General features: G+C 44.4%; 2 protein-coding genes and 1 long non-coding RNA gene across 3 annotated transcripts; 2 read left to right on the forward strand and 1 right to left on the reverse strand.

Annotated features, from left to right (window-relative positions):
• The first annotated feature begins 22,391 nt into the window (after positions 1 to 22,391).
• MRPL19 (mitochondrial ribosomal protein L19) lies at positions 22,392 to 53,091 on the forward strand. The gene is made up of 6 exons (XM_082251957.1): positions 22,392 to 22,507; positions 29,369 to 29,477; positions 44,125 to 44,243; positions 47,376 to 47,510; positions 50,294 to 50,472; positions 52,735 to 53,091. The coding sequence occupies exons 1-6, from the start codon at positions 22,429 to 22,431 to the stop codon at positions 52,981 to 52,983; spliced, it is 870 nt and encodes a 289-aa protein (XP_082108083.1). The 5' UTR covers positions 22,392 to 22,428; the 3' UTR covers positions 52,984 to 53,091.
• A 386-nt stretch (positions 53,092 to 53,477) lies between these two features.
• On the reverse strand, positions 53,478 to 57,013 carry LOC309551769. The gene is made up of 3 exons (XR_014225108.1): positions 56,902 to 57,013; positions 55,919 to 55,987; positions 53,478 to 53,637 (listed from the first exon to the last, which is right to left on the reverse strand). It is a non-coding gene; the product is annotated as an uncharacterized lncRNA (long non-coding RNA).
• Positions 57,014 to 69,195: 12,182 nt separating this feature from the next.
• Positions 69,196 to 118,174, forward strand: GCFC2 (GC-rich sequence DNA-binding factor 2). Its single transcript, XM_082251376.1, has 18 exons — positions 69,196 to 69,491; positions 70,699 to 70,815; positions 76,683 to 76,817; positions 77,388 to 77,606; positions 80,388 to 80,485; positions 83,318 to 83,430; positions 84,233 to 84,416; positions 91,165 to 91,288; positions 91,382 to 91,457; positions 91,541 to 91,653; positions 94,169 to 94,368; positions 98,664 to 98,814; positions 100,616 to 100,722; positions 105,632 to 105,708; positions 107,895 to 107,961; positions 112,279 to 112,425; positions 113,742 to 113,866; positions 118,060 to 118,174. The coding sequence occupies exons 1-18, from the start codon at positions 69,239 to 69,241 to the stop codon at positions 118,157 to 118,159; spliced, it is 2,406 nt and encodes an 801-aa protein (XP_082107502.1). The 5' UTR covers positions 69,196 to 69,238; the 3' UTR covers positions 118,160 to 118,174.
• Positions 118,175 to 144,179: the final 26,005 nt, after the last annotated feature.

Consider the following 144,179-nt stretch of genomic DNA (forward strand, 5'->3'; position numbering starts at 1 on the left):
TTTCCTCTGCCTGTACCCATCCAGTGTTTTTTTTATGCTTCAATAAAATTGATTGAACTGATTTTCTGTGTGGGTATGCAGCCTATCCAAATTTCTTCCTATACATTGTGACTGCAGCAGTGGCAGGGCGTGTACCCCTTCTCATGGAGTCTATACTTGGATCACAGCCTTTGTAGACTGACCTGTGAGCAGCGGAACTTCACCTCAAGAATTAATTTCTGCTAAAGGAGGGCAATACCAGTTTGTGATGCCAAGCACACACTTACTTTTTCCCCGGTACACCATAAAATTCAGGGCTGGCCCAAGACATTGTGCTGCCTGGGTCCAAGAATGAAATGCTGCCCCCCCCCCCCCCCAAAAAAATAATAATAATCACGCCCAACGAAAGTCCCTCACATCCATTATTTTATATAAATATTATCTTTAGAAAATATTATGTATACTGTTATCTTATTCCATAACTCACCACCGGACTGGTCCACCAACCACCCGCTGTCTGTCCTCAGTCCTCCTGTCACTTCTATGTCTGCCACAGCCCTAGAAGATCCAGCCGGCCCTGCGTGAGATGGAGTGCGCTGATGTCTGACGTCATTGCACACACCACGATTACGTGAGGGACGTTCCCTGGAGGAGACACTCTGCATCCACATACTCATCAGTTTGCACTACGGGCGGCAGTATGAGATGAGGAAATGCCTCCTGTAACGCGCCCCGCAAACTGATGGCACATAAAATCGCTGTAAAAAAAATCTTGGGAGTCAATTTGCTGCCCCTCTCCAAGTCCTGCCTGGGTCCAATGGACCCAGTGGGACCCATGGTAGGAACGGCCCTAATTCAATCTATTGATATTTCTGATAAAAAAATTGAGAAAAGCTCATTTATTTTCTTCTACTATATCACCTTTATCTGTAGGCACTATGCATGTTAGCTGATCAGCTTCCATCTTCAGCTTGTTCAATTAGGCTTTAACAATAAAACTTGGAAGCTGATTGGTTTCTATGCAGAGCTTTACAAGATTTTGCACTCTTCAGTTTTAGTACATCAACCCCATTGTGAATAAAGATCTTATGATTGCCTGTAACTTATGAGTAAATAGCTCTACCAAAAACAGTCCCTACTAAAAAAAAAATCCCCCAAAAAAATCTGAAAAAAGAAGAGGGAGGGGAAAACCCCTAAAACTACCTTGACTCCAAAATAATAGTAATGAACGCAATATATAGAGTTTCAGGGGTCCCATAGAAAAAAAAAAAAACAAAAAAAACAACACAAAAACAAAAATCTTATGGGAAAAAAACCCAAAAGCAGTATATGTACAAAAATATCTATATTTATATGATTTTACCTTTTTCACATAATTGTTATCCACTGTATTTTGCCAACTTTTATTTATAGCCTCCTTAGATTTATGTCAGTATGTTTAGTAAAAGTTGCAAGCAGGATAGGTATGTGATGAAAACTGAAGAATTAAAGGACATCAGCGCCATCTGCTGGAGAAGGACAGACTGCAAACATGGCAATGGAATGTCAAAAATGACAACTTTATGTCACTTTTAGCAACAGATTTCTTTTGGAGTTGAGTTTCACTCAAGTTCATTCAATTTAAAGGATAAGTTCACTTTTTAAAAAGAAAAATAATAATAAATGCACATTTTTTTGCAGGTAAAACAATGTGCATTTATTAGCTTTTTTGTTTTGGCCTACAAAACATTGCACCAGCAATCAGTAGATCACTGGTGTCATGCAAGTCTCCTGTCAGCAGAACTGTCAGTGACACAGTGTACCTGTATGCCCGTACATCCAGTACTGGCAAGCAGACACAGTGACAAGAAGAATCAATGAACTACAAGCTGACATCCGAAAAAGCACGTCTGTACTTTTTGTTCAAAAAATGTGAAATAATCAGCGCAAACCACAATAATCAAGGTAAGTGAAGTAAATAAATTAACTAAGTAAAAAAAATGAATAAGTAAATACAAGGCCGCAAGCAATCAGTGTTAACCCAAACCACCAGTGAATACAAATAAATCAATATTGCTGCGCCAAGTGACTAAATTCAATAAAAGTAAATCAATAAAATAATATGAGTCATATACATCAATGAAGAATGTGTATAAACATAAATCACCATATGCAAATATAATAAAGTGATCCAATAAAAATAACAAAGTGCAAATGCAACAAGAAAGTGCGAATGCAAAAATGTCCAAAAAGTGCTATTATTTATTTCAGGTTCTTATATAGCACAGTCAATTTTACGCAGCGCTTTACATATACATTGCACATTCACATCAGTCCATGCCCTCAAGGAGCTTACAATCTAAGGTCCCTAACTCACATACATACATACATACATACATAGTAGGGCCAATTTTATACAGGATCCAATTAACCTACCAGCATGTCTTTGGAGTATGGAAGGAAACCGGAGTACCCGGAGGAAACCCACCCAGGCACAGGGAGAACATGCAAACTCCAGGCAGGTAGTGTCGTGATCAAAAAGAAAGTCTCAAACTCAATCCTAATCAGAGGGAGAGTTATTAGAATATCTCCATCCGTGATCCAGTGTAATAAAAGTGCAATCGTGCTTCAAACACTTCAACCAAGTGCTCACAGTGATTGGTGTTAGATTGGCAGCTCACCTCAGGGTTAGACTCAAAAGAGTCATGCAAGCATTGGGATAATTAAATGGACAGCCTGTTCCTTCCACTCCACACCTTCCACCTCTCCTTCGCCGGTGATCAGAGTGCGATGATACTCAGCATCAAAAGAAAAAGGAAGAAGGATCTCGTGCTCTCAGTATGAATATTTTTTTAAAAAGTCAAAAGGAAACGCACTTACATTTGCCGACACATCAGACAGTGCGGGTTGCAAATAGCTGATGGTATCTGCGAGACAGAACCTCCATGGGTCTGACATTCAACGAGTAGGCTCCTCCCCCGTAACAGGGAGGTTCTGCCTCGCAGATACTATCAGCTGCTTGCAACCCGCAATGTCTGATGTGCTGGCAAATGTAAGTGCGTTTCCATTTTGAAAATTTCAATACATATAGTTTCAAATACTTACTGTAATTTTCCTTTCCTGATGGACTCCATGGCAGCATACGTATGGCCTAACCCCGCCTCCACTCCTCCCCTATAGGACCCCACTCCCATAAATCTTTGCTCTGAGCCAGAGGCCGTGTTCCGTAACTAGGCTACTCATGACTCTGGGAGGGAGCTCCTGTTGCCATGGAGTCTATCAGGAAAGGAAAATTACGGTGTCACGCCGAGCGCTCCGGGTCCTGCAGCGTCCCCGGAGCACTCGAGGCGAGCTGCAGGTAGCGGCGCTCCGGTCACCTTCCCCGACCGTGAGCACCGCTCCCCCGCATCTTCCTTACTGTCTTCCCGCGCGGCGGGACGTTCCTGTCCGCGCCGCACACTCACCTCCCGCTCGGCCCTCGCTCTGTCTTCCTCCCGGCGCGCGCGGTCCCGCTCCCTAGGGCGCGCGCGCGCCGGTGCTCTGAAATTTAAAGGGCCAGTGCACCACTAATTGGTGCCTGGCCCAATCAGTCAAAACATATAAAAACCCACTTCCCCTTCCTGTCCTTGCCGGATCGTGTTGCCTTTTGTGCCTTGAGAAAGCTTTTGGTGTATCTTTCCCTGCCTGTGTATCTGACCTTCTGCTTTTGCCCCTGACTACGAATCTTGCCGCCTGCCTTGACCTTTTGCTCCATCTGACCTTGCCTTTGCCTTGTCCTTCTGTACCGCGCCTGAATCAGCTGTCTTTGAGGTTGAGCCGTTACCGGAGGATACGACCTGGTTGCTACCGCTGCAGCAAGTCCATCCCGCCTTGCGGCGGGCTCTGGTGAAAACCGGTAGTAACTTAGAACCGGTCCCCTGGTACGGTCCACGCCAATCCCTCACTGACACAGAGGATCCACCTCCAGTGCAGTCACCTGCCGCTAGTCCGGACCCTGACAGTAGATCCGGCCATGGATCCCGCTGATGTGCCCCTGCCTACTCTCGCTGACATCTCTACCGTGGTTGCCCAGCAGTCCCAGCAGATTGCTCAGCAAGGTCAACAGTTGGCACAATTGACCGCCATGCTGCAACAGCTTCTTCCCGCACGGCAGCAGCCGCCTGCTTCTGCTTCTGCTTCCGCTCCACCTCCGCAGCCGGTGGCCGCCACCTCCGCTAGAATCCGTTTGTCTCTCCCGGACAAGTTTGATGGGGATTCTAAGATGTGCCGGGGTTTCTTGTTCCAATGTTCCCTGCACCTGGAGATGTTGGCCGACCAGTTTCCTACGGAACGATCTAAGGTGGCCTTCATGGTCAGCTTATTGTCTGGGAAGGCCTTAGCCTGGGCCACGCCACTCTGGGACTGCAACGATCCTGCCACTGCCTCCGTCCAGTCTTTCGTCTCTGAAGTCTGCAGTGTCTTCGAGGAACCTGCCCGTGCCTCGTCAGCAGAAACGGCCTTGCTAAACCTCGTCCAAGGAGACGCTACAGTAGGCGAATATGCTATACAATTTCGCACACTGGCCTCCGAACTGACTTGGAACAACGACGCCCTCTGCGCAACTTTTAAAAAAGGTTTATCAAGCCATATCAAGGATTCTCTGGCCGCACGAGAGATACCTGACTCCCTGACGGAACTCATCCAGTTGGCTACTCGCATAGATATGCGTTTCATTGAAAGACGTCAGGAACTTCGCCAAGAAAAGAATCTGGTTCGCAACAGGTGATTTCCACGCCTGGCACCTCTCTTCCAGCAACCTTTGCAGCCGGTTACTGTGCCTTCCACCGAGGAGGCCATGCAAGTGGATCGGGCTCGCCTGACCCAGCAAGAAAGGTCTCGCCGGAGGAACGAGAATTTATGTTTATACTGTGCGAGTTCCGAACACTTCTTAAAGGACTGTCCAGTTCGTCCACAGCGTCAGGGAAACGCTCGCACCTAGTGACTGTAGGAGAGGCGTCGCTGGGTGTAAAGTCTTCCTCTCCACGCTTGATTGTTCCGGTACAGATTTCTTCTGCCGCTAAAGTCTCCTTCCCTGCAGAGGCTTTCTTGGACTCTGGTTCTGCAGGAAACTTCATTAAAGCCTCCTTCATCAACCGGTTTAACATTCCTGTGATCCGTCTCGTCAAGCCCTTCTTCATTACTACAGTTAACGGAGAGAATCTGAACTGTACCGTGCGTTACCGCACAGAACCGGTGCTCATGACCATAGGAGTCCTCCATCAAGAGACCATCGAATTTTTTGTTCTACCGAATTGCACTTCTGACGTCCTTCTTGGCCTTCCCTGGCTCCAGCGCCACTCTCCTACCCTCGACTGGACCTCTGGGGACATTAAATCATGGGGGTCTACCTGCCACACTCATTGCCTCAAATCGGTACCTACTAGACAAGTCTACATCTCCTCACCATTGCTCGGTCTTCCTAAGGCTTATCAGGACTTTACTGACGTTTTCTGCAAGAAACAGGCGGAGGTCTTACCACCACATAGACCCTATGACTGTCCCATCGATTTGCTTCCCGGTACCACACCACCTCGTGGCAGGATTTACCCTCTCTCCATTCCTGAAACCAAGGCCATGTCGGAGTACGTTCAGGAGAATCTCAAGAAAGGTTTCAACAGGAAATCTTCTTCTCCTGCCGGAGCAGGATTTTTCTTTGTTGCCAAAAAGGATGGCTCACTACGCCCATGTATTGACTACCGCGGTCTTAACAAAATCACGGTAAAGAATCGCTACCCTTTGCCTCTCATCTCGGAGCTCTTTGACAGTCTGCGCGGAGCAAAGGTCTTCACTAAGCTTGACCTCAGGGGCGCTTATAATCTCATCAGAATCCGTGATGGTGATGAGTGGAAAACCGCTTTAAATACCAGAGATGGCCACTTTGAGTATCTCGTCATGCCTTTTGGCTTGTGCAACGCTCCTGCAGTCTTTCAAGACTTTGTCAACGAGATCTTCCGGGACATGTTGTATACCTGTGTAGTGGTCTATCTTGACGACATTCTAATCTTCTCCTCCACCCTGGAAGAACACCACGTTCGTCAAGTGCTCCAGCGCCTTCGTGCCAACCATCTTTACGCCAAAATGGAAAAATGTCTTTTTGAACGCAGCTGTCTTCCATTTCTGGGATACCTAGTTTCTGGACAAGGTATTCAAATGGACCCCGACAAACTCTCTGCAGTTTTGGATTGGCCACGCCCCTCAGGACTTCGCTATATTCAGCGCTTCCTTGGATTCGCCAACTATTACCGCCAGTTTGTTCCCCACTTCTCCACTATCGTGGCGCCTATTGTGGCACTAACCAAGAAAGAAGCGAATCTGAAATCCTGGCCTCCCCAAGCTGAAGAAGCCTTTACTCGCCTTAAAGCCGCCTTCGCCTCCGCTCCAGTCTTGAATAGGCCCGATCCTCTGAAACCTTTCTTCCTGGAGGTGGATGCCTCCTCTGTTGGAGCCGGAGCGGTTCTTCTTCAAAAGTCTGCTAAAGGAAAAAATGTCACCTGCAGCTTCTTCTCAAAAACTTTTTCTCCTCCTGAAAAGAATTATGCCATCGGAGATCGTGAACTACTAGCCATTAAGTTGGCACTAGAAGAATGGAGACATCTTCTGGAAGGATCCCCTCATCCGATCACTATCTACACTGACCACAAAAATCTCTCGTACCTTCAGTCTGCCCAGCGCCTTAATCCGCGCCAGGCCAGGTGGTCTTTGTTCTTTGCCCGATTCACTTTCCAAATACATTTTCGTCCTGCTGATAAGAACATTAGGGCGGATGCCCTATCACGCTCCACCGATGCCTCTGAAGACGAAACCGTTCCTCAACACATCATTCCTCCTGAGTGTCTGATTTCAACTGCCCCTGCTTCGCTGGTATCAGTCCCTCCAGGGAAAGCATTTGTTCCTCCACGTCTTCGCCTACGGACTCTCAAATGGGGTCACTCCTCTCACCTGGCGGGTCACGCTGGAATTAAAAAAACAACTCAGCTAATTGCCAGACACTATTGGTGGCCCTCCTTTGAGAAAGACGTAACGGAGTTCGTTCAGGCCTGCACTGTCTGCGCACGTGATAAAACTCCCCGCCAGAAGCCTGCAGGTCTTCTCCTCCCTCTGCCAGTTCCTGAACAGCCTTGGTCCCACATAGCAATGGACTTCGTCACGGATCTTCCTGTATCCCATGGCAACACAGTCATATGGGTGGTGGTTGACAGGTTTTCAAAAATGGCACATTTTGTCCTGCTTCCTGGTCTCCCTTCTGCGCCACAGCTGGCGAAGCAATTCTTTTTGCACATTTTTCGTCTCCATGGTCTCCCAACACATATCGTCTCCGATAGAGGCGTTCAGTTTATCTCAAAGTTTTGGAGAGCTCTCTGCACCCAATTAAAGATCAAATTGAACTTTTCTTCTGCCTACCACCCTCAGTCCAATGGACAAGTGGGGAGGGTTAACCAGATCCTTGGTGACTATCTGCGACATTTCGTCTCCTCCCGTCAGGATGATTGGGTCGACCTGTTGCCCTGGGCCGAATTTTCTTACAACTTTAGAGACTCTGAGTCATCCACCAAATCTCCATTTTTTGTGGTGTACGGCCGTCACCCGCTGCCCCCCCTCCCCATTCCCACTTCTTCTGGAGTTCCTGCCGTTGATGACTTGACCCTGGACTTCTCCTCCATCTGGAAAGAAACTCAAAAGTCGCTCACCCTGGCCTCTTCTCACATGAAGAGACATGCAGATAGGAAAAGAAGAATTCCTCCTGTCTTTGCCCCTGGGGACAGAGTGTGGCTCTCTGCCAAATACATCCGGTTTCGGGTCCCCAGCTACAAACTGGGTCCGCGTTATCTCGGGCCTTTTAAAATCAAAAGCCAGATTAATGCTGTCTCTTACAAACTCCATCTTCCTCCCTCTCTCCGTATTCCTAACTCCTTTCATGTATCCCTTCTCAAACCCCTCATTCTCAACCGGTTTTCCCCCAAGGTCACCATTCCTGCTCCTGTTTCTGGGTCCTTTGACGTATTCTCAGTGAAAGAGATCCTCGCCTCCAAAGTCGTCAGAGGTAAAAAAAAATTTCTTGTTGACTGGGAGAATTGTGGTCCTCATGGGAGCCTGAGTCCAATATCCTCGATAAAGAGCTCATCCACAGATTCCTGGGTTCCAAAAAGAGGGGGAGACCAAAGGGGGGGGGGTACTGTCACGCCGAGCGCTCCGGGTCCTGCAGCGTCCCGGAGCACTCGAGGCGTGCTGCGGGTAGTGGCGCTCCGGTCACCTTCCCCGACCGTGAGCACCGCTCCCCGACATCTTCCTTACTGTCTTCCCGCGCGGCGCTATGTTCCCGTCCGCGCCGCACACTCACCTCCCGCTCGGCCCTCGCTCTGTCTTCCTCCCGGCGCGCGCGGTCCCGCTCCCTAGGGCGCGCGCGCGCCGGTGCTCTGAAATTTAAAGGGCCAGTGCACCACTAATTGGTGCCTGGCCCAATCAGTCAAAACATATAAAAACCCACTTCCCCTTCCTGTCCTTGCCGGATCTTGTTGCCTTTTGTGCCTTGAGAAAGCTTTTGGTGTATCTTTCCCTGCCTGTGTATCTGACCTTCTGCTGTTGCCCCTGACTACGAATCTTGCCGCCTGCCTTGACCTTTTGCTCCGTCTGACCTTGCCTTTGCCTTGTCCTTCTGTACCGCGCCTGAATCAGCTGTCTTTGAGGTTGAGCCGTTACCGGAGGATACGACCTGGTTGCTACAGCCGCAGCAAGTCCATCCCGCCTTGCGGCGGGCTCTGGTGAAAACCGGTAGTAACTTAGAACCGGTCCCCTGATACGATCCACGCCAATCCCTCACTGACACAGAGGATCCACCTCCAGTGCAGTCACCTGCCGCTAGTCCGGACCCTGACATACAGTAAGTGTTTGATAAGAAATTTTCAGTTTTCCTAACAGACTCTATGGCAGCATACGTATGGGAAAAAAACTAGCCATAAACACCCAGGTGGGCAATTGCAGAACAAAAAAAAAGGGTTTAATTGACACTGTCAACCGACAGGATTTGTAAACCAAAAATTAATAGAAGATAAAGAGGCCGGCTCTACACAATAATGAGCCATAAATGTATTGATCGGGCACCACAAGGTCGCCCTACCAATTACATTGGGAACCGCATGCTGCAAAGCCATCCAGAATTTGGACACAATTCTGGTCGAGTGAGTGGTCACCATCCATAAGGATCCAAGCCCTCGGCTCTGTGAGCCTGTCGGAAGGCGCAGAAAATCCATGCCACAATCGTCCTAAATTAGGCATGTTTCCTTTTGTCCTTTCTGGCAAAAAGAGCAAACAGGCGTTCTAAAGCCTGAAGGAAGTTTGTAGATATAACTTTACAATATCTGAGAGATTCCTAGAACCAAAGGAAGGCACTGCTGAGAGTCTTAACTCAGGATTCCCTGTTTACTAGACATGAGCTTTACCCAACTAAACCACAGCGCAACCTCTCCCACGACGCAAGTTAGTACTCCAAAGGTTGGCAGAACAATTTCTTGGTTCCCATGAAAGACTGATGTATCCTTGGGAATTGAGTCACGCATAGGTAAAAGCACCACTCGAACTGGAAAAACGTTAAGAAAAGTTTTCCATGAACAGTGAATCAATCTGAGGTTTTTTTATGCTGACATGATAGCCAGGAGAAAGGCAAACATTACAAAGAGGAGACAGCCCTAGACAGCCCTAGAACACTCTGCTCGAATTCCCGAGAGGGAGTTGAGAACAAGATGGAGATTCCATTTGGAAAAACATCCGCTTACTCTAAGGTTTGAACCTAGGTGCTCCCTTGAAAAATTGTTGGACAGAAAAATATGCCTAGACCTGGAAACACCTGTGAAGGTCGATAAAGCTGACACTTGTACTCTGAAGGAGCTGATCAATAGAGCAAGATCTAAATATTTAGAACTTTCAGATCAATATATGATCTGTCAGCAGCAGACATGTATTGCACAGACTTTGACCAGATTCTCCTGTAAACTTTGGGTTCACTCTCCTAGCATTCAAGAGAGAGAGAGAGAGATGACTCTGACTCTGGTGGAGCAGCTGAGGACCTCCAATCTCAAGAACCACACCGTCAGACGTAAATGTGCTGGACATGGATGTAGAAATGCACCCAGTGACAGAAGGTCTGGCCTGATGAGAAGGGGCACTGGGTTCCGGTAGCCGAACAGTGCTAGCAAGGGGAACCATGGCCTATCTGGCCAATAAGGCATCACAGGCATCACTGCCACTACTTCCACAACTTCTGTTCAGGGTTTTCATAATAACTTGAGGATGACCAGGACTTGAAGAAACGCACAGGACCCTCTTAATTTCCAATGACTTGTCAGGCCATCTGCGCCTGAAAAACTTCCACATGTAGAGATCATTCCTTGTTGTCCAACTGGACTTTGGAAAGATGTCTGTTAGAGTATTCTGGACTCTGGGGAAATAAGCCTCTAAGATGTAGGCTTGATACTCCTAAGCCCAAGACATAATTTGCTCCACTTCCTGTAATAGAGAACAGGCTGTGAGTTCCCCCTTGTCTTTTAACGTAGGAGACCACCATAGTGTTGGCTAGCCTAAGAGCACTGATGCTCCCTTCGTTATATGGTGAAAGGCCTGTAGGGTGCAGAAGGCTGCCCGTAGTTTCAGAATGTTCGACCTAATCTTGTAAAATTGACAGTCCTGCCTGCCTTGAGCTATCCCCGACAGGCAGCAAGCCCCCCATCCCATATTGGTGGTATCGGACGTGATTGTGAACCAGGAAATGGGGCAATGGAATGGCAAATAAATCAGTTCTCCATAGCAGCCACCAGGGGACTCTCTCTCATGACTGAGGTTATGTAGATGACCTGCTTCCTGGCTCCTACTGCTGGAGAAACACCTGCCGGAAGGGCAGCGTTCTCCGGAGCGTCCACTCGACCATCAGATCCGTAGAAACTGAAAGGCGCACAGGTGGGAAGAAGACAGGGCCAGGAGTATTCTGTTCCAGAACATCTGGATTCAGAGATAAAGCAATGGTCCTCCTAATTACAGTGCTTTGCGAAAGTATTTGGCCCCCTTGAACTTTTCGACCTTTTGCCACATTTCAGGCTTCAAACATAAAGATATAAAACTGTAATTTTTTGTGAAGAATCAACAACAAGTGGGACACAATCATGAAGTGGAACAAAATTTATAGGATGAAAAAAGGGGGGGGAAATCATTGATACAACTAGTTTGTTCAATGAAAGGAAGTATATAGCGGACTTTATAGGCACATGTCAAGCAGGCAAATTTCATTTGTTTTAAAAACATATATTTTATTGAACATATATTAAAATAATAGTCCAAATGAAAAAGGACAGAACATGACATACATAGTTTGGATATGTTAAAAATTCACATTTTCTATGAATCAAATTTGGGTATACATATATTCTCGTAGTTACATATGGTAGATAGTATGATACTAGTCTGAAGAGGTCGACGCGTTTCGCCTTAGCTTCTTCTGGACCTCAGACGTATATGTGTTTTCTTTTAGTGAAGACAAAAACACGTAATTAGTCCAAGATGTACATATATGATCTCTTAACACAGTATTTCTTTAAGCGTTAAATGCTATAAAAACACACCTCTCAAAAATGCAGAAAATTGTGCAATCCGTGGCCGTCAACACCCCATATAGAAAAAAGAGTGGGGGGAGATGGAATCGTTCCCCCTATATATGTAAAACAGAAGGGAAATTGTAATCCCCAAAAAATAAAATATACATATCAGTTTTCTTTATATATTAGGCAATATTGCATCATAATTAACTAGATTCCCAAGAAACAAAGTTTGGCAGGGACAAAGAGTGGCGGTATGGCGGCTGGTGTCAGCAGATAATATCTAATCAAGAGGGATACATATATATGTTATATACACACATAGATATCTCTTTATACCTCGGCTTATTGTAGAGGTCAAATTTTCTTATTAGCCTTTAAATTGAGGTAATTCATTTACCTTCTATGTTTGTGTGGTTTGATTATTCATCATGGAGCCTGGTCCCCTTGTAGTAGAAGAAAATATCCCTTATATATTTAAATGGAAGTACAGTATTCCACTAGATTCTCCTGGTATGAGCTACAAATGTGACCAAATAATAATAGATTATGATTAGAAAAACTACTTAATGCCTCTGTCTCTCTTGGTAAATATATATTTTACTCACATGTTGTAGTATATCTGTATAGAAGGCTCTGGCCCCACTGGTTTACCCCAATGTGCACCGATGGTCACCCTCAGCCCGCAGGGATGGAGTGGAGAAAGATATCTCATCCAGAGGAGAAATACTAGAAGAGTTGCAGAGAAGATATATCTAATACCAGCATAAAGTTGTGTATAAATTAGGGATCCTTATCTTCATTAAACTTACTGCGCCGTATGTCCTCGCCAACATGCTCATTGTCCTGCCATACTCAATGTGTTTGTGTGTGTACTATATATCTACCAATCATCAGGGCGTGATTTAGCTCAGGTGTTTGTTTGTTGGTTACCGCGCACCCGGAAGTGCGTCATTTCCCGCCTTCCCCTCTTACCTCCGGTGCCTCGGAAGTACATCATCTGTTTACATCCGGCCGTGGTGTCCAATGGAACGCACATGTGCCGGAAAAGAGCAAAGGAGACCGGCGGAAGTGACGTTGCTCACCAGCAACCACAAAGGGGTGGGTCATTGCCGCCCTGTCACTATCCGCAAAGGAGTCCTTTTTAGCTTCTTATTGAGTTATTATACTGCTTCCACTATAGCACATTTTCTGCAAAGAAGAGAGGGAGTTTCTGCATTTCACCAATCACATTATATAACATTGAACATTTATGCATTTATCCCACAAAAATACATTATAGCTTTTATCCTGCTATGACATTTATAGTATTGGATTCAACATTATTTCATACCATACAAAGAATATATATATCTCTTTTATATTACATTTCCATAAATTCCTAAGTTTTATGGGTGTATTTAGGCATATATTCAGGACTCTTTGGGAAAAAGAGGGACAATGGTAAGGTTACAAGAAAGAAGGAAAAATCTACGAGGGAGAAGGAAGAGGGAGCAAACGGGAATTAATCCTCATATGGGCTGTTACATCCTTTCCCCTATTTGACAAGGATCTCATAGGGATTGGGATCTATTATTTCAGACATCTCATTAGTTTTTATGGCTATTCTTCTTGTGTATGGGTATATACGTCTGCAACTAATATGTATGTGGTTAATTTGAGGAGAGAGTTATCTAGCAATCGGAGACGGGTATTCATATTCCTCTTTGCTTTTTTGTTGTTTTTTATTATTTTTTAGTTTCTTACTTTTAGAGGAAAGGTTTGAAGCTAAGTGCCTCATTTAGGCCTGGATTTGTAGTAGCCTTAAGCATATAAATCCAGCGTGCTTCACGCTGTAATATGATTTTATCAAATTCTCCCCCTCTCGGGTTTTCCAATATGCGCTCCAAGGCAGCAAATTTGACTACTTTGGTGTTATTTTTGTGGTATACACCTAGGTGTCTTCCAATTGGCGTAGATAACAGGTTATTTTTCCCATATCCTATATGGTCCTTGATACGGCGCCAAAAATTTAGTTTTGTCTTTCCTATGTAGTATGCACCACAGTCGCAAAACATGATATACACTATGCCTATTGTTTGGCAATCCACATAGTGTTTAATTGAATGGAGTTGCCCATTAGGTAAGTAAAACGATTGGTTTTCGTAAATCCATTCACAGAATTTGCAACTTCCACAGCGCCATGTACCTGCTATGTCTTTATTTGATTTTTCTCTTGTGTCATCAAAATGGCTTCTAATAACTGTGTCCCTGATTGACTTTGCCTTTTTGAAAGTTATTTCTGGATAGTCTTTCAGGTATTTTGATAGAATATTATAATTTTTGAGCAGGTACCAATGTTGCTGTAGGATGTTGCGAATTTAGTGATGTTGGCGGTGGTAGGGGGTAAAATACATAAACGTGATGCGCTAGAAGTGCACTCAATAATACTGTAGTGATGATATAAATAAAGAGTCCATATAAATAGTCCACTGTGATCGTGTTCAACTTCAACAGATGGTGCATAAGTGATCAAATCAACAATTCCAATCTTGTGGGAAACATACACCCATAGTGAAATCCCTCCACCAGACAGATTGGCCTCTCACCTCAGTAGGGACCCAAACGGGCCAGCATACACCTATATGAGGGTATAAGACTCCTAGGGTTGACTCTCCAGCTGCTCACCTCCGGAGGTCCCGGGACATGTAGTAAAATAATAATAAAGGCAGATCTAATGCTCTCAGTATATACACTGTGGTAGGCTTTATTAAGAAAAATTAGGCAACTCACATGTTCATGGCACTCAGCCGTGCCTGCTAGTAAAGCGAAAGCGTTATCCACTGGGAGAGAGAATCTGCGTCGGCCACGCAAGCTCCGCCCACCCTATACGCGTTACGTCAGAGCGTAGGGCTCCGTTGACTTCCTCGGTAGGGTTGAATATTATAATTTTTGAGCAGGTACCAATGTTGCTGTAGGATGTTGCGAATTTAGTGATGTTGGCGGTGGTAGGGGGTAATAATGCGTACACTTTCCTCTTGATTTTTTTCTTTTTTGTGAAAAAGAGTTTCCTCTCTTGTTTTTTGATAGGCCCTGTTGTATGCTTTACACAGAATTGTTGTTGTGTATCCCCTGGCCCGCAGTCTAACCCGAAGTTTGTTAGCTTCTAGGCGAAATTGCTCATCATTAGAGCATATCCGTCTAAGTCGCAGATACTGCGAATATGGTATACTCTGTACCAATGGTTTTGGGTGGAAACTTCGTGCGTGCAGCACGGTATTTCCCGCTGTGGGCTTACGATAAAGAGTTGTCTCTACTTTTCCTGTTTCTGTGATGGAATTTATTGGATATTTCAAACTTTTTTAACAAATAAAAAACTGAAAAATTGGGCGTGCAAAATTATTCAGCCCCCTTAAGTTAATAATATGTAGCACCACCTTTTGCTGCGATTACAGCTGTATGTCGCTTGGGGTATGTCTCTATCAGTGAACATCGAGAGACTGAAATTTTTGCCCATTCCTCCTTGCAAAACAGCTCGAGCTCAGTGAGGTTGGATGGAGAGCGTTTGTGAACAGCAGTTTTCAGTTCTTTCCACAGATTCTCAATTGGATTCAGGTCTGGACTTTGACTTGACCATTCTAACACCTGGATATGTTTATTTGTGAACCATTCCATTGTAGATTTTGCTTTATGTTTTGGATCATTGTCTTGTTGGAAGACAAATCTCCGTCCCAGTCTCAGGTCTTTTGCAAACTCCATCAGGTTTTCTTCCAGAATGGTCCTGTATTTGGCTCCATCCATCTTCCCATCAATTTTAACCATCTTCCCTGTCCCTGCTGAAGAAAAGCAGGCCCAAACCATGATGCTGCCACCACCATGTTTGACAGTGGGGATGGTGTGTTCAGGGTGATGAGCTGTGTTGCTTTTACGCCAAACATAACGTTTTGCATTGTTGCCAAAAAGTTCGATTTTGGTTTCATCTGACCAGAGCACCTTCTTCCACATGTTTGGTGTGTCTCCCAGGTGGCTTGTGGCAAACTTTAAACGACACTTTTTATGGATATCTTTAAGAAATGGCCTTCTTCTTGCCACTCTTCCATAAAGGCCAGATTTGTGCAGTATACGACTGATTGTTGTCCTATGGACAGAGTCTCCTACCTCAGCTGTAGATCTCTGCAGTTCATCCAGAGTGATCATGGGCCTCTTGGCTGCATCTCTGATCAGTCTTCTCCTTGTATGAGCTGAAAGTTTAGAGGGACGGCCAGGTCTTTGCAGATTTGCAGTGGTCTGATACTCCTTCCATTTCAATATTATCACTTGCACAGTGCTCCTTGGGATGTTTAAAGCTTGGGAAATCTTTTTGTATCCAAATCCGGCTTTAAACTTCTCCACAACAGTATCTCGGACCTGCCTGGTGTGTTCCTTGTTCTTCATGATGCTCTCTGCGCTTTAAACTGACCTCTGAGACTATCACAGTGCAGGTGCAATTATACGGAGACTTGATTACACACAGGTAGATTCTATTTATCATTATTAGACATTTAGGTCAACATTGGATCATTCAGAGATCCTCACTGAACTTCTGAAGAGAGTTTGCTGCACTGAAAGTAAAGGGGCTGAATAATTTTGCACGCCCAATTTTTCAGTTTTTTATTTGTTAACAAAGTTTGAAATATCCAATTAATTTCGTTCCACTTCATGATTGTGTCCCACTTGTTGTTTATTCTTTACAAAAAATTACAGTTTTATATCTTTATGTTTGAGGCCTGAAATGTGGCAAAAGGTCGCAAAGTTCAAGGGGGCCGAATACTTTCACAAGGCACTGTATATGGAACTGAGCCCCGAGGCACACAAGAGACAGAGTGGGCTCCAGGTATCTCTTTTCCAGAATCAGTCACCAGCCGAATTCTGAGGAGCAGCTGCCCTCTGTCTTGGGACAGTAGGAGAAGAATATCCAAGTAACTATGCAGGCATATGCTCTTTGCTTTGATAAAGACCTTAACAAACAATAAGATCCTTAAAACACACAGGGTGATATTGAAAGCCCGAATGGTAGACCAGGTAACTGGAGATGGTCTTGACCTACGGTGAACCCGAAGGAACTTGCGGAAGTCTTCAACAATGGGCACATGAAAGTAAGCATCTTTAGATCTATTGGAAATGAACCAGTCACCTGGCTGGACTCCCTATGACCCAAGGACAATGTTTCCATCTTGAACTTCTCCTTTTGATTAAAATTAGTTTAGGTGCGCAAGGTCTAAAATCGGCCTCCGCAAGCCGCTCCTCTTCATGACCATAAAGAGAGGCAAGTACATGCCCTCGCATTCTGGGACTGGCACAGCAGCACTTTGGGACACCAGTGACTTTACGTAATACAAGAGTGTATGCTTCATTTTACCTCAGAGTGAGGAAAAATCTGTGGAAACGAATCCGAGATGAGGAGGACTTCTGATGGACCATGCGTGTCCTGAAAAGGCCACTTTGACGTTTCAATAGTCTGAGGCTCAAATTCAGTAGCTTCTTGGATACCCGAGGTCAAGCTTTTAGCATACTTCTGAGGAGATGCCTGGCCTCTTCACCAGCTCTTCCTAAAATCCAGACCTGGTCTGTAAAAAAAAAAAAAAGTGTGACCCTCGCACGCTCTGATCTTTGTCCTCTAGACTGTCATCTTCCGGCCTAGCAGGAACCAGTCATGAGGCAAGACCCAACTTGCCAACTGTGGCCTGGGTTACATTGCTGACCAGCTTGTCAAAAGATGAAGCTCCCTCAAAGGGATCTTACACTACGCCTGTTAGAGGCTGGATCAGCAAGCCCAGGCCCCAGCCATAGCACTCACTTTGCTGTAACTGACGGTAGAAAAACCCACGCCACTATGTGGATGATGTTAATTGGAGCCTCACCATGGAAACCGACACCAGCTCCGGCTCCTAAACTACTGAGTTTCTGAAAATGCTCTTGAATACTGCATCTGCATTCTCCTTCCATGTTGCCATCACTTTAAACATGGCCACAAGAGCCCAGGCTGACTTTCAGGCCATTTACTGCATCTTCCAAGGAAGAGCGACATGCCTGCTTGTCTCATTTAAAGCCTCAACAACTAGAGAGGTAGCCTTTAGCTGCTTCACATCCTTATATCTGAATGGATAGAGCTTGGCCATCTTGCTCAGAAGGGAGGTATATCTCGCGACCTTGCTCCACTCATCTAAAATTATGTCCCTTATTTCCATTAGGAATGGGAAATTAGAACGCTCTCTCTAGAGCTGCTTAAATAACTTCTTCTTGCTTTGCAGGAGACTACAGGTTCTTACTCATGTAAATGCCCCTTTCATTGTCTTGACCAAGAGCATCACAAAGGCAAAGGGATGTATCTCGCTCTGCCTCATTTTCTGAGGTCTTCATAGATGGATGGCTTGGTTAGGACAGTTCCAGTTCTTCCTGGCCACCCCTAGTGGGAGAACACACCAGAACAGCTGTTGGACTTTGCGTGTGACTTGTACCCCACTCTTTAAGGGTTTTCTGCACTACATGCCTCATCAGGGATAACATTTGCTGGAAATCACCATCCCCTTTTCCAACCGCCTGGGCTTATCATGGCTCAAACAGAGACTTACCCTCTGGGACATAAGTCCTGCATCCCCAGCAGGCTTCTTCCTTGAAGCGGCTGACATGGTGGTGGATGTGGTGCCTAAAGGAGAATTGAGAGCTTCTGCTATTAAAGCCGGACCTTTGCGGTGACCAATGATGACTAAAGCTGGAAGAAGAATGTTGATGTAGTGACCTAATGAGGTCTTTATCATCTTGTGCAGTGTATTCTCAATCTGACCTAGAAGGACTTAAAAACCTAAAAAGAAAACAAAATAGGGTAGGAAGGAAAGGGTTAAAAACCTAAAAGGAGTGCCCAGGCAAGTGAAGAAAGCAAAGGGTTAAACAAACCCTCTCATCCCTGCTACACAAGAGCTGGCCATTCTTTATTCATGGGTGTGTTCTTAGGCAAAATTGTGAGTGAGCCAACTCCCTTGGCTGAGAAGCAACCCCACACATGAATGGTTTCAGTATGCTTTACTGTTGGCATGACGCACGACTGATGGTAGCACTCCCCTTTTCAAGGGGCAAGGTTTTTAAACCGGATGCCCGAAACAATCGGAAAGGGGGTTCATCAGAGAAAATGACTTTACCCTAGTCCTCAGCAGTCCAATCCCTGTTCCTTATGCAGTCTGTTGGTCACCTGATCCTGCAGCTGAATCAACTGTAGGAGACAGTGCTTGCGCTTGTTGGACTTTTTTTGGGCGCTGTGAAGCCACGACAATTGAACCTTTCTCCTTGAAGTTCTTGATGATCCGATGAATGGTTGATTTAGGTGCAATCTTAGTAGCAGCAATATCCTTGCCTATGAATTCCTTTGTGTGCAAAGCAATGATTGGAGGTCAGAATGAGGAAGAATATCCCATCATTGGAGGTCAGGGGGAGGAAGAATATCCCATCATTGGAGGTCAGAGGCAGGAAGAATATCCCATCATTGGAGGTCAGTGGGAGGAAGAATATCTCATAATTGGAGGTCAGTGGGAGGAAGAATATCTCATCATTGGAGGTCAGAGGGAGGAAGAATATCCCTTCATTGGAGGTCAGAAGGACCAAAAATATCCCATCATTGGAGGTCAATGGGAGGAAGAATATCCCATCCTTGGAGGTCAGTGGGAGGAAGAATATCCCATCATGGAGGCCAGTGGGAGAAAGGATATCCCATCATTGGAGGCCAGTGGGAGGAAGAATATCCCATCATTGGAGGCCAGTGGTAGGAAAAATATCCCATCATTGGAGGCCAATGGGAGGAAGAATATCCCATCATTGGAGGCCAGTGGGAGGAAGAATATCCCATCATTGGAGGCCAGTGGGATGAAGGATATCCGATCATTGGAAGTCAGTGGGAGGATGAATATCCCATTATTGAAGGCCAGTGGGAGGAAGAATGTCCCATCATTGGAGGTCAGTGGGAGGAAGAATATCCCATCATTGGAGGTCAGTGGGAGGAAGAATATCCCATCATTGGAGGTCAGTGGGAGGCAGAATATCCCATCATTGGAGGTCAATGGGAGAATGAATATCCAATCATTGGAGGCCAGTGGGAGGAAGAATATCCCATCATTGAAGGCCAGTGGGAGAAAGAATATCCCATCATTGGATGCCAGTGGGAGAAAGGATATCCCATCATTGGAGGCCAGTGGGAGGAAGAATATCCCATCATTGAAGGCCAGTGGTAGAAAGAATATCCCATCATTGGAGGCCAGTGTTAGGAAGAATATCCCATCATTGGATGCCAGTGGGAGAAAGGATATCCCATCATTGGAGGCCAGTGGGAGGAAGAATATCCCATCATTGGAGGTCAGAAGGAGGGAGAATATCCCATCATTGGAGGCCAGTGGGAGGAAGAATATCCCATCATTGGAGGCCAGTGGGAGAAAGGATATCCCATCATTGGAGGCCAGTGGGAGGAAGAATATCCCATCATTGGAGGCCAGTGGGAGGAAGAATATCCCATCATTGGAGGCCAGTGGGAGAAAGGATATCCCATCATTGGAGGCCAGTGGGAGGAAGAATATCCCATCATTGGAGGCCAGTGTGAGGAAGAATGTCCCATCATTGCAGGTCAGTAGGAGGAAGAATATCCCATCATTGCAGGTCAGTAGGAGGAAGAATATCCCATCATTGCAGGTCAGTGGGAGGAAGAATATCCCATCATTGGAGGTCAGTGGGATGAAGAATATCCCATCATTGGAGGTCAGTGGGAGGAAGAATATCCCATCATTGGAGGTCAGTGGGAGGAAGACTATCCCATCATTGGAGGTCAGTGGGATGAAGAATATCCCATCATTGGAGGTCAGTAGGAGGAAGAATATCCCATCATTGCAGGTCAGTAGGAGGAAGAATATCCCATCATTGCAGGTCAGTGTGAGGAAGAATATTCCATCATTGCAGGTCAGTGGGAGGAAGAATATCCCATCATTGCAGGTCAGTGGGAGGAAGACTATCCCATCATTGGAGGTCAGTGGGATGAAGAATATCCCATCATTGGAGGTCAGTAGGAGGAAGAATATCCCATCATTGCAGGTCAGTGGGAGGAAGAATATCCCATCATTGGAGGTCAGTGGGAGGAAGAATATCCCATCATTGCAGGTCAGTAGGAGGAAGAATATCCCATCATTGGAGGTCAGTGGGAGGAAGAATATCCCATCATTGGAGGTCAGTGGGAGGAAGACTATCCCATCATTGGAGGTCAGTGGGAGGAAGAATATCTCATCATTGGAGGTCAGTGGGATGAAGAATATCCCATCATTGGAGGTCAGTAGGAGGAAGAATATCCCATCATTGCAGGTCAGTAGGAGGAAGAATATCCCATCATTGGAGGTCAGTGGGATGAAGAATATCCCATCATTGGAGGACAGTAGGAGGAAGAATATCCCATCATTGCAGGTCAGTAGGAGGAAGAATATCCCATCATTGGAGGTCAGTGGGATGAAGAATATCCCATCATTGAAGGTCAGTAGGAGGAAGAATATCCCATCATTGCAGGTCAGTAGGAGGAAGAATATCCCATCATTGGATCCAGTGGGAGGAAGAATATCCCATCATTGCAGGTCAGTGGGAGGAAGAATATCCCATCATTGGAGGTCAGTGGGAGGAAGAATATCCCATCATTGGAGGCCAGTGGGATGAAGAATATCCCATCATTGCAGGTCAGTAGGAGGAAGAATATCCCATCATTGGAGGTCAGTGGGAGGAAGAATATCCCATCATTGGAGGTCAGTGGGAGGAAGACTATCCCATCATTGGAGGTCAGTGGGAGGAAGAATATCTCATCATTGGAGGTCAGTGGGATGAAGAATATCCCATCATTGGAGGTCAGTAGGAGGAAGAATATCCCATCATTGCAGGTCAGTAGGAGGAAGAATATCCCATCATTGGAGGTCAGTGGGATGAAGAATATCCCATCATTGGAGGACAGTAGGAGGAAGAATATCCCATCATTGCAGGTCAGTAGGAGGAAGAATATCCCATCATTGGAGGTCAGTGGGATGAAGAATATCCCATCATTGAAGGTCAGTAGGAGGAAGAATATCCCATCATTGCAGGTCAGTAGGAGGAAGAATATCCCATCATTGGATCCAGTGGGAGGAAGAATATCCCATCATTGCAGGTCAGTGGGAGGAAGAATATCCCATCATTGGAGGTCAGTGGGAGGAAGAATATCCCATCATTGGAGGCCAGTGGGATGAAGAATATCCCATCATTGCAGGTCAGTAGGAGGAAGAATATCCCATCATTGGATCCAGTGGCAGGAAGGATTGCCCCTCAAGCAGGCAGTAGGACGTAAAAACACCTGATATCAGTGGTAGGAAGAATACCTGGTCACCAATGGTCAGCATTACAAATCCAGGACCTCCTAGGTCCTTGCCCCAGGTATAGATATCTCAGGCAGGCAGCATGCCAAGGAAGCATGGTAACAGTAAGCTCTTGTCTCACATGTGGACATCTGTACCCTGCAGCTGGTGAAGGGGCATGTATTAATCCTAGGAGGGTCATCCAACCCCCAGGACATTTATGGGGACACACATAAGACCAGTCATGACTGGTTTCTTGTAAACAAAGCAATTATACTAGGACATGTGGTACTACAAAGAGCAACCTTCCCCACCCCCAGCACAGTTCAGTGCTATGTAGTGGGTCCAGCAGTGGCAGCACACACACACTGCAGTCACCTCCTCCGCACACAGGACACACAACACAGCCAGTGCACTGTGCAGGGGAAGCGATTCGCTTTTCAGGCTGATTTGGCCAGAGCGGCGCCCCGTAGGCAGAGCGGAGCCTCGTACTGCGCATGTCCGCTGTCACTTCTGCCTATGGGACAAGCATGGCGGCTTGCAGGAGGTCAGTGCTGCTGGCCCGGTACCGGACAGGTGAGTGCACAGAGGTCACCAGGGGATATACTGCAATGTACAGAGAGGGTGGCAGCAGCATGGACTCCTTCTATGAGAAGGTCACTGCATGTCATTGGATGTAGGATCCCCATGCAGCAGAACACACAGTCTAAGAACATCTAACCCACACAGAAAGGGATCACTAGTCTCATACATGTGGAGGAAAAGCCTGTAAGAAGCAGCCAATCAGAAGAGAACCAGGAGCTACATCTCAGAATAGAACACCATCTGAAGAGATCATTTGTATCATAGGGGTATAGTCCTAGAAACAGGGGAATGACAGTGCCGCTTCCCTGAACTTCCAGTCTTCACAGGAAAGTGTGGTCAGTGCAGTCTCTAGTCAGTCTGTTAGCTTGGAGAATACCGGGGTAAAAAGAGGGGAGAACAGGGCAGTTCATTGCCGTTCTAGGGCTGTGTGTTTCTATTGATGCACACAGTGTAGGGGGACACAACTCTAGTCGCTGTATACAACATTGGCTCCATAGGACCCTGAAAACTAGAGGTGCGCCAAATGGAAAATTTGGTGCCGAAAATGACCGTTTGTAACTAAATATACAGTGGATATAAAAAAAGACGTTAAAAAAAAATATATATATTAAAAAAAGACACGTTAAAATGTCCGGTTTCTGTGATGTAAAAAAAATGAGACAAAGATAAATCATTTCAAAACTTTTTCCACCTTTAATGTGACCTATAAACTGTACAACTCAGCTGAACAACAAACTGAAATCTTTTAGGTGGAGGAAAGTAAAAATAAAAAACAAATATGGTTGCATAAGTGTGCACACCCTTAAACTAATACTTTGTTGAAGCACCTTTTGATTTTATTACAGCACTTTCTCAGTCTTTTTGGGTATGAGTCTATCAGCATGGCACATCATGACTTGGCAATATTTGCCCACTCTTCTTTGTAAAAACACTCCAAATCTGTCAGATTGTGAGGGTGTCTCCTGTGCACAGCTCTCTTCAGATCACCCCACAGATTTTCAATAGGATTCAGGTCTGGGCTCTGGATGGGCCATTCCAAAACTTCTGGTGAAGCCATTCCTTTGTTGATTTGGATGTATGCTTTGGGTCGTTGTCATACTGAAAGATGAAGTTTCTCTTCATGTTCAGCTTTCTAGCAGAAGCCTGAAGGTTTTGTGCCAATATTGACTGGTATTTAGAACTGTTCATAATTCCCTCTACCTTGACTGAGGCCCCTGTTCCAGCTGAAGAAAAACAGCACCAAAGCATGATGCTGCCACCACCATGCTTCACTGTGAGTATGGTGTTTTGGGGTTGTGCATTGTTCTTTTTGTGCCAAACAAATCTTTTGGAATTACGGCCAAAAAGTTCAACCTTGGTTTCATCAGACCATAACACAATTTCTCACATGCTTTTGGGAGACGTAAAAAAAGGCTTCCATCTTCCCACTCTACCCCACAGCCCAGATATATGAAGAATACAGGAGATTGTTGTCACATCTACCACACAGGTAGTACTAGACAGATATTCCTGCTAGGGATGCACCGAAATGAAAATTTTGGTCCAAAACCGAAAATGCAGGATGCCATTGGCCGAAAACCGAAAATGACTTTTTCCCTCCAAATAATTTTAAAATAGATAGAACAGGAGCATACGCCAAAAACAGGCAGCGATGTACACCTGTCGCTGCCATCCTGTCACAGTATATGTACTGTGATGGGTTGGCAAGAGGTTAATTTAATTACCAATGGTATTAGTATTTTACAGCATGAGGGGGTTAATGTATTGTCACTGCTGGTCACTCATCTATTAGTGACCGACCAGTGGCAGTTAATTAACCCCTTTGTGCTGCATTAGTGCAACCAGTATCAGTGTTAATTAACACTGGTTGCACTAATGCAGCACAAAGGGGTTCATTAACCGCTTGCCGACCGCCGCACGACTATATACTGCGGCGGTCAGCCCCTCACAGGCAGAGTGACGTATCGGTACGTCACTAGCCTGGGAGGGTCTGGGGAGCGAGCGCGCGCCGCCCCCCCCCCCCGCGCGTGTGACCGGCGGACCCGATGTCCGCCGGCCACTCTGCGATCGGCAGGGGGGAGGGAGAAAGTCAGGCAGCTTGTGTAAACAAGCCACCTGTCATTCTCCTCGGTGTAAAGACACTGATCACACGGATCTACTGTGTAGATCCGTTGATCAGTGTCCTTACAGCTCAAGTCACAGCCAATCACAGTTAGAATCACGCCCCTAGGGACACACACAGTCCCTCCCTCCCAAATAAAGTTAACCCCTTCACTACCAGTGTATTTTTACAGTAACAGTGCATATTTATAGCACTGATTACTGTAGAAATGTCACTGGTAATCCCAAAAGTGTCAAAAATGTCAGTCAAGGGTCCGATCTGTCTGCCCCAATGTCGCAGTCCCGCAAAAAAATCGCAGATCGCCACCATTATGCGTTAAAAAAAAAAACAACAAAAATGACAAAAATCTTTCCCTTTGTTAGTAAACGCGATAACTTTTGCGCAAACCAATCAAAATACGCTTTTTGCGATTTTTTTTTTTTTTTTTTTTTTTTTTTTTTTTTTTTTTTTTTTTACCAAACATATGTAGCATAAAACAAATTGGCCGAAAATGTTAAAAAATTTTGATTTTTACATTTTTTGGGGGGGGGGGGGGGGAATTTCATATAAAAAAATGTGAAAAATATTGTTATTTTTGCAAAATTGACGCTCTTTTTTTGTTTATAGCGCATGATCGAAAAATCGCACAGGTGATCAAATACCACCAAAAGAAAGCTCTGTTTGTGGGGAAAAAAGGACGCCAAATTAGTTTAGGTACAGCGGCGCACGACCGCGCAATTGTCAGTTAAAGTCACGCAGTGCCGAATCGCAAAATACCCCCTGGTCGTTTAGCAGCCAAATCCTCCGGGGCTTAAGTGGTTAACTGCCACTGGTCGGTCACTAATGCAGCAGTGACAATACATTAACCCCCTCATGCTGCATAATTAATACAAATACCAATGGTAAGCTGCCTCAGCTATCACCCCTCCTCCCCCCTGCCTCAGCGTCCCCCTCCTACTCACTCAGCTCCTCCGGTGTCCATTATTCAAAAGCCCCGCCTCTGGCCGGCCTCCCGGTGATGCCACTACTACTACGATCTGTACATGAATGAAGTGACACACCGGGCGAGCGGCCGCTAATAGCTGTCACTATGTGAGCCTTAACTTCTCTTCAATACCCTGACACTCCGGGCGGGAGGGCGGGGTGAGCGGCCGCTAATAGATAGAACTATGAGATCCTTCCCTGTCAGCGGGGCTGTGTGTGAAATTCTGTGAATGAGAACTGACCTGACACCGGGCGGGGGGGGGGGCGGGGGGAGCGGCCGCTAATAGCTGTAACTATGTGAGCCTTTCACTTACATGTCAGGCATGTATCTCCGCTGACAGGGAAGTGAAAGGCTCACATAGTTATTAGCGGCCGCTCCCCCCGCCCCCCCCCCCCCGCCCGGTGTCAGGTCAGTTCTCATTCACAGAATTTCACACACAGCCCCGCTGAGCTGACAGGGAAGGATCACATAGTTATATCTATTAGCGGCCGCTCGCCCCACCCTCCCGCCTGGTATGTCCCTTCATTAATGCACAGATCGTAGTAGTAGGGACGTCATTGAGAGGCGGGCGGCCGGCCAGAGGCGGGACTTTTAAAACCTGTCCTGCGCTGCGCCCTCCTCCTTCCTCACGGCGGCCATATTAATTTCGGCACTGTTAACCCATTATCGGCCGAAATGAGATAGGCTCATTTTCGGCCGATAATTTCGGTGGCCGTAATTTCAGTGCATCCTTAATTCCTGCAGCTCCTTTAATGTTGCTGAAGGCCTCTTGGAAGCCTCCCTGACCAGTTTTCTTCTTGTCTTTTCATCAATTTCGGGGTGACGTCCAGTTCTTGGTAAAGTCACTGTTGTGCCATATTTTCTCCACTTGATGATGACTGTCTTCACTGTGTTCCATGGTATATCTAATGCCTTGGAAATTCTCCTGACTGATACCTTTTACCAATGAGATCCCTCTGATGCTTTGGAAGCTCTCTGCAGGCCATGGCTTTTGCTGTACGATGTGACTAAGAAAATGTCAGGAAAGACCTACTAGAACAGCTGAGCTTTATTTGGGGTTAATCAGAGGAACTTTAATTGATGGGAGGTGTGTACTGACTCCTATTTAACACGATTGCTTAATTCTGAACACAGCTACATCCCCAGTTATAAGAGGGTGTGCACACTTATGCAACCGCATTATTTTATTTTTTCTCTCCTTCCAACCCCTTAAAAGATATAGGGTCCTTTCACACGACCGCTCCGTGTGTCCGCAAATCATCCCATCCGTTTGCGGATGATTTGCGGACATAATGTAAGTGAATGGCATTGCGGATGTCGGCGGAATACCATCCGCTGACACCCGATTTTCCTCCTTTCAGTTCTGTTCCGTTTTTTCGAATGGAACAGAACCCTATTTTTTCATCCGTGTAAAAAACGGAAAGGAAGGAAAATCGGATGTCAGCGGTGTCATCCGCTGACATCCGCAATGCCATATACTTACATTATGTCCGCATATCATCCGCAAATGGATGGGATGATATGCGGGCACACGGAGCGGATGAAACAAATGTCATCCGCTCCGTGAAAAAAAAAAAAAAAAAGTCCCGCAGCGGACTAAAGCAGCGGAGCGGCCGTGTGAAAGGACCCATAAGGTTTGTTTTTCAATTGAGTTGTACAGTTTATAGGTCACATTAAAGCCCCTTTAACACATACGGTCCGTTCAGTTCATCAGTTCAGTCACGTCAAAATGTATCAGTTTTCCGTCAGTTTTCCGTCAGTTTTCCATCCGTTTTTCGTCCGATCCGTTTTTTGGACGGATGAAAAATAGGGCATTCATACGTTTAAAAAAACAGACATTGACAGAAGCGGATGAAAACGGATGTTAACTGATGATCATCCGTTGTCATCCGTTTTTATATAGAGATGCATTGATGTCCGTTTTTCATCCGTCAACGGGCCTAAAGGTGGAAAAAGTTCTGAAATTATTTATCTTTAGCTAATTTTTTGTTAAATCACAGAAACCTTACCTTTTAACAGGGGTGTGTAGACTTTTTATATCCATTGTATAGATTTTTATATATAATGGTAATAATATTCAACTTAATATCGTAAATTTAAATGAATTTGGATTTATTGCCGGCCATTATTGGCACTTTTAGCACAAGAAAAGTTCAAGAAAAATGTATCTCTTTAAATCCTATGTTTGTCTGTAGACTGTTCTTTCTGTTGTGGTGGTAAAAGCCCTGCTTGATGCATTTTTTGGCCAGTTAAAAAAAACGCGCCTCCCCGTTTAAATGCATTGAAATCGCAGCAAGAACACATCAATAACGCACCCTTGTTACATTTGTGATGTGGTTTTTGAATCACATGACCTATGAAATCCTAAGCACAGTAAAATGGAAGCAAAATGCGTGCTCTGTGAAACTATTCGCACCTTTTTTCTCTTATCTGCAAAATTCCCATAACACCATTTTCGCCCAGATATGTTTCGGTCGACGAAATTTCAGTGCATCTTTACTGAAAACAATTGTTTTTTGTGAAGCTCGCCCCGACTCCACAGTCAAAAGCGATATAGCTGGTGAGTGTGGCTTCACCTTTTGCGACCCCCTGTTCTCTAAGGCTCCATTCACACCTAAGCGATCTGAATCAATTCCAAATCGCGGGATGCTTTTGCAATGCTATTACTACTTAATGGCACCCCAATCACATGGCGATTTTACTGTGATTGTCGTGATGCTAGACGCTCAAAAAGTTGCAGGAGCCTCTTTTGAGCGACAGTGTCGCATGTTGCGATTTACAGCATAATTTATCGCACTAAAATCGTGCCAGGATTGGGGTGCCATTAAGAAGTAATGGCATCGCTCAATTGTCCCACGATTTGGAATCGCGGGCAGAATCACACTGGTTCCGGACGCAATTCAGATCACTCAGGTGTGAATGGAGGCTTAATGCCCCGTACACATGTGCAGATTATCTGAAGACTTTTGTCTGCAGACTTACCAAAATTATATAATATGAGGTCAAACCTAAACACTTTCAATTTATATGCAATCCGGCAGGCCCTTGCACTACATAGAAAAGGTAAATCTGAAGACAAAAGTCTTCAGATAATCTGCACGTGTGTACGGGGCATAAGGCAAGCAGCACTTTAGCAGTTGCGTGGGGGGGGGGGGGGGGGGGCATTAAATCATATCGGCACCCACAGCACATTTTCGCACACAACAAAGCACATGGAGCCGCAGCACAATACGACTTGGTGCGGCAAAATTTCAAAAGGGTGGTCGGAGACTTCATTCCTGCATTTCTCATGCCCATTGGAATGAATGCGCTTATACATATCTAAATAGAGCCTTGGATTTAATACCCAGTTCCCCCCCTTCTCTCTCTCTCTGATGCATCTGCTATAGAGCAGCCCATTGCCAGGAACACACGTTTCCCACTCGCAGATACGTGAACCTACCATTACAGCTGTGGGGTAAACAATGAAGTGACATCACTGGCAGGGCAGGCTAGAGTTTTATGTTGAAAATTCAGTTCATTCCTATGAGATGATTGCATAACCCAATACTTCTCATAATGACTGAAAGACCTGTATGAAATGCAGGCTATCACAAATTGAGGGGTCTGATTGGCTAAGATGATCAGAAGTATAAAACCCAACTCTGGTAATCAAAATAATTGCTCCCCACCCATTGGGTCGCTTTTTTCTGATAAATACATTTATGTTTTTTTTTTTTTTTTTAATATTCCAAAATTTGCAATTTGTTAATTTCTCCTCCCCTAGGATTCCTGATGCCGGCCAGGTTCCTTTCTGATGGTGAGCCTACCAAGTTCCAGCCGCCCGTCAAGCCAGTGTTTGTAGATAAGGAAGTGCCGCTGGAGTCTCAGAGAAGGTATTGCCAATTTTTCGTTGTTGAATTTCAGGGTGTGAATATTTAATACATATTGTGCATTGGTCCAACCTGAATCAATGTTATGCCCCATACACACGTGCAGATTATCTGCAGACTTTTGTCTTCAGACTTACCAAAACCATATAATATGAGGTCAAACCTAAACACTTTCAATTTGTATGCAATCCGGCAGGCCCTTGCACTACATAGAAAAGGTAAGTCTGCAGACAAAAGTCTGCAGATAATCTGCACGTGTGTATGGGGCATTACTCTCTATATACCATACTATGCCAATGCCCCTGGAAGCTACAAATCACCAAAGTAGATACCGCTAATCCATTGATCACCACTTGCTTCCCACGCGGAGCAGCTTCCCTGCTGCATTGTGAACACTGGAGGCTGACCACTTGACACGGGCACCATTCAGAGAATTCTGTTTAAACCTGGTCAACTCCCAACACCACAAATGGGAGAGGGCAAGGAAGGGCTAAGCCCACTCAAAGGATTTCTGCATACTGCTCTGCTTGTTAGCGCTTTTGTTCAACCACGCGAATGAAGGCACTTATATGTGGTGAGTAACCATCCGATGGGAGTGGGGAGTGAAGATACACAGCGGTGGTGGATATTTGTGGTGATATATGGTGTCATCATTCACTGGACTCACTAATACCTACACTTATTTTTATCAGACTCACACATTTTTTGATTCTTCATTATATCACGAGGATAATAGTCACTGGACGCTCCGTACCTTTATCTCACGTATAGGATTACCTTTCATCATTTATCACCAATTTTGTTATTGTATTTGCGCTGCTTGTGTTGCACATACTTATGTGTATTTTCACTTTATTAACATTTTTATTTTATTTAAGTAGCGGCATCTATTGTGTTATTCAAGTTTTAGCATGAGAGATTTGCACTATCTTTACCATTCAGAGAATGTTTCGCATTTTCTCTACTTGGACAAGGTAGAGAGTGTGATGTCCCCACCCTACCTCTCCACCTTATCCAATCAGAGAACGCTTTGCATTATTTCAGGAGATGCAAATTCTCTCGATGGCTCCCATGCAGAGTAGCCAACCTTTTGTGTTCTGAATGCAGTAGAGTGTTCAAAGAGAAAGTTTGACCGCACTCAGGAGTAGATAAACTGGAAGTGTTTTATTCCTATAAACTTCAATACATAGGTGATGCACCTATGTATTCAAGTTTATGGGAATAAAACACTTCCAGTTAATCTACTCCTGAGTGCGGTCAAACTTTCTCTTTGAACACTTGACGATTGGATGGCGGATCCGACCGACACCGGAGCGGCTTTTTTCTGTTGCTACTATTCTGAATGCAGTAGGCCAGCCACTCAGTCCTATTATTTTGCACAGGTGATTTGATGAGTTTTGCTGCCTTGGTAATTATCACAGCCCTTTCATCTGAGGGAAATCCTGAAAACATGACCTGTTGTGGGTACTGGAGTTGAGAAACATTGACTTATACAATAGATATATTAGGTACACATGATTTCTTGGTACCCTTTTTATATGACATTTTTTCATTAAGGTATTACCTTTCTTGCATCAACTCCTGATGACGTGGACAGGGATTAACGAAACGTGTAGAGTCATGGGATGTCAAGAAGATTTGTTTGCTACAATTTGTGTAATCATGTATCTCTAATTATGTATATAATTACCAGGATCCAATATTTTATATTGCTATCATGTGTATTTCTTGTGTATCAGATCATTTTAATGTGTCTGTATTGTATTTGGAAAATTTTCATCATGTACTTTCAGGACTAAAGAGGTTGTAAACCCATGACGGTTTTTTTTTTTTTTTTTTCTGTAACCTGAAAGAGAAACACATAATGAGCTAGTATGCATCGCATACTAGCTCATTATGAAATACTTACCTAAGAACGAGCCCCCGCCGTGCCGCTCACTCACCTGTATGACGGGCGACATGTCCAGTCGCCCGTCTTCCGGGATCGCGGCATCCGGCCATCTGATTGGCCGGAGACGTCACTCCCGCGCACGCTTGCGGGAGCCGACGGTCACGGCACGGGGCTCTGAAGAAATGGCACCAGCGGCCGTTCCTTCAGGGCGCATGTGCCAGTGACGTCACTGGCTGCATGTAAGGTAAATATTTCCTAAACGGTACATGTTTAGTAGATATTTACACTACCTATAGGTAACCCTTATCATAGGCTTGCCTATAGGTAAAAGTGTCAGAGGAGGGTTTACTTCCTCTTAAGGAATGTCCAATTCCAATTATTTTTAATAAATTTAAAATCATGTGTACCTAATATATCTATTGTATGTGATTTGCCTCACTCAAAGTCCCATGACCAATGTATTCTTTTCTTGAATGTAACAGTATAAAATATTAATACTTGGGATTCCAAAATATTGTCAGTGTTTGTGCTGTTTTTTGGTAAATTTATATGTACCAGTCAGCGGTTGTTATGTAGTTGTTAATATTTACTGGGAAATATATGTATAGATATATTTAGATATATTCAATAGTCCTGTGCGAAAAAGCTCAACTAGTCATGGACCATAAAGACGTGTGGACAAAAATGCTTTTGGCTTTTCTGTATATTGGTTACAAAATGGTCCATATAGTTGGAGACCCTGTCCTCCGATCGTTTATTTCAATATTAATCTTTCTATAAGATTGTATGTGCTTGTATTTTATGCATATTATTTACCCGTAGAAGGATCCTTTCTTTACATTCAGAAGCCCTGAGACTTCTGCTGGGTGTCACCATCTAGGACTCGGAGCTGACGTTCTGTTGTCACTCTCTAATACCCCCCCTTTGCTTCTCTCCTAGCAGGGACATAAAGGGTTATGTAGGGTGGTGGGAGCAGGGCCAGCACGAAATGTACAATACCAGCAAAAAAAGATGGAGGGGGCTGTGCTAGGGAATTGACACTTCCTGACAAAGTCAGGTTTTCCAGCAAGTTCGAAGGCACACGTTGCAAGTAAATTAAAAAAAAGTTTATGAAAAGAAAAAGCGCTGTAATTAAGCATTTTAACCCCTTCACGCTGACACTTCTATGCGGTCTCACTGAACTGGGCTATTTGCCATGGGGCTGCATATATGTGTGTATCTGTCTTTGTGCTGAGAATGCCCCACGCAGTGCGCTCCCAGCACAGACACAGGGGTCCCACGGGAGCCACAGGTCCCCTACTTACCATTAGGAGCCGGATCTCCTAATTCTGGGTCATCTGATTGTTGTGATAGCCTCTGATTGACTACCACAATGATCAGTCACTGTGAAGCCCGCCCCTTTGTTTCTCTCTCTATAAATGGAGAGGAAAGATACATTGTATTTTTCTCTCTCCTTGCAGAGAAAAAAAAAGTGTGTAAAAAAAAAAAAAAAAAAAAAATCATATTAAAAAATAAAGAAAACCTACCCAGATTAAGGTTTGATCTAGGTCAGTGCCAGGGTTAGTGTTTGGGTCAAGAAAGGGGCAATATTTTGGGCAGAATTTTTTTTTTTTTTTTTTTTTTATTAGTGTCAGTGTGTTTTTATGTAGTACAAAAAAAAAAAAGCAAAATGCGCACTATTGTTTCTGGGCTGTACTACAGGCACAACTAACATACACATATGTGGTATCACTGAGATCATCAAGAGCAGTAGACTTATTTTTAGGTTGTTCTTTGGTGCTAGGTTATGGTATTAACAAGAAATATACAGCTAAATTTAACCACTTAAGCCCCAGAAGATTTTACCCCCCTTCCTGACCAGGCCCTATTTTGCGATTCGGCACTGCGTGACTTTAACGGACAATTGCGCGGTCGTGCGTACCTAAACAAATTTGACGTCCTTTTTCCCACAAACAGAGCTTTCTTTTGGTGGTATTTGATCACCTGTGCAATTTTTTTTTTTTTGATCGTGCGCTATAAACAAAAAAAGAGCGACATTTTTGCAAAAATAACAATATTTTTCACATTTTTTTTTTATATGAAATTCACCCCCCCCCCCCCCAAAAAAAAATGTAAAAATCAAAATTTCTCTTACGTCCTCCGACAGTCGCCGCCCCTTCATATTCATCACCAATGGGTTATGTCCTCTTATCCGTAGGAGTAGCTAGGCAATAGAATATGTTAGTACAAAGACTTTTAACATATCCCACCCCCAGGGGGTGGTCCCCTCAGTACATAACCCTCCACTTCCTGTAACCAAACCAGTTTCATTTGTCTAGCTGTCAGGAGTAGCTGGAAGTTTCTGTGCTGGGACACCTTGTCTCAGCTCTCTTTCCTTTCTTTGGATTTTATTTGAGTTTTTTTCTCTCTCTTTCTTGTTAGCTGTTATTTTACCAGCGTTAGTTAGTTCTTCGGAAGAAGAGGATCATGCGGGCTGCGTCTCGGGCTGACCCCCCTGGTCGCAGGTTGTGGGTCAGTGGTTTCTCAGCCCGCCATCGAGCGTTCAGTCAGGTATCGCTCCTGAGTTTTCTGAACGACCCATCCCTGTGTCGTGCAGGGATGTCAGGTGAGGTGGCTACCTCACCGGACGCTGTGCGGTTTCTCAACCCACCTTCTGATGCGTCCTAGATGCGACTCTCCCTGCCTCATGTTCAGCGGTTTGTTCGCCTGTGCGGGTTCCCCACGCCATGTAAGAGGTAAGTGTATGTATGTGGGGACCTGTCTGTCTGGGGGGGTGTCAGTCTGGGACTGTGTTACCTTACCCTGTGTTCACAATGTTACTGTCTCCCTATCCCTCGTATTGCATGCTGTGGGCTGCAGGAGGGGGGGTTGTGCTGCACTCTGTGTCAGTTTGTATGTGAACGGCTGTGTGCTGTGGGGCTTGAGTTTCTCATGCTTGGGCACATTACAGCGCCGCTGCGGCGGTTTAACATGTTTCCTTTTGCTGGGCAATTGGTACGTTTTTTTTTTTTTTACTTCACCCTCATGGGGTGTGGGAGCGGCGGTTTCGGCGCCAAACGGCGCCATTTTGGCTGCGATCGCTCCGGCCGCATGTTTTACATGCATGGCGGCCATTTTCTTGTAGCCTCCATAGGCTTTAATAGAGCGCCCTGTATACCAGCACTTCCTTTCCTTCAGAAGCACCGCAGGCAGCAGCAGCGATCTCCAGGTTCATTTCCCTCTATTCCCTGTATCCTGCCTTGGTTCATTGTCCCTGTGGGGGTCCCTTGTGTGGGGTGTTTTGTGTGAAGTGGGCTACGATCGCAGCGCTCTCTTAAAGGGGCGGTCACCCATTTATTTTTCTGCTACAGGGGCATGGATTCTCAGGAAAACAAATTTCCTACAGCCTTAGTGGGGAGCCAGGGGTCTGCACTCTCCCCCCCCCCCCCCCACGGGGGATTTGGCTGCGATTGTGGCTAGCCTTGCGACTCAGGTGCAAATGCTGGTGGCTGCTCAATCCACAAAAAGGCACAGGGTTTCAATTTCCTCTGATTCAGAGGGTGATGGTGCTGGGGCTGCTGTGGCTGGGGTCTCCTTATCGGGGTCCCGTTCCTCCCTGGACCTTATCGGGTCAGAAATGGAGGCTGGGGTGGAGGGGGTTGATAATTCTCCCCCTGGCTCGTCTGAAGAGCTTGCACTCATGGATGAATTGGTTGCTTCTATCAAGCAAACACTGCGGTTAGAGGAGGAATCATGTCCTCCAGCTGCCTTGGCGGCTTATGGAACGCAGAAAAGGCGCAAAGCGTCGCAGGTGTACCCCTGCACTGATGATTTCCAAAACGCTGTGAAAGAACAGTGGCGTAATATACGCAAGCCATTTGCTGTACCTAGTAGGTTTAAGCTACGCTATCCCTTTACGCCTGCCACTGATGAGCGCTGGTGTATTCCACCGCCGGTGGATCATGCGATAGCGGTTTTGAACAAATCCACTGCGATTCCGGCTGAAGACACCCCGGTGTTCCGGGATGCCACGGACAAGAGGATGGAATCTCTTGCCCGTCACACCTATTCTATTATGGGTTCTATGTTAAAAGCCTTATTTGCTTCTCTTATGGCGGCCCAGGCGGTCGCGAGCTGGACGCAGGTGCTTAGGCGGGTCCTGGTGGCTGATTCTGCCCCCCAGGCGACTTTGGATATGGTGGATCAAATCCACCAGGGTGTCATGTACTTGTGTGATGCGGACCTGGATATGGTTCCGTTGGCTGCACGTGTACACAGTGTGGCGGTGTTAAATCGCCGCCTGGTTTGGTTGAAGTGTTGGTCTGTGGATCAATCTTCCCGTAAGACTTTGGCCAATCTGCCTTATGATGGTTCTCGCCTTTTTGGCGAATCCTTAGATGCACTAATTAAGGGAGTCACGGGTGGTAAGAGGCGCACGCTCTTGCCTCAATCCCACAAGCCCAAGGCGGCTCCCGGTAAGAAGCATGCTTCCTTTCGACCCCATCAGGGGTCCTTTCGTGCCTTTCGGTCACACTATAGGGGCAAGCCGTCAAAGGGTCAAGGCTCCCACAAGAAGCCGTGGGCAGGTAAGCAAAAGTCCGGCCAATCCGGTTCTGCGGCCCACAACAGTGCGGCCTGAAGGGGCGCCCTCCCCGAGTCTGGGGTGGGGGGACGCTTGCTCGGTTTCTCTCAGCCATGGCTGTCCCGGGTTCGGGACAGGTGGGTTCAGGAAATCGTTCGATCTGGCTACAAGATCGAGTTTCTCTCTCGGCCGAAGAGCAGATTTTTTCCCTCAAATCTTCTGTTATCCCCGGAGCGTTTGCGGGACCTGCGCCTAGCGGTGCAGGACCTGAAGGCTCAGGGTGTGGTGGTCCCAGTGCCTCATCGGGACAGATTTCGGGGGTTCTATTCCAATCTGTTCACCGTGCCCAGAAAAGAGGGCAAGGTACGTCCGATTCTGGACTTGAAGGCGCTGAACCGCTTTGTGCGGGTGTGCAAGTTCCGCATGGAATCCCTGCGGTCGGTGGTGGCTGCCCTGGTTCCGGGGGAATTCATGGCTTCCATCGACTTGAAGGATGCGTATCTTCACATCCCCATTTTCGAGGGTCACCAGAGGTACCTTCGATTCGCCATAGCGGAGGATCATTACCAATTTGTGGCTTTGCCTTTCGGTCTCGCCTCGGCTCCGAGTTCCGTGTTCCGTGTTCACCAAAGTGCTGGCACCGGTTCTGGCCTTGTTGAGAGCCCTGGGCATATTGGTCCTGGGATATCTGGACGATATTCTGGTTCGGTCTGCGACCAACCAAGGTCTGGTGAAGGATCTGTCCGTCACGTTGCAGACTCTGCAAGAGTTTGGTTGGACGATCAATTTCCCAAAATCAACATTGTGCCCGTCGGTCCGCCTACCATAGCTGGGAATGATTCTGGACTCTGTCCAGGCGAAGGTCTTCCTACCGGACGACAAACTCAGGACTCTTCAGGAGGGAGTCAGGTCCCTCAGGGACAATCGGTTCTCGTCCATTCGGACGTGCATGCGGTGTCTGGGATTGATGGTCTCGGCTTTCGAGGCGATTCCCTTCGCCCAGTTTCACACTCGGGGTCTCCAAGCGGAGATATTGTCCAAGTGGGACGGGCGACCGCACTCTCTGGATCTTCAGATATCCTTGAGTTCTCAGACCAGAAGGGATCTTCTGTGGTGGCTTCGGTCCCCCTCAGTGTCAGGGGGCAAGTCTTTTCGTCCCTTTTCATGGACGTGATCACCACGGACGCCTGCCTGTCGGGCTGGGGTGGTGTTCTGGGCGTTCTGTCCGCCCAGGGTGTTTGGTCGACGGAGGAATCTTCCCTTCCGATCAACATTCTGGAACTGCGAGCGAAACTCCTCTGTCTTCGCCGTTGGACGGACAGTCTTCACGGCTGTCCGGTCAGGGTGCAGACGGACAATGCCACGGCGGTGGCTTACATCAATCACCAAGGGGGCACCAGGAGTGCCCAGGCGGCTCGAGAAGTGACCGCGATTCTGTCTTGGGCCGAGACGCATGTCCCGGCAATATCAGCAGTTCACATTCCGGGGGTGGAGAATTGGCAGGCGGATTATCTGAGCCGCCAGACCCTGGACCAAGGGGAATGGTCCCTTCACCCGGATGTCTTCCAGATGTTGTGCGCGAAGTGGGGTCTCCCGGAGGAAGACCTGTTCGCGTCTCGTCTGAACAACAAAGTTCCACGGTTCGTGGCAAGGACGCGCGATCCTCGGGCAGACGCGCCGGACGCGTTGGTTGCCCCGTGGCATCAGTACCGACTGATGTATGCGTTTCCACCGCTTCAATTGCTGTCCAGGTTCCTTCGCAGGTTGCACTCGGAACCAACTGCGGTGATTCTTGTGGCACCGGACTGGCCTCGCCGGTCCTGGTACGCAGACCTCGTAAATCTGGCAATCGACGTCCCGTGGCGTCTGCCTCTTCGAGGAGATCTTCTGTCGCAAGGACCGATCTTCCATCCTGCTTTACAGTCGCTGGCTTTGACGGCCTGGCTGTTGAAACCGAGGTCCTGAAGAACAGGGGTCTTTCCCCTGAGGTCATTCACACCTTGTTCAATGCGAGGAAGTCTTCCTCGGGGAAGGTTTACTACCGTACTTGGAAGGCGTATTTTGCCTGGTGCGAATCCGGGGGTTTCTCTCCTACCACTTATTCAGTGTCTAGGGTGTTGTCCTTCCTTCAGACGGGTGTTGAACAGCGTTTGGCGCTGGCTACGATCAAGGGTCAGGTGTCCGCCTTGGCCGTTCTGTTTCAACGTCCTGTGGCATCTAACGCTTTGGTTAGCACTTTTGTGCAGGGGGTACGTCATCTGATCCCCCCTAGGAGGGACCCTCTACCCCCTTGGGACTTGAATCTAGTCCTGTCTGTATTGCAGCGTGCTCCTTTTGAAAGGATCAGGGAGATCTCGCTGTCTTTGTTATCCAGGAAGGTCGCCTTTTTGGTGGCTATCACCTCGGCTCGTCGAGTGTCGGAGCTGGCAGCCTTGTCCTGCAAGTCTCCGTATCTGGTTGTGCATTTGGACAAGGTGGTCTTGCGACCTAACCCTTCTTTTCTTCCAAAAAGGGTTTCGGACTTTCATCTCAATGAGGACATTGTCCTACCTTCGCTCTGCGCGAAGCCTAAGCATCCAACGGAGGTGCTGCTTCACTCCTTGGATGTTGTCCGGGCGATTAGAGTCTACTTGAAATCGACTGAGTCTTTTCGCAAGTCGGATGCCTTGTTTGTTCTTCCGGAAGGTCCTCGGAAGGGCATGGCGGCGTCGGCTTCTACCATCGCCAAATGGATCAGACAGACCATTGAACAGGCCTATGCTTTGAAGGGGAAAGTTCCCCCTGTACCTGTGAAGGCGCACTCTACCAGATCTCTGAGTACGTCTTGGGCCTGTCGTCATGGGGCCTCTGTGGCCCAGGTGTGTAAGGCGGCGACTTGGTCGACCGTCCACACTTTCACAAAATTCTACAGAGTAGGTGTTCAGGCATCGGCTGATGCTTCCTTTGGCCGCAAGGTTCTTAGTGCGGCAGTTCCCTAGAGCCCTTGTTACGGGTTCTTTGACTGTTTGGGACATTTGTTTTTTCCCTGGGTTTTCTTGCTCCTGTTGAGCGAGTGTTTTGTTCTTATGCCCAACTGGTTTCCTTCCTTTGGTAAGGTTCCTTTCTCTGATGGGGAGACGGCGTTGCCTTGGGCGCGGCTGCGTTCTTCCCACCCCTCATGTTTACACTGCTTTGGGACATCCCATTGGTGATGAATATGAAGGGGCGGCGACTGTCGGAGGACGTAAGAGAAAACGGAATTTTTGTAAAATCTTACCTGTAAAATTCCTTTCTCTGAGTCCTCCGACAGTCGCCGCCCCCGCCCCTCTTTTGGGGTTTTTCATGTACTCTCTACTGCTATTTCACTGAAACTGGTTTGGTTACAGGAAGTGGAGGGTTATGTACTGAGGGGACCACCCCCTGGGGGTGGGATATGTTAAAAGTCTTTGTACTAACATATTCTATTGCCTAGCTACTCCTACGGATAAGAGGACATAACCCATTGGTGATGAATATGAAGGGGCGGCGACTGCCGGAGGACTCAGAGAAAGGAATTTTACAGGTAAGATTTTACAAAAATTCAGTTTTTTTAACATTTTTGGCCAATTTGTTTTCTGCTACATATGTTTGGTAAAAAAAAATCACAATAAGCGTATTTTGATTGGTTTGCGCAAAAGTTATTGCATTTACCAGGGAAAGATTTTTGTTGTTGTTTTTTTTTTTTTTTTTAACGAGTAATGGCGGCGATCTGCATTGGAGAAGGAGGGGTTTAGTGTGTCCCTAGGGGCGTGCTTCTAACTGTAAAGGGGTGTGGCTAGTGGTGTAACTACAGAGATATACGATCCTGCATAGCAGGACCGTATGTTCTCTGCACTTACACAAGGGAGAATGACAGGCGGCTTTGTTTACATTAGCCGCCTGCCTTTCTCCCTCTGTAACGGACGATCGCGAGTGACCGGCGGACATCAGGTCCCCGGAGCGTTTGCGGGACCTGCGCCTAGCGGTGCAGGACCTGAAGGCTCAGGGTGTGGTGGTCCCGGTGCCTCATCGGGACAGATTTCGGGGGTTCTATTCCAATCTGTTCACCGTGCCCAGAAAAGAGGGCAAGGTACGTCCGATTCTGGACTTGAAGGCGCTGAACCGCTTTGTGCGGGTGCGCAAGTTCCGCATGGAATCCCTGCGGTCGGTGGTGGCTGCCCTGGTTCCGGGGGAATTCATGGCTTCCATCGACTTGAAGGATGCGTATCTTCACATCCCCATTTTCGAGGGTCACCAGAGGTACCTTCGATTCGCCATAGCGGAGGATCATTACCAATTTGTGGCTTTGCCTTTCGGTCTCGCCTCGGCTCCGAGTTCCGTGTTCCGTGTTCACCAAAGTGCTGGCACCGGTTCTGGCCTTGTTGAGAGCCCTGGGCATATCGGTCCTGGGATATCTGGACGATATTCTGGTTCGGTCTGCCACCAACCAAGGTCTGGTGAAGGATCTGTCCGTCACGTTGCAGACTCTGCAAGAGTTTGGTTGGACGATCAATTTCCCAAAATCAACATTGTGCCCGTCGGTCCGCCTACCATAGCTGGGAATGATTCTGGACTCTGTCCAGGCGAAGGTCTTCCTACCGGACGACAAACTCAGGACTCTTCAGGAGGGAGTCAGGTCCCTCAGGGACAATCGGTTCTCGTCCATTCGGACGTGCATGCGGTGTCTGGGATTGATGGTCTCGGCTTTCGAGGCGATTCCCTTCGCCCAGTTTCACACTCGGGGTCTCCAAGCGGAGATATTGTCCAAGTGGGACGGGCGACCGCACTCTCTGGATCTTCAGATATCCTTGAGTTCTCAGACCAGAAGGGATCTTCTGTGGTGGCTTCGGTCCCCCTCAGTGTCAGGGGGCAAGTCTTTTCGTCCCTTTTCATGGACGGTGATCACCACGGACGCCTGCCTGTCGGGCTGGGGTGGTGTTCTGGGCGTTCTGTCCGCCCAGGGTGTTTGGTCGACGGAGGAATCTTCCCTTCCGATCAACATTCTGGAACTGCGAGCGATACTCCTCTGTCTTCGCCGTTGGATGGACAGTCTTCACGGCTGTCCGGTCAGGGTGCAGACGGACAATGCCACGGCGGTGGCTTACATCAATCACCAAGGGGGCACCAGGAGTGCCCAGGCGGCTCGAGAAGTGACCGCGATTCTGTCTTGGGCCGAGACGCATGTCCCGGCAATATCAGCAGTTCACATTCCGGGGGTGGAGAATTGGCAGGTGGATTATCTGAGCCCCCAGACCCTGGACCAGGGGGAATGGTCCCTTCACCCGGATGTCTTCCAGATGTTGTGCGCGAAGTGGGGTCTCCCGGAGGAAGACCTGTTCGCGTCTCGTCTGAACAACAAAGTTCCACGGTTCGTGGCAAGGACGCGCGATCCTCGGGCAGACGCGTCGGACGCGTTGGTTGCCCCGTGGCATCAGTACCGACTGATGTATGCGTTTCCACCGCTTCAATTGCTGTCCAGGTTCCTTCGCAGGTTGCACTCGGAACCAACTGCGGTGATTCTTGTGGCACCGGACTGGCCTCGCCGGTCCTGGTACGCAGACCTCGTAAATCTGGCAATCGACGTCCCGTGGCGTCTGCCTCTTCGAGGAGATCTTCTGTCGCAAGGACCGATCTTCCATCCTGCTTTACAGTCGCTGGCTTTGACGGCCTGGCTGTTGAAACCGAGGTCCTGAAGAACAGGGGTCTTTCCCCTGAGGTCATTCACACCTTGTTCAATGCGAGGAAGTCTTCCTCGGGGAAGGTTTACTACCGTACTTGGAAGGCGTATTTTGCCTGGTGCGAATCCGGGGGTTTCTCTCCTACCACTTATTCAGTGTCTAGGGTGTTGTCCTTCCTTCAGACGGGTGTTGAACAGCGTTTGGCGCTGGCTACGATCAAGGGTCAGGTGTCCGCCTCGGCCGTTCTGTTTCAACGTCCTGTGGCATCTAACGCTTTGGTTAGCACTTTTGTGCAGGGGGTACGTCATCTGATCCCCCCTAGGAGGGACCCTCTACCCCCTTGGGACTTGAATCTAGTCCTGTCTGTATTGCAGCGTGCTCCTTTTGAAAGGATCAGGGAGATCTCGCTGTCTTTGTTATCCAGGAAGGTCGCCTTTTTGGTGGCTATCACCTCGGCTCGTCGAGTGTCGGAGCTGGCAGCCTTGTCCTGCAAGTCTCCGTATCTGGTTGTGCATTTGGACAAGGTGGTCTTGCGACCTAACCCTTCTTTTCTTCCAAAAAGGGTTTCGGACTTTCATCTCAATGAGGACATTGTCCTACCTTCGCTCTGCGCGAAGCCTAAGCATCCAACGGAGGTGCTGCTTCACTCCTTGGATGTTGTCCGGGCGATTAGAGTCTACTTGAAATCGACTGAGTCTTTTCGCAAGTCGGATGCCTTGTTTGTTCTTCCGGGAAGGTCCTCGGAAGGGCATGGCGGCGTCGGCTTCTACCATCGCCAAATGGATCAGACAGACCATTGAACAGGCCTATGCTTTGAAGGGGAAAGTTCCCCCTGTACCTGTGAAGGCGCACTCTACCAGATCTCTGAGTACGTCTTGGGCCTGTCGTCATGGGGCCTCTGTGGCCCAGGTGTGTAAGGCGGCGACTTGGTCGACCGTCCACACTTTCACAAAATTCTACAGAGTAGGTGTTCAGGCATCGGCTGATGCTTCCTTTGGCCGCAAGGTTCTTAGTGCGGCAGTTCCCTAGAGCCCTTGTTACGGGTTCTTTGACTGTTTGGGACATTTGTTTTTTCCCTGGGTTTTCTTGCTCCTGTTGAGCGAGTGTTTTGTTCTTATGCCCAACTGGTTTCCTTCCTTTGGTAAGGTTCCTTTCTCTGATGGGGAGACGGCGTTGCCTTGGGCGCGGCTGCGTTCTTCCCACCCCTCATGTTTACACTGCTTTGGGACATCCCATTGGTGATGAATATGAAGGGGCGGCGACTGTCGGAGGACGTAAGAGAAAACGGAATTTTTGTAAAATCTTACCTGTAAAATTCCTTTCTCTGAGTCCTCCGACAGTCGCCGCCCCCGCCCCTCTTTTGGGGTTTTTCATGTACTCTCTACTGCTATTTCACTGAAACTGGTTTGGTTACAGGAAGTGGAGGGTTATGTACTGAGGGGACCACCCCCTGGGGGTGGGATATGTTAAAAGTCTTTGTACTAACATATTCTATTGCCTAGCTACTCCTACGGATAAGAGGACATAACCCATTGGTGATGAATATGAAGGGGCGGCGACTGTCGGAGGACTCAGAGAAAGGAATTTTACAGGTAAGATTTTACAAAAATTCAGTTTTTTTAACATTTTTGGCCAATTTGTTTTCTGCTACATATGTTTGGTAAAAAAAAATCACAATAAGCGTATTTTGATTGGTTTGCGCAAAAGTTATTGCATTTACTAGGGAAAGATTTTTGTTGTTGTTTTTTTTTTTTTTTTTTTAACGAGTAATGGCGGCGATCTGCATTGGAGAAGGAGGGGTTTAGTGTGTCCCTAGGGGCGTGCTTCTAACTGTAAAGGGGTGTGGCTAGTGGTGTAACTACAGAGATATACGATCCTGCATAGCAGGACCGTATGTTCTCTGCACTTACACAAGGGAGAATGACAGGCGGCTTTGTTTACATTAGCCGCCTGCCTTTCTCCCTCTGTAACGGACGATCGCGAGTGACCGGCGGACATCGGGTCCACCGGGCACACGCGCGGGGGTGTCCGTGAACAAGCGGGGACGGGATCGCGCCTCCGGCGGGGCGCGCTCGCCCGCCCCCTATTGGCTCGCAGGCGAGTGACGTACCCATACGTCACTTTGCCTGCACGGGGCTGACCGCCGCAGTATATGTACTTGCAGCGGTCGGCAAGCGGTTTAAAAAAAAAAAAAAACACTTTTTTCTTTTTTTCACACTAATATGGGCCAGTTTTCCCTTGATAATAAAGCAAAAATTAGGAGATGCCCATTACCATTGGATGAAAGCCCAGTTTGTCCTTAAAAAAAAAACAGGTATAATCCACCTGGATGCAGTAGTTGTGGTGATATGTACGGTTTTACTAACACGTTGCAAAGTTGTGCTTAGGCGTTAGGATTTGTTTTACCCTTAAGGTGTGAATGGGTTAAATAGTTTGTTTTTCTGTGCTTTTACCTGCAATTTTGTTAATTATTGACAAGTCCCTTTCCTGATAAAATCATTTTATTATTATGTTTTAATGCAGGTTCCTGAGCCCAGAATTTATACCCCGCCGATGCAGGAAAGATCCACTTTATTTTCAGATTGAAAGGGATGACATGATTGAAAGGCGAAGAACGTTCAACATTCCAGAATTCTACGTAGGTGCGAGAACTGTTCCATCCTTATAACCCCATGTTAGTTGAAATGAAAAGGGCAGAAAAGTTAAAGCAGACCTTTAACCACTTCAATACCGGGCACTTTTCCCCCTTCCCGCCCAGGCCAATTTATAGCTTTTGCATTTTTGAATGACAATTGCGCGGTCATGCAACACTGTACCTAAACCAAATTTATGTCATTTTTCCCCACAAATAGAGCTTTCTTTTGGTGGTATTTGATCACCGCAAGGTTTTTTCTTTTTTTGCTAAACAAATAAAAAAAGACCGAAAAGTTTGGGGAAAAAAAAAAAGTTTTTGTTTATGTTATAACATATTGTAAATTAGATAATTATTTTCCTGCACTGATGAGGCCGCACTGACAGGCACTGATAGGGTGGCACTTATATGCAGCACTGATGGGCACTGATAGGTGGCACTGATGGGAAATAATGGGCACTGGTGGGCGGCACTGATAGATGGCAATGATGGGCACTGGTGGGCAGCACTGATGAGGAGGGCACTGGCGGGCTCCCTGAGCCCTGATTGCCATCCCTGTTCATGGGGTCATGGGTGGGCATCCCTGGTGGTTCTAGTGGCACCCCCCAAGGGTCTGCACTGGTAATCGGTGCTCTAATTACCAGTGCAGACCCCCCCCCCCCGTCAGGAAAGCCGCAGATCGGCTCTCCTCTACTCGTGCCTGTTAGGCAGGAACTGAGGAAAGCCGATCAATGGCACTTCCTATTTACTATGTGACCAGCTGTGATTGGACACAGCTGGTCACATGGTAAAGAACCTACGTCAGTAGGCTCTTTACCAAGATCGGAGTTGCGGTGTGTCCGAGTGGCACACCGCAGCACCGATCGCCGCCAGGGGGCGCGCAGAGCGCATTATCCTACCGCCGTCATATGTCGTCTGGTCAGGATATTGTAACCACCTTCCTGCCGTCATTTGCCTATAGGGCAGGCGGGAAGTGGTTAAGGAGATTCTGTCACTTTAAGAATGCTGATTTCTTCCAGCAGGTATGCAGCAGTAGCTAGTACCCCCTGCTATGCCTGATTGGGCCTGTCGCTAGAACAGGCTAATGGCCAATAAGAATGTGTGTGGGGAGGCAGGGGTGATGGTGACTAAAACTTTGCACAATCAGCAAGTACTAAAACCTGCTGCAGGTATTTGCAGTCACCTCTTGGAAATCTTTACTTCATTATTTTCAGCAATCTTAGTGATGAAGTCTCTTTAAAGGATAAGTACACCTGTATCATGGGTGTAATTTGTTACTGATGCAGCAACCCTCCATCCCTCATTGTGATAGTGCTCAGGGGATCTTCTCCCTGCACCTGCTGTCCCAATTATTAAAAACCTGCGGCCAAGCGGGGCTTCACCCACCTGGCCGCATCATTCATTCACAGATTTCTGTGAATGGGAAACTACAACTACCATCAGCGATTGTGGCTGTCTGGTTGTAGTTCATCTTGTAGTTTTCAATGAACTACCAGGGCTCTGATGAGCGCTCTAGGTAGATTGTTGATCGTTCCTGGCGTTCAGCAACTGCCTGTCCGTAAGAGGTACAGGCAGACAGCTACACTGACAGTCTGCAGGAGCCTTGCATTGCGCCCATGATCTGCTGATGATGGGTGCAATGTTTTACAGGCTCCTAATACAAAAAATAATACTAATAAATGTAGATTTTTTTACAGGCAAAAAGACGTACATTACATTTTTTATTTTTGTTTAAGAAAGGTAAACTTATGCTAACTTTGAAAGTTTGCATAAATATTGTCCTGCAATATTCATACAGAAACAGTAATTGCTATTTAAAGCTGTACTTGTTATCAATAAAAAGCTGTCATTGAGCTCCGGTCAAATTACTTTTCCAGCTAATGTCATCAGTCTGCTGCAGGCAAGAAGACATATTTTCTCAGTCTCCTCTCTCCCAGTGATCAGACTATAACAGTATAACTTTGTAACAAGGGAAGGTGAGATGCTGCAGCAGGGGCTGATCTGTGTCAGATATTAGTAAATGCAGGAAACTATTGCACAGGCACCAGAATTACATGTGTTATCATTGAGTAAGCATCCTAGTCTAGGCGCTGTCCCTGGGTTATACCCCAAAGAAAGAGGTTGCAATTCTTTTTGAGAGGAAGCAAAAGTCATTGTCAGGGGAAGTACTGACAATATCATTTGTTCTTTAACCCTTTTGCTGTGCCAACACAACTATTACATTGGTAGCAGTGATGGCATATACAGAAACTCCTGGCCCCTATAACATCTGGGGTTTTTTTGACACTTTTACACCTAGCTTTCAAATAGAATTGATAAAGCTGCCCAAACACTTCTAAACACTAGTTTTACTGGCACATGCAATTTTGAGACTTACGATATTTAGCATCTGTTTACTTGACAAAACCGCTTCTTTTTTATATTACCAAAAAATGGGTATTATTTTGTGTTTATGAGCACATAAATTCATGAGTGCATTTTATTTTTACTGAAAATAGAGACTTGATCGCAGTTAATAGTATTGCAATTATTGTGTAACTTAAAAAATTGCAACTGCTGCCTTTTTTTTCTACAGTGCCTCTGGTTTAGGAAAAGATATAATGTTTTGGGGATTTAGGTGATCTTTGGGCCTAAAATTAGCATTTTAACGTATGCAGAAAAAAAGGTTCTGGCTGTGAAAGGGTTATGTTAAGCTCACAGGAAGTGACAAGGACACTGCATTGCTGCCAGGATCAACATGTATATTCTGTACTTGCTGAAAATGTTTGTCTCTACCCCCCCCCAGAAAAATAAAACGAATGTAGCCACCACATCTAAGGACTATTAAGCTGTAATATAAAATGTTTGCTCTTGGGTTTGGATATAGTTTAATTTAATCAATAAATAATAAAAGACATATATATGGAGTAACAGTATGTACAGATTTCTCCAGTTGTCCTGACATATAGAAATCATCTGTTTCAGAAGCCATTGCTCAGATAGTGTGTGGAAGAAAAAACCATTGGAAGGTTATTAATAGCGAAGAAGAAAGAATGAAGAATACAGAATATCATATATATAATAGAGAAGGAGTCTGGGACATTAGAGTAGATGATTTGAGATGTTCAGTGTATTAATGATCTATATATTTGGTGTCTTCCAGGAAGCATACTTGCTGTGACCATGTCTGATCCCCATGCAGGGGGAAAACTTCACAGATTTGTTGGGATTTGTATCCTGAGATCAGGAAAAGGACTCGGTGCCACCTTTGTTCTCCGAAATGTTATTGAGGGACAAGGTAAAGGACAATGAAACTTGGTGTAGCTGCTTGTGCATTTCATACCTTGAGTGGAACTCCAGCCAAAACATTTTCTTTTTACTAAGGAGGAAATTTCCTCTTACTTTCTGTCGCTGTGACTACACAACTTGAAGAAAATCTCCCCATTGCGGAACCACAGACAGCAATACAATCTTCAGATTTGAATGTTTCCCAGTCTGTCTGGCAAGAGTTTTACTTTAACTAGCGTTCCCAGTTCAAATATTTCTTTGTTGTGGCGTACTCCCTGTTTTCTGTTTAGAGGCACTGACACCTCGCCCATGTATGGTGACAGAGTCTCAGGAAGACCCCTTTATAATCACCTTACCTGCACTTCCTTGCAGCTCCTTTGCTTCTCCTTAACCGTTGAGGATACCCCGCACTTCTGGGTATAGGGTAACACGTGACCTTTTCCCTGTGACAGCGTCAAAGCTTTGCAGCAATCACTAGCCGAGAGTACTGTCACATGACTGGGCGTGACACATCACGGCTCCCCAAGGTCACTGACAAACTCGGCACTGGCTAAAGGGGCATAGTGACACCATATTTAATTGCCCATACAAAATAAACGGGTTTATTTACTAAAATTGGAGGGTGCAAAATCCGGAGCAGCTCTGCATAGAAACCAATCAGCTTCCAGGATTTTCAAGCTTAATTGAACAAGCTGAAGTTAGAAGCTGATTGACTACCATGCACAACTGCGCCAGATTTTGCGCACTCCAGTTTTAGCAAACCAACCCCACAGTTGTTAAAATGTCTGTCTTTATCCTTCGCATGTCCTTCTTTGTTTGGGACAGGCACAGACGCAATATGGCTACCAGTGACTGCCCTGGGTATTTGAGAGCACCAAGAAGGCTGCCACCGCTAACCATTCTTTCTGAAAATGTTAAGTTCCTGGCTGTCTCATTGGCTCTCTAGTGGTAACTTTGATTTTCTGACCTGAAACAATTATACAAATGAGGGCGTCTGACTTTACCGATTGGCCTCCAGTTAAGTGGCTTAGAAGATTAGTGTCAGCATAAGAGCTAGGCAATTAGTATTTTTCGATTATGGCAAGTTATTGTCAGCCCTAGTATTTCTTTCATCACAGATTTACTTTAAAGCAGATCTTCACCGCATTTGAGCACCACAATCCAAAAACACAATTTCATTCATTTTTCATATTCAAAGCAAAATCCCCCATCCATCCATCCATGTCTCCATGCTTTATTTTGTTGAGAAACTGCTTTGAAAAGCAACCCCCTAGCATTTCTGGCTATGGTCATCTTGAGAAGGGGAAGAGGATTCGTGTAGCATTTACTTCCTGGAATCAATCTGCCCTTAGCTCAGGCATGCATGCCGAAGGGTGTGCTTAGCTGAGAAAACCCCTCCTGAAGACTCCTGGGATGTATGACATCAGTTGCCTAGGATGAAACCAGGAAGTAACGGAAGAAATGAGAAAAAAAAGTTAAAAACAAGTAAATTTGATTTAAATTTGTATCTATTTACTAATGCTAGCAGCATAAGGACACCCTGGGTTCAGACATTTTCAGTGATAATCAAACATTTAGACACACATAGTTTAAGTGGAAAAAGTTGAGTTGTGTTTGCTGAAAGGTTATAAGCATTAATTCCCAGTGGTATAAACTTAACACCTGAGGAAGTTTAAAAAATAATCAATGTTGATTGGGGGAGAGCGAGGTTTCATATTAAAGCAGGGAAAGGACACCCAACAACTCATTTTGGCTGCCTGGTTTAGATTGGTTTTCTTTTCTTTTTTTATTTAACTTCTTTTAAATCGTTTTAGTATTGATTTTAACAATAATATAAAAGCATCTCCACATGTCGCGAAATAATATAACATGGACAGTGTGTAAGCGAGTCATACATCAGGATATGCAAAAACTGAGTATTATACGGGTCAAACTGTCATGCTCGGATTGTGGGAAAATAGACCTAAAACTTACACATATGAATTATCATTCAGTTAGGCATGATCAATAGAATATTTAAGTAACATTTGCTGGTTGTATTGATTCGTTTTTGGTATTATTTGCCCTCTTGGCTTCGGAAAATGAAGCAGAATGTTTGATTATATCTGAGTTCTAAACATGCCAAACATCATAACCTAGAGACTTCATATTAGTTTGTTGTATTTATTATTTATACATTTATGGGCGTCCTTATTCCTTTGACACTTTCCTTTCTGTATGACACTCTTCTATGCATTTCAGTAGTGAGTTCATATCATTTGTACTTTCTTCTTTGTAAAGGCCACACTAATGTTTACATTCACAGCCATTGCCTATGAGAGCAGATAAGGACATTTGCTGTTACGTGGCCAGATATAGTGTGTGATAATTGGTCTGTATATGGAACATAAAAAGATTACATAGAAAGATTAACATCTGCAAAACCATTGATGGGGTGAGATTAGTTTTTGATCTGCTCTTCTATTTGGCTTTCCAGAGAAGTCACTGTGGGAGAGATTTACTAAAATTGGTGCACTCTAAATTTGTTGCAGCTGTGAAAGGTAACCAATCAGCTTCTAACCTCAGCTTGTTCAATCCTACCCTTGGCAATAAAACCTGGAAGCTGATTGGTTTCTATGCAAAAGGGAGCCTGATTTTGCACACTCCATCATTTGTAAATCCGTTCTGTGACTGTGATGAGCAGGTGAAGTTTGTCCCTTAGGGCAGGTGAGTTTTGTGACATACAAGGCGGTTTGTGTTACAGTGATAGAGGATTGCTCATGATGTTCTTGGGATTGTCTTCCTGTTCTCTAGGTGTTGAGATGAGATATGACCTGTACAGTCCTCGAATGCATGAAATCCAAGTCCTTAAACTAGAGAAGAGACTGGACAGCAACCTGATGTATCTGCGTGATGCACTCCCTGAATACAGCACATTTGATGTCAACATGAAGCCAGTCTTATTACTGGACCCTGAAGTTCCTGTCAACCCAGTGAGTAGGAAGTTGTATGTAAATTGTAGTGCCGAAAAAAAAAAAAAATGTCTGCTACACATGGGCCAAGTCTTTTTTAAAGGCTTAAGCCTGGTACACACTTAGTTTTTTTTTTTTCTGGTCAACTCCAGTCGGGGCCACTGTACTAAAGATCCAACGTTAGTACAGTGGTCTCCCCTGCTGAGCTGTTGCGTACTGAACCCCCCCCCCCCCCCCCGCCAGAACACTCCAATCAGCTCTCTCTGTCATTGGCTGAGAGTGCTCCTCAGGAACTGGTCGACTGCTGGTTTTCCAGCATGTTTGTCCAAAAAAAGCTGGCCAAACTTCTGTCCAGCTAGCTTCTGTCAGACCGAGTGCCTTACACACAGGTCCGAATTTTTATTGAACCGCTGATGTCAGGCCGGCATTCGGCCCATGTGTACAGGGCTTTACACTATACTATCTGATTGTACAATCTCTATTAGATCAACCATCAAATATGTAGCTTAAGGACCTACAGGATTTGATACTTTGCATATATTTTGTATATTCTCTCTCTCTCTCCCTCCGTGTGTGTGCGTATAATACACACACACACACACACACACACACACACACACACACACACACACACTACAATACAATACAATTGTGCCACATATAGTAGAATATATTTGTCATCTTTTTGACCAGCTGAGCACAACACAATAAAATACATGAGACCACTCTCAAGCACCTTCAACCACATGCACTGCACATGGTTGTGGTGTGCTAGTTTGGGGTTCAAGGGGTTAAAGCAGGGGGGGGGGGGGTATCTACTACAATGCCTCCCCACTCAAATGCTTGTTCAGATCACTATTCAGGGACCAAAGCATATGTGAACAATCCGTAATGCAGCTTCGTAATCATTAACATATAATGTATTTCTTTTAAATGCAAGCCATGTAAATTCCTAAGGGTAACCTGGTATCAGCCTCTTGTAATTCCTGCACAGTAGAGCTCAGACTGTTGAAGGGAAAAAAGCTTGATTTTCAGTGGTGATACGGGGATGATGCCTGCACCTACAGGCATCATCTCGGCACCACTGTTTTCAGCCAATGATTCTCTACAATGCAGAAGTAATCTGAGTGTCTAATTAGCCACTCAATCACTTCTGCGGGTGGTGGAAGGAGGTCCCACCCCCCTCCTACCGCCTCTCCCGGGCTCTCTGGTCCCATCACGGGGGACCGGGAGCGATGCGGCGATGGCAGCCTGGTACAGAGAAAAAGGGACTGACGTTGTTATTCCCCTCTCTGTAACCCTGGAAACCGGGAGCAACGAGTATTCATCACTCCTGGTACAACCCCCCCCCCGCCCCCCCTTTTTTTTACCTAATTGGCTGCATGGGGGGGGGGGGGGTAAAGTAAAGAGGACCTGTCACAGCCCATGCTGTCACAAGGAATATTGTTCATCCCTTGTGATGGCAATAAAGTTTGTACAAAAATAAAAATGTTAAGAGTGTAAAAAAAAAAAAAAAGCGCCCCCATCCCACCGTGCTTATGCGCAAATACGAACACACGTTATTCTCGCACGCATATGTAAACAGTGATCGCACCACACGTGAGGTATTGTCACGAACATCAGAGCGAGAGCAATAATTCTAGCACCAGACCTCCTGTGCAATTCTAAACTGATAACAGGTAAAGGGGTTTAAAGGGTCCCCTTTGAAGAATTGTAAGCACTGTAGTTTGCCGCCATTCAACGGGCAGACGCAATTTTAAATCATGACATGTTAGGAATCTATTTACACACTGTAACATCATCTTTCACATTATACAAAAAATTGGACTAACTTTATGGTTTTGTTTTTTTCATTCATGAATGTGTTTTTTTTTTCCCCAAAAAAATTGCGTTTGCAAAACCGCTGTGCAAATACCGTGCAACATAAAAAATTGCAACACACACCATTTTGATCTCTAGGGTCTCTGCTAAAAAAAATATATAATGTTTGGGGGTTCTAAGTAATTTTCTAGCAAAAAAAAAAAGCAGATTTTTACATATAGGAGCGAAGGTGGTTAATCTGTGTACCGAATTGTTTGCCTTGAGTTCAGTGACAATTTTATTAAAATGTAATTCCTGCAAAATTTTTCTTTTTAGTTTAGTATAAGGTTGGGGAATATTTTGAACACCTGTTGTGTTTTTCCTGCTCTCTGTTGCTGTGTTAGAGAGATTTCACTGTGAAAATAATTTTGCATAAAATACATGTTTGAAAAATAGTTAAGTCCTCTTTTTTCCCTCTAATAGATACAGGTGCAGATGAAGCCCCGACCATGGTCCAAACGCTGGGAGCAGGAAAAGTTCAACATTAAAGGCATTCCGTTTGAACAATATCTGCTAGAGAAGCACATCAAGAGAGCGAAGAAGTCTGCTAAACCTTGGGAACAGTTTGATATGCTGAAAGAATATGATACAACCAAGATCGAGCAAAACATATTGCAAGAAATAGACCAGAAAATGGCAAAATCTAAAGCCAAACTGGATGCTAACAAATAGGACTATGATGCTGAGGACAGTTACAAAAGATTAAAAAAAGCTTCTTGTTGTATTTCTGATTTACTGGTGTATGATTACATAAAAAATAAAAATTCTTTTTGCTAACAAGGGCTTATGAAATCACTCTAAGCGAAATTTAGTATTTGTGAAAGGCTCTGAAGGAAATGAGCAGATTTTGACTTCCCTGACCCCGGAGATCGATTTAGGGATCATGTACACGGGTCTTTGTGTCTGAGCTGCCATTCTATTATCCACGTTTACATATTATGGTGCAATTTTCAACCCATTCAAATAATTGGGCTGCAAAATCGCACCACGTGGAAACATGCAGGAATCGCACAGGAACGTGATTCAGTGTTAACAAGTCCTCCAAGATTCTGACAACAGATAGATGACACAACACCAAGACATCATACTTCATAGACACCTTTAATAGGAACACATGAGCTGGAGCCTCACACCTATACTGCATGCATCAGATTAAATTAAACTTATAGATAACCCAGCATATCACAATATACAGATTCAATTGTTATGAATCGCATCTTCATTGCAGCACTGGTCACTTGCAGCAGTTGCAGGTCTCACTTCCGCTGGCACAGTGGCAGCCTTCAGTGCATTTACCGCACTGATCCGGACAGCAGGAGCAGCAGCCTGTGGATAGAGACAGTCATCAGATGATTGTAGGATAATGTGCTTTGATCAAGGTGAATGCTATAGCGGCCAAAAGTCCCAACATTTATTATTGTCATCAGTAAAACCACCTATCAAATAAAAAAATAAACCTATACCAAGCAAAACACAAAGAATTAGGAACATAGTTGCTTTATTAAAAGATAATCCAGTCATTAGATAAGTATAACTGTCAGGCAATAGCATTTTTAGAAGGAAAATTTGTTTTCTCTTTCGTTCATTGACGGACACAGCTTCTGATCTTCTTACCATTGGGTTATACTGACCCCTACAAGAGAAGAACACTAGGCAGAAAAAAGGTCTGGCTATGCCTATGGGCAGTCCCAAGGGGTATACTCCCTCTCTCTGCTATAGGTACTCTTATTTTATTTTTTTTCTGCCTAGTTAGGAGTAAGGACCTAGCTCCTTGCTGGGATCTCTGGCAATTCTTTTATTTTTAGATAGATTTATTTCTCCTTATTTTTTTCCTCTAGGATCTACAATCAACTAACAGACTGGGCGACAGGCTCGATAATCTAGATCCAGTGGTCACCCCAGTCTGGCCAGCGAGCGCGCACAGACCTCAGCTCGGCGCTAGGTCGGGCCGTGACATACCCCCACCGGACGGGGGCTAGCCTGTGGGTTCAAACTCCTTGCGAAGTCGCATACGACCAGGTCTCGGGCCGAGTCGCAGCGTTCCTCGTGGCCGATAGCCCCCCAATTTCCGCTGCAGACATGGGTCACTCAGCTAGGTCTGTGACCACGCGCCCTGAGTTCTCAGATAGTGAGGATGATTCCTCCACTCCTGTAGCTCTCTCCTTATAATTGACAACAGCCAGTGGGTACATTATATAGCCAACAGCAGGCTATCTATTAGCTATGGAATCTGGCCACTGCCTGCTGTCAATCACAAGGGAAACAGACCTGAATGAACATCAGTGTCTCTGAATTCCTATCAGGCTTCACCTACCCAGCTACAAAACTCCTCGCCTGATGCGTTGTCTGTGTGACAGCTGCAGGGGTAGCGGGGGAGCTCAGCTGCACTGAGGATGGAGTGTCCGCATTGCCACTCCAGCCTCACTGACCCTCCACACTAATTGCTTACCCCAGATACATGTACCTGGATTTTTATGATGTTGTATGTATGTTACTACATTGTTACATGATCTGAAGCATTTGATTGTCCTTCCAGATCAGGGGGTCGCCAAACTTTCTAAACAAAGGGCCAGTTTACTGTCCCTCAGAATTTGGGGGGGGGGGCAGTTGAAGTAAACAGTGCCCCATCGCTGGTGTCAGTGGGAGGAATAGTACCCCATCATTGGTGTCAGTGGGTAAAAGGGTGCCCATCAATGGTATCCGTGGCAAATATTATGCCCCCATTGTTGGTGGCAGTAGGAGGAATAGTGACCCAAGGGCTGGATAACTGCAAGCAAAGGGCTGGATCTGGCCCCTAGGCTGCAGTTGGAAGACCACTGTTCTAGAAGGATAAATAAAAAGCAACTAAAAAAGCATTTCATACAACATCTCATGGGCAGCCATAGCTGTGAAGCAGACAGGCAAGGCAGCAGATTGAAATGAATTAATCTCTAGCGGACATAAGCTGACATCTAAGAGGCACAGAAGAAAATGGCGCTGGAAGCAACTAATTATATTGTCCACTGTGGGTCCCACTCTGTTCAGTGTATAATAGATAAAATATCTCCATTCAGGGCTACCAGAACAACATATCTTATAGGTATTGGGCTGGGGATCCACTTCTCTGCTAGTGGCTGTGTGAATCAGATCCATTTCAAAGTTTTTTCTAAACAGAAGCCAAATTTGTTTGTTTTCTGCTCAGCTGAAAATAGCTTTTTTGGAAATAGGGAAACCTATATTAGGAAATTAAGTCTAATGACAGATACTTTCAGTAGAAACAGCCAATGGATGTTAAAAAAAAAGAAAACAGTCACAAGCCTGACACTAATGGCTGTTGTGGAACTAACCAATTTTGTGAATTAAACTCAATGACTTCACGGATTCCCAAAACAGTTATATTCAAGAATTGCTGTGAATGACAACTGTCAAAAGTGCTTTGGCTCTCATCCAAACTGCTAAGCCATCAAATAATTGGTGCCATCACAAATCATATGTGCAGCAACATGGCAGCTGCAGATCAGACAGAGTCTGAGATGGTCACATTTTTGGCTGTAAAGCATGGGAGGGTTTAGTTCCCCACTTTAAGTCTATTGTACATGTGAAGTGGATACAAATAAAGCTTTCTTACTTTTCTTGCATGAATCACATTGGCAGTCCTGACACTTACAGGAATCTGGTTGGCAGGTACAAGAAGCACCTATAAATGAGATACAATTAAATAAGAACACATTAAAAAAAAAAAAAAAAAACACATACAAGCAAGCTGGACTATACAGAAATCTATAATTGTTTAACACTATATTTCCCAATGGGCCTTTCTGGATTATGAAATCCTGTCCTCAATGTGCACTATGAAAGGTTTCTCATTAACTTACACTTGGGATTGTGAGAGGTTCTAAATCAATAGGACCAGCGTTCAATGCTACAAAATGTTTCAATATATTTTTTCAATTCCACCTTCTGAAAATAGCCCTTCAAATCTTATAAATACCGTGAATTTTATTTTACAGCCAGCATGAACGCTGTATTTATCTGAGACTACGCAGCAAAGTCTATGGAAAGCTTCATGCACACTAGTGCTTTTTTAAGCTTCAATAGGCTATTAGCATTTTTAGCTACTACTTTTGCTACTACTACTCCTAGAAGCTAAATAGTGTTATCCTATGTGTCCATGCACACCATGTTAGGCTATTAGTGTTTTTTGAAGTTCAACATCTAGGAACAGTAAAAAAAAAAAAAAAAAATAGGGTTTTTCCAGCAGAAAAAAGAACACAAACGCTCATTAACACTACTAATTTGCTTCTAACAGCTTTTTTCAAGCTTTCTTTATTCTTCATACACTGTAAAAATGCTAATAAAACGTTAACACTCCTAAAAGCTACTAAAACACTACTACAAGCCGACACATAAACACTATTATCAGCATTTTTCATCCAGTGTTTTTTCCTAGCATTTTTTGCGCTTATAAATTATAAAACATAAAAACGCTAGTGTACGTGGAGCCTAATTGTACAAGCAATAAACGTTCTAGAAAATTAACAATATTTGACATTTCTTTATTTAAAAGGTTCCATATCATTATGTTATTATTAGTTAGAGTATTTGGCATACCTTGTGCACATTTGCAATTCTGAGGGTCCATGGTTGCTGTAGATTCAGATGGGAGGAGTAGATGTCAGTGATTTTCAGATGCTCAGTAGCTGCCGGTGATTTTCAGATGCTCAGTAGCTGTCAGTGACTCTCAGATGCTCAGTAGCTGTCGGTGATTCTCAGTGTGTTGCTGTTTGAAGTGTGCAGCTGTGCTGTTCTCTATATAAACAGGATCCCAAACTGAGTGCAAAAGCCAGCACATAGTCACACCCACATGACTCACAGCCACATGTGTGATGACACAGTGCACAACAAGGACATGATGTGTGCAAAACCTGCGGAGTCAGAGAAGGCAGACCATTACACAGCAAAAACGTAGCTGCTTAAAATTATTTTGCCAATAAATAGTGATCTAATGCTAGCATAAAGAGAAATAGTTGTGGAAAAAACATGCCTGTGTTTAAGTATTGTGTATGTTTGAGTATTCTTTCTTTGCTGATGCTGACTATTGTTGGTATTTGCAAATGCAGGGCTAAAGCAGAGATATAACATGTGGCAAAATATATTGCGCTTAATGATGTCCCTCCTTCCCACCTTAGATTTTGGGAGGTATGCGAACGTTAAATCCACCAACTGTCCCTCATTTTGAAACCAAATCCTTCTGTCGCTCTATAAAAATGTATTATTTAACTACCAAAAGTTTTATACTACATCAAACCTTACATCAGACCTCTGAATAAGTGAATTTATTTTCAAACCCAGTAAAAATAAAGAAGTGTCAAAATGAAAAAAAAGTATAGGTTTAATCAATTATTTCTGCATAATAATTCTTCCTAGTTTCCAGGATGAGTGCAGCGAAAGTATATTAGACAGATGACGTGTTACATCCAGGATGAGTGCAGTGACATTGTATTATATAGATGAGATGTTAGATCCAGGATGAGTGTAGTAACAGTATGTCGGTCAAAATGAAAAAAAAGATTTGGTTTAATCAATTATTTGTGCCTAATAATTCTTCCTAGTTTCCAGGATGTGTGCAGTGATAGTATATTTTACAGATGAGATGTTAGATCCAGGATGAGTGCAGTGACATTGTATTATACAGATGAGATGTTAGATCCAGGATGAGTGCAGTGACATTATATTATACAGATGAAATGTTAGATCCAGGATGAGTGCAGTGACATTATATTATACAGATGAGATGTTAGATCCAGGATAAGTGCAGTGACATTGTATTATACAGATGAAATGTTAGATCCAGGATGAGTGCAGTGACATTATATTATACAGATGAGATGTTAGATCCAGGATGAGTGCAGTGACATTGTATTATACAGATGAGATGTTACATCCAGGATGAGTGCAGTGACATTGTATTATACAGATGAGATGTTAGATCCAGGATGAGTGCAGTGACATTGTATTATACAGATGAGATGTTAGATCCAGGATGAGTGCAGTGACATTGTATTATACAGATAGGATCAGTGGCGGCCCGTGCATAGGGGGCGCCAGGGCGCCGCCCCCCTAAAAAAAAGGAGAAAAAAAAAAGACAAAAAGAACAATAAAGTTACAAAAAAAAAAAAATCGGTTCGCAGGACTCGCCGACCTATGTGGTGGCTAAAGGGGGGGTGGGGTTTACGACCCAGAAAAGGCGCCGATTGGCTGCCTTCTGGGGGCGTAAGGGGGCGTAACCTGGGCGCCGGAAGGAACGCCTGACCACCCCACCTTCGTGATATCCTGGCTGTGATTGGTCCAGTCTCCAGCCTGGACCAATCACAGTGGGACATCAGCCGGCGTCAAGATCACCGCTTCCGGAATCCGCCTTCAGACTGACTTCCTTGCCACCCGACCGCCCGAATGTGTCGCGCAGCCAGCCCAGCAGCAGCGGAGAAGACTTCGGTGGACGGTGGTCGGTCCCATCCGCAGCTCCGCACTCACCACCAGTCACCACTCACCGTGACAGGAAGGAGCCTGGAGCAGGAGGACTCACTGAAGAGGAGACGGAGTCGGAGACCAGTCCAGGACTCGGCGAGTCGGATCGGGTGGCGGCGGGCCGGGCCTCTTCTTCGTGGACGTGGACGGACGGGACGGCGTCGGCGGCAGTGGTACTGCAGAGACGAGACCGTGCATCCATCCGGAATCCGAATCCAGACCTGTGTGCAGCAGCGCGGCGGTAACGGTAAGTGAGTCCTCAGGCCTCAGCCAGCCAGCCATTGCCATGCCATCCAGCCAGCAGCCCATGCCATGCCAGCCAGCAGCCCATGCCAGCCAGCCATTGCCATGCCAGCAGCTGTTGCCATGCCAGCCAGCCAGCAGCCCATGCCAGCCAGCCATTGCCATGCCAGCAGCTGTTGCCATGCCAGCCAGCAGCCCATGCCAGCCAGCCAGCAGCAGCCATTGCCATGCCAGCCAGCCAGCAGCCGTTGCCATGCCAGCCAGCAGCCGTTGCCATGCCAGCCAGTCAGCCAGCAGCCGTTGCCATGCCAGCCAGCCAGCCAGCAGCCGTTGCCATGCCAGCCAGCCAGCCAGCAGCCGTTGCCATGCCAGCCAGCCAGCCAGCCAGCAGCCGTTGCCATGCCAGCCAGCCAGCAGCCAATGCCATGCCAGCCAGCCAGCAGCCAATGCCATGCCAGCCAGCCAGCAGCCATTGCCATGCCAGCCAGCCAGCAGCCATTGCCATGCCAAATTGCCAATGCCATTGCCGCCATCCATGATGAAGCACAGCACTAGTCTGGTCTGGGCCCGGCCTGGGTAACTTGATAAATCTTGCACCGTGACCTGCCTGTACCTACCTGTTCTGGCCTGGCCTGGGTCCATCCATCCATGATGGATGGATGGACCCAGGCCAGAACAGGTAGGTACAGGCAGGTCACTGTGCAAGATTTATCAAGTTACCCAGGCCGGGCCCAGACCAGAGTGTGCAGATATCATTATATATATATCATCATGGATGGATGAAAGGGGGCATGTACGCTGGTCACTGCATTGAAAGGGGGCCTGTACCCTTGTCACTGCATTGAAAGGGGGCCTGTACCCTTTTCACTGCACTGAAAGAGGGCATGTACGCTGGTCACTACATTGAAAGGGGACATGTACGCTGGTCACTACATTGTAAGGGGGCATGTACGCTGGTCACTACATTGAAAGGGGGCCTGTACGCTGGTCACTGCATTGAAAGGGGACATGTATGCTGGTCACTGCATTGAAAGGGGCACGCTGGTCACTGCATTGAAAGGGGGCATGTACGCTGGTCACTGCATTGAAAGGGGCACGCTGGTCACTACATTGAAAGGGGGCATGTACGCTGGTCACTACATTGAAAGGGGGCCTGTACTGTGGGATTAGTGCTAGGGGGCCTGTACTGTGGGATTAGTGCTAGGGGGCCTGTACTGTGGGATTAGTGCTAGGGGGTCTGTACTGTGGGATTAGTGCTAGGGGGCCTGTACTGTGGGATTAGTGCTAGGGGGTCTGTACTGTGGGATTAGTGCTAGGGGGCCTGTACTGTGGGGTTTGTGCTAGGGGGTCTGTACTGTGGGGTTTGTGCTAGGGGGCCTGTACTGTGGGATTATTGCTAGGGGGCCTGTACTGTGGGGTTTGTGCTAGGGGGCCTGTACTGTGGGGTTTGTGCTAGGGGGTCTGTACTGTGGGGTTTGTGCTAGGGGGCCTGTACTGTGGGGTTTGTGCTAGGGGGCCTGTAATGTGGGGTTTGTGCTAGGGGGTCTTTACTGTGGGGTTTGTGCTAGGGGGCCTGTACTGTGGGGTTTGTGCTAGGGGGTCTTTACTGTGGGGTTTGTGCTAGGGGGTCTTTACTGTGGGGTTTGTGCTAGGGGGTCTCTACTGTGGGGTTTGTGCTAGGGGGTCTGTACTGTGGGGTTTGTGCTAGGGGGTCTGTACTGTGGGGTTTGTGCTAGGGGGCCTGTACTGTGGGGTTTGTGCTAGGGGGCCTGTAATGTGGGGTTTGTGCTAGGGGGCCTGTAATGTGGGGTTTGTGCTAGGGGGTCTTTACTGTGGGGTTTGTGCTAGGGGGCCTGTACTGTGGGGTTTGTGCTAGGGGGTCTTTACTGTGGGGTTTGTGCTAGGGGGTCTCTACTGTGGGGTTTGTGCTAGGGGGTCTGTACTGTGGGATTAGTGCTAGGAGGTCTGTACTGTGGGGTTTGTGCTAGGGGGTCTGTACTGTGGGGTTTGTGCCACTCTCAGTCAGTGTATCCCATAATAGGGTGTCTCTCACAGTATATCCCATAATAGGGCCCCTGCTCCCTATTGGATATACTAGTACTGAGAGACCCCTTAATATGTGATACATTGTGAGAATTTGTTCACGCAAGCAAAATACAGGGGACAAAATGGGTGGAGTCGATAAGGGGTGGGGCTTCTGAGAAACGGGAGGGGTAAAATAGAAGGGCGGGGTCTTGCGCCCCCCCATCTTAAAACTTCACCAGCCGCCACTGGATAGGATGTTAGATCCAGGATGAGTGCAGTGACATTGTATTATACAGATGAGATGTTAGATCCAGGATGAGTGCAGTGACATCGTATTATACAGATGAGATGTTAGATCCAGGATGAGTGCAGTGACATCGTATTATACAGATGAGATGTTAGATCCAGGATGAGTGCAGTGACATTGTATTATACAGATGAGATGTTAGATCCAGGATGAGTGCAGTGACATTGTATTATACAGATGAAATGTTAGATCCAGGATGAGTGCAGTGACATTGTATTATACAGATGAGATGTTAGATCCAGGATGAGTGCAGTGACATTGTATTATACAGATGAAATGTTAGATCCAGGATGAGTGCAGTGACATTGTATTATACAGATGAGATGTTAGATCCAGGATGAGTGCAGTGACATTGTATTATACAGATGAGATGTTAGATCCAGGATGAGTGCAGTGACATTGTATTATACAGATGAGATGTTAGATCCAGGATGAGTGCAGTGATATTGTATTATACAGATGAGATGTTAGATCCAGGATGAGTGCAGTGACATTGTATTATACAGATGAGATGTTAGATCCAGGATGAGTGCAGTGACATTATATTATACAGATGAGATGTTAGATCCAGGATGAGTGCAGTGATATTGTATTATACAGATGAGATGTTAGATCCAGGATGAGTGCAGTGACATTGTATTATACAGATGAGATGTTAGATCCAGGATGAGTGCAGTGACATTGTATTATACAGATGAGATGTTAGATCCAGGATGAGTGCAGTGACATTGTATTATACAGATGAAATGTTAGATCCAGGATGAGTGCAGTGACATTGTATTATACATATGAGATGTTAGATCCAGGATGAGTGCAGTGACATTGTATTATACAGATGAAATGTTAGATCCAGGATGAGTGCAGTGACATTGTATTATACAGATGAGATGTTAGATCCAGGATGAGTGCAGTGACATTGTATTATACAGATGAGATGTTACATCCAGGATGAGTGCAGTGACATTGTATTATACAGATGAGATGTTAGATCCAGGATGAGTGCAGTGACATTGTATTATACAGATGAGATGTTAGATCCAGGATGAGTGCAGTGACATTGTATTATACAGATGAGATGTTAGATCCAGGATGAGTGCAGTGACATTGTATTATACAGACGAGATGTTAGATCCAGGATGGGTGCAGTGACATTGTATTATACATATCAGATGTTAGATCCAGGATGAGTGCAGTGACATTGTATTATACAGATGAGATGTTAGATCCAGGATGAGTGCAGTGATATTGTATTATACAGACGAGATGTTAGATCCAGGATGGGTGCAGTGACATTGTATTATACATATCAGATGTTAGATCCAGGATGAGTGCAGTGACATTATATTATATAGATGAGATGTTAGATCCAGGATGAGTGTAGTGACATTGTATTATACATATCAGATGTTAGATCCAGGATGAGTGCAGTGACATGATATTATATAGATGAGATGTTAGATCCAGAATGAGTGCAGTGATATTGTATTATACAGATGAGATGTTAGATCCAGGATGAGTGCAGTGATATTGTATTATACAGATGAGATGTTACATCCAGGATGAGTGCAGTGACATTGTATTATACAGATGAGATGTTAGATCCAGGATGAGTGCAGTGACATTATATTATACAGATGAGATGTTAGATCCAGGATGAGTGCAGTGACATTGTATTATACAGATGAGATGTTAGATCCAGGATGAGTGCAGTGACATTGTATTATACAGATGAGATGTTAGATCCAGGATGAGTGCAGTGACATTATATTATACAGATGAGATGTTAGATCCAGGATGAGTGCAGTGATATTGTATTATACAGATGAGATGTTAGATCCAGGATGAGTGCAGTGACATTGTATTATACAGATGAGATGTTGGATTGAGGTGGAGTGCAGTGACATTGTATTATACAGATGAGATGTTAGATCCAGGATGAGTGCAGTGACATTGTATTATACAGATGAGATGTTAGATCCAGGATGAGTGCAGTGACATTGTATTATACAGATGAGATGTTGGATTGAGGTGGAGTGCAGTGACATTGTATTATACAGATGAGATGTTAGATCCAGGATGAGTGCAGTGACATTGTATTATACAGATGAGATGTTAGATCCAGGATGAGTGCAGTGACATTGTATTATACAGATGAGATGTTGGATTGAGGTGGAGTGCAGTGACATTGTATTATACAGATGAGATGTTAGATCCAGGATGAGTGCAGTGACATTATATTATACAGATGAGATGTTAGATCCAGGATGAGTGCAGTGACATTGTATTATACAGATGAGATGTTAGATCCAGGATGAGTGCAGTGACATTGTATTATACAGATGAGATGTTAGATCCAGGATGAGTGCAGTGATATTGTATTATACAGATGAGATGTTGGATTGGGGTGGAGTGCAGTGACAGAACTGAGCCGTCTGTGTACAAGCCACATTCCATAGACACGCCCTATCGTGTACTGTACACTAACCTCATTGTGCACTCAGTTCTAGTAACACATTATTAGCAGGAATTTAAAACTAAAAGAAAAAACATTTTACTTTGAGAACTGTACTGTATATTGTTAAAAAAGATCTAAACCCTAACTCAATGACATCCAGTTTACTAAAGTACTTATAAACAATTTTCATTAAAAAAATAGTGTGTACACCTTTTTTTTATCATTTTAGTTCTGTTTATCTCCTGTAGGCTCTTTGCTGTCACTTTATGTTGACATACAGTGGCGAAAAAAAAAAAAAAATATTTGATCCCCTGCAGTTTTTGTAAGTTTGCTTACTTACAAAGAAATGAAGGGTCTATAATTGTTATCATAGGTGTATTTTAAATGATAGAGACAGAATATCAACCAAAAATCCAGAAAAACTCATGATACAAATGTTATAAATTTGAGTTGTAGTTCTGCGAGTAAAATAAATATTTGATCTCCTACCAAGCAACAATAATTCTGGCTCCCACAGACTGGCCACAGTATGTGCTCATGTGGTACACAGATTAGTCCTGCCAATTTAAGAAGGTGCTCCTAATGACAACTCGTTATGTGTATAAAAGACACCTGTCCTCAGAATCTTTCTTCCATTCAAACCTCAATATCATGGGTAAGACCAAAGAGCTGTCAAAGGACATCAGGAACAAGATTGTAGAGCTGCACAAGGCTGGAATTGGCTACAAGATCATCAGCAAGAAGATTGGTGAGAAGGAGACAACTGTTGGAGCGATTATTCGCAAATTGAAGAAATACAAAATAACAATTAATTGCCCTCGGTCTGGAGCTCCATGCAAGATTTTGCCTCATGGGGTAAGGAAGATCATGAGAAAAGTGAGGGATCAGCTCAGAACTACATGGGAGGAACTTGTGAATGATCTCAAGGCAGCTGGGACCACAGTCACCAAACAAACCATTGGTAACATTAAAATCCTGCGCCGCCCACAACGTCCCCCTCTTTAAGAAAGCACATGTACAGGCCCGTCTGAAGCTTGCCAATGAACATCTACATGATTCAGAGAAGGATTGGGAGAAAGTGCTGTGGTCAGATGAGCCCAAAATTGAGCTCTTTGGCATTAACTTGACTTTTTCCGTGTTTGGAGGAAGAAAAATGCTGACTTTGACCCTAAGAACTCCATCCCTACAGTCAAGCACGGAGGTGGAAACATTATGCTTTGAGGTTGTTTCTCTGCTAAAGGTACAGGCTGACTTTGCCCCATTGAGGGGCCAATGGATGGGGCCCTTCTCCCCAAAACATACCGCCATGGCAACAAAAGGAGTGGCTCAAGAAGAAGCACATTAAAGTGATTGTAAAGTGGAAAAAGTGGAGCCTAAAGAGGGCCCAGCACAGCACAAAACCTAAATACACCACTGACAACATTGCTGGGGAATGTGGGCGGGGCAGGCACAGGAGGATATTGGGGTAAGAAGAGGTGCAGAACCAGCTCTCTCTCTCTCTCTCCTTTCCAATCTTTCAGTGCTGGCTCTGGGCTGTGAGAGAGACTCTCTTACCTCAGAGCCCTGCAGCCTTGGGGAGCCACAGTCCAGCCTCTTGGGGTCTTCCCACAGCAGCGTCAGAGGGGCAGTATGGAGGGGGTGGAGCTGGGGGCAGGACGATGGTGGATGAGGAGGGTATGGAGGGGGTGGAGCTGGGGGCAGGACGATGGTGGATGATGAGGCGGAGAAGGTTCTTCATTCTGGCAATGGACAGCAGCTCTGACCGTTGCGGGGGAGACAGGATCGTTTCAGGACCTGACAGTACACACATCTAATGGCCAGGGCAGGGACTCTGCTGCAGTTCCTGCTGGGGAATTGTGACACAAGCTGGGACAAAGCCAGCATGGGGCAGTTTTCAGTTGGTAAGTATGCTAATGTACCTGGACTGATTAGGGTGTGCCCAGACACATCCAGCACACCTTGTGCGCACACCTATGCTTGCTTATTACATGCATTTAATATGAAATAATAGATTTAATTCTAGATACACTTTAATAAATTCCCACTGGGGAATTCTGGCCTATAGAATGTGTTGGGAACGCGCCTAGCGCTCATGGCCGCCATCAGGGGGGTACAGCCAGTACTCATGTATGGGGCCCCAGCACATAGGGGGGCCCGGACAGCAGGAAGATCGGTAGGATGACAGCATACCTCCCAACCTGGGCAGGACTGTCCCGCTGTACAGAGGCTTTGTCCGGCATAATTCTGGTAATAAATTTTACCTTCTAGCTCAGAAGGACCTGCAGCAGTGTAAAATTTAGAACAGCCAGGGATTGGCTGACAAACCAGCTGGGTGTGCACTATGCAGAGACTGCACCTGTCAAATTCATGCTGTGATGTCAGTAATGGGTGGGACTGCTACTCAGACCCGTCCCCTGTGTCAAGCAACACATGCATAGGGAAGAAGGAGAAGGAAGATATGGCAGCCAGCAACAGAAAGGTATTTTAGAAAGGCAATCATGTGGAAGATGGGGGACCTTTGGGGAAGATAAGGGCAGAGGAGAGGTGTGTGTGTTGCAGAGGTTGTAGCAGCTGGGAAGAGGTGCAGTACAGAGGCATTTACGTACACTCACTACTATGTACAGCTTGGTATGGCACTACTCCCGATTTTTAACATTGGCCTCAATGGAGAATATTGGTCACCTTGGTATGGCTCTACTCCCTGTCTAACATTTGCATCTATGGGAAATCTTGGTCAGCTTAGTAATGCACCACTCCCTATCTAGCACTCTCCGGAACCCTGTGCATAATGCACTCCAGAACCCTGCATTCTGTATCTAGCATTCTCCTGAACGTATTCCTGACCCCTGCACTCTGTACGTAAAGCATTCCTGACCCCTGCACTCTGTACGTAAAGCATTCCTGACCCCTGCACTCTGTACGTAATGCATTCCTGACCCCTGCACTCTGTACGTAATGCATTCCTGACCCCTGCACTCTGTACCTAATGCATTCCTGACCCCTGCACTCTGTACTTAAAGCATTCCTGACCCCTGCACTCTGTACGTAATGCATTCCTGACCCCTGCACTCTGTACGTAATGCATTCCTGACCCCTGCACTCTGTACCTAATGCATTCCTGACCCCTGCACTCTGTACTTAAAGCATTCCTGACCCCTGCACTCTGTACCTAATGCATTCCTGACCCCTGCACTCTGTACTTAAAGCATTCCTGACCCCTGCACTCTGTACGTAATGCATTCCTGACCCCTGCACTCTGTACCTAATGCATTCCTGACCCCTGCACTCTGTACGTAAAGCATTCCTGACCCCTGCACTCTGTACGTAATGCATTCCTGACCCCTGCACTCTGTACGTAAAGCATTCCTGACCCCTGCACTCTGTACGTAAAGCATTCCTGACCCCTGCACTCTGTACGTAATGCATTCCTGACCCCTGCACTCTGTACGTAATGCATTCCTGACCCCTGCACTCTGTACGTAAAGCATTCCTGACCCCTGCACTCTGTACGTAAAGCATTCCTGACCCCTGCACTCTGTACGTAATGCATTCCTGACCCCTGCACTCTGTACGTAAAGCATTCCTGACCCCTGCACTCTGTACGTAATGCATTCCTGACCCCTGCACTCTGTACGTAATGCATTCCTGACCCCTGCACTCTGTACCTAATGCATTCCTGACCCCTGCACTCTGTACGTAAAGCATTCCTGACCCCTGCACTCTGTACGTAATGCATTCCTGACCCCTGCACTCTGTACGTAAAGCATTCCTGACCCCTGCACTCTGTACGTAAAGCATTCCTGACCCCTGCACTCTGTACGTAATGCATTCCTGACCCCTGCACTCTGTACGTAAAGCATTCCTGACCCCTGCACTCTGTACGTAATGCATTCCTGACCCCTGCACTCTGTACGTAATGCATTCCTGACCCCTGCACTCTGTACCTAATGCATTCCTGACCCCTGCACTCTGTACGTAAAGCATTCCTGACCCCTGCACTCTGTACGTAAAGCATTCCTGACCCCTGCACTCTGTACGTAATGCATTCCTGACCCCTGCACTCTGTACGTAAAGCATTCCTGACCCCTGCACTCTGTACGTAATGCATTCCTGACCCCTGCACTCTGTACGTAATGCATTCCTGACCCCTGCACTCTGTACCTAATGCATTCCTGACCCCTGCACTCTGTACTTAAAGCATTCCTGACCCCTGCACTCTGTACGTAATGCATTCCTGACCCCTGCACTCTGTACCTAATGCATTCCTGACCCCTGCACTCTGTACTTAAAGCATTCCTGACCCCTGCACTCTGTACGTAAAGCATTCCTGACCCCTGCACTCTGTACGTAAAGCATTCCTGACCCCTGCACTCTGTACGTAATGCATTCCTGACCCCTGCACTCTGTACGTAATGCATTCCTGACCCCTGCACTCTGTACGTAAAGCATTCCTGACCCCTGCACTCTGTACATAATGCATTCCTGACCCCTGCACTCTGTACATAATGCATTCCTGACCCCTGCACTCTGTACGTAAAGCATTCCTGACCCCTGCACTCTGTACGTAAAGCATTCCTGACCCCTGCACTCTGTACGTAATGCATTCCTGACCCCTGCACTCTGTACGTAATGCATTCCTGACCCCTGCACTCTGTACGTAAAGCATTCCTGACCCCTGCACTCTGTACATAATGCATTCCTGACCCCTGCACTCTGTACATAATGCATTCCTGACCCCTGCACTCTGTACGTAATGCATTCCTGACCCCTGCACTCTGTACATAATGCATTCCTGACCCCTGCACTCTGTACATAATGCATTCCTGACCCCTGCACTCTGTACATAATGCATTCCTGACCCCTGCACTCTGTACGGGGATGGGGTTGTGAATTTGTGGAGGGATTTGGGGGGTTGTGCTGTGAGGGGTGATTGGGAGGGATTTCTACTAGGAAGAGGGATTGGGGGAGGGGGTGATAATATAATTTTGATATTTTCGGTGGAGGGGGGGGGGGGGGGCTGTCAGGAAGGCTGTATGGGGCCCCAGGATTTCTAGCGGCAGCCCTGCTAGTGTAGCGCTAATGTGCATTTAGGTACTTATGAGTGTTTTTATTGCAGAAAAGCTTGGCTCATATCCTGTATAACCATCTCCTCATTCACTATAGAGATATGCATGATACTTTTCATGTATTTCCTGCCCTCTGGGGTGTCCCCATTGGTGGGAGGTGTGTACAGGCATGAAGGGAACACATTTCACCTGACTTACTAAACTCTGAGCAGATTTTTGTCCATGAAAATAAAGTTATTGAAAATAAATCTGTATCCTGATTGGCCGGGAGAGGCTGTGTTGTCGTCTCTCAGTGACGGCTTCAGGAAGCGACCTCCAGTGAGGATGTTCAGGAAACCGAACCGCAACCTTCGGGTCCGGAGAGTGGAGTCCAGCGGGGAGGAGGAGGATGAGGAAGGGGACCGGAGTAAGGTGGAGAGGCCGAGGAGGCCCGGCGGGCGAGGACTGAGCTGCGGGACTAAGAAGAGGAGAGAAGAAGAGGAGGAGGAGGCGGCCATAGAGAAGAGGGACACCGGGGACTCAGCGGAGACCTCCTCCGGTACTGCCGGCCTGCTCAGCTTCACCGAGGAGAGAGAGGGTGAGAGGTCACAAGTGAATAGGGGCTTCCCGTGTGATACATGGCATCCCCTGCACCCCCAGTTAAATACATGGCACCCCCAGTGCATTGCATGGCCTCCCCTGCACCCCCAGTGCGATACGTGGCATCCCCTGCACCCCTAATGAAATGTCATCCCCTGCACCCCCAGTGCATTGCATGGCACTCCCCTGCACCCCCAGTGCATTGCATGGCACTCCCCTGCACCCCCAGTGCATTGCATGGCACTCCCCTGCACCCCCAGTGCATTGCATGGCACTCCCCTGCACCCCCAGTGCGATACATGACATCCCCTGCACCCCCAGTGCGATACATGACATCCCCTGCACCCCAGTGCATTGCGTGGCATCCTCTGCACCCCCAGTGCATTTTATTACATCCCCTTTACCCCAAGCATGTTATGTAGCATCCCCTGGACCCCCAGCATGTTATGTAGCATCCCCTGGACCCCCAGCATGTTATGTAGCATCCCCTGGACCCCCAGCATGTTGTGTAGTATCCTCTGCACCCCCAGCATGTTATATAGCACCCCCAGTGTATTTTATTGCATTTCCTGCACCCCCCAGCATGTTATGTGGCATCCCCTGCACATAGAGTGTTGCATTGCATTACTTGCACCTCCAGCATGTCACGTAGCATCTCCTGCATGCCTGGGGTTTTATGCAGAATCCCCTACACCACCCAGTGTTATGTGGCATCCCATGCACTCTCCGATGTGTTACATGTTATATGGCATCCCTTTCACCCTCAGATTATGTTATATTGCATCTCCTGTATCCTCTAGCATACTACATGACATTCCCTGCAACCCTTAGTGTATGACATGGCAGTCCCTGCACCCCCAGTATGTTATATTGCACCCTGGTGTATTCTATGACATGCTCTGTTCTCCCAGTGTATTACATGACATCCCCACTCCACCAGCGTGTTGTGTGGCATCCTCCGGGGCTATGTGGCATCCCCCGCACCCTCCCCCCGTCAATGTGTTACATGTTGTTTGCACTTCCAGCGTATTTAATGTTATATTGCATCCCCCTCGCCTCCACAGCAGTTTAAATATTATGTGTATGGCATCCCCTGCACCTCCCCAACTTGTTATGTCATATTGCAACCCGTGCTCCTCCAGCTTGTATTATGACAAACCCTTCAATATCTCCAATCTTTTAATTCTTCTTTTATTTTCCTCCAGGTGAAGAGGCGGCCTTTAAGATCAAGAAGCCAAGTGTAAACGCTGTGTTGTTTAAAGTTCAGAAAAAGGCAGAAAATGTTGAAGTTGCCAGCGGATCACCTGATGGTGGTAGAAGTGGTAGGTGTGAGCTTCATTGTACAGGAAATGGGAAAAGATGATCAAAGTATGAATGAACAGCTGTCACAAACCTGGTCTATTCATATGAAGAATACGAGGAACTCTATAGATATGTACTATGAGTAAATAAAGCGGAGTGAATTCTTCATGTCAAAACAATCCATCAATTCAAAATGAAATGCAAAGCTGGACTTTTCTTTTAGGAACCAGTCACTATAATAAGGCTTGTACAAAAGCCTACAGATAAAAGGAACTGCATATAATACCATAATGATAACGAGCCTCCGGGGTATAATAATAATAAAAAAAAAAAAATTAAGCAAAAATGAAAAACAGAACCACCCCCGATCACCAATCAATAAAATGGACAACGTTGTCTAGAAAACCAAAATGGTGCGCCAAAGGCCATACTCACATAAACACTACTCAAACATCCCTCTAATGACTGTTTGACAGTTCCTGTAGGACAGGGGTGGGGAACCTTTTTTCTGCCAAGGGCCATTTGGATTTTTGTAACATCATTCGGGGGCTGTACAAAATGTATGCATAAATGTAATAGGAATTGCTTTGCGGCAAAAACACTGTAAAAAAAATTGCGTGACTTTGAGGTCACAAAAGTGTGACCTCAAAGTAATCAAGGTATAGTGTGCCCCCTTTCAATGCGGAGTGACCACAGCGTGCCCCCCTTTCAATGCGGAGTGACCACAGCGTGCCCCCCTTTCAATGCGGAGTGACCACAGCGTGCCCCCCTTTCAATGCGGAGTGACCACAGCGTGCCCCCCTTTCAATGCGGAGTGACCACAGCGTGCCCCCCTTTCAATGCAGAGTGCCCCCTTTCAATGCGGAGTGACCACAGCGTGCCCCCTTTCAATGCGGAGTGCCCCCTTTCAATGCGGAGTGCCCCCTTTCAATGCGGAGTGCCCAGAGCGTGCCCCCTTTCAATGCGGAGTGACCACAGCGTGCCCCCTTTCAATGCGGAGTGCCCCCTTTCAATGCGGAGTGCCCCCTTTCAATGCGGAGTGCCCACAGCGTGCCCCCTTTCAATGCGGAGTGCCCAGAGCGTGCCCCCTTTCAATGCGGAGTGCCCACAGTGTGCCCCCTTTCAATGCGGAGGGATTGACCACAATGCAGAGTGAACAGCGTGCCAAGCCCCAGTGCACTTGACTTACCTGTTGTAGCGGCGGGCAGCTTCCTCTCTTCATCTCTTCGAGTCCTCCCGCGTCCCGCCTCCCACCTCCTCCTTGGCCAATGACATTGGCTGAGGAGGAGGCGGATTCGTGAGACAGTAGCGAATTTTAATTCGCTATTGTCACACAAATGGGCGGCTCGAGGCGCACTGCTCTGCACCTCGGGTCCACCCTTTTCGGAGATTCACAGTGTCAGAACGGAGCCATCGGCTCCTTCTGACACAGCGGCACAGGGGGGGGGGGGGGGGTCGGATCGCAACAATTGTGCGGGCCGGCCAGAAGGATGGTGCGGGCCGCATGCGGCCCACGGGCCGGAGGTTCCCCACCCCTGCTGTAGGAGATAGGTGAGTGTATCTAAATCAATCTGGGGCTCAAAACACACTGGCAACGCAACAGATACAGACCAACATGTGGATATGCCCACTACTGCGGGTCTACAAATATTGAATGAATAGTCAGTCACTTCTGCTGCATCAGTGTGTTGAGTCCCCCGGGTGGATAGAATTTCAAACTAAAGGAACACAGAAAAAGATTGCATAGTAGCCAGGCTGGATTAATTGGCTTGAAGAACTCTTCCCTAAGGCCCCTTTCACACGGGTGATCCAATCCGCCTGTCAGTCTTTTAGGCGGACCTGATCGGGTGCTCCATGCATCCCTATGGGGCAGCGGAGACATCTCCGCTGACACCCGCTGCTATCCGATTCCGATCCTGTCTGTGAAATCCGGACGGATTGAAACCCTATTTTCCATCCGTCTGGAGGATCGGATGAGAACGGACAGGCGGTCCGTTCTCATCTGATCTCCCCATAGAGGACAGCGGGGATCTGACAGCTCCATCTCCACACACAGAGCGGAGATGGAGCTGTCACCCACCTGCTCAGTGGGGATCAGCGGATCGATCCCCCGCTGTGCAGAACGGACTCCGTTGCACCTATTGTTGGCCGACCGATCGGCCGTCTTTTGTCCAGTGTTGTTGTGTTGGTTGAAATGTGCTCTAGACTGCACACAAATTTTTTCGGCCAACAACAACCAACTTCAGAAGTGATGTCATGTTCTGGTTTACTTTCCGTGTGTTTTTTCTCCTCTGAGCATGCCCAGTCTTGCTCATCTGATTTTTGTCTGCCGAAATCTATACTGACTGACGGAAAATCGGCCGTTCTGTTGACGGCCAACAAAAATTTTGTAGCATGCACACCAGATTTTGTTCGGCCGAAAAGTCGCAGCCGGTTGTTGGAAGCATCATATTAACAAGCCGACAATCGGCTGATCGGACGTTGGCCGAAAATTTACGGCCAACAATCGGTGCGTGTGTACGGGCCATTAGACTGCAAATATCATGTCATGAGGAAATATATGCCACTTAGAGCCAGATATCCCCAGTCATATGAAATAGATCTATATATTCCTAGTCCTTGACTGTGCATACGTATAAGCATAGCGGGAGCAATCAAAAAAGCCTGTAGATGGCAAATAGCAACTAAGCGGTAGCAGATGAAAAGCAGCAAATAGCAAATCTCAGCAAACAACTGATGATCAGGTGCAGCGCCTTTGAGCAAAGAGCGGAGGATAAAGACAGAGTGATATATCCATTCAGCTGACAACCAGCTGATCCGTTAAACAGTCATTAGAGAGATGTTTGAGTAGTGTTTATGTGAGTATGGTGTCCGGCGCACCTTTTTGGTTTAATAGACAACGTTGTCTGTTTTATTGATTGGTGATGGGGGGGTGGTTCTGTTTTTCTGGTTCTGTTTTTCATTTTTGCTTAATGTATTTTAAATATAATTATTACTTTTATAGATTGTTTTTGCTACGATACCCTGGAGGCTCATCGTTATGGTACTTTATGCAGTTTTGTCTTATCTGTAGGTTTTTGTACATGGTTTCTTCTGACCATAGAGCCCCACTTCATATAATGTAATGTCAATATAAATAGAGGTCTCTTTCTGTTAGACGCCTCTTAAACACTTTCTGTTCTACTTGTTTTTGTTCAGTTAACTATAATAAGGCTTACCTGTAGGTAAAATGAATATCTCCTAAACGGGCATTGTTTAGGAGATATTCACACTGGATGCAGCCCGTGACGCCACCGGTGCATGCGCTCTGACGGTCTGGCATACCGTGCGGGACCTTCAGAGCACCATGCCAGGACCAAGGGGTCCTGCTTGCATGCGCCGGAGTCAGCGAACCCAGAAGGAAGACTGGTAAGAGGTGGAAGCCCTGTCAGTGGTGACAGCGAATGTGTCGCTAGTGGGCTTCGTTCTAAGGTAAGTCATAATGTATTAGTATGCAATGCAGGGGAGATTTTCCCTTTTTTTTTTTTTTTTTTACTGCAGTGGTTTACAACCTCTTTGAAGGCCCCACCCCTAAGCCTCCACATTTAATGTGATGGGTCACCACCCTTATCAATCAAGGGGGCAAAGGGCCAGGTCAAAGTATGTAACTTGACTCTGGCTGAAATTAAGTGGGCCCGTTTAGAAAAAACAAAAACCTTGGGCTATGTTAAGATGTGCAACTCAAAAAAGGGATCTGCATTCAGATTGCTTTTCAGAGGTGTTTGACAGACAGGAAGGAGGTGACATGGCGCCTCCTCACTGCCTGTTTTATCTTCGTAAATGCTGCATCACATAAGCAGTGTCACTGCCCGCCGAAGGCAACAGGAGCAATCGTTTTTGTTGTAGACGCAAAGCATCGTGACTGCAGCATGCAAACACCCTTGACTGCAGCTTAAAGAGGAAATAACTTTATCTGAGCATCACAAACTGAAAGTGCTATATAATTCCTTCTTAGTATTCAAAGCAAACTCGCCTATCCATCAATGTCTCCATGCTTTATTTTGCTGGGAAATCACTTTTAATAACACCCCCTGGCATTTCTAGCTGCAGCCATGTTGAGTGATGGCAGATGATTCATGTAGCATTTACTTCCTGGAATCCATCTGCCCCTAGCTCAGGCAGGCAGGATGGTTTGCTTAGCTGAGATGAAAGGGAAAAAAAATGCCCATGAAGACTCCTGGGATGTATGACATTATTTTGACCAAGGAGCAACTGACAAAGTAAAAAAAAAAAAGTTTAAAACCAGTAACTATAACATACCTTCCTCTCTCTTTACTAAGGATAGCAGCATAAGGATTAGAAATGGTTCATGATTATTGAGAGAGTTTAGTTCCACTTTAATGGGAGGCAGTCGGGGTTCCCTTAAACACAGCTCAGCTGTGTGTCTTTAACTTCTTGTGCAGCTCAGTTTACATTCCAGCACTGAGCCTGTGTGCCGGAATGACTGTACTCCTGAACATGAGTGGGAGTGCCATCATCCGTCGCTGGCCAATCAATGATGGCACCCTGAAGATGCCGACAAGGGAACTTGGACTGTTCAAGCAGAAGTTTATGGACTTTAGTTCCACTTTAAGAATTTTTCATATTGCAACCGATAATAATGCGTTGCTAAAGGGCAGAGAGGCAGGCTGTTTAGAAAATGACATTTTACTTACCTGTGAAGGTTTAATAGACGAGTTAGGAGCAGCAAAATGTATCTGATTTTCTTTAAAGCAGTAGTAAACCACCACAAAAATAAAAATTCATCCCCCTGTAGGTTTAAGTCATAATGTACTAGTATGCACCACATAATAGCACATTAGAACAGACCTACCTGCACACGTAGCCCTCCAGTGCAGCACTGTCACCTCTCCCCGGTGCTTCCATCTTCACCCAGTCTTCCTTTTGAGTTTATCACAGACGCATGCACACAGAAGCCCCATCCCTAGCTTGGAACCCTGAGGTTACGGCACGGTATGCTGTTCGCTCAGAGGACATGCACTGGTGACGTCACCAGTTGTATCCTGTGTGATTATCTCCTAAACGGTGCAAGTTTAGGGGATATTCACTGTACCTACAGGTGATCCTTATTATAGCCTTACTGGTAGTTACTATTTAAAAGGTGGACTTCACTTCCACTTTAAAACTAAATTCCAGCCACATCCAAAAAAAAAAAAAGCCACAATTTTTAATGCAGTTTAATGATCAGTAATGATCAGTAAGTAATACATTAAATGTATTTGTTTACTACAAGCAGTGTAAGTATCCACATGTGACTTTGTATCAGCCTCTCTTAAGCCCCTATAGAACAGAGCCTGGGCTGGGAAAAGGAGAAGCAGCACAAGAATCAGGTGTGATGTAGTGTAAGAAGTATGCTGAAAGGAGAAGAGAGCAGAGCTGCATAGAAATGTTCTGCCACTTTTCCTTTCTCTTTCAAGTCACTGGGTAGGGGAGGGGGACCTGTAAGTGAAGGCTAAAGTACAGCAGAGAAAGATTAGGCAGAGCTGTGCAAATTTATGAAATGGATGGACAGAAATACAAATCCTTTGGCAGGTAAAACCGTTTCTATATGTGTATTTTATCTGTATGTTTAGATTTTTGCCTGGCGTTTGATTTTAATCTATTGCCTGTGAGAGAGGGACGTCTTCCCCAGCAGGACGTGACCTAAAGTTTTATTTCAGTATAAGGGGGGAAATAGTGAGAAGCGCTTCTTAGTGTTGGATCTAAATGTACACATGAATAATCATAGCCTCCTATTCCTTCTGTATTGTAATTGTACTGTCCCCCTTTATAATGTTAAGTGCTGCATGAACTGTTGGCGCTATATAAATCCTGTATAATAATTCTAATAGCAATTCATATTGTTAAGATTCACAAGGCAGCAGTGATTCAGAACAGGAGCACAGTGAACCTGAAGACGTGGAATGTTATAAGGAAGAGTCACCGGGATCTGCAAGCACTAGTACATCTTCATCTGCTTCTCCATCTCAACCATCACAGTCAGGTCTGTAGCTAACCTCACCAGTGTAGTTGCATGTGTATAGGGATGCAAAGCTGCGTGTAGATGTGTTTGAAATGTCAGACCAGTCCAGCCAATATATATATATATATATATATATATATATATATATATATATATATCTCATTTTTTTTATTTTTATTTTTTTTTTTTGCTGTGTGTGTATTTCATTTCTATTATACATGTCTTAAAACGTAATTCAATATATCCTGCAGCAAGTTTAAAACAGAACACCAGGAATCCAGCCACTTTGTAAAATATGTTGGCTTTCTATGAGGTATGTCCAGTGAGGTGCATGCCACCTCCTGGACTTATCTCTCGTATTTACAGCTGACTATTTTATGAGGCACTGGGAGTACTGCTATTGAGAGACCCTATCTTCTCATACAGACTAATTGGGACACTATTTTTTACATTATATCTTTACATTTGTGGTGTCCAAGGAACATTTCACCCGTTTACTGATATTGAATATACTGTATATGCCTAAAAGGAGTTCCTTTTTTATAGTTTAGACATGGCTTGAAATCTTTATGCAATATCTGTTCAGCGCAGGTGAAATCCCAGATGCTAAGAAAATTCGGGCAGCTCGCAGACAGCGGAAACGGGCGCGGACAAAAGGAGATTTCATATCGTTGCATGTGCCTCATGAAGCCTCAGATTCCAGCCAGTCTAGCCAGTCAGAAAGCGACAATGAGCTGGATGATCATGAGAGGAGGATCAAGTTTACCCCTGGGGTGAAAACTTTAAATGAGCAGATGGCTGAAGAAATGGGTAAGATTCCTGCTGCATGTACCATACACAAGTGATCACAGTTTTCCTCTCTATTAAAGTAAAACTAAAATAATTTTGGATAGAGTAAGGTTCACACTGCTGCGACATGGGATCTGTCTTGTAAGACCCAAAGTCGCTTGACATGTCAAATTTAATGTTTCCCTATGAAAGCTGTCTTAACTGATACCATCGTAAGATTTTTGCCATCTTATCTCATTTGGGAGATTTACCTTTACTTCCTGTCCCATAGCCAAAACCGGAAGCAAGAAGAAATCTCTGCAAATTAATGAAATCTCTTTGAGTCCGCCAAGTCACCAAAACTAGTGTCCCCATTGGAAGATTGTCCTGCTATTACTTTTTTCGGGACAGCCCAACATTTGGGATTTTCTTTCACTTTCAATGAAGATGAAAAACAAGACAAATAGAGAAGGTGAACCTCCCTAATAAGGGCCCAGACCACAAAAAAAAACTGATGGGTGTTCTAATCCATCTCTCCTCTAGCTAAAACTACAAAAAAAGTTTTGTCTTTTTGTTGTACTTTAAGTGCAAAAGAAGCTACTGGAATTCTACTGTTGTCCAAAGTCCAAAAAAAAAAACGGTTTGTTTAGAGTTGGTGAGGCTGAAGCAGTAAACTTATAAAGCATGGTTGGCCAAAGCTTTTTGTTTTTGATAGGGGATGGATAAGACCCCTATTAGGCCCCTTTCACATGGGGTGGACTCCGCCAGCTCAGCGGGGAATCTACCCGCTGATCCTTACTGAGCAGGCAGGTGGCTGGTCTGTGTCCACTCTGCTTATGCAGAACAGGCACAGCCTGCTCTCCTCTATGGACTACCTGTTCTAGTCCCAGTTCACACATATGCGATGCGGGAACCCTACGAATCCACTGCGGTTTCTTCCCGCATCGCATTCAACTCGTAGGCAGTTCACACTGCCATATGGGAATCGCTGGGGGTGTCAATACAAAGTTAATGATACCCCCAGTTCGCATATCACAGTGCAAACTGTCAGTTTGGACATGAATTGGATCGCATAGGTGTGAACACCCATGCGATCCGATTCTGGTGCGGACCCAAAAAAAGGTCCTATGCGAGTTGTGTCCGAATGTGATGCAAATTCAGCCATACAATCTGTATGGCTGAATTCGCATCGCACAGACATTGCATGTGATTTGCAAAGCAGTGTGCTCCGAATCACATGCAATGTCTGACATCGAATATATGTGAACCGGCTCTTACTCCTGACTGCCATCCAATCCGATACCCATCTGTCTGTTTTTAGCAGATAGGATCGAATGTTGGCAGGTGTCAACGGACACGTTCATTGACGCCTTCCGCTCCATAGACGGCAATGGATGGTCCGATCAGGTCTACCTGAAAAAATGAAAGGTGGATCCGATCGGTCTGCCCATGTGAAAGGACCCTTACGGTTGTTTCACTTCCTGTGCCACAGGCATGGCAGGTGGAAAAAGGATATCTCTTCACAGCTAGAGAATATCCCCTTTCAGATAATTGTCACCTCTTGACCACTTTAAAATGTTAGATTTCCCCTCACTTTTTGTACCTCAGACAAAGATCTCCAGGACCAATAGTGTGGATGAACCTTCCCCATAGGAATACAGGCAAAAACTTGAATTGGAGTTTAAATAAATATTCCATGTTTAAAGGGAGTGTGAAAAACAAATACATTTACTTCCTGTTGATTGGCAAGAAACATAGCCCATAAGTTCAGCTGTTTAACCAACATATCCTGTTTGTGTCTGGGGTACTGGTGCTCAGCAGTGCTGTTTGACATTTTCTTTTAGGTGTTGTAGTTCAGGTTCAGGAACCCATGAAAACTGAAGATATTTTAAATTACATTTTGCCAAACAAAACCCAGTATTAAATACAGTACACTGTATGTATACATGATACAACCGGCTAAATCTTCTGGATAAAGTAACGCCTCTTGCACATCATACTCCGGTTTGAGCATCTACTTTTTCAGACTTTTTTTTTTTTTTATGTATTTACAAGCTTTTTCGCGTGTATGCATTTTTGCAATTGCGCTTGCAAATGCACGAAAGCGTATTCTCGCGTTCTTGTTCTGCATAATATGTAAATGGGCATTTGCTCACATTTCTGCACATAAGGCGTAAATAAATGACCAATAAAGCAGATTTTTCTTTCTTTTTTTTTCTTGTTTGCGTCTGTGTACATGGGCACATTACAATGAATAGGCTGTATTTTAGCTCAGTCAAAAAAAAAAAAGGAAGCTGTGCTGAGTTTTTTCAAGCTGCAGTGTTCAAGAAGCCTTAAAGAACATTTATCTAAAAATAATAAAGCTTATCTTCGAACATATACAAAAAACAAACATAATCATGCCTGATAGGGACAATCCTTTTCAACTTGTGCACTTATTGGTTATTTTGCCAAATTATACACTTATTGGTTATATTGCAGCAGTAGCCAAATTGCTGATCCATTTTAAAGCCAATGTCCTATCTTCCAGGTTGTCTTCTTATCAAGTATCGGAAAACTCATAGTTGTGTAAAAATTCCTGATCCTTCAAAGCCTTTTCTGTACAAGTTGACTTCCTGGCCATGGTATTGCTCATAGAAAATAGTTGCGTTTGATTGCTGTAATGCCTGGAGTCGGTCACCCTTTTTACCTGATTGTTGCAGGAGAGGATACCAATCCATAAGGAATAAAGTTGCTAACATGAGGCCAGTGTCATGCTAAATAATGCACATACTGTAGTGGTTACAGCAGAGTAAAAAAGCACATAAACTGTTTGTGTTGCAGCATCGAGCAGTGACTCGGGCAATGAAAACCAAGAAGACGATGATGAGCAGGACCGGTGGGAAGAGCAGCAGATAAGAAAAGCTGTCAAACATCCACAGGTCTGCATTTCACCTTTTCTATACCCGATGAACTGTTTATTACTTGTTTCTAATTATCTGGTGTGAAGTATTGCAGCTGAGAGTTTTCACGGAACTAGATTCACTCAGAAACATACATGTAGGGCTCCTGCCCATTTTTAGTCATCGACAGAAGTGCCTTTACACAAGGTTTACCCTTGAAGAAGTTCTCTGCATCACACAGATACAAAATAAGTGTTCAGCTTCCTGGCTGTTAGGTCTGTCTACTGACATAAGCAGACACTCAACCACAGGCCACCCCCCTCTCCGGACGAACTGCATTGAACGGTGAGTGTGGCCAAATTAATCAGTGGGAGGATCTTAAAGGGAGCAATAAATACCAGGAGTGTGTTATGTGCAGAGTTCAGGGATATGCTTTATAGAGTACAGAAATCAGGGGTGTGCTACGTACAGAGTGCAGTTTTAGGGGTGCGCCATGTACATAGTGCAGCTTACCACAGGATGCCCCCCCACCCCACACTGCACCTGCATCTCCCTTGTCGCTGCCATAAGTGTAGGGATCTGTGAGGACTGCCGAGAGAAGAAGCAGAAGGTTTCTGTATTTATAAGTGACAGTGGGGAGCGAGTACCGGAGTTCCACCGCCTTCCAGCTGAAAAAACTCTTGGGTTTGAGGGCCACATGAAAAGGCCTGGCAGGCCGGATTTAGCCCGTGGGTCTTGTGCTTGACACATGTGGCTGGACCCTCAGCCTGCTGTAGCACAGACTGAACTTTTCCCTCAGATGTCGACCTGGTCAGAGTGCCTGTTTACAAAGCCAGACAGACTTGGACACCTGCTCCTTGTACATCTGTGGACACGTGCTGCTCCTGCAGCAAATAGTCTCCTGAAAAGGTAGTGCTTACTAAGTCAAGGATGCTCCCTTTTGTGGACATCACCCACTTGTCTCCAGTGAGTCTCTGGCATGATCAGGGACCCCTTTGCAGCTGAACCAGGCTCTTTTTCTTTCTGCAATAATAGACCATTCGTTTGTCACATGGGTTTGTTCTTTAAAAAATTTTTTCAAACTGTCTTCCAAGACAGCCCATGAGATAAAGGCACCTCCTCCAACAGGAACGCATCACCAAATACACTACAACCATTTCAGCTCCGGAAGATTCACCCCTCGTTATGACAAGGCCATTTTTACACAGCACTGCGTTACTTTGACTGACAATTTTGTGGTCATGTGATACTGTACCCAAATAAGCGTATGTTGTCGTCTATTTGTGGTTAAAAAAAAAAAAAAAAAAGTTTTCTTTTGGTGGTATATGGTCATCCCTGTGTTTTTTACTTTTTGCTCTATAAGCAAAAAAACCTATCCAATAAAAAAAAAATGTAAAAAAAAATCTAATTTCTTCATAGGTTTAGGCTAATATGTATTCTGCTACATATTTTGGTTTGCGCAAAAGTTATTGCGTCTACAATCTATGTATATATTGATGTACTTTTTTATTTATTTTTATTTTTTACTAGTAATGGCGCCAATCAGCGACTTATAGCGAGACTGCGATATTGTGGCGGACAAATCGGACACTGACACTTTTTTGCGAACCAGTGACACCAATGCAGTGATCAGTGCTAAAGAAAATATGCACTTTCACTGTACTAATGACACTGACTGGAAATTGGTTAATATCAGGGTTGGTTAAAGGGTTAACTGTCTGCCTAGCTTGTGTTTTCTTACTGTGGCGGAGGTGCTTTTCCTAGAGAAAGGCATGGATCCATGTTCCTGTTTTGCAGAAACACAGGATCCATGCCTTCTGTGCCGACAGAATGGCAATCTACCTTGTTTACATAAGAAGATTGACGTTCTGCCTGTGTACAGAACGATCGGTGGGTGCCGGCGGACATCGGGTCTGCAGAACCGACAGATCGGCTCCCGCTGTGTATGATCACAGTGGGAGCGAGCTGGCGGTGGCGCGCATTCGTGCCTGCGACCCTGATGTCCGGGCTCGCGTGTATATTTATGTGATCCTGCGCACAGCCGCCACCCTATAGCAGTAAAACTCTGCTATAGGGTGGTTGGCAAGTAGTTAAAAGGAAGTCCCTCAGTTTTTTGGTTTCCTCCAGGCGGATTAGATGCATTCACCTGGAACTTGGGTGAGGTAGGCTTCTGTTTTTCTCGCTATCCTTTTCTTCCACCCACTGCTTACCTACCTGGCTTCACTGGGAGTAGCTAGTAACATTTTCTGTGAGATTACCCTCCAAGACCCCTTTTCAGTACAGGAAGGAAGTGGATTATCTCCTTCTGTGCCTAGGGACGGCCATGTCAAATTCAAGCAGTATATATAAGCTTTAAGATCCTGGCGGTACAACTTGTTTTTTCTGTCAATACAATTACAAACATTTTATGAAAGTAAACTTTTAAGTTATGTGTACCAGGAATATAAAATAAAGGCCTGCAATTAGCAAATGTACTGAAAAGTATTTGCTTTTATTAGCTTGTTCCCACTGGCTGTACGCATATATATAGCAGCTGGGTGGGCTTTATTGCCAAGCCGCTGTACATATGCGACCATGGGAAACAGCTTTGCTGTATTGAGAGCAGGTTCACTGCATGCTTTTAGCACATTAACTGAGCTGTCACAGGCAAATATGCATCAGGAGCTTCCGATCACTCTCAGCCAATCGCATCAGTCACATGATCAGAAAGCCCACCTCCTCCTCCCAGCAGATCCTCCTTAAGGGCTGGAGGGGGGGGGGGGGCAGCGGCAAGGGGTTAATCCAGTATTTTTATGTGATTGTAAGCTATACAGTGAAACAATTATTCTCTTATTTTAGTAGAGTTATAAATTCTTGTCTTTCTTCTGCTAGGCTATGAGTGAGCATACCCTGCGTGGACACAATCGACCTCAAGTAAAAAGACATGTAGTGCCAAGGCTGCCACCGGTCACTATGGAGGACATAAAAAAGAAGCTGACAACAAGGTATTTTTACATCATATCTTCTAATTTAAAGGATAAGTGCACTTTAAAACAATGTGCATTTATTCCTGTGCCCCCTTTTACCCTGATGATTTTGACCCTTTACCCTCATCCACTCTCCCGCTCCATATTACCCCCATTCAACAAGTGTGTACTTCTTGCATCGGGGCATTACAGCCCCATAGGCTTCTATGTTGTCTTTACTCTTTGTGTCAAGCCTTAGGACGCTGCCCATTTAAGTCTATTAGGCTATAATGAGCAGGACCACAAAACCTGCTGGATATAAAAATTACTAACGACCGTCATATTGAGGTAAGTATACACCTATGGAGGAGAAAGGTGGGTTCAATTAGGTCAGGGTAGAGGGACTAAAGGGATGATGGCACTTTATTTCCGTAGTGATTTATGAGTACAGGCTTACTTAAAGCGAAGTTGGCAAGATAGAAAAGCATGGATAGATGGAGAATCAGAGTTGTAGAAGAAGTGCAAATCCCCAGCTGCTTGGACCTTTCCTTGTGGTAGCACTAGAGAATTTTTACCAGAATAGGGGCTGCAATTCTACATTTGATCTTGAATTCCACTTGGAGTGAAATTATCAAGCTGAAATCTCCACAGTTTTTAGTAGTACTCCAATGAGCTTAGCACTTTTGTATGTAAAGGTTTAGACCTCTTTGTTTTGGGTTTGACAGACAGAAGCTCAATGAAAAGATTCTCCAATGAACTTTCCATTGAAACTGGAATTTTTTTGGAAGCCGTCAATATTCACTATAATTTTTTCCTTCTTTTTTTCTTGCTGTTTTCCCAGAATAGCCTCCATTCAGGAGGTGTATCGCTCTCATCTGCTTGAAAATGAAAAATATACACATGACCTAGAGAATTCTAAAAATGTACTTGAAAAACTGGAAAGGTCATCAAGTGAACAGAGTTTTACATTTTTCAAAAAGATGAAGATTTATGTGGAGAATTTTGTTGATTGTCTTAATGAAAAGGTAGGTCACTGATGGACTTCGAGCAAGCAATATACAGTGGGTATAGAAAAGAATCAACCTCCCTATAAAATAATCACATTTTGTTGCTTTGCAGCCTGAATTAAAAACAGGCGCAGGATTTGTTTTATCCAGGTGTATTTATTAGTGCAACTTATAACACCCAAGTGAAAGCTATAACCCCAACATGTCAGAAAAAAAAATAAAAAACAGAATCACTGAGCTGGAAAAAGGATCACCCTCCTTGTGTCAGTGTTTTATTGGGCCACCTTTTGCTTTAATTACAGCCTTTAATCTGTTGGGGATGTGTCTCTATTAACTTTGCACATCTAGACTTTGCAATATTTTTCCACTCTTCTTTGCAGAACTGCTCAAGTTTAGTTATATTTGATATTGACTGTTTGTGTACTGCAGACTTCAAGTCATTCCACAGATTTTCAATGGGATTTAAGTCTGGGCTCTGACTAGGCCATGCAAGGACATTCACTTTTTTCTTCAACCACTGTGTGGTAATTTTTGCTGTGTGCTTTGGGTCATTGTCATTTGGAAGGTAAAGGTTCTTCCCATTGACAACTTTCTGACAGAGGGCAGCAGCATTTTCTCAAGAATTTGACGATATTTTGCCCTATCCATTATTCCTTCTATCCTGACAAGTGCTCCCATCCCTGCAGCAGAGAAACACCCCCATAACAGGATATTACCACCTCCATGCTTTACTGTAGGAATGGTGTTATTTGGGTGGTGAGCTCTATTGGATTTCTGGCAGACATATCGTTTGGTGTTGAGGCCAGGCCAAATAATTCAATTTTATTCTCCTCTGGCCACCTTAAACGCACCTTGAGGATTCTGAGGCCACATGGAAAAAAGTGTTAGGGTCAGATGAGACTAAAATTTAATTATTTGGCCTCCATACCAAATATGTCTTTTAAAACCTTGCCTTTACTATCATTTTCATTGTATATTAAAAAAGAATAGCGCACACATGCAAAAGAAAAGGCTATCAAATATGGAGACAATCCATAGATAATAATTCAATTTTCATTGAACACGAAGTATGATAAAGTTGGAACTAAACCCATATGTACAGTATCTCACAAAAGTGAGTACACCCCTCACATTTGTGTAAATATTTTATTATATCTTTTCATGTGACAACACTGAAAAAATTACACTTTGCTAAAATGTAAAGTAGTGAGTGTACCGTTTGTATAACATGTAAATTTGCTGTCCCCTCAAAATAACTCAACACACAGCCATTCATGTATAAACCGCTGGCAACATAAGTGAGGACACCCCTAAGTGAACATGTCCAAATTGGGTCCAAAGTGTCAATATTTTGTGTGGCCAACATTATTTTTCAGCACTGCCTTAACCCTCTTGGGCATGGAGTTCACCAGAGATTCACAGGTTGCCACTGGAGTCCTCTTCCACTCCTTCATGACGACATAACGGAACTGGTGGATGCTGGAGACCTTGCGCTCCTCCACCTTTCGTTTGAGGATGCCCCACAGATGCTCTATAGCAGTGGTTCTTAACCTGGGTTCGATCGAACCCCAGGGGTTCGGTGAGTCAGTCACCGGGGTTCGGCGGGGGGGACAAAGGGGCAATTGCTCCCCCCGAGAAAATATTACTGATTGTGAGGCTGAGCGCACCCCGGGAAATCAGAGCTGTGGTCGGGACGACTCACAGCCATTACACATAGACACTTGACACTCCGCCCCCTGTACCTCCCCCAGCAGGTTTCCAGCCTATCTCCTGCAGGTGCTTGCTGCGTGAGTGGGCGGGATGTACCTGACCACGGAGATCGCGCCCGCCTGGAAGAGGGAAGTGTGAGCAGCTGAGCAGAGGGAGCCGAGTGAATGTTCCTGGAGGTAGGCTAAGCTAGCTGTACATGGTGGATTCGTTTACAAGCACCTCTATGCTACGTCTGCTGAGTTACTGCAGCTTAGCATAGAGGTGCTGTTAGCTGACAGATGGAAATGCATGTCCTTTTCATTTAGCTCAATAAAGCATTGTGAATACCCCCTGGTGTGTGCCCTCCTGATACCCCATGGAATGCTCTCCCAACACCTCCCCCTAATGTGTGCCCTCCTAACACCCCATGGTATGCCCTCCAAACACCTCCCCAAAGTGCGTTCCCTCTTGACACCCCATGCTATGTCCTCCCAACCCCCCCCAGTGTGTGCCCTCCTGATACCCCATGGTATGCCCTCCCAAACCCCCCCCCCCCCCAGTGTATGTCCTCCTGATACCCCATGGAATGCCCTCCCAACACCTCCCCCCAGTGTGTTCCCTCCTGACACCCCATGGTATGTCCTCCCAGCCCCCCCAGTGTGTGCCCTCCTGATACCCCATAGTATGCCCTCCCAACACCTTATCCCTCAGTGTGTTCTCTCCTGACACCCCATGGTATGCCCTCCCAACCCCCCCCACCCCAGTGTGTGCCCTCCTGACACCCCATGTTTTAATGGTTTTGTTCTTTGTTCTTAATGGCTTTGTTTTTTGAGATACAGTCGCCAACACTTGCAGGGAGGCCCCAGCGAGATTTGAACTCGCGACCCCTGGTTTACAAGACCAGTGCTCTAACCCCTGAGCTATGGAGCCTTTTTTTTTTTTTTTTTTTTTTTATGGTTTTGTTCATTTTGTGCACCTATGTATAAATATATACCTAAATATATACCTATGTTTTGAATTTGAAAAAATCATATTTTTTTTTTTCAATTAAGAAGGGTTCGGTGAATGCGCATATGAAACTGGTGGGGTTCAGTACCTCCAACAAGGTTAAGAACCACTGCTCTATAGGGTTTAGGTCTGGAGACAAGCTTGGCCAGTCCATCACCTTTACCCTCACCTTCTTTATCAAGGCAGTGGTCGTCTTGGAGGTGTGTTTGGGGTCCTTATCATGTTGGAATACTGCCCTGTGGGCCAGTCTCCAAAGGGAGGAGATCATGCTCTGCTTCAGTATGTCACAGTACATGTTGACATTCATAGTTCCCTCAATGCACTATATCTCCCCAGTGCCGGCAGCACTCATGCAGCCCCAGACTATGACACTCCCACCACCATGCTTGACTGTAGGCAAGACACACTTGTTTTTATGCTCCTCAACTGGTTACCGCCACACACGCTTGACACCATCTAACCAAATAAGTTCATCTTGGTCTCATTAGACCATGAACCATTAGACCATGGTCTCATTAGACCATGGTTCCTTAATTCATGTCCTTAGTCTGCTTGTCTTCAGCAAACTGTGGGCTTTCTTGTGCATCATCTTTAGAAGAGGCTTCCTTCTGAGACAACAGACATGGAGACCAATTTGATGCAGTATGCGGCATGTGGTCTGAGCACTGACAGGCTAAAACCCGCCCCCCCCCCCCCCCCTTCAATCTGCAGCAGTGCTGGCAGCATTGAGGTGCCATGTTGAACTTCAAATGACCAAAATGAGATGGTGAGAGCGAGAACACCAAATTTAACACACCTGCTCCCCATTCACACCTGGGACCTTGTAACACTAACGAGTCACATGAAATTGGGGAGGTAAAATGGCTAATTGGGCCCAGTTTGGATATTGTCAGTTAGGGGTGTACTCACTTTTGTTGCCAGCGGTTTAGACATTAATGGCTGTGTGTTGAGTTATTTTGAGGGGACAGCAAATTTACACGGTTATGCAAGCTGTACACTCACTACTTTACATTGTAGCAAAGTGTCATTTCTTCAGTGTTGTCACATGAAAAGATAGAATAAAATATTTACAAAAATGTGAGGGTGTACTCACTTTTGTGAGATACTGTAAATGCCTATATTTTGAAAATCTATTTTTAGCCAGCATATATGGTTATAAAGTATTCGCTATAGTTATAATTTCCTTAATATATAGTGTATCTTTTGAATTTAAAATATACAGTGCGGAAAATAATTTTTGATCCTTTGCAGATTTTGTAGGGGTGTCCACTTACAAAGAAATGAAGGGTCTATCATTTTTTATCATAGGTGTATTTTAAAAAATGCTATAAATTAAGTTGCAGTTCAGTGAGTAAACTAAGTATTTGATGCCCAAGCAAAACATGACTTAGTACTTGGTGGGCAAGCACAGAGGTAGGACATTTCTTGTAGTTGGTTTGCACACATCTTAGGAGGGATTTTGGTCCACTTCCTTACAAATTTTCTCTAAATCCTTTAAGGTTTCTAGGCTGTCTTCTGGCAACTCCAAGTATCAGCTCCTTCTATATATTTTCTATAGAATTAAGGTCTAGAGACTGGCTAGGCCACTCCGGGACCTTTTGATGTGCTTCTTCTTGAACCACTCCTTTGTTGCCCTGGCGGTATGTTTTGGGTCATTGTCATGCTGGAAGAGCCATCTGTTATCCATCTTCAGTGGTTTGGCTGAGGGAAGAAGGTTATAATCCAAGATTTTACAATGCATGGGCCTGTCCATTGGCCCCTCAATGCGGCAAAGTCAGCTGTACCTTTAGCAGAGAAACCGCCTCAAGCATAATGTTTCCACCTCTGTGTTTGACTGTAGGGATGGTGTTCTTAGGGTCATAGTCAGCATTTTTCTTCTTCCAAACACAGCGAGTCGAGTTAATGCCAAAGAGCTAAATTTTGGCCTCATCTGACCACAGCACTTTCTTCCAATCCTTCTCTGAATCATTTACATGTTCATTGGCATGACTGTACATGTGCCTTCTTGAGGAGGGGCACGCTCCATGTTTAAAGGAAGAAAAATGCTGACTATTACCCTAAGAACACCATCCCTACAGTCAAGCACGGAGGTGGAAACATATGCTTTGGGGTTGTTTCTCTGCTAAAGGTACAGACCGACTTTGCTGCATTGAGGGGCCAATGGATGGGGCCATTTATTGTTAAATCTTGGATGAGAACCTTTTTCCCTCAGGCAGAACACTGAAGATAGGTCTGGGATGGGTCTTTTAGCATGACAATGACCCAAAACATACCACCAAGGCAACAAAGGAGTGGCTCAAGAAGAAGCACATTAAGGTCATTGAGTGGCCTAGCCAGTCTCCAGCCCCTAATCCTATAGAAAATTTATGGAGGGAGCTGATACTTCGAGTTTCCAAGTGACCGCCAAGAAACCTTAAGGATTTAAAGAAGATCTGTGAATAAGAGCGGACCAAAATTCCTCCTTAGACGTGTGCAAACCTAGTCACTAACTACAAGAAACGTCTTACTTCTGTGCTTGCCTATAAGGGTTTTTCCACCAAGTACTAAGTCATGTCTTGCTTGGGGATCAAATACTTACTTTACTCACTGAAATGCAACTCCATTTATAACATTAGTATTGTGTGTTTTCTGGATTTTTGCTTGATTTTTCTGTTTCTTTCATTAAGAATACACCTATAATAAAAGTTATAGACCCTTAATTTCTTTGTAAGTGGACAAACTTGCAAAATCTGCAGGGGATCAAATATTTTCCCCACTGTAAACCCTGCAGGCCTTTCACATCCCACTACTCATGAAACCAGTTGCATTCCTGAAAAGTCCCTGGGCTTTCTTTTCTGGGTAGTCTCTTCCACTTACAGCCAACCTCACCTGGAATCCTGTGCATGTGCAGTACTAGGTAGTATGATGTACATTCATGTCTATGACAGCTTATTGTGAGAGGACTTAGGTGACGGTTATAGAAAGTGACATCACTCCAACACAGTGGCATCAAAGAGATGCTGGGGCTGATAATTTAATGCGCATTTGTATCTGCTCCCTCTTAATAAATTAAAAAAATAAGAGGCTGCTCTACACGATTTGCTAGGTGCTCCACCTTTTGCACCATGTTGCATGTTTACATGTTACACACATATTTAGGGCGGCACATAGGACCCCTTATGCCCAAACTGCCCTTCCCTGTGACAGCTTGTGGCAGTTCTTTTTCCTGTAGCCATTGTCACTTTTGAAATTTACGTGGCTGTGCTGAGATCTATGAATGAATGAACTACAAGTCCCTTCTGCAGACAGACTTGTCATCCTCAGTCATGACTATTGTAATCACTGAACTTGCTTTGACCCTTCCTCCAGCTTTCTAATTGAAAGTCCGTACCTCGGTACAGACAGGGAGCTGGAAAAAGAATCTGCAGGAGCCTGGAATTGCACTGGTCATGGTTGCACTGCTTTGCAGGTTGATTTAAGAAAAATAATAATAAATGCACATTTTATGTACATTTATTTATTTGCCTTTAAAGCTTTCAGGGTGGGTTGCCATTTTTTATGTTTTAAGTGCATTTATTGCCTTTAGTTCCACTTTAAAGAGCCATTAGTATGTGACAACAGACACCTCCAGATACTTGCATAGTTACATAGATTAAAAACTCACATCCATTTATCTTGTTCAACCAACAGAAAAGGTTTTTATAAACCCTCCATATACTCAGTTGATCCAGAGGAAGGAAAATCATTGTCCAGCTTTTTTTCATGCCCTGGGGCCCCTGAAACTCCCCTGTAAAACTGTTTTCAATGAGTTTCTATGGTCAAAAAGCTGGCGTGACCCCCCCTCTTCTGCACCTATGAATTGTCCAGTGAGGCCAGACATCATAGCAATGACCCAATAGTAAGGTGCAGTAGCTAATGGGGCTAGCTTCCCAACCACAGAAACTTTTGGGAAATTGCATACTATATTTTGACAGGAAAGCTTTTAGAGGTGATTGCTATCCTATACCTTGGCTCATTCAAACCTTTGCACTTGTGTCAGGTTTGCTATTAGATTAAATGGTTTACTAATAGTTGGTATGCTTGTTTCTAGATTCATCGAATTAATGAACTAGAAGCAGAAATGTTTGAGATTTTGGAAAATCGAGCCAGAACTCTACTGAAACGCAGGCAGGATGATCTCCGCAATGAGTCGGTTGCAGTTCAGAAGCTCTCCGGTGAGTGTATTTGACCCATAACATAATGTCAACATCCCCATCCCTATCTTCACTGCCTAAGACATAGTGTTTGTTGTGTCTCTTGTATGTCAGGAAATGGAGTAACAAGTGATGTGGAAACATCCGACGACATAGTAGAAAAGCAATTTCAGGATTGTGAACTACGGAGGTAATGTACAAGGACTGCTGTTTTGACGTTGGCAGCGCTTTGAATTTGAGAGTTTGCATTTCGTTCTTTTTGCCTGCCTACAGAAGGAAGAGGCGAAAAAGGCGGGAAGAGACTGGAGAGGAAGATCACTTTGAAGGAATGTCCAGTGATGACGAACTGACCACAGACCTAGAGAACAGCATCCAGAAAAGTCGAGGTACCTGTGAACAGTAATGTTACAATAGGGACATTTTACTGATAGGTGCTAATCTCGGCTTAACTAAACGTGAGCTAGACCCTAAAACCTATGCACCCATAACTTCACTATTGGTCTGCTGTTATAATTATTGGCCTCACTGACCAATAGTGCCACACGGGTGTGAGTAGTGTCAAGCTTTGGTTTCAGCTCAAGTCAATGATTGCATAATAGAGTATCCAGAGTTTTGAACCTTCCGAGGCACTCTTGTAGCAATATAAAGTAGTATGTAGGTTCCTGCTTTGTAATGATGTCATATTACTGAATTAGGTCAGCAGGAATTCGGATAAAATAAAACTTCTGCAGCCTACCAAAAGAGAAAAAAAAAAGTTGGGGCTGGAGTTTACCCTGAAGCTCCATGTTGGGCTAAAACTATTTTTTATCCATCCATCCCTCCCTCCCAACCCCTCTAACCTTTCCTACTAGGATTTTTTTTTTTTTCCTCTTACCATATGAAACCAGATATTCTTAACAAGTACCCAATCCAGGTCCCTCACCATTGGCATTCCTGGGTGCATGGGATGGCAACTCCAATGGCGCTAATGGAGCCCAAGATCGCCAGTCACCCACAACCCCATTATAATGATGTCGTCCATTTCTGGGTCCTGAGAGGACCCTACCGGTGGACATTTAATTAAGTGTCCTTGTAATGCAGGCACCGACGTGGACACTTTCAGAAGAATAATACAAGCGAGGGCTGCAGTATTTGGATAGGGATTTTTTTTTATTTAATCTAGCAGTCAGATAGGCATGGGATTTAAACAATGCTTACAAGTAAAGGGTATATACTTGACCATATAACCATAACTATAACTTGACCATATAACATATAAAATAAGTATGGTGTATTTAATCTCCTTATCTAAATTAACAAAAATGCTGATTTGTCACTTGGAAGAAGTAAGTACACCTCTATATTTAGCATTAAATCGGATTCATCAAATTGGCGTCAGGTGTTCCAAATTAGTTGTCTATGATTAGAACCTCCTTAGGTTGGCTGGGAGAACCTGTCTCATTTAACCCTCAGATATTTAAGGTCTAGGGTTGTTTTTGCCATTTATGTGCGTAATCTCATCTTGCCAAGTTCGATAGAGCGCTCTAAGGCCCTAAAAAGAAAGTTATGGATGCCTAGAAGTTTGGCAAGAGATTTAAAAAGATTACCAAAATATTTAAAATGATTCCACTGTGGGTAAAATAATTTTCAGATTATGTAGATTTCAAACTACTGCTAATCTGTTCAGCAGTGGCTGACCCAGCAAATCTAACCTAAGAGCTGACCATTTAAAACTAAAGGAAGTCTTAAGGAACCCTGAAATTTAATCGCAGGATCTGCAGGTAATTCTTGCTTCAATTGGTGTGCGGGTATCTATAGTAAGAAAGAGATTGCCCCAATTTAACCTGCATGGGGAAGTATGCTAGGAAAAAGCATTTTCTATCTTCTAAAGAAAATTAGAGCAAGTCTATAGTTTTCTGGTGAATATATAGACTAAAACCTGTTCTTCTGGAACAATGTACTATGGACTGGGGACTTAAACATAGAATAGTTTGGTCACAGTAACAGTAGACTTATCTGGCCCAAACCAAAGACTGAATTTCAGGAGAAGAGCCTCATACCAACTGTGAAGCATGGTGGTAAAAATGCTAGTTTGGGGATGCTTTTGCTGCTTCAGGGTCTGGTCAACGTACGGTTGAGTCAACTGGGAATTCTTCATCATATCAATGTGTGCTTGATGAGAGTGTGATGCTATCTGTCTAAAGTTGAACCAGAAATAGATCTTTAAACATGATGATCTTAAAATCACTAGGAAATCCACCAAGGGATGGCTCAAAGACAGGAAATTAAGAGTTATGCTCTAGCCTAGTCAAAGCCCTGATTTAAATCCTATTAAATTGTTCAATTGGCCAATTTATGCAAAGGAACCCTGAAACATCTGGCAACTGAAAGAATTGAGGAGAGGTCAGAAATGTCAGTGTCCGAGACAGGTGGGCAGTTATGCAGAATTGTTATAGGAAGGAATATCTGCTCAAGAGGGCTATACCAGCGTCTGAGACCAAATGTGTTATTATTTTTTCCACAGGATGCCAATACAACTATCAACTATTTTGTTGAATAAATGATTGAAAAGGCAAATTTTCATTTAAGTGTGTACCCTTTTCTGTCTAGGCACTGTTTAAATAAAAGTCTCACATTTGCCTTGAAAAACTCAACAAGCTTAATAGAGCGTACTTACTTTTATTTACATGGTAGTATATACTGTTGCGACTGATTCATGGCTGATGAAGCAGTTCGCGATTACAAATTGCACTTATTTAGATACCCTCAGACTTGGCATGCACATTCTCAGGACAAACCGAAACGTATGAGTTAATGTGGCAAGTATCCAAATTACCTGATCATTTCTTTCATCTATGTTTTGCATAACAGGTCCGGACCATCCTTCTATGTCATTTCTTTTTTTTTTTTTCTCCTCTGCAGAAAACATCTTAGTACAGTGCAGGAGCATATTGGAAGATGTCCATGAAGACTTCTGCCGAGTGAAGAATGTACTGTGTAAATTTCATGAATGGCGAATGCGGTTTTCGGAGTCCTATTATGATGCTTACATTAGCCTTTGTCTTCACAAGATTCTAAATCCACTGGTCCGTTTGCAGCTGATAGGATGGAATCCTCTGGAGGTTGGTTTGCATTATTTGTTTGTGATGTCACTGCCTTAGTCATGTCAATTTTCTCCCATGCCAATAATGTCATAGCTGGTCTTTGATCGGTGCACTTAAGGCCTGTTCACACATAAACATGCAATAAAATGCATACAAACACTTGAAAAATGTGTGTTGCCTTCCATTGATGTGCATTGACACCCTTCTTTTAATGCACGTTGATAAGCGATAATATGCTTGTTAAATTACTGTGCATTTTGGAAGTTATTTCCTCTGACATCAAATCATTTTTATGGATGTAGTTTGAGAGGAGTGAGGTAGAAAGACAGAATGAGACAGAGATCAACACATTTATGTTTTGGAGATGCATTGACAAATGGGATGTCTGACATAATAACCTTAATGATTGTGATTGCACTAGCTTTACTGAGGAGGCAGATGAGGAGGTTGGGGCAAGCCAATCAGCGCTTTTAAGTGAATCCATTTCTCACACAGCGTGTGAGTGAAGGGCAGTTTTTTGAAAATTTATTTTGATTGAAAAATTGAAACATAGAACTACTAATAACACCTCCTATTATAGACTCCCCCCCCCCCCCCCTAAAGAAAAAAAATGGGGGGAAGAAACAACACACCTTCCATACACCTCGCTCTGTCATTCTCTTGTAAAATTACTTCAAGGGTTGATGAATTATAAGGAGTTTCCTACCAGGATTAACTATGTCACTCATCTGTTTCCATAAACCCTGCCATTGAGTCGCCTCACTAGCCAGATTTCCATTGCAAACTCTCTACTTCCCCTCTAAGATGGCTGCCCTATGGGTCCTTGTAAGGGCCAAATTAAAGGAAAGTTGCATGGATGTGCATTTACATGCACTGGGTTGTAATGAAAAGCATACATGTAGAATTTTAATGCAACTCGCCACACCACACATGACACCAATACTGTAGTGTAAACATGACACATAGAAAACAATTTTTTTCTATTATTCTTATTCTTATCCTCATCATACAGGATTTGAATAGCGCCAACAAATATCCTGTGTCCATGCGGTGACCCCCATTCTTCCAGTGCGGTAAAAAGATGGGTCACTATAGTATGTGTGATCAGGGCCTTATAAAGTTATCAAATACAACAACCTGTAAAATAACAGCACAGCTAAAGCCAAAAGAGATCTACGACGCAAGCTTAGTTTTCCAGGAGGGCGTCCATGGACGTCCTCCTGTGATCGGGCTGCTCGCTCGCCCCACGCTCTCTGTGATCACTGAGTCCCTCGGACTCAACTGATAACAGATCAGGGTAAAAGGCCAATCACAGCTGCCCTTTACCATGTGATCAGCTATGTCAAATTACAGCTGATCATGAACGTAAACACAAGCCGTTATCGGGTTTTCTTTCCTCACGCTGACATTGTGAGGAGAGAAAAAGAGAGCCGATAACTGGTCTGTGTTAAAGGAACATCGGCACTGATTATCAGTGCAGTCCCAACAGTGCCAATCAGTGTCACCCATCAGTGCCCACCAGTGCTGCCTCATCAGTGCCACCCATTAGTGCCATCTATCAGTGGCGCCTCATCATTGCTCATCAGTGCAGCCTCATCAACGCACATCAGTGTAGGAGAAAAATTACCGGTCTTCTAAATTTTATAACAAACTATGACTTTTTTTTTTTTTTCCCCAGGATTTTTGGTCTTTTTTCGTTTGTTTAGCAAAAAATAAAAAAAAAACAGTTGTCGTTAAATACCACCAAAAGAAAGCTCTATTTGTGTGGAAAAAAAATGATAAAAATTTAATGTGGGTACAGTGTTGCGTGATCACGCAATTGTCATTCAATGTGCAACAGCGCTGAAAGCTAAAAATTGGCCTGGGCAGGAATGGGGTAAAAGTGCCCAGTGGGCTAGTGGTTAAAGCTGAACTCCAACCAACCTGCTAAATACACAGATAAAATACATACAATGGGAGCTGTTGCACCTGCTTACCCCACAACAGAGCCAGCCTGGTGACCTGACTTTTTTTTTCTACTGTAGTTAAAGTGTATCTGTGGTCAAAATGTAAAATCATATATTTTTTCCCACATTGTATTTCAATTATTTCTAGCCTTCTTCTTCTTTTAATATAAACAATATTGGCATTTGTGAACTTTGTAAAGATCACCACAGATTTACTTTCTTTAATTCCGCAATATGCATTTACTATACCCTGAGAGTACGCACTGCTGTGTCGCGCATTTCAAAGAGCCTGCCTTCTGTTCTACAGAGGTGCTGAGAGGAGGAGTCTTAAGAGGCAGAGTCAGTACTAGAGTCATAAATAAACAAGGATTCCTGCGAGCAACCTACCTATATCAGATTTTAAATGCCGCAGACACCTCACTTCTCATAAAAGTGCAAAGAGCAAATAAATAATAATATAGTGTTGTGCAAATAAAAATCTATATAAATGTGTAAAAAAGAATAAGTATTGAAATATATAAAAAATGTGTGTATGTATGTGTGTGTGTGTGTGTATATGTGTGTGTGTATATATATATATATATATATATATATATATATATATATATATCAGCCCTCAAGCAAAGAATCCTGAATGTAAAAACGTATAACAATATATCATTAATAAAATCCAATGCTAAAAGGCCAAAAAGTGCAAAGTATATAGTGAATACTGCAACAAGTCCCAGTGATAAAAAAAAAAAAAAATTGATTATATATATATATATATATATATATATATATATATATATATATATATATATATATAATCAATCTATGCGATATGTAGAAAATCAAATAGATGATGAGTTATTGCAACAAATCCAAGTGATAAAAATCTATAAATCAATCCATGCAATATTTAAAAATCAAATGATAAGTTATCCAAAGAAGTCTTTGGTGATGATCAGTGCAGAGTGGTATAAAAGAGTCCTCTATAAGTGCTCAGGCCACCTGGATGTAATACTGTTTCCCAAACAAAGTGAGTGACCGAGGTGTCACAGCTCAATCTTAACCGTGCACCCCCTTGTGATTGGGCGCTCACCTTAAAATTGATTCAGTTAGGCTCAAATGCAGGGTATCCCATGGTTGACACTCCTGGGTGATCACATCCCAATATCAGCACATCTGAACGTAACAGCCAGCATATCATGTAAATAAAAAGCTTACAATAGTGCTTATACCTTTAAAAACTTGTAATTCTTGTAAAAACATAAGGTAATGCACTCACATGTGTTGGTGCATCCATGCACCTTTAAATGCCATACAAAATATGTTTAACAACCTTCAGAATACCGTGGTGGTATAGTGGGAGACGCCGCAGCTGTGTCCTTTCCGCTGTGTAGATTAAGCCTGACAGTTTCGCCAGTACCTCAGCGAAGCGCTCCACTATAGTCACTGCTTGCATTCAGCAAGCTACAATGGCATATGTAGTTCTTAGAAATGGAAAGAAAACCGCAGAGAAGAAGCTGCAAAGCATGCAGGGAATCCAGGAAGTTGTAGAAAAGATGGTCAGCAGACAGGCAACACTCGCAACATGAAAGGAGATTTTTTTTTCAGATAAACTTATATTGGATTGTCAAATATAACTAATTGTAATGCTAATGTAAAATACAAATGTGTTCTGTGACTTTAGAACGCCTTTTTCCTGCCCCACTTTGTGAATGGACAGGTAAAGGAGAAGCTACAAACTCATGAGGTCATTTCTCTGTCACTCCTTCTAATACGTGCCCCTTGTTAGCACATGAGAACTGCAACAGACCTGATTGCCTCCTTGTACTGATTCTCCCTGTCTGAATGCTGTTGGACATTGGACATCAAGACTAAGATAAGGGTATATTCAGCTACATGTATTCCCCAGAAAATGCATCATGGCCTCCATAAACAGTTCTCAACATAGCTCAATTATGTAACTATGGTTCTGGCTAGCTCACTAGATTGTTTTAAAAAAGGCCTGGATTCTTTCATAGGTTTACATAATAATATAAATGGATACTAACATTTTTTTTAGGTAAAGTTGATCCAGGGAATATCCGATTGCCTCTTGGGGGATCAGGAAGGATTTTTTTTCCCCTGCTGTAGCAAATTGGATCATGCGTTGCTGGGGTTTATTTTCGCCTTCCTCTGGATCAACAGCGGGTATAGGATTGTGTATATGGAGTTTCCAATACTGCTTTTTTTTTTTTGTTTTTTGTTTTTTTTTTTGTGTGCAACCGGATGGTCTTTTTTCAACCTAACTATGTAGCTTTTTAACTTTTCTGGGTTCCTTATTGTGTCTCTGGTAATATTTTTCAATGTTGACTCTGTATTCTGTGCTCATTCCTCCAGGATGTCACAGATCTGGACGAGATGCCGTGGTACTGTGATCTTGAAGAGTTTTGCTTTGCTAAGGAAGAACATGAAAACAACATAGAGGAAAATGCAGATCACAAAGTGCTGTCAGCAGTCATTGAGAAAACTGTAGTTCCTAGAGTTTTTGGTAAGAAAGGACATGGTGCATACACAGTAGGTGTGGTGCAGATCTGGAAATTGCTTTACAGCAAGATGATTGTTCATTGTATGACATTCATTAATTTGACAGGCACTTTCTTTCTTTCTCAAAATAAATGTTTAGTGTAAATGAAAAATTACCCTCACTAGATCTGTGTGTGTCACCCCTAACCGCTACAACATACCGTACTCCTTGAATAGAAATGTATCTATTGCAACATGGAATATTTTATAATTTTCCTGCTTTTCTAGATTCATAGCAAAGAGCTAAAACTTATGAAGTCATGAGAAGTCCTAAACAAGCTATACATTCTCCCACAACTCCTGATAAACCTCTACTTGGTCTAAATCCTCAGTAAGAAACGTCTTCCTCCTAATAGCTGTATTTCTTCCTTCCTTTCTTAAAGAGTTTGTAAACCTCAGATTTTTTTTTTTTTTTTAAACGAATACCTGAAAGAAAACACATAATGAGCTAGTATGCATCGCATACTAGCTCATTTTGAAATACTTACCTAAGAACGAAGCCCCCGCAGTGCCGACCGCTTACCTGTCCATGGGCGACATGTTCTGTCGCCCTTCGTCCGGGTTTTCAGCATCCAGGCATCTGATTGACTGGAGCCGCGATGACGTCATTCCCGTGCATGTGCGCGGGAGACGACGGTAACGGCGCGGGGCTCTGAAGGAACGGCACCAGCTGCCGTTCCTTCAGAGTGCATGCGCCAGTGATGTCCCTGGCTGCATGCAAAGTAAATATCTCCTAAACGGTGCATGTTTAGGAGATATTTACAGTACCTATAGGTAAGCCTTAATATAGGCTTACCTATAGCTAAAAGTTGTAGAGGAGGGTTTACTTCCTCTTTAAACAATATAAAAACACACCCCAAAAAAAAAAATAATTTGCAAATAATGTAGCAATTTTTATGTGATAGAAGCACAATTATAGTTTAAATTTAGTAGAACAGGACAACCTTTTTGGATAGAGTGGTTAGGGGTTAGTGTCAGGTATTTATCGCTCTGTGTCCCTGTTCAGGAGATTCACTCTTTCTAATTGTCCTGATCACCAATGTCACCAGAAAGTGAAAGAAAATCCAACTTTTTGAGTTGCCCCCAGAACAGGAATAAAGGGAAATCTTAAGGGACACTTGTTACTGTGACAACTGTCTTAGAGAAGATTTTCCTCACTTTCCTCATGTGATCGCTCAGTTCTGGTTCTTAGAGCCAGTGAGGGACAGCTCCAACATTGGACCAATGTGGAAGCCATATACTGTAGGTGATTATGTATGTTTATTTTTTTGAGTTCCCACACTTCTTCTTTAAGGAAAACTGTGGGCAGATATGCACATTTTAAACTTTACGTTGTTTATTAAAACCTTCTTTAATGTATTTTTAAATAGTACCTTACGCAGCAGGATTCAGCCTAGGAGAGGAAAGGGCAGCTAGGCCAACTAGGCTTTACAGCATTGCACAGTGTACTGAAGCAGGGGAGAGCAGAGGGTTGCATGCATCAGTGCTTTATTGCTCCTTCAGGATCCAATTGGAGGCTGGGACTGTCCTTGACCAAGTTGTTTTGCTCTAGCTGGAGTATAGAAAGGTTAGAATAGATTTTGGCATTAACGTTTGATAGGTATATTTGGATTAAAAAAAATGCAATTTTTTGGCAAGTAATTTGTGTTTTTAGCTGTTTCCTTAAACTTACACTTTAAATGAGCTCATACATTTATGTAATTAATAATATTCCTCTGTTTGCTAGATGACCTCTGATATTTAGGGTGACATATTATTCATTCCAGGTTTTATTGAGCATGTGTGGGATCCTTTGTCCTCACAGCAAACAGAAAGGCTTGTGTGTTTCTGCAAGACACATGTACTGGAGAATGAGTCCCGCAAGACTGTGAAGGTGAGATATGGAATACATAACAAAGCTGTTTGTATCGTATGATACAAATGATATGGCATAAGAAAAACATAATGTACCACAACAATAAAAAAATGATATTGGCTTCTCTTCATTATTTTTAAAGTGATTGTAAAGTCTCCTTTTTTTTTTTTTTTTTTTTTAATAACCAACATGTTACACTTACCTGCTCTGTGCAGTTGGTTTTGCACAGAGCAGCTTAGATCTTTCTCTTCTTGGGTGTCTCTAAGCTGCTCCTGGCGCCTCCCTCCTGTGGAGTGCCCCCGCAGCAAGCAGCTTGCTTTCGGGGCAGCCAAGCTGCACCCCTGTGTGTCTATTCAGACACGGAGCTGGGTTTTGGCTCTGCACCCTCTCTCCTGATTGGCTAACTGACTTTGATTAACAGCCGTGGGAGCCAATGGCGCTGTGGTTGTCTCAGCCAATCAGGAGGGAACATCCTGGATGGCCGAGGGACTCGTGGACAAAGATGGGGCTCAGGTAAGTATTAGGGGGCTGCTGCACACAGAAGGCTTTTTATCTTAATGCATAGAATGCATTAAAATAAAAAAACTTTCTGCCTTTACAACTTTAATTTAGACAGAATTGAATTATAGCTGAGGAAAACCAGCACATAAAAAAAAAAAAAAAAAAAAACTATTCAAAAGAAGGCCACGCACATAACACTCCATGAATAGGTCCCAATAGTATCCAAGATAGTGACTCTATAACTTGATGGTCAACCCCAGTCATTCAAACTATATAAAAAAAAAACAATACTGAAGAAATGACAGTTTGCTACAATGTAAAGTAGTGAGTGTACAGCTTGTATAACAGTGTAAATTTGCTGTCCCCTCAAAATAACACACAGCCATTAATATCTAAACCGCTGGCAACAAAAGTGAGTACACTTTTAAGTGAACATGTCCAAATTGGGCCCAATTGGCCATTTTGACTCCCTGGTGTTATGTGGCTCGTTAGTGTTACAAGGTCTCAGGTGTGAATGGGGTGCAGGTGTGTTAAATTTGGAGTTATCGCTCTCTCTTAAGCCCCGTACACACACACAGATCGTCGTCATACAAATGTTCGTCTTTTCTCCCCGGGATGTCGGTGTCTGTTGAAAAGTGCAAGGACAGCACAAGAATTTTGTCCGCAGACTTCAGCTGACTGCAGAAGTGATGTCATGTAATGGTTAACTTTCCCTGTGTTTTTTATTTTCTGAGCATGCCCAGTCTTGCAAATCTGCGGTCTGTCGGCTGATTTCTGTACAGACAGGCGAACAATCGTCCGTTCTGGTGTCTGCAGACAAAAATTTTCATGTTTGCAAGAAAGACTCTTGTCCGCGGATTGTGTGCAGACATCTGTCGGAGGCACCATACTAACACGCATACAATCGGCAGATCTTTCGTCCGCCGACGTTTGTATGACGACGATCTGCGTGTGTGTACGGGGCTTTACTGGTCACTGGAAGTTCAACATGTCACCTCATGGCAAAAAACTCTCTTGAGGATCTGAAAAAAAGAATTGTTGCTCTGCATAAAGATGGCCTAGGCTATAAGAAGAGTGCAAAATACACTGAAACTGAGCTGCAGCACAGTGGCCATACAGTGGTTTAACAGGACAGGTTCCACTCAGAACAGGCCTCGCCATGGTTTACCAAGGAAGTTGAGTGCACGTGCTCAGCGTCATATCCAGAGGTTGTCTTTGGGAAATAGACGTATGAGTGCTGCCAGCATTGCTGCAGAGGTTGAAGGGGTGGGGGGTCAGCCTGTCAGTGCTCAGACCGTATGCCGCACACTGCATCAAATTGGTCTGCATGGCTGTTGTCCCAGAAGGAAGCCTCTTCTAAAGATGATGCCCAAGAAAGCCCACCAACAGTTTTCTGAAGACAAGCAGACTAAAGACATGGATTAGTGGAACCATGTCCCGTGGTCTGATGAGAACAAGAAAACGTATTTTGGTTCAGATGGTGTCAAGCATGTTTGGCGGCAACCAGGTGAGGAGTACAGAGACAAGTGTGTCTTGCCTACAGTCAAGCATGGTGGTGGGAGTGTCATGGTCTGGGGCTGCATGAGTGCTGCCGACACTGGTGAGCTATGGCACTGGGGGAGCTACAGTTCATAGACTGACCTACAGGGCAGTATTCCAACTTGATATTGAATCCAAACACCCCTCCAAGACGACCACTGCTTTAATAAAGAAGCGGAGGGTAAAGGGGATGGACTGGCCAAGCATGTCTCCATACCTAAACCCTATTGAGCATCTGTGGGACATACTCCAACAGAAGGTGGAGGAGCGCAAGGTCTCTAACATCCACCAGCTCCGTGATGTCGTCATGGAGGAGTGGAAGAGGACTCCAGTAGCAACCTGTGAAGCTCTGGTGAACTCCATGTCCAAGAGGACTAAGGCAGTGCTGGAAAATAATGGTGGCCACACAAAATATTGACACTTTGGGCCCAATTTGGACATTTTCACTTAGGGGTGTACTACCTTTTGTTGAGAGCGGTTTAGACATTAATGGCTGTGTGGAGTTATTTTGAGGGGACAGCAAGTTTACATTGTTATACAAGCTGTACACTCACTGCTTTACATTGTAGCAAATTGTCATTTCTTCAGTGTTGTCACATGAAAAGATATAATAAAATATTTAGAAAAATGTGAGCGGTGTACTCACTTTTGTGAGATACTGTATATATAAATTTTTTTTTTTTTTTACTAAACAATTTTTTCCCAATTTGATGCATTTTTTTGGTTGGGTGACAGGTTCTCTTTAATGAGACATCAGGGGTTCAAAAGACCCCAGATATCTCACCTGTCCGGAGTCCACTGATGGGTGCATGGAGTCTGGGAAATATGGTGGGGGGGTGCGCACGGTGGGACTGATACTGTGTGTGTGTGTGTGTGTGTGTGTGTGTGTGTAGATAGATATAGATATATATATTCTCTATTTATTGTAGTTACAGTGGACCAGTGTAACTATGTAAAAGTATACCATGCCTGGAATTCATCTTTAAGGTATGGACACTAATCAGGGCATATAACAGGCTAGAAAACCTTGGCCACTTGCTATTACTATTAAAATAAGGTGGTGCTAGAGGCGTCTGTGTGCACCTCTTCCTATATCCACTTGACCTCCAGAAGATTTACCGCCCTCCCTTCATGACCAGTCCATTTTTGTCTTTTTGGCACTGCATCATTTTAACTGATAATTGTGCGGTCAGGCAATGCTGTACACAATTTAAATTTTATATGATTTATTTTCCCTCAAAAAAAACGTTCTTTTAGTAGTATTTTATCAGCACTGCGGTTTTTATTTTTTTTTTGCAGTATAAAAGAAAAAAGACCATCAATTTTGATAAAAAAACAATATTTTTTACTTTCTGCTATTAAACATATCCCATAAAAATGTATTAAAAAATCAAATCTCTTAATACATTTTGGCCAAAATGTATTCTACACGTCTTTGTTTTAAAAAAAAAAAAAAAATCCCAATAGGGGATAAAATATTGATTTCTTTGCATGAGCTATAGCGTCTTCAAACTATGAGATATATATATATATATATATATATATACTGCAATTTTTATTTAGTTATTTTTTTATACTAGTAATGGAGGCGATCAGCACGCAATCTGACACTTTGTGGAAACTAACTGTCACTGACATCACCAGTGACATTGTTACAGTGATCAGTGCTAATAATATGCACTGTCACTGTACTAATGACACTTGTCAGGAAGGGGTTAACATCTAGGGTGATCAAAGGGTTAAATATGTGCCTAACCAGTGTTTGTGTGTACCATGGGCTGCTTTTATTGGGGATCTAGTTTTCTTCAATCCCTGCATAGCTGGGAATGAAAAACCAGCTAGATCCCCTGTCACTGTGCACAGCTTTGTGTTTTATTAAATTCACAGAGCTGTGTTCCGTGAGGCCGAGACCCGATCACCGGGTGCCAGCGGTCAGTCACTGGCTGGTACCGTGTGATCAGCATGTGCTGTGACGAATCACAGCACAGCCGGGTGAGCATGCGCCCCGTTCCAGAAAATGCAGAATCACGTGTATATACATGATTGCACAGTCGGCCCGCACTGTTGAAGTAAATGTACAGTGCACAGTTGGCAAGTGGTTATACTAATTTTCATGTATATGGAAATGGCAAATCACTTACAGTAATTTCACTCTTATGTCTGCCGGCACCATGTATGGGACTGTCAAAAAACTTGTGTCCAGATGCAGTTAGAGCTCATTTCTAAAGGCATCTGGAAGCATGTAATACTGAATGCACACGTCCACCTTGACGTTCACCTGCATACAGCTGCATTTACCTAAACAAGAAATGTATCCATTCCGAATCGCTTACCTGGTTTGATTGCAAGTCAACGCATAAACTTGTGTAAATGCGGGTACATCTAAATGCAGGAGAAAGTGACCTTGGAAGAGTTAAGTACTTTATACTTCCCAGATAACTTCTATGGAATGCAGAAGGCTCATGTACAGGAGGCCTTGGGAATCTTCACAGCCCAGAACTGGGACGCAGACAGATTGCTGACTGCATGCATCACTTAACCAACAGAGCTGGAAGTCCTGGTTGTCTTTATCAGTTCTGCATTCCCAAGTGTTTAGGGTTACACGTTTTCCACCTAGAATTTAACTTGGTTAATATTTGTACACACATTCAGATAACAGCTGATTGAGCAGTGTATTGTTTTATTCTTATGTTAGGCTTTTGGTTTCATTTACTTTTTTATTCTCTATCTGTACTAATATGTAGAAACAGTATGAAAGCTGTAAAATTTTTGTAGTAATATTTTATGCCAGAGAAATTAAAAATGTAATGTTGCATGTGTATGCAAAAAGTGAATTGTATTATTTTGTACACTATTCCTATACTGGTAATGTATTCTTGTATTCTAGGATCTCGTTGCTTGTCTGGTTTCAAGGCTAAAAAAGGCCATTGAAGATGATGTTTATATTCCTCTTTATCCCAAAAGGTTTGTGTTATTTTGAAGTGGTAAAACTGTCTGGTAAAGTGCAATACTCTTACCAACCAGGGAGATCCCACAAAATATGTATGAAGGCTCACCTAGGGGTGTTTGGTAAAAAAAAAAAAAAATTAAACAATTGCCCTTTCACATTTTACAATTTATAAAAGCATTTTTTTTTAAAGTAAAGAGATCCCAACATTTTGGCAAATAAAGGTGCTCTCTTGGGATACTTTGATATTAGAGGTGGGTAAAAACTCCAATAATGGGATGCAATGGGGATGCAAATAGCTGTTTTTCTTTATCGTACATCACAGAGCAGCCATAATAATTACTGTCTGGGTTATGCGCCACCTATAGGTGAATGGACACTGGCAACCAAAAAGACAGGAAGTCCCCCTCTATATAACCCCTCCCATACAGGAAGTACATCAGTTTTTTTCGCCAGTGCCTTAGAGGTGATGGTCATGGTTGAAGAAGCTCTCCATTTTTTAAAGTTATGCTATGGTCCCGGATAAAGATCCTGCAGGATCCAAGGGGCTTGGCAATCGGATCCATCCGAAAGTGGAAGACTAAAATGGATGGTACCTGAGCCTCGGTAGATGGAAGACTGCACGGTGTTGCCTGTAATGCGATCCCCCTTGGGTGCTGAACCCTGGGATCCTGTGAACCCTGGGATCCTGACCCTTGGTAAAGACTGATGATCCAACAGGGTGCCCTACAGGTCCAAGGGAGTGGCCCCAAGATTATAGGGGAATCCGGTCCTTGAAGGTCCACAAGTGACAGAACCCGCCATGATGGATAAAGGTTGGATTCTGGCTATAAGCTATAAGTTCTGCGGCGGGATTGGTAAGTAAGGTTATTTTAAATGAGATACACTGTTACTTATATGATATTTAACAGATACCGGGTGCCTCTCCACTAGAGGGCAGTGATGTTTATTCAGCTGGGGTATGCATACCTGGATTCCTCGCATTGTTTGCACAGCCAACCCCCCTGAAGCTTGGCGGGCAGCGGAACTAATACCTGCCCACGCATCTGCTTTCACCCGGCGTCTTCGGTGGCCGTTCTTGCCATGGTATATTGCTGCAGGGGCACGCCCAGGTACATCCCTATTTACCATCATGCATGAGTGTGTACGTGGAGCCGGGTGCATTTTCCTGGCGAAACACGCGTGCCCGCCGCACAGGCGCAGTAAGGGACGTAGACGGCGCGGCATTTGAGGAAGTGTTCCCAGCAGTGTGGGCTTCTGTAAGGAGCTGGATGGGACACAGAGCAGCTGGGTTCGTGAGTCACTGTGGGTGGATAGATGCAGGCGCTGACCGGTTCTGTTACTGTGGGGGTAATTTTGCTGTGTATTGCGATGAACGGATTACAGATTAACACAAGGATTGAGTGCACTAAAGTAGTAACTTAAACTTCAGCCAGAATGTGTTCCGCATGTGCTTCATGGGCAGTTCGCCATCAAGCTTCTATGGCTCAGATTTGCAGTGCCACTACTTGGTTTTCAGTACATACAGTCACTGGATTTTATCAGGTAGATGTTAGGGCCCAAGAGGATTCTGCGCTTGGCCGCAGTGTGCTGCAGGCAGCTATGTAGATCCTTTCAGTTCAATGGCGGTTGTCATCAGTGTCCCCCTCCCCTCAAGTGCATTGCTTTGGCATGTCCCAGATAATAATTATTATGGCTGCTCTGTGTCCCGTGATGTACGATAAAGAAAATTGGGTTTTTCCTACATCTTACTTGTAAAATCCATTTCCTGGAGTACATTATGGGACACAGAGGTCCCTCCCCTCTTGTTTGGGAAGTTTATTGCTTGCTAAAAACCTATGGTACTTCCTGTATGGGATGGGTTATATAAAGGGAGACTCCTTGTCTTTTTGGTTGGCAGTGTCCATTCACCTATAGGTGGCATATAACCCAGATAGTAATTATTATGGCTGCTCTGTGTCCCGTGATGTACTTCAAGAAATTGATTTTACAGGTAAGCTGTAGGAAAAATCCAATTTTTCGTTGCAGCGTTATGGTTCCTTTGTTAGCTTGTAGTCTTTGTTACAGATGGGTTTGAGGTCTGAAAAAGGGACACAGATGAAGTATAGTTGGGGAAGGGTGGGAAATGAGTCAATGATTCGAGATTAAGCTCTCTATTTTTTTTATACATTTTTTTTTTTTTTTGTGCTTGTGTGTCTTACAGGGTATTAGAAGACAGAAACTCTCCACATTCTAAGTTTCGAGAGAGACAATTCTGGTCAGCTGTGAAAGTAAGTTACCTCCCATCATCTAGAGGTCAGTCGGCACTGTGTCCTCTATGTGAGGGTCACCCAGGAGGCATGGCTTGCTAGTTGGTTGTTCTGCCATTGCTAGAATTTAAAGCATTCTAAAATAGTTTCTGTAAGTAGATTCTATGAGGTATTAGGGATGATTAAATCTGCCTGGGTTCAGTTCATAGCTTTACAAACTTTGTGGTAAATCCAATGGGCGGCTAATGGAAGTGGGGGGGGGGGGGGGGTGTATATATTTTTATTGAATTCTGGCCATTTGTAGGGCTAATAAGCAAACTGTTGTCAAATGTCCAACTAAAGGCATGGGCAACCAGGCACTGCTATTGGGGAAATGTACCAATGCCAATTTTGTTTTCAGGAATTCAGCTGCTTTGTAAAAACTGCAGGCATACTATGAACACTGATACTGCTTGCTGTGGTCCTCCTTCGTTCAAGAGCAGAGTCACTGGAACTGCTATGCCCACCCCTCCCCTCCTTCTGCCCATCCACATAAGCCTTTGTAATATGTAAACTCTTCACATAATACAAAGGCTTCTGTAAATGGGCAGCAGAGAGAAGGGAGCCAATGAATTTTTTGTTTGACTCTCTCCTCTCACATCCAGAGTGTATCCTCTGGGAATGCAATAAACCTGTCACATATAAGTAATGGGGATAAGTCCCAAAGGTGACATACACCTATTTGGACTTAACCTATAGTGTGCCTTCACTTTTTTCCTGAATTCCTAAAAATAACAGTAGGTCCTACTACATTTGTCAACTCTCCTTACCTGCTCCAACACACACTGACAATATGGCTGCTGTGAGTCCCCCCTTTATAGAAAGAGGGATAGGTTATCTATTCCTTACATTTATTGGCTCTTGTCACAAAAGTCTGCTCACTGCATTAAAGGTTGTTTCTTATTTCTGGCAGAAAACCCGTAAAGTTCTCATTTTAAAGATTTGTTCATAAACCCTGGGGATTCTCTGTGAACCTAAACCTCAGCCTCATCCCTAGCAATGCACACAGCTTGGGCTATGCTACATCTTTAGCTAACCCATAGTGTTGTGGGAATCCTTTGTTACATAATAATTTTGTATTTGCTAAACAATGATTGTGTGTGTGTGTGTGCGTGTATATATGTATGTACAGTTGTGCTCAAAAGTTTACATACGCTTTCAGAATTGATGATTTCTTCAGCCATTTTTCAGAGAATATGAAGGATAACACAAAAACTTTTTCTTTCACTCATGGTTAGTGTTTGGCTAAAGCCATTTATTATCAATCAACTGTGTTTACTCTTTTTTTAATCATTATGACAACAGAAACTACCCAAATGACCCTGATCAAAAGTGTACATACCCTGGTGATTTTGGCCTGATAACATGCACACAAGTTGACAGAAAAGGGGTTTGAAAGGCTATTAACCACTTGCCGACTGCCTAACGACGATTTACGTTGGCAGTCAGCCCCTTACAGGCAAAGTGACGTAGTACTACGTCGCTAGCCTGTGAGCCTCTAGGGAGCGAGCGTGCGCCGCTGGAGGCGCGCTCCCACTCGCTCATGGACCTGATGTCCGCCGGTCACTCGCGATCGTCGGTTACACCAGGAGAAAGGCAGGCGGCTAATGTAAACAAACCTGCTTGTCATTCTCCCCTGTGTAACAGAAGAGATCATACGGTCCTGCTATGTAGGACCGTTGATCTCTACTGTTACATGAAAAGCCACATCCAATCACAGTTAGAAGCACGCCCCTAGGGACACACTTAACCCCTCCTTCTCAAATAAAGTTAACCCCTTCCCTGCCAGTGTCATTTTTACAGTAACAGTGCATATGTATAGCACTAATTACTGTAGTAATGTCACTGGTAACCCCAAAAGTGACAAAAATGTCAGTCAAAAAAAAAAAAAAGAAAAATGACAAATCTTTCCCTTAGTAAACGCAATAACTTTTGCGCAAACCAATCAAAATACGCTTTTTGAGGTTTTTTTTTTTTTACCAAACATATGTAGCAGAAAACAAATTAGCCAAAAATGTTAAATTTTGATTTTTACATTTTTTTTGGGGGGGGGGGGGATTTCATATAAAAAAATGTGAAAAATATTGTTATTTTTGCAAAATTGTCGCTCTTATTTTGTTTATAGCGCATGATCTTAAAATTGCACAGGTGATAAAATACCACTAAAAGAAAGCTTTGTTTGTGGGGAATAAAGGACGTCAATTTCATTTGGGTACAGCGTCGCATGACCGCGCAATTGTCCGTTAAAGTCACGCAGTGCCGAATCGCAAAATAGGCCCTGGTCAGGAAGTGGGTAAAATCTTCCGGGGCTTAAGTCTTTAAAGGTAACCATCCTCACCTGTGATCTGTTTGCTTGTAATTGTGAATACACACAAATGTGTTTCTCGATGAATGGTCAAACATTCCCATAGACACACTCCTAAACACTGTGGATAGCCTTCCCAGAAGAGTTGAAGCTGTTAAAGCTGCAAAGCGTGGGCCAACTCAATATTGAACCGTACAGACCAAGACTGGAAGCCCTTTGAAGTTCATGCACATGTAAAGCCTGGTGTCCCAATACTTTTGGTAATATTGTGTGTGTGTGTGTGTGTATATGTGTGTGTATGTGTGTGTGTGTGTATATATATATATATATATATATATATATATATATATATATATATATATATATATATATATATGTGTGTATGTGTGTGTGTATATATATATATATATATATTGCCTTGTCTCCCAGCACACTCTCAAGAGCATGGAGGAGGTTCCAGGAGACATGCAGTTCCCCTAGGAGAGCTGGCCGTAGAAGGTCCTTAACCCCTTAGATGGACCAGTATCTGATCTTTTGTGCAAGGAGCAACAGGATGAGCACTGCCAGAGCCCTACAAAATGACCTCCAGCAGGCCACTGGTGTGAATGTCTCTAACCAAACAATCAGAAAAAGACCTCATAAGGGTAGCCTGAGGGCCCGACGTACTCTAGTGGGCCCTGTGCTCACTGCCCGGCACTGTGGAGCTCAACTGGCATTTGTCATTGAACACCAGAATTGGCAGGTCTGCCACTGGCGCCATGTGCTTTTTTTATAGATTAGAGCAGGGTCACCCTGAGCATATGTGACAGATGTGAATGGGTCTGGAGAAGCCGTAGAGAAGGGCATGCTGCCTGTAACATCGTTCAGCATGATCGGTTTGGTGGTGGGTCATTGATGGTCTGGGGAGGCATATCCATGGAGGGACGCACAGACCTCTACAGGCTAGACAATGGCACTCTGACACTGCCATTAGGTATTGTAATGGAATCCTTGGTCCTATTGTCAGACCCTATGCTAGTGCAGTGGGTCCTGGGTTCCTCCTGGTGTACAACAATGTCCGGCCTCATGTGGTGAGAGTATGCAGCCATGTCCTGGAGGATGAAGGAATTGATACCATTGAATGGCCCCCATGCTCGTCTGACCTAATTCTAGTAGAACACCATTGGGACATTGTTTCGGTCCATCCAACACCGCCAGGTTGCACTTAAGTCTGATCAGGAGCTCAGTGATGCCCTGGTCCAGATCTGGGAGGAAATGCCCCAGGACACCATCCGTCGTCTCATTAGGACCGACCCCGACGTTGTCAGGCATGCATACAGGCACGTGGGGGCAATACAAGCTACCAAAGTACAATTTTGAGTTGCTGCAATAAAATTTCAGCAGAATGGACTAGCCTGCTGCATGATTTTTTTCACTTTGATTTTCAGGGATTTTTGTCTTTGAATTCGACCCTCTATTTGTTGATAATTTTTATTTCCATCAAACAATGTGGCATCCTTTTCGTTCCTAACACATTACCCAGAATAGATATCCAGCATGATATTTTACCCCATTGAGATCTGATGTGTTTTCAAAGTGTGTGTAGATCTATATATGTATGTTCTACTGAAAAAAAAAATTATATATATTTTTTGTATATAAAATACATAAAAAAAAAAAAAAAGTTTTTACCCTCAACCGTTATACCTAGAGGTTCAGCAGCTTCTTGTCAAATCCAAATCTCAGACCATTCAGACAGGCATGGCACTTCTTGATAATGCAGAAGTTCGCCAGCCCCTTCCTGCATACTACACATTGATGTTGGCCATTGAGGCTGCTGATAATATTGAAGGGCCAGTAGGAATGTATAGGAGGATGGGCTTCATGTTACATAATGTAATAGAGAGCTCTTGCCATTGTAGTCCCCAGAAAAAACCCTGACTGTTACCCATCTTTGTTGCTATCCTCAGAAGTCTCTAATGCCACACGATGACTCTTTTTACTTGTCTCCTCAGTTGTTGGGCAACGTGACACGCTGGGATGGATTTCTTGAAGAAGAAACTCTTCAGGAACTGTCTCTTGACAAGCTTCTAAACCGATACCTCCTGCTGGTACTGCTTAATGCCGAGCCAAATAGTGATGCAGTCACCAAGTGCAGCAAGGTAAATGTCTCCCCTTTCTCTGTCCTTTTCCTGTTTGTTTATTCTAGTTATAGAGGACCACAGGTAGCATTTCACAGAGAAAATATTGGAAATAGAGTAGGGCTGTACTTAAGTGTATTCCCATGTGGGGGCCATGTTTTGCCTGCACAGGGTGCACATGGACGTGCTTAAGTGCACACCTGTGTGAGGACTGCTTTGTCTACACAGGTGTTCTGTGAATCTGCGTGCAGGCAGTCCTATTGACGTCAATTGGGTTGCAGCAGCTGCATGGACACAGCGGCTGCTCCCAATTTGACATCCATGTGGGTGCGGGTGTGTCCCTGAATTCACACTGTTGCGTGCGTTCAGGAACACAGACCCCCCACCCATGCAAATGTCCATTTCGGAGCAGCTGCTGTGTCCCAGTTGACAAAATTGGGACTGTCTGCACGCAGATGCACAAAACTCCTGTGCAGGCAAAACACTGCCCTCCCATGGGTGTGCACTTATGACTATGTGATAGAGGTCTAAAGGTTATGCATATACCTGTGCAGGCAAAACACTGCCCTCCCATGGGTGTGCACTTACGTCCATGTGATAGAGGTCTAAAGGTTATGCATATACCTGTGCAGGAAAAACACGGCCCTCCCATGGGTGTGCACTCTCGTCTATGTGATAGAGGTCTAAAGGTTATGCATATACCTGCCTGATTTACCTCTCTAGAGATAGAGGGTCAATAGGATATGGTAAGTGCCCCTACTCTCAGAGGGGGTGGTTTTCACTGAAGGAGGTTTTTCACTGACGGTGTTGGACTACTTCAGTGACCGACCTTCTAAGGAGTCCCTTCCTTCATTCACTCTGCATTGTTTATTCCCGGCCCCAGGTCTGTATGGAGGTACAGACCTTCAATTATGGGCCTGGAGTCTGGGAGGTGGGGTAGTTTGTGGTTTAGGGGTTGGAGAATATGACCACATTTCATGTTACACCCTAAACGTGATCCCAAAAAGGGAGCATGCTGTTAAAGCCAAACTCCGGGCACAAAAACGTTTCCACAAAGAATATAAATTTTACTTTTTTTTTTTTTTGCATGAAATGCCTTTACAAGCCTAGATTTTACTTTGTAAAAGTAGCAGTGCTATCACCACTGTGCTGTACATAGCCCTTCAGAAAACTACAGGAAGGGTGGAGGCAAGGCTAGCCCAGTTTTCACTATTTGTTGTTGAATGAGGAGCGGTTACTTTGGTCAGAAAGTCTTGAACCTCCTAGGAAATGTGCATCTTTTCATAAAGGATTATTTAATTCCAATACAATATATATTTTTTTTTTTAACTCTGCAGATTGTAGAGTGTCTTCCACAAAGCTGGTTTAAGGGCATTGAAAGCGGATCATCTTTGGCAAAGCTTACTAATTTTAGCAAACACTTGGAACAGTTCATCCATTCTCTACACAAACAGAATGACAGGTAAGTGGCAGAGCAGAGGTTCTTCTGTTTTGTGGGTTTTCTTTGGTCTGACTAAAGTGTAAAGCCTTGGTGAGATTAAAAAAAAAAAGTGGTCCAGACAAACTGCTTAATACACTATAATAACATATGTTTAAGGTTTTGCCTGCTTCAGAATTTGTCATTGTGGCTGGCCATGGCCCACCCCACTGACCACCAATATTAGGGACATTCTTTCTCCAACTGTCTACCAATATAAGGGGTATTCTTCCTGTCACTGACCGCCAAATTTGAGGACATTCTTACTCCCATTGGCCATCAACGTAAAGAGCATTCTTCCTCCCACGGATCACCAATATAACGGGCATGCTTCCTCCCTCTGGCCACCAATATAAGGGGCATTCTTCCTCTCTCTGGCCACCAATATAAGGGGCATTCTTCCTCCCTCTGGCCACGAATATAAGGGGCATTCTTCCTCCCTCTGGCCACGAATATAAGGGGCATTCTTCCTCCCTCTGGCCACGAATATAAGGGGCATTCTTCCTCCCTCTGACCACCAATATAAGGGGCATTCTTCCTCCCTCTGGCCACCAATATAAGGGGCATTCTTCCTCCCTCTGACCACCAATATAAGGGGCATTCTTCCTCCCTCTGACCACCAATATAAGGGGCATTCTTCCTCCCACTGACCACCAATATAAGGGGCATTCTTCCTCCCACTGACCACCAATATAAGGGGCATTCATTCTCCCACTGACCACCGATATAAGGGGCATTCTTCCTCCCACTGACCACCAATATAAGGGGCATTCGTCCTCCCACTGACCGACAATACAAGGGGCAGCCACCAGCATAAGAGGCATTCCTCCTCCCACTGACTACCCATGGTAGGGTAAATGCTTCCTCTTACTGGATTAAAAGGCATAAGGATCAATATATGAAAGATTTTAGGGTAACATAAAATGATTAGATCTTTTGCTTTAATCTCAGAGTATTATTGTTAGGGAGAATAACTCTTTAAAATCCTTCTAGTGACCAGTTTCACTGAGAATTAAAGTGAAGGTAAATCTAAAGTTTTTGAGTTGCCACCAAAAATAAATATATATATTCACAGTATCTGACAAAAGTGAGTACACCCCTCACATTTTTGTAAATATTTTATTATATTTTTTCATGTGACAACACTGAAGAAATAGCACTTTCTTACAATGTAAAGTAGTGAGTGTACAGCTTGCATAACAGTGTAAATTTGCTGTCCCCTCAAAATAACTCAACACACAGCCAGTGTTCCCTTTAAGGTGCGCGCGTGCGCGGACGCGCAGTGTAAATTACGTCCCGCGCAAGCACCTAGTTAGACGGCGCAGACGGGGCGGCCAGGGAGCAGAGCGTGCACCCCGAGAGCACGCCCATTGTGTGACAATAGCGAATGAAAATTCGCTATTGCCATGCGGATCCTCCTCCTGGCCAATCAGGGAGCGGGTCCTCCCGCTTCCTGATTGGCCGAAAAGGCCAACTTCATGCCATTGGCCGAGGAGGAGGCGCCGGGACTCGGGAGGACGGAGACGCGGGAAGCCGGGGACTGGAGAGTGACTGTGACTGTCCGTGAGGTAAGTGCACGGGGTCGCGGGGGGGCCATGTCACGGCTGGTCAAACACCAGAAGATCCACTCAGGAGGTCGGAAGCTGTTCACTTGCTCGTAATGCAGCACATTCCTTACCCGGGCCGCAATGCCGACTTCCTGCTCCACCAGCATGTTAACGCAGGAGAGAAGCTGGCATCTCTGCATTGATTGGGGGCATTGCTGTGGGCACTCTGCAATTTATTGGGAGCATTGCTGTGGGCACTCTGCATTTTTTGGGTGCAATGCTGTGGGCACTCTGCAATTTATTGGGGGCATTGCTGTGCCACTCTGCAATTGATTGGGGGCATTGCTGTGCCACTCTGCAATTTATTGGGGGCATTGCTGTGCCACTCTGCAATTGATTGGGGGCATTGCTGTGCGCCACTCTGCAATTTATTGGGGGCATTGCTGTGCCACTCTGCAATTTATTGGGGGCATTGCTGGGCACTCTGCAATTGATTGGGGGCATTGCTGTGCCACTCTGCAATTGATTGGGGGCATTGCTGTGGGCACTCTGCAATTTATTGGGGGCATTGCTGGGGCACTCTGCAATTGATTGGGGGCATTGCTGTGCCACTCTGCAATTTATTGGGGGCATTGCTGTGCCACTCTGCAATTGATTGGGGGCATTGCTGTGGGCACTCTGCAATTGATTGGGGGCATTGCTGTGGCACTCTGCAATTGATTGGGGCATTGCTGTGGCACTCTGCAATTGATTGGGGGCACGCTGGTCACTCTGCATTGACGTCCCCCCCCCCCCCCCCCCCGCTCAGTCTAAAGGTTTGCGCTCAGAATTTTTTTTATTTGCTCAGAACAGTAAAAAATTAGAGGGAACATTGCACACAGCCATTAACCACTTTACCACCGGAGGATTTTGCTGTCTTCCGTCCAGGCCACTTTTTGCGATTCGGCGCTGTGCGACTTTAACTGACAATTGCGCGGTCGTGCGACGCCGAACCCAAACAAAATTTACGTCCTTTTTTTCCCCACAAACAGAGCTTTCTTTTGGTGGTATTTGATCACCTGTGCGATTTTTACTTTTTGCGCTATAAAAAAAATAGCGTTTATTTTGAAAAAATAACAATATTTTTCACATTTTTTTTATATGAAATTCCCCCCCCCCGAAAAAATGTAAAAATCAAATTTTTTTAAAAATTTTTGGCCAATTTGTTTTCTGCTACCTATGTTTGGTAAAAAAAATCACGATAAGCGTATTTTGATTGGTTTGCGCAAAAGTTATTGCGTTTACTAACTACGGGAAAGATTTCTGTCATTTTTGGTGTTTTTTTTTTTTTTAACGTGTAATGGCGGCGATCTGCGATTTTTTTTTTTTTTTTTGCGGGACTGCGACATTGCGGCGGACAGATCGGACCCTTGACTGACATTTTTGACACTTTTGGGGGTACCAGTGACATTACTGCAGTAATCAGTGCTATATATATGCACTGTTACTGTAAAAATGACACTGGCAGTGAAGGGGTTAATTTTATTGGAGAGGGAGGGGTTAATGTATGCCTGGTGCTTACTGACGTGTGGGGGGGAGGTGACTTTGTGAGACAGGGACAGATCGGATGTCCAGCTATGCTGAACACTCCGATCTGTCACTCCCTGTCACTATGGAGATCCGCCCGCTGTGTTTACACACAGCGGGCGGATCTCCAGACTCGATCCCCGACGATCGGGTAAGAGCAGCGGCGATCGCCGCTGCTCCTTCCCTGGCCCGACTCCCGCTGTGAATGAAAACAGCGGGAGCGCGCCTCCGGCGGCGCGCGAGCGCCACCTACAGGGGGAGGAGTCCAGCGTCGTAGGTCTACGTCGCTGGACGGGATCGTGGCAAAGTGCCGCAGTAGCCTCCATGTGAGCGGAGGTAAAGTGGTTAATGTCTAAACCGCTGGCAACAAAAGTGAGTACACCCTTAAGTGAAAATGTCCAAATTGGGCCCAATTAGTCATTTTCCCTTCCCTTGTCATGTGACTCGTTAGTGTTACAAGGTCTCGGGTGTGAATGGGGAGCAGGTGTGTTAAATTTGGTGTTATCGCCCTCACTCTCTCATGCTGGTCACTGGAAAGTCAGCATGGCCCCTCATGGCAAAGAACTCTCTGAGGATCTGAAAAAAAGAATTGTTGCTCTACATAAAGATGGCCCAGGCTATAGGAAGATTGCTAAGACCCTAAAACTGAGCTGCAGCACGGTGGCCAAGACCATACAGTGGTTTAACAGGACAGATTCCACTCAGAATAGGCCTCGCCATGGTCCACCAAAGAAGTTGAGTGCACGTGCTCAGTGTCCTATCCAGAGGTTGTCTTTGGGAAATAGACGTATGAGTGCTGTTAACATTGCTGTAGAGGTTGAAGGGATGGGGGTCAGCTTGTCAGTGCACAGACCATACCAGGAAAAGAGGCAGGTCTGTCTGATTTGGTGCATCTTCTAATGCACATTGTCAGAAGCTTATAGGGTGCAGTGAAATCAGAGAAGCAATTTCAGTCCAGAAGGAGCCTGCAAGACTGAAAGTAAGGCCGGAGTTCCACTTTAAATCAGTATTGTCCAAAAAAAATGTTGATGAAAAGTTGTATGTATGTTGTACTTGTCTTTACAGGATAAGTATGGAGATACTGACATCTTTGTTGATGAAGATAAAAGCTCAGAACTCTGCAGAGGAAGTTATGAAGAAGTACAGCATAGCACTGAAAACATGACCAGCATCTCTAAAATGAGACTGTCCTATCACAGCACTCTTTAATGATATTCTGTTTGTCAGAATACCCTTTTATAATTCCGTTTATTTTTTTTCATGTGCGGTTAAAGTGTAAATTCACCTTTATAAAATATTCTACAAATATTACATGTATTGTGTGGTTTTCAGTTTTTACATTATGTTTAAGGTGACCTCATTAGAAGTTTAATCTTTAAAGTGTTAGTAAATCCAGTAGCCTGCATTCACTATATCATGTCTCCCACAGTACACAGAACATGGAAAAGCAATTATTTTAGTAAATACGAACTGCTAAATCCCTTTTCTCTTCAGCAGTATATTGCAGTCTTGTGACTTGTATTCATGTCCAGCCAAGCACTGGTTAAAGCTTGTAGGAGGAGTTTTCATTCTCCTTGGACTGTCCTATAAGGCTGCAGAACCCTTGACCCTCTGTCTGGACAGTTCTGATAGGCCCTGTGCTGATCACATGCACTCTCCCATGAAAAAACCTCTCTAGCAATACGCACCAAACTGAGCATGTGCAGAGTGACTCCGAAGGCTGTCTTATCAGGAGATGGATTGGGGACAGTGGAAGAAGGGGAGGATCAGAGAAGACAGGATCAAACAGCCTTTTTGCACAATGCACAGGATTAACCCCTTAGGTTCCACAGTGAATATAACAAGCATGCTTTAAGCCTCGTACACACACGATTATCGGCCGACCGTTCAGCCGTCTTTTGTCTAGTGTTGTTGTCTTGGTTGAAATGTGCTCTAGACTGCACACAAATTTTATCGGCCAACAAAAACCAACTTCAGAAGTGATGTCATGTTCTGGTTTACTTTCCGTGTGTTTTTTCTTCTCTGAGCATGCCCAGTCTCGCTCATCAGATTTTTGTCTGCCGAAATCTGTACTGACTGACGAACAATCGGCCGTTCTGTTGACGGCCAACAAAAATGTTATAGCCTGCACACCAGATTTTGTTCGGCCGAAAAGTCGGAGTCGGTTGTCGGAAGAATCATACTAACAAGCCGAAAATCGGCCGACCGGACGGTGGCCGAAAATTCACGGCCAACAATCGTTGCGTGTGTACGAGGCATTACTTCACATACACACTTGATTTTACTCTTGTGGGTTTATTAACACTTTAATTTTAGACAGCGGGAAAACAAAGAGACACACGACACACATTAATGCAGCTCTCTATTAATAAATACACCATTACATTTATTTTTATAAATGCAAGCAGTGTAAGTACCTACATTTTGGTATCCACTTTTTTTTGCAGTCCCTGTATAGGGATTACAGTGTTGAATCACTGTCTAGTAAAAAAGTGGTAGACACAGAAAACAGCAAAGCTGAAATAGGAGATGAAGGTGTCCCCTGTTCGGATATGCAATGTGGCAAAGATGTGTACATTACAATACTAGTTGATTAATTTAAAAATAAATCATATATGTTTTTCACAGTTTGTTTCTGGATTAACAGAGCTTATTCAATAAGGCTACGTTCACATGTGGGCGTAGTGGATCGCGGCAGAATCACCGCGATTCTGCCCGCGATACGGAAATCATTGCAAATCGCGGGACGCCTGTGCGATGCCAGTGATTTGCAATGGCACCCCAAACGCTGTGCGATGTTGCCGCAATTTCCGCCTGCCGAATCGCGGTAACATCGCGCAAACAGAATCGTGGGACGCATGACGCACAAAAGAAGCTCTTGTACCTTTTTTGGGCGTCATGCGTCCCACGATTCGGTTTGCTCGATGTTACCGCGATTCGGCAGGCGGAAATCGCGGCAACATCGCACAGCGTTTGGGGTGCCATTTCAAATCATGGGCATCGCACAGGCGTCCCGCAATTTGCAACGATTTCTAGATCGCGGGCAGAATCGCGGTAATTTTGCCTGCGATCCGCTACACCCACATGTGAATGTAGGCTAAAGGACAAAAAGCAAAATATAATAAACCAAAGCAAACAAGTTTTTTTTCATTTAGGGTCCATTTGCATTATGTGTTGCGTTTAATAGAGCGGATTACCGTACATTGATATGTATTAATACAGCCCTATTTTAGATGAACTTGCAGGGCACACACACTAAAAGCAGGAAAAAGTGAACTTGATCTTTTTGTTTGTTTTTTTTTTTTAAAGCTAGTGCCACCTGTACATTGTGGTGTGCCCCAATGTGCCATTTATGAAACTCTGGTTTGAACACTACCACAATATGTAAACGGGTCCTTAAAGTTTGGTTTGTTGTTCTCTCTCACTACACTTTTCTTGCTTATTCAATAAACCTGATGATGTACTACTATTTTTAATTTGAAAAAGGTGTGAAGTATGCATTTGGCATTTCCAGGAATTTTTAACTGTATGTAACAAATATTTAATTTATTGCAGTTTACCTGTCCTTGTATGTGGTGGCTGAGGTGAACCTGGAAGAAAATTTTATACAGTGGAGGGGACTTATATTTTTTAGGCTTTGACAACCTGACTAATATTGATTAGGTCCCCTCTTGCTGCCAAAACAGCCCTGACCTGTCAAGGCATGAACCCCACTAGACTTCTGAAGGTATGCTGCGCTATCTAGCACCAAGCTATTAGTAGCAGATCATTTTAAAGCGGAGTTCCACCCTAAAAATACTCCCGGAACAGTCAGGGCTAGTGCATTTAAGCAACGATAGCCTCTGAACTGTCCCGTTTCACTTACCTGTAAGAAGAAATACTTACCTTGAAAATGTCTTGTCCAGCGCTGCCGTCTCAGGTGTGGGCAGCTGAAGCCGGAGCGTCCCTCTTCGTGTCCTCTTCAGTGACGTCGGAGCCCCAGAATGCCCTGCTCGTCACTTCCGGGGCAGGCCCGTCATTCTGAACAGCTTCTGGGCATGCCCAGAAGCTGTAAAGCAGGGACCGATGCGCCTGCATCGGAAGTGACGAGTGACTCCGGTGCAGGCTTATTGACTCCTGGGATCAATGGCGCTCGGGGGCCGCGGCCGCAGAGGGAAAAAGAGGAAGGAAGGGAAGTATATTTTCATTAAAAACAAGGTAAGTGAAACAAAAATAAAAAAAAAATTAGTTATCCAATTCTTTTTCAGGTTTTTTAAGCTAACGGACGGTGCAAAGTTTATTTTTAGGGTGGAACTCCGCTTTAAGTCCTGTAAGTTGTGAGGTGGGGGCCTACATGGATTGGACCTGTTTTTCCAGGGCATTCCACAGATGCTTAAATGATTGAAATCTGGAGAATTTGTAGGCCAAGTCAACACCTTGAACATGTTGTGTTCCCCAAAGCATTTTTGAACCATTTTTGCAGTGTGGCAGGGCCCATTATCCTGCTGAAAGAGGCCACTGCTATCAGGGAATACCATATTCTTGAAGGGGTGTACTTAGTCAGCAACAATATTTAGATAGGTGGTACTTGTCAAGTAACATCCACATGAATAGCAGGACCCAAGGTTTCTCAGTAGAACATTGCCAAAGCATCACACTGCCTCTGTCCTCTTGCGTTTTTTCCCATACTGCATGCTGGTGCCATCTCCTTCTCAGGTAAAAGACACACACGCATCCGGCGATCCACATGATGATGTAAAAGAAAATGTGATTCATCAGACCAGGCCACCTTCTTCCATTGCTCCGTGGTCCAATTCTGAAGCTCACATGCACGTTGTAGGTACTCTTGGCTGTGAAGATAGGTCAGCATGGGCACCCTGACAAGTCTGTACCTACGTGGCTCCATAAACAATGAACTGCAATGCCCATTTTTTCTGTTTTCAACACAACTTCAGGGACAACAAGTTTACTTGCTGCCTAATATATACCACTGACTTTCAAATGCCATTGTAACAAAATAATCAATTTTTCACTTTACCGTTCAGTGGTCATTAGGGTATGGCTGATCGTGTACAATTGCACGCATACTAGCACATTATGAAATACTTACCTAAGACAAAGCCCCCACACGGTCGCTCGGACACCGCTGAGGGAGCTGACATGTTCCCTCGGCTTTATTATGGGCTTACCTGTAGGTAAAAATTAAAAAGCGGAGTATACTACTGCTTTAAATTCATAGATGTGTGTATGTAGGGTGGAGGGTGCTTAAAAAAAATCTGAGGGGGGGGGGGGGGATTTTTAAGTGCAACTTTAATTTTTTTACACTTTATATACACACATGCATACTTAAAGAAAACCCCTTCACATTTCATTCTGTCAGCAATGTCACCACATAAAAGAGAAATTTCACAAGGCCTGAGAAAGAAAATCATTTATTTACATAAGAAAGGTGAAGGCTACAAGAAGATCTGCAAAGCTTTACTTATCAGTCAGAATACTGTAGCAAAAGTGATACAAAAATTTAACAAAGATGTAACTGTAACCATCTCCCAGAGATGTCCAGGCTGTCCGCGTAAGTTAACACCTCGACAGGAGTCTTCTGATTAGAAGGGTCAAAGAAAATCACCATGCAAGTTCACTGCAGTTAGCTAAAGAAGTAGAAAGCCAAACTGGGGTGATTGTTTCCCATGACACAATATGGCATACAGAGGAATAGCATGTATGGGTGTCGTCCACAAAGGAAGCCTCTCCTTAAAGCCCATGCACAAAAATGCCCGCCTAGAATTTGCCAGGGCCCATGCTGAAAAAAAAAGACGACTACTGGAACTTTGTACTCTGGAGTGATGAGACCAAAATAAATGTTTTTAGAACTGATGGCTTTGAAGCTGTATGGCGTGGCAAAGGTGAGTAGTACAAAGAAAAATGCATGGTGCCTACAGTGAAACATGGTGGTGGATGTGTCCTTATGTGGGGCTGCATGAGTGCTGCTGGTTTGGGGAGCTGCATTTCATTGATGGTATCACGAATTCACAGATGTACTGCACTTTTCCAACATGACAATGATGGAAAACACATCTAAAGCTGGATACACACTATCCAACTTTTGTGGTTAGATTTCCTTAAGCTTTACCTTTTCTATGTAGTGCAAGGGCCTGCCAGATTGTATACAAATTGAAAGTGTTTAGGTTTGACCTCATATTATATGGTTTTGGTAAGTCTAAAGGAAAAAGTCTTCAGAAAATCTTATAGTGTGTATGGCCCATAAGGCCACTGTTGCATTTCTGAAGAAGAACAGGTTGAAAGTGATTCAGTGGCCAAGTATGTCTCCTGATCTGAACCCAATCGAACACCTATGAAGAATTCTGAAGAGACAAGTTGAGCATCACCCTCCATCCAGCATCCAGACTCTCTAAAAGAGGTTGTTCTGGAAGAATGGAAAAAGATAGATGTTGCAATGTTGCCAACTTGTTCATTCCATGCCTAGAAGACTTGGTGCTGTCCTTACAAATCATGGAGGTCATACAAAATACTAGATGTAGTAGTTTTTGTTGTGGGGTGTATTTATTTTTACATCAGCTAATTTGAGTAAAACTGTAGATTTTGTAATCTAAATTATATTATTAACCTTACGTTCATGTAATGTACTAAACAAATGTTCTATAAGGCTCCGTTCACATGTAGGCGTTTTGGGGCGTTTTTGGGGAGTTTTTCTGCTCTAGGATCAGCTCTCAAAACGCCCAACAAGACAAATCCTATTCATTTCAATGGCCCCTGTTCACATCTGAGCGTTTTGACGCTGTAAGCAAAACGCCCAACGCTCAAAAAAGTACATGAGCTTCTTTTTGGGCAGATTACAGGCGTTTTCCATTGGTTTCTATTCAATCTAAAAATGCCTGCAAAAAAATCACGGTAAAATCGCTGTAAAAATCGCGGTAAAAAACGCGCAAAAACGATACGCTCAGGTGTGAATGTAGCCTAAAACTCAGTTTTGTCAAAATTTTGGAAAAACATATTTAAGCTATAGTAATGAGTCTATGTACATCCAAATCAGAAGAAGGGTTTAGGAAATACAGCTCTTAAGAATAGCCAATCCTCCCTTTTTCAAGGGACCAAAAGTATTTGGACAATTAAATCAAAAGCTGTTTCATGGCCAGGCGTGGGCTACTCCTTTGTTATTTCTTCATCAATTAAGCAGGTAAAAGGTCTGGAGTTTATTCTCTAAGTGTGGTATTTGCATTTGGAATCTATTGCTGTAAACCTACATCTTGCATTCAAAGGAGCTGTCCATGCAAGTGAAACAGGCCATTGTAAGGCTTCAAAAATGAAACCCAATCAGAGAGATAGCAGCAACACTAGGAGTGGCCAAATCAACAGTTTGGTACATTCTGAAGAAAGAAGAACATATTGGTGAGTTCAGCAACATAATAATGCCTGGACGTCCATGGAAGACAACAGTGGTGGACGACCGCTGGATCCTCTGTATGGTAAAGAAAATTCCATTCACAACATCCAGACAAGTGAAGGACACTCCAGGAGGTGGGCGTATCATTGTCAAAGTCTACAATCAAGAGAAGACTTCACGAGAGCAAATACAGAGGGTTCACTACAAGATGCAAACCATTCATTAACCTAAAGAATAGAAAAGCCAGATTAGACTTTACCAAAAAACATCTAAAAAAGCCAGACCATTTCTGGAAAAGCATTTTTTGGACGGATGAAACTTAGATTAATCTGTACCAGAATGACGGGAAGGAAAAAGTGTGGAGAAGGCTTGGCTTGAATTCTGCAGTGTTTAGAGATATACGGTCAGCTCAGATTCAGCCAAATGCAGCAAATTTGATTGGACGGCGCTTCACAGTACAGAAGGACAATGATCCAAAACAGACTACAAAAGCAACCCAGGAGCTTTTGAAGGAAAATACGGTAAGTGGAATATTCTGCAATGGCCGAGTCAATTACTTGGTCTTAACCCAATTGAACATACATTTCACTTGCCGAAGGCAAAACTAAAGGCAGAAAGTCCCACAGACAAAGAACAACTGAAGACCGCTGCAGTTAGAGCCTGGCAAAGCATCAGAAGGGAGGAAACCCGGTCTTTGTTAATGTCCATGGGTTCCAAACTTCAGGCAGTCATTGCCAGTAAGGGATTCTCAACAAAATATTAAAAATTAACATTTTATTTATGATTTTATTAATTTTTCCAATTACATTTAAACCCTTGAAAATGGGAGGACTGTGTATAAAAATGGTTCCAGTTCCTAAAATTTGTACTTGATATATATATCTTTTTACTAAATTCTTTTTCCCCCATTTTGATGCATTATTTTGGTTGGTTGACAGGTTCTCTTTAATGAGACCACAAAAATCAAAAAACAAACACAAGGGCGCACTGGCCTAGTGCATTATCCTCTATAAAAATTTTATTGAATAAAAGGTATAAAAATACTCACAAACAGAGTCTTGATAAAAGCATATCAAATGGATACAGTGCCAACCGCATCAGAACCACAAGGTATAGCATCCTCTGAAGCTAGGCTTACGCGTTTCAAGGCTTTGCCTCTTCCTCAGAGCCTCTTTAATGAGACATCAGGGGTTCAAAAGACCCCAGATGTCTCACCTGTCCCGAGTCCACTGATGGGTGCATGGAGTCTGGGAAATATGGTGGGGGGTGCACACGGTGGGACTGATACATATGGGGGTGTGTGGAAGCTATCCAGCGATCACTTCCATCTAGCAGCCGACAGCTGGTCAGATTTAAGGCTGCAGTTTTTGGGAGTGCATGTAAACCCCTCCCCCCTGCTGCCACTGTTATACGTAAAAGGGTTAATGATTTATTTAAACCCAAAATGTAGGTATTGTTATATTTGCATAGTTACATTGGTCCAGCTTGGACCAATATACAGTATCTCACAAAAGTTAGTACACCCCTGACATTTCTCTATCGCTCATTGACAGACGTAGTCTTCTTGATTCTCAAGAGCTGGGTTATGTTGTCTCCGCAGGAGTAGGACTAGGCAGAAAGACAAAACGTTCTGGCTCCACCTTAGGGGCAGTCCCTGAGGGTATATCCTCCCTCTCTCTGCTACAGGGAATCAGTTTTTTTCTGTCTAGTCAGGAGTAAGGACCTAAGCTCCTTGCTGGGATCTTTTTGGTCCTGGCAAGATTTTTTCTTTAGAAGAAATATTTTTTAGGTAGTTTTTTCTCCAGTGTTTTTCCTGTGAGATCTTCAAGCAAAAAACGCCGGACTGGGCGACACTAGTGGTCACCCCAGCCGGCCTACGAGCGCGCGCAGACCATTGCATTGCGCTTGGTCGGCCGCGACACATTCAAGTAAGTATGCGGGGCCGGGCGACGGGCTGGATGTTGAGATCCAGTGGTCACCCCGGTTTCTGCCTACGAGCGCGTGCAGACCAGAGCTCCGCGCTGGGTCGGCTGCGACGGAGTCCCAGTGGAGGGACTGACCTTGCGAGTTAAAAGTCTCGCTTGGACGCCAGGAACCAGAGAGTCGAGGCGTCCGGAGTGGTCCACAAACCCCCACCCCGGTGGAGAGGGTATTGTGAAGAGAGGGTGCCTGTCGGTTCGGTATGGTGAGTAAACGTTCCCTTTTTTCTTTCCTCGTTATGAGGCAGTATGAATTATGGGCCCCTCCATACATGGTCAGTATATATCTGACACTAAAAGTCCCCCTTGTAAATACAGTATGTGTTTGTGGGAAGTGGACTTGGTTTGAGAGCTAACACTCTACCCAGCAGACTGTAGCATTACAGCAGACATAGGAGGTATAATCCTACCTTATTTGTAGTGTATCTCCTGTAGATCTATCTATCGCCACTCAGCAGAGATGCAGGTGGAGGTGCTGGGAAAAACGATTTCGGCGGTCCGCCGCCATTTTGCCGTAGACCAGGTGCATGCATGTCCTCAGGTCACGCCGGCCGCCATGTTTTTGGAGTCTAATGTCTCCTATATGGGGGCGGCCATGTTTCATGAGCCCAGCTACCTCGTGGAGAGCTGGGAACGCCGGAAGGCGTACACAGGGGGCGGAGCCACGTCCTTCTACCCGGGAAAAAGCAACAGCTCCTTCCAGTCTGTAAAGACAGACGCTGACTGCAGTTGGTTGGAAACTTCACTGCATCGGTTGGTGAGCCTTGGGGGTCCCTCTCTCTCTCTGTGGGATCGAGAAGCAGGTACTCTGAGGGGCGCTATTGCGCTAGGGGGAGACACATAAAAAAAAAAAAAAAAATTTAAAAAAAAAAAAAAAAGGTATTTTTTATTTAAAAAAAAAAAAAAAAAGTTTTTTGTGTTTTCTGGCAAAGGTGTCCTGAATTAACATGGACCCTGCCACTCATGTATCTCCTCCGGATCCCCTCGAGGGGTCTGCGGGATCCTCCAGCACCCCACTGACGATTAAATCATTGTCCGCTATTATGGAAGCTTGTGTCCCGGGTGGAAGTGGCTTGTCAGGGACAGGGCGCAAGTAAGCGACCCCCGCCTAACCCCTTATTATCTGAAACCTCGGATTCAGACTCTGAGCCTATTTCTGCAGTTGCAGGTACTTCATCTGGTATTGGTGTCTCGTGTACTGTCTTTTCAGTCAGTGAGGAGGATGTTTCGGCATCAGCCATAGCCAGAGAGGAAGCGTTGGTAAACGCACTCATGGTATCTGTTCAAGAGACCTTAAGATTACAGGGTATTCCGTCAGAAATAGCTGAAACTGAAATCCCTTTTGGGACTAAAGACGCATCTAGTGGCGAAGGTTTTTCCATTGCCCAAATGTTTTGGCAATCCAATCAAAGAAGAATGTAGTCTGCCAAAACGCATTTCTACTATTTCTAAACGCATTAACAGGCGTTATCCGTTTGAGGAAACCCTCATTAAGAAATGGACAGAACCACCTGTGGTGGATTCACCAATTGCTAGATTGAATAAAGCCACGTTTATTCCTCTAGAAGACGCTCCGTCTTTTAAAGATCCAGTGGATCGCAAGATAGAAGCTATGTCTCGCACCATGTTTACCTTGATTGGATCAGCTTTCAGACCAATAATTGCTATTGGTCTGGTTTCGCAGGCTGTAACTGTATGGACCAAGTGGTTACGCCGGGACCTAGAAGAGGTCCCTCAGGCGGTATCAGATTTGTTGGAACAGATGATACAGGGGTTACAGTTTGTGTGTGATGCGGCGTTAGACGCCACTTCATTATTGGCGCGAGCATCTGTCTCAGCAGTGGTTCTCAGGCGTACACTGTGGCTAAAAGGTTGGTTAGCCGACCAAGGTTCCAAAAAAGCATTGGCTAATTTCCCCTTTTTAGGAGAGCGTCTATTTGGAGCCAACTTAGATGAGATCATTAAGGATCTCACGGGTGGAAAGAGCACCTTTTTACCGCAAAATTTTAAAGGTAAAGGAACTCGTCAAAGACGAGGGCCTTCTTTTTCTGCTCACAAGAGGTTTTTTTTGTCCCGCGGGTGAAAAAATTAAGTCCTCCAAAGCTCCTGCAGGAGGCGTCAGGGGTCGTTGGTCGGGCAAGCAAAGCCCGCCCCTTCTAGACCTGAAGATAAACCGTCCAAAGCCTGAAGGTGCGCCCCCCACCCATAACTGGGGTGGGGGGACGTCTTCGCCGGTTCCCGGATCCAGGGCTTTCCAGAATCCCGGACAGATGGGTTTGCGAAGTCATAAGGTCAGGGTACAAGATCGAGTTTCGATCTCTCCCACCGGCGCGATTCTTCCCTTCCTATAGCCGACTATCCCCGGATCGTTTAGACGATCTGTGGAGAGCAGTCACAGATTCACTACAACAAGGAGTGGTAGTCCACGTTCCTTGGACAGAACGCTTTCAGGGGTTTTTATTCAAACCTATTTACAATACCCAGGAAAGAGGGCAAAGTGCGTCCAATTCTGGACTTAAGGGCACTCAATTCTTTTGTCTACATAAGAAGATTCAGAATGGAGTCCATTCGCACAGTAGCAGCCTTTCTGCATCCAGGGGATGTCCTAGCGTCCATAGACATCTAGGACGCATATCTTCACATTCCCATTTTCGCAGGACATCAGCGGTTTCTACGTTTTTCCGTAGAAGAGAACCACTATCAGTTTGTGGTGTTACCTTTCGGTCTCGCCACGGCTCCGCGGGTCTTCACGAAGGTGTTGGCCCCAATGTTGGCACTTCTGCGCCAAAGAGGCATATCGATTCTAGGTTACCTAGACGATCTTCTGCTTCATGCAGAGTCTCCTCAGACCTTGCTACAAAACATAGAAATTACTAAGATTTCTTTACAGGAATTCGGGTGGCTGGTGAACCAGCAAAAGTCATTTCTGGTTCCCACCCAGAGGCTCGAATATCTGGGTCTAATTCTAGACACAGTCAGGACAAGAGTTTTTCTTCCGGTAAGGAAACTCCGAAAGATTCAATCAGCAGTCCACCAACAGCTGGTCTTCCCTTCGGACTTGCATGAGGGGTCTGGGGTTGATGGTGGCTTCCTTCGAAGCAGTCCCATTTGCCCAGTCCCATACCCGAATTCTTCAGCAAGAGATTCCTCTCAGATGGAATCGGAATCCGGAATCCCTGGACAATCAGATCCGATTGAGCAAACAGACCAGAGAGTCTCTGGTCTGGTGGCTTCGGTCTCCGATGCTCAGCCAGGGAAAGTCATTTCTGCCAATATATTGGACGACAGTGACCACGGATGCCAGTCTATCCGGATGGGGAGGAATTCTCGGTCAGTTATCTGTCCAGGGACTTTGGTCCCCGGAAGAATCCAGGTTACCGATAAATGTATTGGAACTAAGAGCGATCAGACTTTGTCTGATTCACTGGACCGAGCAGCTCCAGGGCAGCCCGGTTCGGATCCAGTCGGACAATGCCACGGCCGTGGCTTATGTCAATCACCAGGGGGGCACCAAGAGTGTCCGAGCGGCCAAAGAAGTGGCTTGCATTCTTCGCTGGGCGGAACGATTTGTTCCAGCAATCTCTGCGGTGTTCATTCCGGGGGTGGAGAATTGGCAGGCAGATTATCTCAGCCGTCAGACTCTGGATCAGGGGGAATGGTCCCTCCATCCAGACGTTTTCCACCAGTTGTGCCTACGATGGGGCACCCCGGATATGGATCTGTTGGCATCTCGATTCAGCAGGATAGTTCAGAGATTCGTGGCTCGCTCCCGCGATCCTCTAGCAGAAACCGCAGACGCACTGATCGCCCCGTGGGGGCAATACCAGCTAATGTATGCCTTCCCTCCTCTTGGGTTACTGCCAAGACTTCTTCGCAAGATAGAGGAGGAAGGAATTCCAGTAATCCTGGCAGCTCCGGACTGGCCTCGTCGAGCTTGTTACGCCGACTTGGTCAGACTGATGGCGGACGTCCCGTGGAGACTTCCTCTCAGGGAGGATCTACTGTCTCAGGGACCGATCTTCCATCCTGCTTTACGATCGCTGGTTTTAAACGGCCTGGTTATTGAGACCCAGGTGCTGAAGGACAAGGGATTGTCAGCTTCAGTTATTCCTACTCTAGTTAAAACAAGGAAAGCGACTTCCAGAAAGATTATCATCGTACATGGAAGTCTTATATTGTGTGATGTGAATCCCTTGGGTTCCATCTACATCTTTATTCGGTAGTCCGAATATTGGCTTTCTGCAACAGGGAGTTGAGCAGAAGCTGGCCTTGAGTGTTATCAAGGGTCTGGTTTCAGCATTTGCTATCTTCTTTCAGAAGCTTTTGTCTACTCATTCCTTGGTGCGGAATTTCATCCAGGGGGTGCGACACCTGGCTCTGCCAGTGCACGCGCCGTTACCATCCTGGGATCTTAATTTGGTGCTGTCGGTTCTTCAGACACCTCCCTTTGAAAATATCAGGGAGATTCCCTTGCTTACTTTATCCCAGAAGGTGGTCTTCTTGGTGGCTATCACTTCTGCACGCAGGGTGTCAGAACTGGCTGCATTATCCTGTTGTTCCCCAGATCTGGTGGTTCATAGGGATAAGGTTGTTCTTCATCCGAATCCATCCTTCCTTCTAAGGTGGTTTCAAAGTTTCATTGAATAAGGACAGTGTATTGTCCTTCCTATGTCCTTAGCCCAATCATCCTCGAGAATTTGCATGGCATTCCGTGGATGTAGTTCGGGCGATCAGGATATACTTGAATACTACGGATTCAATTTGTAAGACGGATTCACTGTTTGTGATCACGGATGGCCCTAAGAAGGGGTTGCCTGTTCTGCTGCGACCATCTTTAGATGGATCAGACAGACGGTGGTATAGGCTTATTTTATCTAAGGGTCGGGATCCCCCGTTCCCTGTTAAGGCGCATTCTACTCGGGCGCTTAGAGTTTCCTGGACCTTCCGCCATCAGGCGTCAGTGGTTCAGGTTTTCAAGGCGACTGTTTTAGTAGTCGGTTCATACCTTTACAATATTGTATAAGGTTTATGTGATGGCATCGTCAGATGCCTCTTCTGGCCGCAAGGTTCCTGCAGGCCACTGTTTGAGGAGACTGTTGGTCTACCTCGAGGATTTGTGGGGTAGGTCTCATCTGTTTTCTCGATGAGTCCTTTGATACTTCTGGTTGGCTCCGGTTGGGCCTTCTAGATTGGATTTTGATTCTGTCAATCCCACCCCTCATTTTGTGGCACTGCTTCTGGATGTCCCAGCTCTTGAGAATCAAGAAGACTACGTCTGTCAATGAGCGATAGAGAAAAATGGATTTTTGTAAGATCTTACCGTAAAATCCTTTTCTCTTAAGCTCATTGACAGACGTAGTACCCGCCCCTCTATCATTGAGTTGGGTTGGGTTAAATTCTCTGTTACTGCTTTAGAACAGAACTGATTCCCTGTAGCAGAGAGAGGGAGGATATACCCTCAGGGACTGCCCCTAGGGTGGAGCCAGAACGTTTTGTCTTTCTGCCTAGTCCTACTCCTGCGGAGACAACATAACCCAGCTCTTGAGAATCAAGAAGACTACGTCTGTCAATGAGCTTAAGAGAAAAGGATTTTATGGTAAGATCTTACAAAAATCCATTTTTTTGTAAATATTTTTTTTATATCTTTTCATGTGACAACACTGAAGAAATGACACTTTGCTACAATGTAAAGTAGCCTATAGCCTAGGCCATCTTTATGTAGAGAAACAATAATTTTTTTCAGATCCTCAGAGTTCTTTGCCATGAAGTGCCATATTGAACTTCCAATGACCAGTATGAGAGTGAGAGCGATGACACCAAATTTAACACACCTGCTCCCCATTCACACCTGAGACCTTGTAACAATAACGAGTCACATGACACCGGGGAGGGAAAATGGCTAATTGAGCCCAATTTGGACATTTCACTTAGGGGTGTACTCACTTTTGTTGCCAGCGGTTTAGACATTAATGGCTGTGTGTTGAGTTATTTTGAAGGGACAGCAAATTTACACTGTTATACAAGCTGTACACTCACTACTTTACATTTTAGCAAAGTGTAATTTCTTCAGTGTTGTCACATGAAAAGATATAATAAAATATTTACAAAAATGTGGGTGGTGTACTCACTTTTGTGAGATACTGTAAGTATGTATATTAAGTAGCTGGTATTAAAAATATTTATATGATGAAACAGTGCAGTTAATGTAGTAAAGACCGAAAATAGTGTAAGTGCAATATAATGCTAAACCAACCAATGGTGATAAATAATCAACAGAGATGTAGTAGTCGGTGTTACTAAAAAGTGCTATTAGTGCAAATAACCCAAATTTAAAAGTGCTATTTTGGGACCTGTGTTGTAAAAAATAAATACAATTGTAAATTGGTCCGTGACATTAATCAAAAAATCAATCGATCAAATGAGTAAAAAAAAGTCCATCAAAAGTCCAAGGAAAGGTGAGCTGTAGTATTAATCCACTCCGTAGGTGATTTTCTGAAGACGTCATTGATGACGAAACGCGTCAAGCGTAATTACGTCACTTCTGCATCGTTGGAGCGCAGATCCGGTGGTTGGCTAACTCGGCGTCCCGGAAGCCACCGCTAAAGAGGGTCTTGCGGTCCCTACGGTACCTGTCGCCTATTTTATCTGCCTGAATGTGAGTACGTTTTATGATGTTTGAATAAACGTTTATCCTTTTAGGCAATACATCACTATATGAGGCTCTTTCTTCCTATGATACCCTGGATACATTCCCCATGAGTACATGTGATACACGATTTCCATATGGCTCCAAGAATTTTGCACTAGAAGGATCAGCTCATATAAACACCCTGTGATTGGATAGCGAATCTGGTTTCTATATGCTGATTACCCCTTTAGGGGTGCCACTATCTGGTGAGTGCGGGAGATATTGGGGATAAGAGGGGAGCACTGTCTCCACACCCGGCACTTAAATAATTGGAGCACCACAAAAAAAATCACCTACGGAGTGGATTAATACTACAGCTCACCTTTCCTAGGACTTTTAATGGACTTTTTTTTACTTATTTGATCGATTGATTTTTTGATTAATGTCACGGACCAATTTACAATTGTATTTATTTTTTACAACACAGGTCCCAAAATAGCACTTTTAAATTTGGGTTTTTGCACTAATAGCACTTTTTAGTAGCACCGACTACTACATCTCTGTTGATTATTTATCCCCTTTGGTTGGTTTAGCATTATATTGCACTTACACTATTTTCGGTCTTTACTACATTAACTGCACTGTTTCATCATATAAATTTTTTTATTACATAATATTTAATTAATCTATTTTTTAGGGGAAGGATCATAATAATTGATTTTTTGGTGGTCCACGGACCAGATTTTTTGGAACTAGTGATTTTCACTATAATCAAAAAATTCTTTATATATACAATAATACACACATTTTTTGGTGTGCGCACTGGGATTGCACTATTGCACTTTATGTTTGTATAAAATGTATATATATATGTATGTATATTGATTTGGGATTGCACTGTTGCACATTATCGTATTTTACACTTATATCATTCATTTTATATCTGAGAGGATCTCCTACATATAAACTACAAATTTTATTTTAATCTTCCACACACCTTTTCAGGCAGCGCCAATTACCTCAGTTTTTCTTTACAATTTTAATATCGACTTTATAGTCTATATTTTTAGGGGTAGGCTGCAGCCTTTTTATTAATATATTTTTCTCCATAGCGCGGATTTTACTATTTATTATTAAGTAGCTGGTGTTACCTGCCACTCTGACTCCTGCCTTTTCCACCTGCCCCCCCCCCCCCCTTTCCCCTGTCAGCAGAGCGGAACAGTGGCAGCAAGAGACCAATCAGCAGAGGGCAGAGGAGAACAAATGCTCCTTGGGACATGTCTCAGAAGACAGGCAGCCCCATTCAGACTGGAAGGTGCAAATTACAGCCCCTAGCATGCTGTGCCAGGAAGGGGGAGAGTTTGTGGAGCCTGGGAAAAAGGTTTCCGGAAGTGCTACCAGGAGAGGGCAAGGGTTGGTGGACGGCTTTTACTGTGAGGAGAGAGAACTGTGTTGTGGGACACCATCAGGGAGGAAGTCACAAAGCCCAGCGCCATTCCAGGGAGAGAGGGATCTGAGTACCACACTGCAACCTGCCAGCTGAAGGACAGCACTGGTGCCAGGATACAGCCCCTGCCGTATAAACTACCAGAAACACCACATGCACCGAGAGTGAAGGGATACCTGCTCAGAGGAAACATCACTGCTGGGTCTGGCGGGAGGGCCTTGCACTCACTACTTTCTATCACTGTTATAGTTTGGGCCATTAGGAACTACCTAACTTGCTATCCTAGAGGCTTTACTGATGGCCGCAACATGTGCCAACGAGCTTCAATTATTAGCCAATGAAGACTAAGGGCTCTTTCACACGGGCGTTCCGTATGTCCGTTTTTCATCCCATCCGTTTGCGGATGAAAAACGGACATAATGTATCTCTATGTAAATACGGATGTCAGCGGGTGACCATCCCCTGACATCCGTTTTTCGTCCTTTCAGTTCAGTTCAGTTTTTTTGAACGGAAGAGAACCCTATTTTTTCTTCCGTTCAAAAAACGGAACGGACGCAAAAACGGATGTCAGTGGTGTCATCCGCTGACATCCGTATTTACATAGAGATACATTATGTCCGTTTTTCATCTGCAAACGGATAGGATGAAAAACGGACATACGGACCGGATGACACAAGTGTCATCCGTGTCCGTTTAAAGCGGTTGTATCCCGCTTTTTGACACTTTTACCTACAGGTAAGCCTATAATAAGGCTTACCTGTAGGTACAAATAATATCTCCTAAACCGGCACGGTTTAGGAGATATTTACAGTGCATGCAGCCGCTCGCGCGAGCGGCGCATGCGCTCTGAAGGTCCGGGGGGACCTTCAATTAACTTGCCGGGAGCTTGCCGGAAAAATCACTCCCGCGCGCATGCGCGGGAGTGACGTCATCGCGGCTCCGGCCAATCAGCGCGCTGGAGCCGCCGAACCCGGAAGAGACGACGAGGGATCATGGCAGCGCCCGCATCGATGTCCGGGAGTCTGTGTCGGGGCTTCGTTTTAAGGTAAGTTAAACATAATGGGCTAGTATGCGATGCATACTAGCTCATTATGCCTTTGTCTTGCAGGTTTTTTTTTTTATTTTTTTTTTTTTATAGGGTTTACAACCGCTTTAAAAAAAAAAAAAGGAACTGATCGGGCATAATAAACTGAACACCCGTGTGAAATAGCCCTAAGGAGTGCCTTTATTCATGACTACCCTGAAGCTCTAGCCCTCTGGCCAGTTAAAGCGTAACTCCACTTTTTGGAGAAAAAAACATTCCCCTCTGGGTTATATATGTACATTGCAAGAATTATAGCAAACGTTTTTGCAGATTCCTACCTTTTGCTATTTTGAAGAAATCCCTGTTTGTTCCTCTTTATCCCCTGTGCTGAGTGAGTCTATTGGGATTGATTTCATAATTATCAGTCAGCTGTGCACCTGCAGAGGAATAATGAGGAAAGTTGCAGGGCCTGCATCTCTGTAGACGTTAAAAATTTGTGAGAAAAAACCGTGCTAATACATAAAATCATAAACAGTTATAACGAGCAGGAACTCTGCTGCGAGATATAAACACAGTCCAAACTGGAAAAAATTTCCAAAAGTGATGTGACAATTATTCCTGGTGTGTATCTCCACCCTCCACCACCTTGACACGTGATCTGTGCATTGATTTCACCAGTAAAGGCTGAACAGCTCACTTACCAGCTCACATGGACCTCACCACTACAGGAGGTCACTAGCGATTGTGGCTATATACCCAGCCAGGGCCTTTAGCGATTCCAGAGACTTTCACCATTGACACACAAAAATAACAATGATATTGGCGCAAATGGGAAGTACAGGTGGGCACAACTAGGTCTTGTGTTGTTCAGTGAAAGGGTTCACAATATTCAAATTCCATGAACAAAGTCTATGAAAGAATGTCTATATACAAGCTCACACTGGAGGCAGCACTGTGTCCAAGCAAGAAGGGGCTTGGAGGCAGCTAGGAGAAACACAAGCGCCAATCTAAGTGCAGCAATATATGGGCTTTATATATAAATATCACGTAATAGAACTAAATAAATAGATAATTATGTGATCAACTGCGCTCAGGAAATACAGGTAACAAAATCACCTGAGTGAAGAAAATAATGCTGCTACTTAAATGAGTAATAAATGTATAATAAAATTCACCAAAAGAGAACTAGCTGTTTAACTGGAATTTCAGTAGTGCAGGGATGTCATGACCTCCCACTATAACACACTGCAATTACAATGTGATTACTCCAAATAAATAGATCTGATAAAATGCATAAAAAACATGAGATAAACATAAAATCACATCAATAGGAGTCCATACATTTCATTAATATAAAGTGCATAGAGCAATAAAAGGTGCATTCATGAGGAGTCCATATAAAGTGCATTCATACAGGATCAATGGTGTGAGTTATAGGGACACTCTTGCTTGCCACCACCTCCAGTGCTGGGACAGATGTACAGATGTAAAATACAGACTCACCAGAAGCCAATTCCTAACCACTCTCATGGACTAAGCAACGACAGCATTTGACCAAAAGCAAGCTTCATCCAGATCTCTGCCCTGTGCTGCAAACACTCCTCTCAGATATTTTGTGTGAAAGACAAAAACAAAAACACTTCCATAGCGTGATACCGTTTAGCCCCCGTTCACACTAGGGCGACCTGGTCGCCTCACAGGTCGCCGTAGGTCGCCTCCCATAGGAAAGCTGCGGACCCGTTCTAATAGGAGCGACACAAGTCGCTCCGACTTAGAAAAAGGGTCCGGAGCTTCTTTGGGGCGACCAGGAGGCGACCGCCATAGACTTCAATGTTATAAAGTCCGTGGCGGCCGCTACGAGGTCGTGGCGCACTGCTCGCACCGCGACCTCGGAGGTCGCGGTGCGAAGTAGCGTCGCCCCTATGTGAACGGGGCCTTAAAGTTCAAGATTTAATCAAATATCCTAAAGTATCACACTCACTTTTTCACAAAACAAATAAACATTGCTCAAACACTACGGATGAGGGTGCTGGTAAACCTGTTTGTGTAGTCTGTGGTGGTCTGCGGTGAACGCCGGACCGAGCGGTCTCCAGACAGTCCTCTCCCTTGTTTGAATTACAGAATGTGGACGCCGTATAGCCACGCCCCAACCCATTTCGTCATTTCCGACTTCGTCATGTGATAATTTTTTTTAATTTTATTATTTATTTCAGGTACTTATATAGCGCTGTCAATTTAAGCAGGGCTTTTACATATACATTGTACATTCAAATCCCCTGTTTCTCCAGCAGTAGTTTGACCAGACTGCACAAAGGTAGAGACCTTAGCAAGGCGGGCCTGTGTCGCAACAAGCCAAGCCCGCAGGAGTCGGTTGCATCAAAAAGGTGTAATGATATCCCGTACTGGACACATGAAAAGCTGTAGCAAGCGGCCATGTTGTTCAGTCATTATAGGTCAGCCATGACAGTCTGGCAAAACAATCATACATTGAGCAGTGATTATTCCCTCTCTCCTCCTTTAATTCATGGAATACATTGGTTTTACATTTCAAAAGAGCCGTTATCTCAACTCAGACATCAAAAACCAACACCTAGGCCTGTGCAGAGCTGTAAACCGCTAATTGAGTCCTGGCAGAATGTCTGTTTCTTCTGTCCAAGCCTATCGTAAAACTTTGACCAGATCCATAAAGGATAACCAGAACTAATGGGGTTCATAAAAGGCAATCATAAAGCTCTGCCCAATTCAAAACTTAACAAATACACACATTATTCATAAACTCAGACAGGAACATGACACATTATTAACCACTTGCCGACCGCCGTACGACTATTTACTGCGAAAGTCAACCGCTCCTGGGCAAACCGACGTAGGGCTATGTCGCTCACCCAGGAGCCTGTAGGGGGCGAGCGCGCACCACCGGTGGCGCGCTCCCGCCCCCGCTCATTCACAGGGATCCCCGTGTGGGTGACTTGCGGCTCCAATGGCCGTCGGCCACTCGGGATCTCCCGCAGGAGAGGGAGAAAGGCAGACGGCTAACGTAAACACAGCCGTCTTTCATTCTCCCTGATGTAAGTACAGAGACAATACGATCCTGCTATGTAGGATCGTATGTCTCTGTGGTTACATCACAAGCTACTCCCCCCCACAGTTAGAATCACGCCGCTAGGGATACATTTAACCCACTGATCACCAATAAAGTTAACCCCTTTCCTGCCAGTGTAATTTTTACAGTAACCGTGCATATTTATCACTGGTCCCCCCAAAAGTGTCAAAAATGTCAGTCAGGGGTCCGATCTGTCCGCCGCAATGTTGCAGTCCCGCAAAAAAAAAATCACAGATCGCCGCCATTACTAGTTAAAAAAAAAACAATAAAAATGACATAAATCTTTCCCGTAGTTAGTAAACGCAATAACTTTTGCGTAAACCAAACAAAATACGCTTATTGCAAATTTTTTTACCAAAAATATGTAGCAGAAAACAAATAGGCCTAAAATGTTAAAAAATTTTCATTTTTACATTTTTCTTGAGAATTTCTTATAAAAAAATGTGAAAAATATTGTTATTTTTTCAAAATTTTCGCTCTTTTTTTGTTTATAGCGCAAAAAATATAAATCGCACAGGTGATCAAATGCCACCAAAAGAAAGCTCTGTTTGTGGGACAAAAAGGACATCAATTTCATTTGAGTACAGCGTCGCACGATTGCGAAATTGTCCGTTAAAGTCACACAGTGCCGAATTGCAAAATAGGGACTGGTCTTTGAGCAGCCAAATCCTCTGGGGCTTAAGTGGTTAATAAGTATATATTTGGATGAAAAATGTCATACTGAACGAATTAGGTCATACATGACCACACTAGCACATATAGAAGGGACGATAGCTGTCAGAAATTCCCTGGGTGACAAGTTTATCTGGGATATTAAGTGTTTAGTATCCCTGGATGCGAAATTAAATGCTGAATGATAATCTATCAGTTTACAGAATGTAACCGGTACATATTGGAGGATATGAATAGTGGTATAAAACTGTCCAAAGAGTAGGGGGACCTGATATTGTCATAAATTCAGGACAGCCCATGGACATTCTGTTTTATTGGTCAGGGGCATCTGTCAACACCCCTTTGATCCCAGAGAAAAAGGGAGACCTAACGAGTTGAGACAGTTCTCATGGGACCATCAAAGCAGGAACATCTATCAAGTTTGAAAACGGGTAACACCTGGCTCATCGACTGAACTCTGATAACACCCAGGACATTAACTGCATGTATTCTTCCTCCTCAATTCTACCTTATTTTCTATTGCTGAATTATGTCTCTATTTCCTTTTATCTGTAAATATTTTATTTGCACCAACCTTGACCTTTTCAATATTAAAACTTTATTTTGAAAAGTGTTAACCTTGTCCCTAAGCTCTTAATGCAAGCTAACAAAGAACCTGTCTCTTGAAGAGTGCTACTGTATAGAATAAACCCTATGAACATACCTGTGTGTGGTGACAGTGTGTGTGTTACAGACGATTATTGTAAAAAAATAATTGGTATCTCTAAAATTACGAGCTTCCTCCCGCTCGGACAAAACGGAGGTTGTGGCATTGTAAGGGTTAATTGCTTAATTAGCCTAGTGACAATCACTCTCCGCCTGCTGGCACCTAGATTGTGGTCCCGCTAGCTGGAAAATCTTTGTGCAAGGTGCAGCTGAGAGTGGCATTGGTATGTAAGTGACGACGGGGTGTGAGATTAGCTGGTTCTTTGCCACGAGTTAGTGAGAAGGACAGGGATCTGATACCCGCATCTCTCACATATTAGATTAAGCGTGTTTATCCCTAAACAGGTATGTGTCTATTTAATGGTAATAATTCACAGCCAGGATAAAGGTATTTTCCACTTGTGTCCTAAAATGTGTTTACAGTGATTTTATTCAGCTAGGTGTGCCAGAGTGGCTGAGGTTGTTCTTGGAGTTGAGATGCAGAACAGAGAACCCAAAATTACCAAGCAGCTACTTCGGGGGTGATGCTACAATACCATACCTGGCCAATCCCTGCAAATACTAGAAATCACTGTATCGGGCACCAGGCTACTATAGTGATTGCTGCAGTCTTCCGGGCCTGGGGGTAATGGCTGCCCTGCTGCTTTTTGAACATGGGTTGCTTGCTCACATGGGGACCATTCAGAGAGTGCTTTGTATTTTCTCAATGAATTCAAAACGTTCTCTGATTGGACAAGATGGTGAGGTGGGATGGTGATGTCACAATCTACACCTTGTTCAATCGGATAATGCTTTGCATTCATGGAAAAGGTGCAAAGTGTGTTCTAAATGGTAGCTGTCCTGAGAGAGTGACCTCCTGTGTTCACAATGCAGCAGGGCAGAAACTCGGAACTAAAAGACAGTGGTGATTTCCAGCTTCCACAGGGATCAGCCAGGTAAGTCACATACATACCTAAAAGGGGAAAAAGTGCGGTTCTCAAATAAATGTACCTTGTGTATAAACAAGTTTACATAAGGAAAAAAAAAATATATATATATATATAATGTCACACAATAAAGTGCAAAATGCAATAAACATATTGTGTTCAATACATAAATATGTAAAAATAATGATATTTCGTAACCATACAAAAGTGCAAAAATGGAAATGTGCAATAAATAAATGAATCAAATGCAAAAAACAAAATTTAAACAAAGTCCACAGAGAAGTGACTATCAAGCTGATACTGTGTGTTCAGACAGGAATACAAGATGAGGATAGAGTCCACTTCTGAAGGAAAGTTCCGTACTCCAATTGAAGGGCCACCAGGACACGTGTATCCACCTCCCAAGAAAGAGAGTCAAAACGCTTACCAGAATCACTGGACTCAACTGCCATCGGCAAAGAGTTATTCAAGGATAGGGGTAGTGAAACCATGGTTAGGAAATAGTCTCTGGAAAACTGTCACCATCCCTTTCATCACATTGAGTCTTCTCAGTTGGGTCATGCACTCGAGTATCTATAAAAAAACTAAAAGTCTCCTCATAGTGTAAAACCATCTTTAGAGAGCTTTATTAAAAAACTAGAAAACTTACATCCAATCTGAAGTTACAAGCGGTTCAGGCACAAGCATCAAAAGTGTGATCACAGATGGTCTCCAACAGGCGCAATAAAATGGAGCAAGCTCAATACGACCAAACGTGTTTCGTCCACACAGACATCATCTGGGGTATGAGTCTGTATCTGGCCATTGCGCATATATATAGAAAAAATATACATACTTACATTGTTCAAGGCTAGACCAATGTAACTATACAAAAATAGCCATATCAGGGATTCAATTCTTTAACAGACCAAAAGGGAGTAAAAAAAAAAAAAAGAATTTTATTGTTAGGCTTTATATACACTTTAATTAGTCTTTAACTTATGTGAGCTTGTAACTACATATACAGTATATTTTGACTAATAGAACACTTACCATTATTACCTGTGTTGCATCAGTTCTTCTGGGTCAAATGTCCACTATACACAGTGGTGGACAGAAACACAGGGTGTCTGTGAATCCAAATTATACAGACAAATGCTCATGAGTCCATGGGGTAGATTTACTAAAACTGGAGCGTGCAACATCTGGTGTTGCTCTGCTTAGAGACCAATCAGCTTCCAAGTTTAAGCCCTCGTTCACACTGAACAGGGCTTTGAAATCATGCGACTTCACCTGAACTCGCACAATTTAAAAGCCGCATTTCAGTCCAACTTCGGGGGCGACTTGAAAGACATATGTGCTGGATCATGCACAGGTGTCTATTGAAGTTGCCCCAGAAGTCACCAAAATTAGTACAGGAACTACTTTTGGAAATTGATGCGGCACCGCATTGGGACGCTCCAATTGCTAGCATAAGGTTTGAGATTTGACATGCGATTTTTACCTGTCAAATCGCATGTCAAATACGCGCCGATGGGAACGGGGCCTAAAGTCAAATCCTAATTGAACAAGCTGAAGTTAGAAGCTGATTGGCTACCATGCACAGCTGCACCTGATTCAGAGTTTTCCAGATTTAGTAAATCTTCCCCCATGCCTCAGTATAAAGTAGGGATCCACCGATACCGATGGTGCCAATACCAAGCATTTGCAGGAGCATCGGTACTCGCGCAAATGCTCCCAATACTGAAACTAGTACTTTGCATTGCGATTTGGGTTAATACAAAATTAATAGGTGCAAATCGCACTGCAAAGAATCGCATGCAATTTGAACAGGAATGCACTGCGGTTCCTGTCCGAATCACATGTATTTTTCCCCCACCGCTCCTGTGTGTGTGTTTATAGAAAGGGAAAAGCGCCATCTAGTGGGCATCTAATGGGCAAAGGTTAGAACTCAAAGTACATATCTGGCCAGTAGCCACATGCAAAATAATCTATATAGGTGTTCCGGTCTGCCAATGATAGTTAATCAGGGCCGCTGAAGGTGCTCACAGGGCTGGAGAAGCTGCAGAGGCGATCTGCCCCCAAGCTGACATCACTCCTGCCCTATACCCACGGGGTCCCGGAACTTCTCCAGCCCTGTGAGCACCTCCAGTGGTCCTGATTTGCTATCATCAGAAGACCAGGACACCTATGTAGATTATTTTGCATGTGGCCAGATATGTACTGTGATTTCCAATATTTTTTAAATTTCCCACTAGATGGCGCTTTTCCCTTTCTATACACACAAACATACACAAAAATTGCACCGCATTCCTGTTCAAATTGCATGCGATTCTTCGCAGTGCGATTTGCGACACTTTTTTTGGATTGATGCAAATTGCACTGCAAAATATTGGTACTTGGTATCGGCGAGTACTTGACGGAAAGTATTGATATTTGTATTCGGGATAAAAAACCTGTATCGGTGCAACCCTAGTATAAAGTATAATAGTATCCATTCACGAAACTGAAAGAGCTTCAAACCCTTCTTTGTTTTCAGTGAATCCCAGGGGAGAGGACCCCCCTAACATGTACTGGGGAGGACCATTCTGGCTGCTCAGTTCAGTAGAGGCTGTAAAATGACTGTTGTTAAAATCAGTATAGAAAATCAAACTGCTTCTGCTATTAAGACATGGAACATTCACAATATAATATATACAGGTGCAGCCCATAAATTTAGAATATCATCAAAAAGTTAATTTATTTCAGTAATTCAATTCAAAAAGTGAACCTCATATATTTTATATACAGTATCTCACAAAAGTAAGCACACCCCTCACATTTTTTTAAATATTTTATTATATCTGTTCATGTGACAACACTGAAGAAATGACACTTTGCTACAATGTAAAGTAGTGAGTGTACAGCTTGTATAACAGTGCAAATTTGCTGTCCCCTCAAAATAACTCAACACACAGCAATTAACTACTTCTGGACCGAGCCCATTTCTGACACATGTTTATAGGTTAAAATCTGTATTTTTATCTAGAAAATTACTTAGAAACCCCCAAACATTGTGTATATATATATATATTTTTAGCGAAGACTCTGGAGAATAAAATGGCGGTCGTTGTAATATATTTTTTCATGCGGTATTTGCGTCTTTCAGATGCCATTTTTAAAAAAAAAATACATTTCACTGCATTTAAATAAATCTAAACAGTAAAGTTAGCCCATTTTTTGTATATTGTGAAAGATGATCTCACGCCACGTAAATAGATACCTAACATGTTAGAGTTTAAAATATTTATTTTATTTCATTTTTTTAATTTTAGCACAGTTTTAAAAAAAAATAAATAAAT

This window comes from Pelophylax lessonae (assembly GCF_965119305.1).
Source record: "Pelophylax lessonae genome assembly, chromosome: 3".
Classification (NCBI taxonomy): Eukaryota; Metazoa; Chordata; class Amphibia; order Anura; family Ranidae; genus Pelophylax; species Pelophylax lessonae.

What these genes read in the sequence shown, in the direction of transcription:
- MRPL19 (XM_082251957.1), top strand. Translation starts at nt 22,429, where the DNA reads ATGTCCGCTGTCACTTCTGCCTATGGGACAAGCATGGCGGCTTGCAGG. An exon ending in AAATGTTATTGAGGGACAAG is followed by an intron (nt 47,511 to 50,293) that starts GTAAAGGACAAT and finishes CCTGTTCTCTAG; the next exon opens with GTGTTGAGATGAGATATGAC. An exon ending in CTGAAGTTCCTGTCAACCCA is followed by an intron (nt 50,473 to 52,734) that starts GTGAGTAGGAAG and finishes TCCCTCTAATAG; the next exon opens with ATACAGGTGCAGATGAAGCC.
- GCFC2 (XM_082251376.1), top strand. Translation starts at nt 69,239, where the DNA reads ATGTTCAGGAAACCGAACCGCAACCTTCGGGTCCGGAGAGTGGAGTCC. An exon ending in ACCTGATGGTGGTAGAAGTG is followed by an intron (nt 70,816 to 76,682) that starts GTAGGTGTGAGC and finishes CATATTGTTAAG; the next exon opens with ATTCACAAGGCAGCAGTGAT. An exon ending in ATCTCAACCATCACAGTCAG is followed by an intron (nt 76,818 to 77,387) that starts GTCTGTAGCTAA and finishes TGTTCAGCGCAG; the next exon opens with GTGAAATCCCAGATGCTAAG.